The sequence below is a fragment of the Megascapheus bottae genome, chromosome 1, assembly GCF_031878675.1.
Source record: "Megascapheus bottae isolate mThoBot1 chromosome 1, mThoBot2.hap1, whole genome shotgun sequence".
Classification (NCBI taxonomy): domain Eukaryota; kingdom Metazoa; phylum Chordata; class Mammalia; order Rodentia; family Geomyidae; genus Megascapheus; species Megascapheus bottae.
Window position 1 is genome coordinate 8,280,458 of NC_143509.1, and position 107,154 is coordinate 8,387,611.

General features: G+C 40.7%; 3 protein-coding genes, 1 non-coding gene and 4 pseudogenes across 4 annotated transcripts; 5 read left to right on the forward strand and 3 right to left on the reverse strand.

Moving 5' to 3' along the window:
• Positions 1 to 96, reverse strand: part of LOC150068281 (olfactory receptor 7E178-like) — an 859-nt pseudogene extending 763 nt beyond the window's left edge.
• A 10,194-nt stretch (positions 97 to 10,290) lies between these two features.
• On the reverse strand, positions 10,291 to 11,103 carry LOC150068282 (olfactory receptor 7E24-like). The gene has a single exon (XM_090357629.1). The coding sequence runs from the start codon at positions 11,101 to 11,103 to the stop codon at positions 10,291 to 10,293; it is 813 nt and encodes a 270-aa protein (XP_090213755.1).
• A 4,034-nt stretch (positions 11,104 to 15,137) lies between these two features.
• On the reverse strand, positions 15,138 to 18,130 carry LOC150068283 (olfactory receptor 7E178-like; annotated as a pseudogene).
• A 2,885-nt stretch (positions 18,131 to 21,015) lies between these two features.
• On the forward strand, positions 21,016 to 68,961 carry LOC150068284 (olfactory receptor 7E24-like). The gene is made up of 4 exons (XM_090357791.1): positions 21,016 to 21,056; positions 22,437 to 22,708; positions 30,331 to 30,337; positions 68,295 to 68,961. The coding sequence occupies exons 1-4, from the start codon at positions 21,016 to 21,018 to the stop codon at positions 68,959 to 68,961; spliced, it is 987 nt and encodes a 328-aa protein (XP_090213917.1).
• LOC150068285 (U6 spliceosomal RNA) lies at positions 37,033 to 37,139 on the forward strand. The gene has a single exon (XR_016538628.1). It is a non-coding gene; the product is annotated as a U6 spliceosomal RNA (small nuclear RNA).
• Positions 68,962 to 80,813: 11,852 nt separating the features above from the next.
• LOC150068286 (olfactory receptor 7E178-like) lies at positions 80,814 to 81,554 on the forward strand (annotated as a pseudogene).
• A 3,187-nt stretch (positions 81,555 to 84,741) lies between these two features.
• Positions 84,742 to 89,208, forward strand: LOC150068287 (olfactory receptor 7E24-like). The gene is made up of 2 exons (XM_090358031.1): positions 84,742 to 85,308; positions 89,200 to 89,208. Exons 1-2 carry the CDS (start codon positions 84,742 to 84,744, stop codon positions 89,206 to 89,208), a joined length of 576 nt encoding a protein of 191 aa, XP_090214157.1.
• Positions 89,209 to 90,157: 949 nt separating this feature from the next.
• LOC150068288 (olfactory receptor 7E178-like) lies at positions 90,158 to 90,903 on the forward strand (annotated as a pseudogene).
• The last annotated feature ends 16,251 nt before the right edge of the window (positions 90,904 to 107,154 follow it).

Sequence of the window (107,154 nt, forward strand, 5' to 3'; positions counted from 1 at the left end):
GTTGTGGAGGTGGGGATCAGAGGTGACAGCCACGATGATGAGCAGATTTCTGAGCACAGTGATCAGGTGCATGGACAGAAAGAGTCCAAATAGCATGGGTTGTAGTTCGGGGTCATCTGAGAATCCCAGGAGATAAAATTCTGAGATGTGTGTGTTAGATTGCACAGCTCTGCATTAATTGGAATCCTTCAATGAAATAGAGAGCAATACAAAATGAAGAAGTCAGAATTCCACAATGATTTTGAACTCAAATATGCATAGTTGATATTGACATTCTGTTCCACACTTTTCAGTTGTGACAAACACAATCATCCTATTTTATGTCTCATATATTCCTATTTATATATTCATTGTAGATACTCAACTATGTTAGAACATTATAGGCAGTGTTTTCTGATCAGAGAAAATACATATAATTCTTCATTACAGGGTAATTCACAGCAGTAATTTTTTTAATCTGTGAAATTCATTTTCATCCAATGTGCGTGCAAGCTCCCAGAAGATTTCTGCATCCTTGTTTTCTCTCTCTCTCTTCCTCCCTCCCTCCCGCCCCTCCTTGTCCCCCACCTCTCTCCCCATATGGATCCTAGTATTTTGACTCTGGGCTTGGGTACAGGCCTTAAGGTTTGCCTGCCCAAAGGAACGCTCAAACTTTTGGGTAAGAAACTCAACTTTTGACTTCCTGGTAGCTAATTGGAGATGAGAGCTCACAGGTTTTGCTGCCTATGCTGGCTTTGAACTTCTACCTAGAGCTCAGCCTGTAGCTAGGATTCCAGGTATGAAGCCCCAGGACTGGGACTGAAGTGTACCTTAAAAAAACATGAATTCTTAAGTCTCCATCATATAAGTAATTCAAGATCTCCGATATGATACCTGCTTCTTCCTGAAGTATTTTCAGGAATTGAGGAATTTGCTGACAATGTAGCAAGGGATTCCTGAGATTTAGGCAATGTTGGTTGATATTTAGTAATTGCATTTCTTCCTTTACAATCATCTTCTGATTATTGCACTTCCTATACTGGTTTCTAGCTTTGACCCCTGCTGCTCTGTTTTGTGGTCAGTCAATAATCCCCTGAACAAGAATATGGTATTCTCTTCCTCGAAGTCAGAGAGAAATGAGACACATACCCAGGTTCTCACTGGGGGCCTAACAAGGTCTTTCACAAATCAATTTCCAGTTTTTAATATTCAGTATATCAGTGACAATAGACAAATAGAAAGTTAGATTCACACTGCTTTTTTTATCTAACCATCTACCACGACTTACATATGAATAGTTCGTTCAGTCATATTCTATTAGATAACAGGCAGACTATAGGAAAACAGTAAGAAATTTTAGGTACGACTCCTGTGAGCTTGAGCAGAACAATGAAATAACTTACATTCTTCACTACTGCTATTCCTTGGTCTCCTCTTACAGAATACCAAGCTGCTGGCTTGTCTTCATTATGCAAAAACAGTACTTGCAGTTATTTTGCTCTTTAGTTAAGACATTAGACTGTGTATGAAGACAAGAAGGAAAACTCTAAATCACCAGGAATCTTGCAGAAAGCACGCTTGTATGAATAGTGTGATACACTCTACACACTTGGTTGTGTTGTTTCTCTGTTGGGTCATGTCCATGAAGTACAGATGAAAAGATTGTCCCATGTCTGAAGTGTATGAAAACCTCAGGCTCAATCCTCACAGTTGACCTTGAATAGGGCAACACAGGAGAATTGCATTGAATATATTTAGGGAGATGTCAGGGGACTGGCTGGTAATAGGCTCTGCTGTGATTGTGGATGCACAATTCGCAGAGCTCACAATTTGCCAAACTGGTGCCGACAAATCATCTCTAGGGAACCACTAACTTGGATGGCGGGTGAGGAAGAACAACAGCCTAAAACAATAGTTTTCAAGCATGTCCTTTGATAAACAAAGATGGTCTAGTCTATGCATAGACGACAAGATGAAAAGTATGACTAATTATAGCCGATACAGGAAGGGTATTCTGCCTTGCAAACCCTTTGGACAGTTCCCAGACAATTCAGAAAAGAAATACCTAGAATATCAGTGTCTTGAATAGGGGACTACCAAGAAGGAATGGATCACATGGAATCAGTGAACACAGAGGGGAGAATTTTGTCACAATACTCAATGTTCATGTATAAAAGGAAGTGTGGATATTAATGTGGCAGTTCCGGGAGAGAAGAGGAAGTATTTTGGAAGGTGTGTTTGGGTTTAAGATGCATTGTACATGTACATGAATGTCTTAAATGGAAAGTTCTGTCCATAAACAAGTGAAGAATTAATGTCTCAAAAACGAGGGTTCACTGGTGGCTCAAATCTGAGATCCTAGCTACGCAGGATGCTGTGAGTAGAAGATCAGGTTTTAATTCAGCATGGGCAGGGAAGTCTGTGAGACTCTGATCTCCAATAGACTTCTCAGCAATGACTTGAAGTGGCACTGTGGCTCATTGAGTGGAGCACTGGACATGAGCCAAAAAGCTCATGGGCAGTGTCTAATCCCTGCATTCAACCACAAGGACTGGCACAAAAATGTTAAAAACAGAATGTACCTTATATTTAACTCTCATCAATGACTCGTGTGAAATGCAGTTTTTTAAGAAATGTCAGTTAAATGCACATGGTGGTATGCTATAGCAGATTAGAGAAGTGACATCAGGGTTCACAGAGCCTCCCCATAATTAGAACAATAAATGAGGAGACACAGTTTTCATATGATTTCTCCTAGGCCGTTTCATTTGTTTCAACCATATTCTACATGCCAATGAACCTTCTGTTATGTGAGAGAGTGTAAGATTGCAAGGAAAGGTCATTTATTATTTTTTCCTGACCCAAAACACTAACAGCCAAGCACTGTTGGTCCACGGGTGCTATCCTAGCTACTGTAAGGGGGCAATCTCATGTTTGCGTTTTGAGGTCAGCCACAGCTGGAAATCCCACAAAACAGTTATTCGCAACGGAACACACACACAATCAATGAAAGCCCAAGACAGAGCCCAGGCACCAAGTTCAAGCTTTCAGCTAACAATACTATTTGCAACATAACATTTCTAAATTTGTTCCTATTCTTCCTATTTGAGGTACTGATGGATACAACCTAGGAATGTATTTTGGAGGTCATCCGTGATTTTTTTCCTTCTGCTCAAGGCTAGCATTCTACAACTTGTGTCGCAGGAACCTTCAGGACTTTTCTGTTTATGTGGTACTGAGTAATCGAATAGAATTGAATAGAATTCCATTTTGTATAAATACCACATCTTGTTGATCCACTCATCAACTGAAGGGCATCTGGGTTGGTTCCATAACTTTGCTATGGTGAATAATACTGCAATGAACATTGTTGTGCTGGTGGACTTAGTATGCCCTAGATTCTGGATGGTTGGGTAAATGCTAAGTAGTGCAATTGCTGGGTCATAGGGGAGTTCTATGTTTAGCCTTTTGAGGCACTGCCATACTGCTTTCCATAGTGGTAGAATGAGTTTGCACTCCCACCAACAGTGTAGTAGTGATCCCTCCTGGCCACATCCCCTCCAGCATCTGTAGTTATTCGTTTTCCTGATCATGGCCATTCTAAATGGAGTGAGGTGGAATTTTTGAGTTGTTTTGATTTGCATTTCTTTTATGACCAGAGATGTTGATCATTTCTTTATATGTCTATATTCCATTTTTGTTTCTTGTTCAGAGAAGACTCTCTTTAAGTCTTTGGCCCATTTTTAATGGGATGGTTGTTACTTTGGAGATTAGTTTTGGAGTGATTCAATTTTTGAGTTGTTGATATATTTTAGATATGAGGCCTTTGTCCATTGTTTGGTTGGTGAAGATCTTCTCCCACTCTGTAAGCTTCCTAATTAATTTACTAGCTATGTCCTTTGCCATACAAAACTCCGCAGTTTAATGCAGTCCCACTCATCCAGCCTTTCTCTGATTTGTTGTGATTCTTGGTACTTATTAAGAAAGTTTCCACCTGTGCCAAGGAGCCCTACTGTATCTCCTATTCCTTCTTGTAAAGTTTTCAGTGTGTCAGCTTTTACCTCCAGGTCTTTGATCCATTTGGAGTTAATTCTAGTGCAGGGTGACAAAGAAGGATCCAACTTTAGTTTTCTACCGGTGCTCAACAAGTTCTGCCAGCACAATTGTTGAAGAGGCTGTCTTTCTTCCATTCTATTTTTTTGTCTCCCTTCTCAAAGATTAGGTGGCCATAGGTCTGTGGTTTAATATCTGGGTCCTCAGTTCTATTCCATTGGTCTTTAGGCCAGGTCTTGTGCCAGTACCAAGCTGTTTTGATAATTGTAACCCTGTAATAGTGTCTAAAACTTGGAATTGAAATTCCTCCAGCGCCGTTCTTTCTGCTAAGAAGTGTTTTTGCTATATGGGGTCTTTTATTATTCCATGTGAAATTTTGGATTGCCTCTTCTATTTCTTTAAAGAATGCCATTGGGATATTGATGGGTATTGCGATGAATTTGTAGATAGCCCTTGGCAAGATTGTCATTTTCACAATGTTGATTCTTCCAATCCAGGAGCATGGGAGGTTTTTCCATTTCCTTAGTTCTGCTTTAATTTCCTTTTTTAGGGTTTTAAAGTTTTCATCAAAAAGATCCATTACATTCTTAGTTAAGCTAATTCCTAGGTACTTTATTTTCTTTGAGGCTATGTGAAAGGAATTACTTTCCTGATTATTGCCCTGTTCCTCTCACTGTTAGCGTAAAGGAAGGCAGTTGATTTTTGAGGGTTAATTATATAGCCTGCTACCCTTCCTAAGATTTGAATCAGCTTGCGGAGCTTGGGAGTAGAGTCTATACGATTCTTTAAATACAGAATCATGTCATCTGCAAAGAGGGATAGTTTTACTACCTCTTTCCCTACTTGGATCCCCTTTATGCTTGCTTCTTGCCTTATTGCACTGGCTAGGAATTCTAATACTATGTTAAAGAGTAGTGGAGAGAGTGGACATCCTTGTGTCGTTCCTGTAATGCAGCCCTTGTATTAATTACAATAAAACTATTTGAAAAAATAATTTTCCTGGAAGGAACAATGATAGAGAAGGGATGAATAGAATGAAATTCATTTGACCTTTGAGTTTCTTGTGGGATATAAGAAGAGTCTAATCAAATTCTCCTGTGGAAATTTCTAATTGGTTCTTCTTCAAGCACAAGCTTATATTCTCTGAGACTGGGTACTTTTCAGGTCTGTGTTGTAACAAAAGGCTCCTTAGAGTAGCTAATAGGTCTGGTCTGCACCCACCTTCATTTTGAACGACTGCAGTTCTGATGGGCTCACAGCTGAGTATCTCGTGCCTGTGGTTTTTGACCCTGGAAGCTGGACACTGGCTGCCCTAACAGGAACCCTGGAGTTGAGCCTGGAACTTTCATCCACCCTCAGTGGTCAGGGAGGTTTGGAGTAATATTGCCTTGTCTTGATCTGGATGAGTAGATGAAGTCATGTGCACTCAAGGTCATTTTTCATCAAGAAGAAAACCATTGGCAAGAGAATATGAATAACTTTAACTCTGAAGGTCAGGAATATCTTTTGTCTGTTATGGAGGTTGAACTCTGCTGGTGTGTATGGGCCTTGTCTAGGCCTGTGGGTGAGCTGGTCATGGCTGTACATCTGAGCTGAGGTAATGGTGAGACGTTGCCCCACTGCTGGACCTACTGAACCTAGTTGGCACTGGTTGAAAGAGACTGGTGAAGTGTCTGTTGTGTTAACTGAAACAAGTTGGCACCACTAGTGAGTATTTTATGATCTGTGTTCAAAATGAACCCACATTGAACCTGAATGTGCTGTAAACTGGACCAGAACTGAATCAGGATAGGTAAGTGCTGCCTTTGAGTGAGTTGAGCCTACCTGCAGAAGGTTGCTTCTGGTCAGGTAGAAAGTGGGCTGAGTAGGGGGAGGAATTTCCCTCTGAGCTGGTTTACATAGCCTCTCTGGATCTTTTTCTGGGTCTGTGTTGGATGTTCTGCAGAATGAAGTAGGGGACATGGGAATGGCTCACACAACCACTCTCCAGCACTATAGGGGACAGAAAGGAGAATCTGGGCTCAGCGGGGTCTATGCTCCTGACTGCAGAGCTGGTGATGTGATAACCTGAGTGGGATGAGGGGCATAGTCTAGAAACCCCACCCCTGCTAGGTTGAACCCTCTATGTGAAAAAGTTGTGGTGAGGACACAGGTGGTCCCTTTAGACGTGGTAGGCCTTCAGAAGTGGTGCCATTGGCCATGGACGTGCTCCTCTGTGTGCTCTACCTCTTCCCTCTGCCCTCCTCCCAGTGCTTTCACGGACAGAAATTGCTATTTTCCCCAGCAGCATGGTGGTGAACAGCCTGGTTCCAGTGTGTCCCTACCACCTCACAGGCTGAATCCCACACTGTGTCTCCTGCCTTTCTATCAATAATCTATCCCAGTAATGTACTTAAAATGTTTTTAACTCTTTTATTTACCAAATATTTTTAGTTTTTAAAATTGGTGTCACTATTTATTTGTGAATTTAGTTCTTGGACTCTGGTCCTGGTGCTTAACAAAGTGTATTAGGCTATCCAAATGTAAGAAATAGATTTTCCACCAATGCAGAATTGAATTCTTACAATATATCCCAGGAAATTCATATCACAATGAATATCTGGTTAGGCCATAATCTACACACACACACACACACACACACACACACAATCATTCTCTCTCTCTCTCTCTCTCTCTCTCTCTCTCTCTCTCTCTCTCTCTCTCTCTCTCTGTCTTTTTGTCTCTGTCTCAAACTTTGTACTGACTACTCAGTGGGCCTCTGGTGAGTGGATAATTAATTAAATGTGTTCAAAACACAGGAAAGAATAGATGACCTTTGGCTCAAGTTAGCAATCCTAGCTCCTCTGGAAATGGCAATCTGAAGTTCATGTTCCAACAAGGCTGCTGGAGAATTGCAGGGGCCTGTTTTCCCTAATGAAGTAAGCTCCTCAAAATGCATACCCTCTTCAAAAAATGAGGAAATGAGAGTTTTGACTCAGTAGTAAAGCACAATCCTTAAGCAAGGAAAGCTCAACAATTAATTTTCTACTGTAAAGATTTAGTTACTCAGTTCATTGTTACTGAAGACCCAACACTCAATCATGTAGTTTTTTGGTTGGTCTGCAATATAAAACTGACCTAAGAGCCAGTGAAGTATTAGACTGATGTTATACCCTCAGTCTAAGGCTATAATTTACTGGAAGACAAAAGCCACTATTATAAATTTCTAACAGTTGGTTTATGAAGGTGAAATATACATGGTTGGAGTGAAATAACTTTTTGTCATGAACATAGGGAATAAATTGAAAGATGCTTTCTGTCAATAACAGTAAGGATATACTGGAGAAGAACTCAAACTTCAGACTCTTATCCTAGCTCCTAGGGAGGCTGAGATTTGAGGATCAAGGTTAAAAGCCAGCTGGGGCACAAAAGGACCTAAGACTCTTATCTCCAATTAACTTCTAGAAAATGGAAGGGAGCCTTGGCTCAAGGGAAGGGTGGTAGACTTGAGCTGAAGAGCTCAGGAACAGAACCCAGGCCCAGGGGTGATGTGGTAGCCTTGAGCCTAAGAGCTCAGAGAGAGTCCCCAGGCTAGGTTCAAACCCCATGACCCTCAAAACACTAAATAAGTAAAGTTCAGACTCTTTTACGTTTATATTGTTACAGAATCTACCTTCCCACCACAGTATGCCATCTTTCTGTGTTATGGAATAAGCCTGTCAGGAACAGACCAGTAGTATGCCTTCAGAGATGGGCCTAGATAACTTCTCCTGTGGCTTAATGTAATGTATCAGCCCAATGCATACAAAGCAGTGGTTTGGGCCTCATAAAATCATAACTTGCTTCCTTGTGCATGGCTTATCACAAATCCAGGATTTGGGGAAGCTTAATATCAGAGCCAAGCAAAACCACTTTTTTTGAATATATGTCAATAATATAGGTGTACTTTTACTTGCTTCTTGTGTCACTTGAATTTTCCTCTTCTATTGTCAGGATTTTCTATCTGTCATTAAGTTAGTCTGGCTAGAAAAAAGTTTGAAACCCATTTTAATTATTCAGCAAAAAGGCAGGCTGGAGATGTAGGTCAAATGAGCAAAGAAGCTAAGCAAACAATATAGAAACAGGAGATCCTGAATTTAAGCCCTGGTATTGGAGAGAAAAACCCACTGGTGTTACCATTATTTTTTATGTCAATCCATGCAATTGTAATTGTGCATATATTTATACTTAGAATAGCTCATATATTATAATCAGAATAGTACTACCTCTCCATATTCATAACTAGAAACCTATACAAATAGTATCTGGGCATATGTGTGAATTGTGAGCATGAGACTATGAATAATGCAGGGGTTTTTTTCATGTCCAAGTGTGAGGCGCCGATGCTTTTAATTCAGTTTTAAATAATGGATTGCCACAAACACTGTGGTGTCACGGTAGGTTTATGATGTCACAATGTGACAATGACATCACAATGGCACAATGATGCCAAAATTCTGATGTGAGGTTATGATTATCTTTTTTACTGTCACAATGCCTGTCATGTCTGAAAATTTCTTAGGCTAAAATCAGGACATGAGGTCAAAGCTTCTCTGATGTAAAAATAGCCATGTGATGTCACAATGGTTAGGATGTTATGGTAGGTCAGTGATGTCATTCCATCAATGTGATGTAACAAATTATGATTTTGCACTAGTTGTGTGATGTCACAATGAGATAATGATGTTCTAAGAACAATATTATTTCACACATACATACAAATTATTAACAGAAAGTAAGAATGAAAACTAAGGCAATGTAGGCAAAGCACTACAATTGTCACTTGTCTTAAACATCATCACTGGTAATTCTTATGGTAGACATTGGATCTGCTAGTTGAAGTGTCCAAGTACAGCAGGTTTTGACATAGGGAGATGTTGAGTATGTTATGGACTTGCTTATCTATATTTCGTGGTACTCTTGGGACATTAATGGAGTTAAGGGATATAAGTTTTCTCCAAAATATTCCAAAGTATTTGTACAACAATGTACCCTACACATACAAGTATGTAAAGACTTCATAGGAAACTGCCAATGAAATCCATGGAAAAACTTTGTGGTGAAAATTGCATGCAGAAATGTTTCTTGCAGGAACCTCTTGAGTTGAAAAGTAAAGCAAGTATGTAAAAAGTAGTTGACATGGGATGCAGTGGTCTCAGCCAGTCCCATCAGATGCTCCACACTTTGGGTGACTGCTCAGTTTGACCTGTACTGACCAGAAAGGCCAGCTAGCCCTTTGCGTTTGTGCATTAACCAACACTAGATGTTAGGTATATCCATGAGAGGACCTTCCTTTCAAAGATGGGGACTGTTCACTGCATTTCAGATCCACTAGTTGATGTCCCTGAGTGTCCCTGTCTTGAGAGTGATAAGTGCACGATAAGAATGCAGCTGACAGATGAAGGATGGGATAAAGTGTGGGCTAGCGATGGCTGGTTGAGTCTTGGAAGGCCAAGTCCAAGCCAATGTCCCTTACTCTTGGTTTTTCTACAAGTGAATTTGAGATGCACACTCCAAGGTCTTTCTGAGCCACCACTCACATCCCTGTAGATTAGGTAATGGATTGCTCTTTCATTGCTTCCTCCAGCTCACTACAGCATTACGAGACCCCCATATCATAGAGTTCACGTACCCAATCGAGCCGCCTAGAACCAAATTTAGGCGCCAGTGCATTATGTCTGTCTATCCTCAAGTAATTTCACTAGGAAAGAAGATTTTCAATTTTCTTTGAAAGATATTATGGAAGAAAGGGAAGGAAGGAATTACACTGTCCAGAATGAAATGCCCTCTTTACTTGAATTATATAATGGTAGCCCATGTACATATCACCTTTAAAATGAGTCACAGGAAACAATTAGGTGACTAACTTATAAGTCGAAAAGAACTCAAAACCAAAGGGAAGGAGGCAGGATATCTGACTACCAATTAGACAGCTATTACTTCAAAGACTGCTTAAAAAAGAAAAACAAAAAGGCATGTTTCTGTCCAATATTATTGAGGTAAATTTACATATTACAAACTTGCCACTCAATCCTTGCAACATTCTTTGTTGGGCCCACCATCTGCAGACATTTATCATTCTTTACAAACTATCAATTTAAACATTAAAAAGATACATTCTTCCATTTAGAATCTATCCTGATAGATTCTTTTCTAGTAATCGATTGTATTAATGAAACTAGAACAATTAGGTATTCAAACAGGTAGAATTTATCTGATTCTACGTCAACTTTGTTGCTTCTACAAAACAGCTCTTGGTTTGAACAACCTCCTCCGGGCACTTTTGAGGTTCTTGTTCCTCAGGCTGTAGATGAAGGGATTCAGGAGAGGAGTGACCACTGTGTACATTGCTGAGGACACAGTGATGCTCCTGAAAGAATGTGACATGGCCGATGCAAAATAGACCCCCAATCCTGTCCCAAAGAATAAACATAGCATTGACAGGTGGGAACCACAGGTAGACAAGGCTTTGTACTTCCCTCTTGAGGAAGGAATTATCAGCACTGAAGAAATAATTTTAAAATAAGATAAAATAAGATAAAAGATTCCAACATATTTGAAGATAGCATTTGTATGTGTGTCTTTACAGTAGAGTTTCAGGACATGAGAAGTGTCACAGAAGAAACTTGGGATTTCCACTTCCTTGAAATCGGTCATCTGCAATGCCATCCACATGGGCAGCTGTCCTTCCAAGAAGCTGGGGAAAAATGACAGCAGAACCAAGGAGACACATTGACGAGGGTTCATGATGAGAGGGTAATTCAGGGGGTGACAGATGACCACAAAGCGTACATAGGCCATCACAGTAAGAAGGAAAAGATTCATACACCCAAAAGTGACAAAAATAGATATCTGGGTGAGGCAGCCCACATAGGAGATGGCTCTGTCGTGAGTCTGGATGTCCACCAGCATCTTGGGGACGGTGGTGGAGGTGAAGACAATGTCAGCCAAGGATAGGATAGAGAGGAAGAAGTAAATGGGGGTGTGGAGGTGAGGGTCAGACGTGATGGCCAGGATGATGAGTAGATTTCCGAGCACGGTGATCAGGTACATAGAGAGGAAGAGCCCAAAGAGCATGGGTTGTAGCTCAAGGCCATCTGAGAGTCCCAGGAGATAAAATTCAGAGATGTGTGTTAGATTGCACAACTCTGCATTAATTGGAGACCTTTGATATAAAGAGAGAGCAATACATGATGAAGAAGTTAGAATTCCCCAATCATTTTGAACTCAAATACGCATAGTTGGTGTCGACATTCTGTCCCACACTTTTCAGTTGTGACAAACACAATCATCCTAGATTTTTTGTCTCATTTATTACCATTTTTGTATTCATTGTAGATACTCAACTATTTTAGAACATTATAGGCAGTGTTTTCTGACCAGAGAAAATACAGATTTTTGTGCATTTCAGGGTAGTTCACAGCAGTGATTTTTTTTTAAATCTGTGAACTTCAGTTTGATCCAATGTGCCTGCAGTCTCCCAGGAGATTCTGCATCCTTGCTTTGTTTTCTAATTCGGTCTGTCTGCCTGTCTGTCTATCTGTCTCTCTCCCCCTGCCGTGTGTGTGTGTGTGTGTGTGTGTGTGTGTGTGTGTGTGTGTGTGTGTCCATGTGCGTCCTAGGATTTTGACTCTGGGCCTGGTACAGGTGTTGAGGCTTTCCTGCCCAAAGGAAAGCTCGAACACTTCAGTAAGAAACTCCACTTTTGGCTTCCTGGTAGCTAACTGGAGATGAGAGCTCACAGGTCTTTGCTGCCCATGCTGGCTTTGAACATCTATGTATAGAACTCAGCCAGTTAAGTAGCTAGGATTCCAGGTATGAGACACCAGGTCTGGGACTGAATTATACTTAAAAAACATGAACTCTTCAGTCTCCTACATATAAATAAATCAAGATCCCCGATATGATATCTGCTTCTTCCTGAAGTAATTTCAGGAATTGAGGAATTTGCTGACAGTGTAGCAAAGGATTCCTGGAATGTAGGCAATGGTGACTGACATTTCGTTACTGTGTTTCTTCCTTTTCAATCGTCTATCTGATTATTGCACTTCCTATACCAGTTTCTAAATGTGACCACTGTGGCTCTGTTTTGTGATCAATCTATAATCCCCTAAATAAGATATTCTCTTCCTGGAACTCTGAGAGAAATGAGACAGATGCCCAATTAGAAAATTGATCCAAAGCTTACAAATCTCAACGAACTCACTAACAGGGATGGGGGAAAGAATGTCCAATACAATAGATTTTAGCCGTGTCCTCTGGACAGCAAAGCTTCCAAGTTCTATGCCTAGATGACAGACTCTAAAATATGGCTAATACAAAAATATAGAACCAACCTAGGTGTCCCTCAGTTGATGAGTGGATCTACAAGTTGTGGTATTTGTACACAAAGGAATATTATGCTGCTGTCAGAAAAAATGACATCGCCCCATTTGTTAGGGAATGGAAAGTCTTGGAAAAAATCATATTAAGTGAAGTAAGCCAGACTCAAAGGAAATTAAGCTCAATGGTTTCCCTCATTTGTCAAACCTTGGGCTCTACTAGCAGAGATCTGCAATACAGTAAAATCTCGATGTATAAGGCCATATAGTATGAAACTAATTTTAAGGACCTCCAGGATATTGAAACAAAAACCATACAATAAATGATTGTTGTCCTTAATGTACTATGTTATGTCTCATCTCTTTTTCTGTCCCTTGGTTATCTCATATTGTTACAGTATCTTACTTTGTTTTCTGATATATTGGATTTATTTGTATTTGGTTATTTGAAATTGGATAGGGAAGGGGGAAAACCAAGACAGGGGGGTGGAGGGGAAGGTAATGGGGACCAAGACATGTGAAAGGGTATCAGTATATGTGAATTCATGCACCTTCTATCTGGAAAATATCATGTAACCCTTTTATTAATTACAGTAAAAAATAAAAAAATAAAATAAAAAAATAAAATATGGCTTATAAGGTCCAGGAGTTTGGCCCGTTAATGGACTGTTTGTCTAGCATTCACAAAGACCTGATTATATTCCTCGGTACCACATACACAGAAAAAGCTGGAAGTGGTGCTGTGGCTAATGTGGCCTTGAGCTGCAGCCTTGAGAAAGCCCAAGGACATTGTCCAGACCCTGTGTTCAAACCCCAGGACTGGCAAACAAATATGGCTAATTACAGCATATGCACGAATTCAATTCCAAGTTTTAAGTCTACCAAATAGTCCCCAGACAATTTAACAACAGAAATATCCTGAATATCAGTATCTTGAGTGGAGTTCCATTAGGAAGTAGTGGAATGAATGGAAACAAGGAGCCAAAGGAGAATGCCGTGATAATACTCACTGTTTATTTGTTTAAAAATGAAATCTGGATAATAATGTGTCTACTGGTGATAAGGCAGGTGGAAGAGGAGGATGATGGAACAGATGACTCAGATGAACATACATTATACAAGTACAGGGATATGTTAATCTGAAATCTGTTGCTGCAAGAAAGTCAAGATAAAAAGTGTTAAAGAGAGAAAGTAGCTTAGTCGAATTATTAAATGATATACGATCAGTGTTTTCTGTGAAATACAAACTTTTGTTAAACTGTTTCAATTAAGTATATGTGGAGAGCCAAGCACACAAGTGACACCAAAACACATTCATCTCTCCATAATTAAAAATACATGATGAGCCATGCCTTTTACATTATTTATCTTACATCATTCGATTTGTCTCAACCATGTTCTCTAAATCAATAAACCTTCAGCAATCCTACCAAGTCAAAAGTAATGTTCATTTATTGCTTTCCCTGTGTGCCTGTGCTTCACACCCAGAATCCTAGACACTCAGGAGGCATAGACCTGGAAATTTCATTTCAAAGCCATCCGTGGCTGGGAAGTCCATTAGAATTTTATATCCAATTATACACACATACACACACCACACACACTCATCCAAACAGAGACAGCAAGAGGTCGAGCTATGTCTGAAGTAGGAGAATAATAGCCTGGAGCAAAAAAGCTCAGGGAAAGTGTCCAGGCCCTGAGTTCAAGCCCAACGACAGGTACAAATGTACAAGCAAACAAGCAAGCTAACAAGAGCAAAAAGTACCCACCTTGTTTTCATTAGTCAGCAGCTAGAGGCTGACCATGAGATATGAGTATCTGAACACACCTGTGCATTAATAACCCCTAATACTTTCTATACATGACTACAAACAAACAAAAAATCTGGTTGTACGTCATTTGCCAAGAAAGAAGAAAGCCCTGAGTTCAAGTAACAGTGCTACCAAAATAAAAAAGATGTCCATTTGTGCACTTTGATTGAGATAAGTTATCCATGATAGAAAATTCATATCTCAACCACTGTAAAATTCAGTTTGTAGGGCAACCATCTCCAGACATGTGCTGCCTATACAAATTTAAAATTTTTGCATTACCAAACTATATTAAGTGAAATAAGCCACACTCAAAGGAACATAGGCTCAATGGTTTCCCTCATTTGTCATAATCAGTAGAAAACTTGGGCTCTCCTAGCAGAGATTTACAATAGAACAAAATCAGAAGATATTAGGCCAAATAGTATGACACTAAATGTAAGGACCTCCAAGATAAGGAAACAAAAGCCATATAATGAGTTATTGTTGTCCTTAATATACTGTTATCTCTCATCTCTTTTGCTGTCCCTTGGTTATTTCATATTGTGACAATATTTCACCTTGTTTTCTGATATATCTTAAGTATGCTTATTGGTTATTTGAAATAGGAGAGGGAAGGGGGAAATCAAGAGGAGCGGGGAGAGGGGGGAAGGGAAATGGGAACCATGTCATGAGAAAGGGTATCAATATTTGTGAAGTAATGTACCTTCTTTTGGGTGAATATAATGTAACCCTTTTATTAATTACAATAAAATCGAATGAAAAAAAAAACAAAAAACTGAACCCCTACTTCACAAAACACTTTGAACTAGCCAGCAACTTTCTCCAGTATTCGTGTGTCATGAATGATACTAATGAAACCAGACAATACAAATAATGTGTTTAAGAGGTAGGATTTACAGGACTGAGGGTCAACTATTCTTCCTTCTCTAAAATCATATTACAGATGTATTTCCTACCTCCTGATGTTGGCTCCTGTTTTGTACAACCAGCTCAGGGCTCTTTTGAGTTCCCTGTTCCTCAGGCTGTAGATGAAGGGGTTCAGGAAAGGAGTGACCACTGTGTATATCACTGAGGACACAGCGCTGCCCCAGGGAGAATGTGACACCGCTGATGCAAAATAAACTCCCAATCCTGTCCCAAAGAATAAACACACCACTGACAGGTGAGAGCCACAGGTGGAGAAGGCTTTGTACTTCCCACCTGATGATGGAATTCACAGAACTGAAGAAATAATTTTATAGTAAGAGAGAAGGATTCCAAAGATTGGAGGAAATCCATAGATGGTAGCAACAACATATTTGAAGATACCATTTGTTAGTGTGTGCTTACAGGAAAGATCCAGGACTTGAGAAGGATCACAGAAGAAACTTGGGATTTCCAATTCCTTGAAATCCCTCATCTGCAATGGCATCCACACATGCAGCTGTCCTTCCAAGAAGCTGACAACAAGTGACAGCAGAACCAAGGAGACACAGAGACGTGGGTTCAAGATGAGAGGGTAATTCAGGGGGTGACAGATAGCCATAAAACGGTCATAGGCCATCACAGTAAGAAGCATAACATCCATGCAGTCAAAAATGGTGAAGAGACACATCTGTGTGAAGCAGCCTGCACAGGAGATGGCTCTGCTGTGACTCAGGAGTTTCAACAGCATTTTGGGTACGGTGGTGGAGATGAAGGAGATGTCATCCAAGGAAAGGATGGAGAGGAAGAAGTACATGGGGGTGTGCAGGTGGGGGTCTGAGCTGATGGCCAGGATGATGAGCAGATTTCCCAGTAAGGTGGTCAAGTACATGGACAGGAAGAGTCCAAAGAGCATGGGTTGTAATTTTGGATCCTCTGAGATTCTCAGTAAAAGGAAATCTGTAATGAGGGTTAGATTTTGTGCTTCTTTATCACCTGGACAACTGCTCAAAAACAAAAACATCTTGATAGAAAATAAAACACATATCCAGGAATTGTCAGCTCTAATTACTTGAAAGTCAAGTATATACAAGCTTGAATTTTGCACCACCTATGCAGTACAGTATTCTAGTGTTTGTGAATTGTGGCAATTCTCTGCTTGTAGAATCGTTTGAATCTCAGATGCCTTGTTCCTCATGCTTTTGTCTCCATGTGTGCCCCAGTGACACGCAGTTGTGTTGTAAAGAAGATAAAGGCTGGCTAGAGCAAGGTCAACTGACAGTACAGCACATCCTTGTAATGTAGTGTGGGGGAACAGATTCCAGGGCAGCAGGAGAGATCCAAGAATTTATACATTTATGATGCATGTCTCTGTCTAGGAGCCTACTTTTGGAACCAGTGCCCTGCCCTAAGCTCTAGGAAGCCCATCCACTGAGAGGGCTGGAGAGTGGGCTTTCATGTATAGATTGAGATTGTGGGTTGTAAAATGGGCTGGAGGATTTCAGGAAGATTCCCCTGGGGTAGGGACAGCAGTAAATTAAGCCACTAGAGTAATATTGAGTTAGGAGAACAAAGCAGTTTCCCATCCATTAGTGCAGTGAATATTTTCATCGCACTGAAAAGAAAATCCAATCCCAGGAACAGTCACTCCTTATTTATCTCCACTGTGACAGCATGCAGGCACAAATCTATTTCTGGTTCCTCTCGACTTTCCTCTTCTTGTATTATGGCGTTTGTAGGGAAATGAGTAAGCCTGGAAATGTGATATTGAGTGAAATATGTCAGGTTCACAAAAACAAAGGACATGTATCCTTCTATAAAACATAAAAATTAAATCTCAATTATCACAATATATGAATGCACATAGGGTCATGTGTATCAATGCACACACAAACTGAGTAAAGTGTGGCAGGAAAGGATTCTTATGGAACAACTCTCATCAAGTAAGCTATAGTTTAACCACATGAATAGGAGGAAGCTGAAACAGCCTGCTCGTTAAAAATATACAGTGTTCCAGGAGTAGGTGGCAAAAAATTTCTAATCCTAACTATTCCAGAGGTTGAGGTTTGAGATTCACAGCTAGAAGCCAGTCTGGGGCAGGGAATTCTGAGCATAACTTGTTTTGACTTAACTAGCAAAAATCAGGAAGTTAGGAGCTGGTGGCTAAATGAGAAGGCCTCCAGGATATGGAAACAAGAGCCATATGATGTGTAATTGTTGTTCTTAGTGTCCTAGGTTATTTCTCATCTCTTTTATTGTCCCCTGGTTATTCTCATTTTGTTACACTATCTTAGCTTGTTATCTGTTTTATTCTATATTCATTCATTTGTTCATTTGAAATTGGATAGGAAGGGGGAAAACAAGATGAAGGTAGTGGGTAGGGAGAGGCAAAAGGGCACAAAAACATGAGAAAGGGTATCAGTGTTTGGGAAATAATGCACTTTCTATCTGGCAAATATAACGATAACTTTTCTATTAATTACAATTAAAAAGGAAGGAATACAAGCAGGAAGTGGAGCTGTAGCTTTCAGCAAAAATCTCAGGGACTGCACACATGCCCTCTCTTCAAGCCACAGAACCTACATGTGCGTGTGTGTGTGTGTATGTGTCTACACACACACACACATGGACACACTACAGAAGGTGAACGATATGGAATGAGAAAGAATGACCTAAAATCCAGAGCTCTGAGAAGGACACAGGGCATTCTGCCAAAAGTTTCATTGATGTAATGTCCTCTTGTCATTTTCACCATCATCACAATCTTCCTACTCATTCTCCTCCTTTTTCTCCTCCTCCTCCTATTTCTCTTTCTTCTCCTCTTCTTCTTCCCCCCTCCACCTTTCAGACAGCCTTTAGGAGAACTTCAGAAACTGGTTTGAGCCATTTATATCCTGCTACATTTGGTGAGCCACAAATGAGAATGAATAGCACAGTAGGAAAAGAATTCTCCATTACATACACGGGTACCCCTAACCTTCAACCCTTACCTGAAAATTCACTGAGGACATACACTTTGTCTCCAAGTCCTTCACCACCCATCCTGCCCCACTCAGTTGCTTAAGCTGCTTCTCTCTTCAGCTATCGCCCAGGTAGACAGATCTGAGGATGCCAGATCTGGTGCCCAGCACAAATCCAACCTCTGTCCTCAGGGAAGAGATGAAGACACAGAAGGAGCAGAAATGGTGGTGATGAGGAGAGAGATATATGACCAGTGTCCTGGAGACAGGGGAGGGAAGGCTTATCCTTGCCTTGTATATGGCCTTTGAGGATTAATACCCACAGGTCAAAATTAACCAACCTGTGTGTATGAACAGGCAAAGTCTCTGGACATTTCAAACATAGGCATGACAGAATCATAAAAAATTTCCATGATTCGTGGCTGAGAGTGTGACCTAGGGTAGCGGGCTCGCCTAACAAGCACAGAGCTCTATGTTCGATTCCCTGGCATCATGTACACAGAAAAATCCAGAAGTGGTGCTGTGACTCAAGTGGCAGAGCACGAGCCTTGAGCAAAATGTGTCCAAGGACAATGCCCAGGCCCTGAGTTCAAGCACACAGAATGACAAAAAAAGAAAGTATTTTTAATTAGTTGTGCACTGGTTTCTTTATTAGCATGACCATTATTAATTTGTTGTACTAAGATGTTCCAGTTCAACATATCAGTTTGTGAGAAAAATGAATTTTGGTTGTTTACACGCTTTCTGTTTCACCAACTCTCCCAACCTCAATATCTTCAATATTCTATTTTTTAAATAAATATTTGAATTACATTGATGTATTTGTACCAAGGAGTTGACACTCAATAGAGCAGTTGGTGAACACAGTATATCTTGATCCATATCACCAGTTTTATTCTACTTCATTCTACCCAAACTCCCCTCCCTTCAAATGTCTTAATTTTGTAGGGTATGTATGGAATTTTTAATGACATTTCCCACATTGCTGGTCCTCGAAGTCCGACATTGTAGGTACCAGATGGCTACTATTTCTAGCTCCCGGCTTGGAATGTGTATACTCCTTACTACAGTGTAGTCAGTCTGGGAACCAAGGAGAAATGGGTGGTTGTAGATTAGCCACAAGGACAGCAGTTGCATTTCTCAGGGTTTTAGCAAGCACATATACAGAAGCAGAAAGGCAAGTTAAGGAAATACAGGTGTAAAAATACAAATGGCTAACATAGGTTTATAGAAAATATATAGATATTTTCTATGCTCCTCACTGGTTCCGTGAAGCTGGCAGTTCTGCGACATGGCTGGGTGATGGCTCTGGGCTTGCGCAGGCTCTGTCTGGCTCTGTCTGGCACTGGTCTGTGCTGCCAAGAAGAGCTGTGTGCTCAGGTTAAGGAGAAAGGCTTTGTCTCTGTTGTGGCTCCGAGCGGCTGGCAGCGCTCCACACTGTCTTCTTGCTTCAGTTTTCTGCCTTTTTCCCCTCTGCCTGAGATTGTTGTGGTGCTAAAGCTTACTTAATGTTGCTCTTTGGGTATGAACTTTCCTCTATGATTCTAGAACTGGTATCTTGGAGAGAGCACAGAAAGACTCACACTGAACCGCTGCCATCTTCTGCCACTGACAAGTTTTTTTATCCCATTACTATTTATTATTATTATTATTATTATTATTATTATTATTATTATTTATTTTAAGTAGTTGTACTAAGGATTTCACAGTTACCAAAGCAGTTTTTGAATATAATGTATCTCCATCAATGTCACTTCTCCAAAAATGACACCTTCCCCTACTCGCGCCTTCACTCTCTCCTCGCTCCTAACTTTTTAATGACCCATCTGCTTCTTTCCATTTCACTGCGAGAAATCATACAACACAAAGCGTTGACATCTCCCCCATACTAAGGTCAAAGTTGAGAGCACATATTCATATTATAGTAGAAGGACAGTGACATATGCCTTAATAAAACCCCCTATTTATTTCTACAAAATGAAGAATTTATCATTATGTTTCTGAGTATCAGAAAATGGGGTAATGGAAATCTAGAGGGTAGGACAGACGATGGTAGAAGAATGAAGACAGAAGGGGGGACATGTTATAAAAGATTTTATACATACCCTTCAAATTGAAGACAATTTAAGGGAGGGGAGTTTGGGTAGAATGAAGGAGAATGAAAGTGTTGATAAGGATCAAGATGCATTGTGTTCATCAACTGTTTTATTGAGTGGAAACTCCTTGGACAATTACTTTAATGTAATTCAAATGTTTATCTTTGGTAAAAAATAGAATATTGCAGATATTGTTCAAGTTGGGACAGTTGGGGAGACAGAAAGGGTTTCAACAACCAAAATGCATTGTACTCACAAAGTGATATGTTGAACTGTAACATCTTGGTACAACAAATTATTAATATGGTAATGAAGAAACCAGTGCACAACTACTTAAAATCCTATTCTTTTTTTTGCCAGTCCAGGGACTTGAGCTCAGGGCCTGGACATTTTCCTTGAACACATTTTTCTCAATGAGACTATTCTTCCACTTGAGTCACAGCACAGCTTCTGTTTTTTTTCTGTTGATGAGTTTCTAGGGAATGGAATGTGCATAATAGGCGAGGACACTACTCTAGGCCACACTCCTGGCCACATGTCATGCATTGTTTTCATGATTCTGCCAACCCTATGTTGGAAATGTCAAGAGACTTGGCCTATTAATACACACAGTTTGGTTAATTGTGACCTGTGGGTATTAATCCTTCAAGACTATGTAGAAGCCAAGGATGAACCATCCCTCTCCTGTCTCCAGGACACTGGTCCTATATCTGTCTCTTCATCAACACCATCTCTGCTTCTTCTGTGTTTTCTTCTCTTTCCTGAGGGCAGAGGCTAAACTTATGCTGGGCACAGGATCTGGGGTGCTCAGATCTGTCTACCTGGGCCATAGCTGAAGAGGGAAGCAGCTTAAACAACAGAGTGGGGCGGTATGGGTGGTGAAGGAATGTTTTCTTTGCAGCATGAAAATAGGTAGGATGGTTTGGGCTTCACAGGTGGTGAGGATGCTCTTGTAAAACCTTACACACAAGGAGTCTGGAAAGTGTATGTCAGTGAATTTGCAGGTAGGGGTTGAATGTTAGGGGTACCAGTATATGTAATGGAGAATTCTATAGCTACTGTGCTTTTCGTTCTCATTTGTGGGTCACCAAATATAGCAGCATATAAATGGTTCAAACCACTTTCCTAAGTTCCTGGAGGTCCTTTCATTTTGCCTCCTCCTAACTTCCTGCTTTTTGCAAGTTAATTGAAAACAAGAGTTTCTCAGAATTCCCTGCCACAGACTGGCTTCCACCTGTGAATCTCAGACCTCAGACTCTGGAATAGTTAGGATTAGAAGTGTGAGCCACCTGCCCCTGGAACACGGTGTAGTTTTTAGGATCAGGCTGTTTCAGCTTCCTCCTGTTCATGTAGGTAAACTATAGAGAGGGGTTGTTCCATCAGAATCATTTCCAGCCATGCTTTACTCAATTTGTGTGTGCATTGATACACATAACCCAATGTGTACTCATATATCCTGAAAATTGAGATTTAATTTCTGTGGTTTAGAGAAGGACAAATACCTTTTTTTCTCTGAGTCTGACTTATTTCACTCAATACCACATTTCCAGGCCTGACCATTTCCCTACAAATGCCATAATACCAGAAGAGGCAAGTCCAAAGGAATCAGAAGTAGATTCCTGCCTGCCTGATGAAAAAATAGAAATGAATAAGGAGTGACTGTACATGGGATTGGATTTTCTTTTCAGTGGGATAAAAATATTCACTGCACTAATGGATGGGAAACTGCTTTGTACTCCTAACTCAATATTGCTCTACTGGCTTGAACTACTGCTGGCCCTTCCCCCAGGGGAATCTTCCTGAAATCCTCCAGCCCAGTTTACAACCCAGAATCTCAATCTACACATAAAATCCCACTCTCCCACCCTGTCAGTGGATGGCCTTCCAAGAACCTAGGGCAGGGGTCTGACTCCAAAAAATAGGACCCTAGTCAGAGACAGACATCATAAACGTGTAAAACTCTTAGATCCCTTCTGCTGCCCTGGAACCTGCTCCCCCACACTACAAAAGTGTGGGCTGTAGTGTCAGGTGATCTTCCTCTAGCCAGCCTTTACGTTCTTGGCTTTCCAACATGTCACTCGGTAGACATGTACCCAAAAGACAGGAACAGGCATCACAGAGTGAGTAAATTCTAGAAGTAAATCATTGCCACAATTCACAAACCCTAGAATAGTGTACTTCATAGGTGGTACATGGTTCAAACTTGTAAATACTTGAGTTTTAAATATTTAGAGTTGAAAATACCTGGATATTTGTTTTCCTATGTATCAAGACATTTTTGTTTTTGAGCAGATGTCCAGGTGATAAAGAAGCACAAAATCTAACCCACATTACAGATTTCCTTCTCCTGAGAATCTCAGTGGATCCAAAATTACAACCCATGCTCTTTTGGCTCTTCCTGTCCATGTACCTGATCACTGTGATGGGAAATCTGCTCATCATCCTGGCTGTCAGCTCTGACCCCCACCTCCACACCCCCATGTACTTCTTCCCCTCCATCCTCTCCTTAGATGACATCTGGTTCATCTCCACCACCATGCCCAAGATGCTCGTGAACCTGCAGAGTGAAAACAGAGCCATTTCATGTGTAGGCTGCCTCACACAGATGTGCCTCTCCATCTTTTTTTGCTGCATGGATGGTATGCTTCTTACTGTGATGGCCTATGACCGCTTTGTGGCCATCTGTCACCCCTGAATTACCCTCTCATCATGAACCCTTGTCTCTGTGTCTCCTTCGTTCTGCTGTCACTTGTCAGCTTCTTGGAAGGACAGCTGTATGTGTGGATGGCATTGAGGATGACCGATTTCAAGGAATTGGAAATCCCAAATTTCTTCTGTGACCTTTCTCAAATCCTGGATCTTTCTTGTAGAGACACACTCTCAAATGATGTCTTCAAATATGTTCTTGCTATCATTTATGGATTTCCTACAATCTTTGGAATCCTTGTCTCTTACTATAAAATTATTTCGTCAGTGCTGCGAATTCCATCATCAGGAGGGAAGTACAAAGCCTTCTCCACCTGTGGCTCTCACCTGTCATTGGTGAGTTTATTCTTTGGGACAGCATTGGATTTTTATGTTGAATTAGCTTTGACAAACTCTTCTAGGGGCAGTGCTGTGTCCTCAGTGATACACACAGTGGTCACTCCTTTCCTGAACCCCTTCATCTACAGCCTGAGGAACAGGCACCGTAAACGTGCCCTGATCAGGCTGCTCAAGTGAGGAGGTGACACCAGGAGGTAGGAAATACATGTGTAATATGGTTTTGCATTGGAAGAAAATTTAACCCAAACTCCTGTATATCCCTACCTATCTCTGTACATTCTTTGTATTTGTCTGGTTTCATCAGTATAATTGATGACCCAGGAGCACTAGAGAAAGTTCCTGGCTATGTCAAGGATAGTCATGAATAAGGATTAAACTGTTTAAAATGCATATAATTGTAGTTTGCAAAGATGACACATGCCTGGAGATGATATTCCAGCTGAATTTTACAGTGTTTGAGATATGACGTTTCTGTCATTGATATTTTGACTCGATAAAATGGAGAAAAACAGATTATTTTGGTTTTGGTGGCACTGGTGTTTGAACTTGGAGCTTTCTCATTTCTTGGAAAATGATTTACGACCAACACCTTGTTTTTACTTATTTATTTATTTATTTTTATTTTTTTATTTATTGTAATTAGTAAAAGGATTACAGGATATTTGCCAGATAGAAGGTGTATTAATTCACATACACTGATACCCTTTCACATGTCTTGGTACCCGTTTCCCTCCCCCACCACACCCCCACCCAACTTGGTTTTCCCCCCTTCCCTATCAAATTTCAAATATCCAAATACAAATAAATTCAATATATCAGATAACAAAGTGAGATACTATACCAATATGAGATAACCAGGGGACAGCAATGGAGATGAGAGACAACATAGTACATTAAGGACAACAATCATTCATTATATGGCTTTTGTTTCACTATCCTGGAGGTCCTTTAAATTAGCTTCACATTATATGTCCTTATGTATCAAGATTTTGCTCTATTGCAAATCTATGCTAGTAGAGCCCAAGGTTTCTACTGATTATGACGAATGAGGGAAACCCTTGAGCCTAAGTTCATTTGAGTCTGGCTTACTTCGCTTAATATGAGTTTTTCTAAGTCTTTCCATTTCCTAGCAAATGGGGCAATGTCATTCTTTCTGACAGCAGCATAGAATTCTATTGTATACAAATACCACAACTTGTTGATCCACTCATCAACTGAGGGACATCTAGGTTGGTTCCATATCTTTGATATGGTGAATAGTGCTGCAATGAACATTGTTGTGCTAGTGGGTTTAGTATGTCCTTGTTTCTGGGTGGTTGGGTAAATGCCAAGTAGTGGAATTGCTGGGTCATAGGGGAATTCTATGTTTAGCCTTTTGAGGCACTGCCACATTGCTTTCCATAGTGGTTGAACGAGTTTGCACTACAAACAACTGTGTAGTAGTGATCCCTCCTGGCCACATCCCGTCCAGCATCTGCTGTCATTCGTTTTCTGATCCTGGCCATTCTAGCTGGAGTGAGGTGGAATCTTAGAGTTGTTTTGATTTGCATTTCTTTTATGACCAGAGATGTTGAGCATTTCTTCATGTGTCTATAGGCCATTTTTGTTTCTTCTTCAGAGAAGACTCTCTTTAAGTCTTTGGCCCATTTTTAATGGGATGGTTGTTACTTTGGAGGTTAGTTTTGGAGTGATTCAATTTTTTGAGTTGTTGATATATTTTAGATATGAGGCCTTTGTCTGTTGTTTGGTTGGTGAAGATCTTCTCCCACTCTGTAGTCTTCCTAATTAATTTACTAGCTATGTCTTTTGCCATACAAAAGCTCTGCAGTTTAATGCAGTCCCACTTATCCAGCCTTTCTCTGATTTGTTGTGATTCTTGGTCCTTATTAAGAAAGTTTCGACCTGTGCCAAGGAGGCCTAGTGTATCTCCTGTTCCTTCCTGTAAAGTTTTCAGTGTGTCAGCTTTTACCTCTAGGTCTTTGATCCATTTGGAGTTAATTCTACTGCAAGGTGACAAAGAAGAATCCAACTTTAGTTTTCTGCAGGTGCTTAACCAGCTCTGCCAGCAAACTTGTTGAAGAGGCTGTCTTTCTTCCATCCCATCGTCCACTGTGAGGCCACTGTTTGAGCTAAGAGCTAGTCACGCAGCAACACATAAGATTTATTCTAATACTTTCCAAACTTTGTACTCAAATACTCTACCTACTTACTCCCTGACCTCTCTCATTCTATTTTTCTATCTCTGGACTTCTGCTCCTCTTTCAATCCTTATACTGCATGGATCTACACTTGATGGCTGTTGAGCAACATTGTATATCTAGGTGTTTAATCATTCTCTAGGCTCAGAGGGACTTAAAGGCAATAGAGATTGGATTGAGAGGCTTATTGTTTTGGATATAAATCGCTTATCAATGAATAATTAGACTAGTCGGTAAATGCACAAAAAGAAAGAGTGATAACACCAATCAAAACTTGTGAACATCTAGAGTCTGCCAGCTACAGAGGTCTAGTTGGTTATATCTGAAAAACTATAATCGTGTTTAGTATTAATCTTGCTCCCATTTTCCAATGGGCAGAACAAGAAACTCAAGAAAAATGTCAAATCAAGAAACAACATCTCCCACCTCCCCCACCCAATGTAAACAGCCAATGGAACAGTCACTGGCAAACCTAGAGGAGAGTCTTCCAAGTGCTGTACAAATGCAATTGATAAACATCATTAATGAAAAATGTGAAAATATAAAGAAATTGATAAGGGAGGAAGCCATTGCTGAACAAGAGGAAACCATAAACAAGGTGATAAGTGAAAAAAAGAAGCCATAAAGGAAGCCATAATAAAGGCTGTTCAAAGAACGATGGATGAATTCATAGAATCCACAAATAAAAAGGTGACCGAACTCCAGCATATATTCAAAGAAAATAAAGCTACTGAGCTAACCACTCAAATGGAAATTAAGGAGCTAAAGGAATCCATACATGATCCAAAAGAAGAGATGCAAGGCATCAAAAATGAGCAATTAGTAGCAAGGGAGATGAAAAATAAAGTAGATAGCTTTGATAGCAGGTTAGACAATGCAGAGGAGAGAATTTCCGGGGCTGAAGATAATTTAGTTATTTAGAGAAAGAACAGAAAATGAGTCAATCCAAATCCAGGAAAAATGAGAGAGCGCTTCAGGAGGTCCAAGATACAATTAGGAAGCCTAACTTAAGGCTAATTGGTATTGAGGAGGGTCTGGAGAAAGAGGTCAATGGTATTGGAAATATACTTCAGGGAATCATCTCAGAGAATTTCCCAAATATCCAGAAGGGCAGACCCATCCAGATACAAGAAGCTTTTAGAACCCCAAACAGACCTGACCAGAAAAGAACATCTCACTGCCACATCGTAATCCAAACTGGATCAGTAGAAACCAAATAAAGGATCCTAAAGGCAGCCAGGGAAAAGGGTTCAGTAACCTGTAAAGGAAAACCAATCAGAATAACCCCAGATTACTCAGCAGAGACCATGCAAGGAAGAAGTGACTAGAAGCATATGTGTCATGCTCTGAAGTCAAATAAGTACCAACCAAAAATACTGTACCCAGCTAAGCTCTCATTCATAACTGAGGGAACAATAAAAACATTCCATTCTAGGGAAAAGCTGCAACAATATGTTGCAACAAAACCAACACTACAGAGAATTCTGAAAGATGTTCTATACATAGAAAACCAAAATAAATGCAATATAGGGAAAGAAATGGCACCTAAACAGCATACCACCTAAGGACCTCAAGAACTGTCAAGACACAGGCCCAAATGAAAGCTTTTAAAAATGGTAGGACCTAATAAATATCTCTCAATCCTAACTCTCAATATCAATGGACTCAACTCTCCAATTAAACGGCATAGGCTGTCTAGTTGGATCAAAAAGCAAGAGCCATCATTCTGCTGTCTTCAAGAGACACATCTTACCCAAAAAACAAGCATCTTTTGAAAGTGAGAGGTTGGAATAAACTCTATCAAGCTAACAGCCCCCATAAACTGGCTGGAGTTGCCATACTCATATCAGATAAAATAGATTCAAACCAAAATTAGTAAGAAAAGACAAAGAAGGTTACTACATACTACTAAAGGGATCTTTCCTCCAGGAAGACATAACGATCCTAAATATTTACACAACCAATCCCGGAGCTCCAAACTTCATCAAGCAAACTTTACTTACCCTGAAACCATACATAGATCAAAATACAGTGATTGTCGGTGTCTTTAACACACCACTTTCACCTATGGACAGATCAACAAGGCAGAAACTCAACAGAGAAACCTTAGAACTGAACAACTATATAGACCGACTAGATCTAACAGACATCTGCAGAATATTCCACACAGCAACAACACAATATACGTTTTTCTCAGCAGCACATGGAACATTTTCCAAAATAGATCACATCTTAGGCCATAAAACAAACCTGGACAGATTCAGAAATACAGAAATTATTCCATGCACACTCTCAGACCACAAAGGCATCAAACTGGAACTGAACACACATCTCCACCAACGAAAACCCTGTAACTCATGGAGACTGAACAACACATTGTTGAATCACCAATGGGTCATCGAAGAGATCAGAACAGAAATCCAACAGTTTATGAAATTTAACAGTAAGGAGCACACAAATTACCAACTCCTTTGGGACACAGCAAAGGCAGCACTCAGAGGAAAATTTATAACGCTGAGTGCCTACAACAACAAGTTGGAAAAATTGCAAACCAACAAGTTAATGTCTCACCTTAAGCTCCTGGAAAAAGAGCAACAAACCAACCCTAATCCCAGTAGAAGAAATTAAATAATTAAAATCAAAGCAGAATTAAATGATTTGGAATCCAAAAAATCTCTTTTTAGTTGTTTTATGCATAGGTTCCAGGGATTTTTTGTGGTTCAAGGGGATGAACTCAGCGTGAGTGCGTTCCCTGAGCTCTTTAGATCAATTCCAAGCCCACCTTTGACCAAAGCTCCACTTGACATTTCCTAGAGGTAATTTTGACATAAAAGTCTCAAGTCCTTTCCTGCCCAGGCTGGTTTTGGACCTTAATCCACAGATCTAAGCCACTCGAGTAGCTAGGATTACTGGCTTGAGCTAACCCACCGGCTAGGATCTAGTGCTTGTTAAAGAACAGGACCAGCCACATGCCCAGATCTCAGGGGTGAGCCTCTATATCCTGAGTAACTAAAGGAAGATGGGTGTTATTTTTGAGGTTTCCTTGTTTTTTTGTTAGTTTGTTTGAAGCAGTGCTGGTGCTTGAACTCAGGGACTGGACACTGTCCCTGAGCTTTTTTGCGCAGGTCTATTCTTCTACTACTTGATGCATAACTACACTTCTGGGTTTGTGTATGTGTGTGTGTGTGTGTGTGTGTGTGTGTGTGTGTGTGTGTGTGTGTGTGTGTGTGCTTGTGTATTTTAATTGGAGCTCAAATTCTGATGGACTTTCCAGCCCTACATGGCTTTGAAACTGAAATTCTCAGGTCTCTGATCCTGAGTCTCTTGGCTAATTCTGTGTGAAGCACAGGCACACAGCTAAACCTGTTTTTCTCCATAGAAACCAATAAATGATTATTATTTGTGACTGGGTAGGAAAATGAGTCCATAAGCTATTTTGCATTACAGAAGGTTTATTGATTTAGGGAATATGTTTGAGATGAATAATATGATATAAGATCAATAATGTAAAATGTATTTTTTTAATTATCAAGAGAAGAATGTGTGCTGATATCATTTAGGTGCTTGCCTCTCCACACATACTTAACTGAAACAGTTTTACAATAGTTTGTATTTCAAAGAAGTCACTGATGATAGTTAAAGACTATATCATTTAATAATTTGACTAAGCTACATTTTCTCTTTAACACTTTTTCTCTTAACTTCCTTGTAGAAACACATTTCAGATCAGCAAGTCCATACACTTATACAAAGTATCCTCATCAGGTTCATCTCTTCCATCATTCTTCTCTTCCACCTACCCTTTCACCAATGTGCACATTGAGATCCAAATTTCATTTTTACGCACATGAACATGGATTATTACGACTGCATTCTCCTATGGCTCCTGGTTTCCATTCATTCTCATACCTCCTAATGGAACCCCACTCAAGACATTGATATTCAGAATATTTCTGTTGTTAAATTGTCTTACTCAAAAATCTTGCACCTTGGAATTGCATTCCTCTATATGCTATAGTTAGCCAAATTTTTTGCCAGTCCTGGGTCTTAAACACAGGGTCTGGACCCTGTCCTTGGGCTTTGTCAAGCCTAGATCTCAAGGCCACTTGAGCTACAGCACCACTTCCACCTTTTTTTCTACTGAGGTATCAAACCCAGATCTTCGTGTATGCTAGGCATACAGTCCACCACCAGGGCAAATTCCTGACCCCAATTAGCCATATTTTTGATGCTGTCATCTAGGCATAGAACTTGGAAGCTTTGCTTTTCAGATGACAAATATAAAATCTATTGTTTGGGACATTTTTTATCTCTCATCGATGTTAGTGACTTGATTGGGATTTCTAAGCTTTGGATTAATTTTTCTAATTGTGTGTTTTGCAAATCAGGTTCCATGATGGTAAGAGAGCCTGTCATCTGCCTGTCCTCAGGCATCTCATCAAATCTCCAACACCATATGATCCTGCAGCTGGAAATCCTCCATGTCCACCTATACAGAATACATTCTGTGAGATTCTTTTTCCTTTTCTTTTCTTGTCTTTTCTTCTTTATGAATCCTGGAGCCTGAACTGAGCGCTGGAGCACTACCCTTGTGCTTTCTCAAGGCTAGTGCTCTACCACTTGAGACATAGCCACATTTTCCTTTTTCTTTCAATGTGGTATCAAAGAATCAAACCCATAGCTTTGTGCATGCTAGGCAAGCACTGGACCACCTAAGCATGCTCTCAGCGCTGCATAATCAATTCTGAAGAGAGAAAGCTGTGTTTTTTTGTTCAGCTTTGGAGGTTAAACTTGGGGCCTGTGCAGTGTACCTGAGCCTCTTATTCTCAAGAACAGTGCTCTCCCACTTGAGTCATTTAGGTTGAGTAAACTGGCAAAATGTTTTGTTTACTTTTGCATATATTTTATTGTAAATAAAAGAAGGGTTACATTATATTCACCAGTTAGAAGGTACATTACTTAACAAACATTTATACCCTTTTTCATGTCTGGGTCCCCATTTCACTCCCCCCACTTCCACCCCTCATCTTTTTTGCCCTGTTCCCTATATGATGTCAAACAACTAACTGAACATATAAGCCATATATTAGATAATAAGGTAAAATACTGTAACAATATGAGATAATCAAGGGACAGCAAAAGAGATGAGAAATAATCAGTAGAAACCTTGGGATCTCCTGGCAGAGATTTACAATAGAGCAAAACCTAGATACATAAGGCCATATATTATGATGCTAAATGAAAGGAACTCCAGGATATAGGAAAAAAAGCCATATAATGAGTGATTGTTTTCTTAAAGTATTGTTTGTTTGGGTACCTATGGCTCACACCTGTGTTCCTAGCTATTTAAGGCACTGAGACCTTAGGATGCCAGTTCGAAGCCAACAGAGGCAACAAAGGCCATGAGACTATTATCTCCAACTAACCATCAAAGAGCCAAAAGTAGAGGTGTGACTCAAGGGGTAGAAAGAGAAGAAAAATGTCAGTGAAGTTCCCAGAATCTGAATACAAGTCCTTGAGCTAGCATACACACAGAAAGAAAGAAAGAAAGAAAGAAAGAAAGAAAGAAAGAAAGAAAGAAAGAAAGAAAGAAAGAAAGAAAAAGGAAAGGAAGAAAAAGGAAAGGAAGTAAAGAAGGAAGAAAGGAAGAAAAGGAAGGAACCAGGATGGGAATTAGAAAACCAGGAAGAAGAACCAGGAAGAAATGAAATCTCCTTAGAGATAGACGGCTCAGCATAGTATTTTCTAGTGCTGAATTACTTGTATGAATTAAGGGTGAGAAACCAATTTTCTATGTTTTCCAGAACATTTACAAGGATCATATGTTCAGAAAATGTCACTATTTCTTTATTAATAAAGAAAGTATACATGGTTGTTTCTTTATACATTGGATGAGATTGAGTTTCACCAACCAGGGTGACTTCTGTGAATTTTTCTCCAGTGATCTTGGAAGAGGAGTCTCTATTGTTCTTTGATCCAAAAACATTCCATATAATGTTCATTTTCTTTCTTTCTTTTTCTCTCCCTCTCTTTCTTTCTTTCTTTCTCTATTTCTTTCTCTCTCTCTTTCTTTTTCTTTCATTATTCTTTGTTTATTTTTGATAGTCCTGGGGATTGATCTCAGGGCCTGGGCTCTATCCTGAGCCTCTCTATTCTCAAAGCTAGCACTTTACCACTTGGAGCCACAGCACCACTTGCAGAGTCTTCTGTGTATGTGGTACAGAGTCAGTCAACCTAGTGCTTCCTACTTGCCAGGCAAACATTCTACCCCTAAGCCACATGCCCAGCCCCTTCTATTCTAATATAGTTGAATGTCTAACATGAGTACCTAGAAGTTGATTGAAATGGGGAATGTGGAATAGAGTACCATTTTACAAATATACATATAAAGACCTGCTGGATCACAGGTGATTATGAACAAATGCATTGACAAACAATGGACTATACAGGGATGATTCCAATAATGTGATTCTTTGAGCCATGAACTTATTAGGTAACCTAAAAAATATGAATAGCTTGTACTTGAAGTGTTGGGAATGGGGATCAAACCAAGAGGAAGGGTGTAGAAGGGTGAAGATGGAATGGTAAGGGAGAAAACCCTCATGATATTCAGTAAGCATATTCAATATTATCCACTATATGTGAAAATGAAAGTAGGACAATCAGGGGATGTGTAGGGTTGAGAGATATGGGGTGGAATGATGAAAGGTGTGACGTGAACATAGACACATTAAGTGACATACTAAACTGTGAACACTTTGACATCCACTTAAAAACAATAAAACTATTCCTTGAAAGGAGTGTGGTTATTTCCATGCTGATTTCAATGGTCACTTATACACGGAATTACTCAGTCTAAAACCTTAAAAGCCTTTATCTACAGACCTTGTCAGATGCTCTGATGTTACCATTGCACATGTGAGCCTCTGTCTCATGGTTAATAAAAGTTGCATCGTATGTTGGGGTGGAGAGTTAGTTATTTGTTTGTACCAGTCCTCAGGACTTTTTACTATCCATAAATTTGTTTCCTGCAGACTAGTGACCTATCACTGGAACTACACCCCACTTCTGACTCTGTGTGTATATGTGTGTGTGTGTGTGTGTGTATGTATGTATGTGTTTTGTTGGAAATAACAGTTTTATGGGATTCCCAACTGTGGCTGACCTCAAAATGCAAATCGTGAGATTTCTTCCTTGTGAGCAGCTAGGGTAGCATCCGTGGACCAACAGAGCCTGGCTGTTAGAGTTTTGGGTCAGGAAAAAAATAATAAATTGCCGGGACCTACCAGCAGCAAATTGGGGTTCCTGAAATAGGGGGCAGGGACTGGAAAAAATAGAAGAGAGACAAACACATCGGGTCCGGGAGGTCTGCAGCCCAGGTAAAAACTGCCGCCTCATTTATTCTCAACTCCAGGCTTCCTTCCCTTCTTCCAACCCAGGGAACTTCCAGGAGTTACATTCATATGGTAAATCTCAGGTCATTTAAACAGAATAAGGCCAGAAAACAATAAGACAACAAAGCCATTGTCTGATGCAAATCAAGGTACAGTTTGATTCCACTCTGGCTCCCAACAATAAATGACCTTTCCTTGCAAATTTACCTGGAAAATTGTTAACTACACTCTCTCACATGTCAGAAAGTTCATGGGCCTTTAGAATATGGTTGAAACAAATTAAATGGCCTAAAATAAATCATATGGTATGTGTGCCTCATAGTTCAGAGTTGTTAATTATGGGGAGGCTATGTGTGTACTGATCTCACATCTGGAATCTGCTGTAGCATATTACCATGTGCATTTAACTGACAATTCTAAATAAAATTTTGCATTTCACACGAGTCATTGATGAGAGTTATATATAAGTTACATTCTGTTTTTAACCTTTTTTGTGCTGGTCCTTGTGGTTGAACTCAGGGATTAGATACTGCGCATGAGCTTTTTGGCTCAAGTCCAGTGTTCTACACCTTGAGTCACAGTGCCATTTCCAGCCATTGCTGAGTTGTTTATTGGAGATCAGAGTCTCACAGACTTTCCTGCCCATGCTGAATTAAATACCTGATCTTGCAACTATAAAAGCATAATGAAAGAAATTAAAGGACACAGATATTAATCTGAGGACCCAGATATTAAACCACAGAACTATGGCCACGTAATCTTGGACAAGGGAGACAAAAAACATAGAATGGAAAAAGAGAGCCTAAAACAATGAGTGGTGCTGGCAGAACTGGTTAAGCACCTTCAGAAATCTAATGTTGGGTTCTTATTTGTCACCCTGCAGTAGAATTAACTCCTACTGGATCAAAGACCTGGAGGTAAAAGCTGACAAACTGAAAACTTTAGAAGAAGGAATAGGAGACACACTAGGCCTCCTTGGCACAGGTAGAAACTTTCTTAATAAGGACCAAGAAACACAACAAATCAGAGAAAGGCTGGATAAGTGAAATTGCATTAAACTGCAGAGCTTCTGTATGGCAAAGGACATAGATGGTAAATTAATTAGTAAGCCTACAGAATGGGAGATCTTTGCTAACCATACAACAGACAAAGGCCTCATATCTGAAATATATCAACAGCTCAAAAAATTGAATCACTCCAAAACTAATCTCCAAAGAAACAACCATCCGATCAAAAGATGGGCCAAAGACTTAAAGAGAGTCTTCTCTGAACAAGAAACAAAAATGGCCTATAGACACATGAAGAAATGCTCAACATCTCTGGTCATAAAAGAAATGCATGTCAAAACAACTCTAAGATTCCACCTGACTCAAGTTAGAATGGCCAGGATCAAGAAAACTAATAACAACAGATGCTGGAGGGGATGTGGCCAGGAGGCATCACTGCTACACTGCAGGTGGGAGTGCAAACTCGCTCAACCACTATGGAAAGCAGTATGGCCGTTCCTCAAAAGACTAAACATAGAGCTCCCCTATGACCCAGCAATTCCACTACTTGGCATTTACCCAATCATCCAGAAACTAGGGCATACTAAACCCACTAGTACAACAATGTTCATTGCAGCACTATTTACCATAGGAAAGATATGGAACAAACCCAGATGCCCTTCAGTTGTTGAGTGGATCAACAAGATGTGGTATTTATACACAATGCAATTCTATGCTGCTTTCAGAAGAAATGACATCACTCCATTTGTAAGGAAACGGAACGACTTGGAAAATATCATATTAAGTGAAGTAATCCAGACTGAAAGGAACATAGGCTCAATGGTTTCCCTTGTTTGTCATAATCAGTAGAAACCTTGGGCTCTCCTAGCAGAGATTTACAGTAGAGTAAAACCTAGATACATAGGGTCATATAGGATGACACTAAATGAAAGAACTTCCAGGACATAGAAAGAAAAGCCATACAATGACTGATTGTTGTCCTTAATATACTATGTTATCTCTCATCTCTTTTGCTGTCCCTTGGTTATCTCATATTGTTACAGTATTTCACTTTGTTTTCTGATATATTGGATGTATGCGTATTTGGTTATTTGAAATTGGACAGGAAAGGGCAGGGAACAAACTGAGGGTAGGAGTGAGGAGGGAAGGGAAATGGGGACGAAGACATGAGAAAGGGTATCAATGTATATGAAGTAATGCACCTTCCATCTGGTGAATGTAATGTAAAACTTCTATTCATTACAATAAAATATACGGAAAAAAGAGTGCAAATAAAAAAATAAAAGTTTCTGTACAGATAAAATATAGTCGCAAAAAGTAGAGAAATATCCAACCAACTGGGAAAAGATATTTACCAATAATACAATTGACAAATGCTTAACATCCAGTATCTACAGGGAACTCAAGAAACTAATCCCCCCCAAACCCAACAAAGGATTCCTACTGCACTGCTGGTGGGATTGTTAACTAGTTCAGCCATTCTGGAAAGTAGTGTGGAAGTTTCTTAAAGAACTGAAAATAGACCTTCCCTACGATCCTGCCAACCACTTCTGAGCATCTACACTGAACATCATAACCCAAGATATGATAAGGACACCTGCTCAGCTATGTTTATCTCTGCACTATTCACAAGAGCCAGGTGATGGAAACAATCCAGATGCGTTACTACAGATGAATGGATACAGAAAGTGTGATATATATATATATATATATGTGTATATGTATTCAATGGAATCCTACATAGCCAACAGACAGAATAAAATAATGGCATTCGCAGGGAAGTGGATGAATCTAGAGGGAATCATGTTGAGTGAGACAAGCGAAGACCAAAAGAATAAAAGGCGCATGGTGTCCTTAATATGTGGCTATAAGATCCAAAGTGTAGAAGAGCGAGGACACAATATTTGCATACCCAATGCTATGGACATGTTAATCGAAATATAAACATAACTATATAGACATAAAAACCTATGACTTTATAGACATAATGTTTTATTTCATAAATTAATGTTTCTATGACATTCAAACCCTTAGCCTAATTTTGATTAAATTTTAAAAACTAAGTACCCGTGATTGTATATAGAGATTCCCTTCTTGAACATTTATTTGTTAAACTTGATATTTGAAATATGATGTAAAAATCAATGTTAATAAATTCTTTAATTAAAAAAATCCTGATCTTTCACTCACAATACCCTGAGTAGCTAGGATCACAGATGTGAGCCAGCAGTGCAGCCTCGTTTTGGAGATATTAATTCTTCACTTGTTTGTAGACAGAACTTTCCATTTAAGACATTCATGTACATGTACAATGCATCTTAAACCCAATCACACCTTCCAAAATACTCCCTCTCCCCCTCCCCCACCTGCCACATTAATATCCACACTTCATTTTATACATGCACATTGAGTATGGTGACAAAATTCGCTCACTGTCTGTTCCATCATTCCATGTGATTTATTCCTTCCTGCTAGTCCCCTATTCAAGACACTGATATTCTAGATATTTCCTTCATGAACTGTCTGGGAACTGTCCAAAGGGTTTGCGATGCGGATGGATTCCTTAAAGAGGAATATATCGTTGTAATGTTTAAATTGTTACTTTGTAAAGAATGATGAATGTTTACAGATGTTAGTCCCAACAAAGAATACTGCAAGGATTGAGTGGTGAATTTTGTAATATGTACATTTTACCTCAATACTATTGGACAGACTTTGAAGTCAGAACATGTTATTTTGTAGCCAGATATCCCATCCTGCCCTTTAGCTTGAGTTAATTTAAAAATTATAAACTAGTGCCTTAATTTTTTCCCCTGATGACTCTTGTTATTTTAAAGGTGTTATATACATGGGCTACCATTACATAAGTCAGGAGAAGAGTGCATTTCATTCTGGATAATGTAATTCCTACCTTCCCACTGTCCCAGTTCTTCCCTCCCATCATAACCTATGAGTTTTAAATTCAATTACAACACACACACACACACACACACACACACACACACACAGAGAGAGAGCAAAAAGTCGAGCTATGGCTCAAGAAGCAGAAAAATAGCCCTGAGGAAAAAAATCAGGGAAAGTGTCCACATCGTGAGTTCAAACCCCAGGAATGGTACAAACCAAGATGCAAAGAAACAAGCAAACAACAAAAAACATCCACCTTGCTTTTATGAGCCAGCAGTTAGAGGCTCATCCCTGAGATATAAGCATCCGGGCAGACCTGTGCATTAAAAAGTCCTAAATAGTGCTCGGTTCGGCAGCACATATACTGAAATTGGAATGATACAGAGAAGATTAGCATGGCCCCTGCGCAAGGAAGACACACAAATTTGTGAAGTGTTCCATATTTTTGCAGTTGCTGGTGGGGTTGTGGAGAAAAAGGAACCCTACTACACTGCTGGTGGGAATGCAGACTAGTTCAGCCACTCTGGAAAGCAGTGTAGAGGTTTCTTAAAGAACTGAAAATAGACCTTCCCTACTATCCCATTATACCACGTCTGGGCATCTATCCTAAACATCATAACCCAAGATATTACAAGGACACCTACTCAGCTATGTTCATCTCTGCACTATTCACAATAGCCAGGCGATGGAAACAATGCAGATGCCCTACTGCAGATAAATGGATACAGAAAATGGGGTATGTATACACAATGGAATTCTACATAGCCAACAGACAAGATAAAACAATGGCATTCGCAGGGAAATGGATGAATCTAGAGTGAATCATGTTGAGTGAGACAAGTCAAGACCTAAGGAACAAAAGGCGTTTGGTATCCCTAATATGTGGCTATTAAATCCAAAGAGTACAAGACCAAGTACACAATATTTGCATACCCAAAGCTATGGACATGGTAATGGAAATATAAACATAACTATATAGACATAAAAACCTATGACTCTATAGACATAATGTCTTATTTCTTAAATTAATATGTTTCTATGACATACAAACCCTCAGCCTAATTTTGATTAAGTTCTACGTACTAAGTCCTAGTGACTGTAAAGATAGATTCCCTCCTTGAACATTTGTGTGTTGAACCTGTCATTTAAAACATGATGTAAAAAATCAACATTAATAAATTCTTAAAAAAACCCAAAAGAGTCCTAGATCCCATCTGTAAATTACTAAAAACAAAGAAAGCACGTTATATATCATTTGCCAAGAAATCAGAAAGCCCTGAGTTCAAACACCAGTGCTACCAAAACAAAAATGATCTGTTTGTGTCCACTTTTTAAAAATTTATCTTTTTATTTTTTGTTGTAATGTATAGTGGTGCTACAGGTATATTTGACACATAGTTGGGATTTTCATTATTTATTGAAATTGGAATAAACAAAATAAAATGTGCTCAGAATGATTAAAAACATCAGGAAACACTAAAGGGAAATAAAGCTGTGTGATGCTGGCTTATGCTTGTCATCTTAGCTACTCAGGAGGCTGAGATCTGAGGGTCATGGTTCAAAACCAGCAACAGGGACAGCACCCAGACCCTGAGTTCAAAAGAATATCATGACTGCATTTGCTCATGTACATACGGAAAAGGGATCCAGACAAACTGAAGGGATAGGTAGGGCATGAGACTGTCTATAAGAACTGTGGAATGAATCACTTTGATCATAGAGTTCATAAATAAATATGACAAGTTGAATCCTCTGGTACAGCTTTTAACCATAGTAAAATTTTGCAAAAAGGGGAAAGAAAGAAGTCACTGAGAGTATGAGATCTCAAACAGTGAGATTTCAAAACTAAAGCTGTTAAGATTTCTGAAATTTAGCACTGCAATCCTTTTTTCTGGGTCTTGAACTCTGGATCTTACCGTTACTGATTTTTTTTTCTTTTTGTCATTTCATTGAGACATAACAAGACTTTCAACTTTTTTGGTGTTTACTTGAAGGTCAGAGTCTTGTTGTCATTCTCCAACACATAAGGATATCCATTTCTAGAGCCCTATGTAGATTTGTTGTGTATCGAAAAACAACTTCTTTCCTTCCTCATGTGAGAAGCATAAAGCTTTAGCTTCTACCTCATTTCCCTGCCATCTGCTTAGGATCTGCCACAACATCTCTTACAGCCAAGGGAATTCCTGCGCTAGTCACCACAGCGGAGGTATGGTAATGGTGAAGATGCTATGCAATGGATAAATGTTAATCTGATATTAGAGTGCTTAGCTACCATGCATAGAGCCCTGGGTTCAACTGCTCAGTGCCACATGCATGGAAAAAGTAGGAAGTGGGGCTGTGAGTGTAGCCTAATGGTAGAGTGCTCACCTCCCATGCACAAAGCCTTGGATTCAATTTCTTGGCACCATACACACAGAAAAAGCTGGAAGTGGCACTGTGTCTCAAATGGCAGAGTACTAAAAAGTGTCTAAGGACAGTGCTCAGGCCCCGATTTCAAGCCCCAGGACTGACAAAAAATGCAAATCAAAAAACTTTGAGATTCCACCAAACTTCAGTTAGATGACCATTATGAAGAAAACTGATAATCACAGATGCTGGTGGGGATGTGGCCAGAAGGGGACATTCCTATGTTGTTGGTACAATTTCTGGAAATCTATGGAGATTCCTTAAAAGACTGAACAGAGATTCTCTATGACCCAGCATTCCCACTCTGGGTCATTTGATAAAAATCCACTACAATCATTTCTCCACTGCAACTGTCAGTACCACCATTTTCATTGAAGCATTGTTTACTTATCCAAGATATGTAATCAACCGAGATACCCCTCGGTGGATGAATGAATCAAGAAAATATGGTCTATAAACACAATGAAATTATATACACCCATCAGAAAAAATATATTGTACTGTTTGTAAGGGAATAGACAGACCTGGGAAATTAATACCCAACTTCTCAACTCTTGTCTTTATTGTATTTGTAGTTTCAGTATTTATACTGCTTCAGGGTTTATATATCCTTAAATCATGGAATGTTTTCTGTAGGCATTTGGGGGTGGGAAGAAGAGAAAATGTTTGATTAGATGTTTATATAAATAATAAAACAAAATAAAATTAGAAACGATGTAAACTTTGAATTTGAAATCATAATAATTCTGAGGATATATGGTATGGATAGAGAACAATGAAAATTCATTAAAAGTCACCTCAGTTTGGAGATCAATTATAAGGATTGTAAAAAGTCCATGCCATCTCTCCATCAGAGAAGCATAGGTGATAGAAGTTTCAGTGTAGTAATCATCTGCATAGACAGAGAGTCTTGAACAGCATGGATTTCCTTTAGGTCCTCTCAGCTCTCTGTTTGAAATGTCCACAGAGACTTGGTCATTGATGTGTTCAACTTGGCTAATTGGGAGCTGTGGGCCTCAGTCCTCCAAGGCCACCTAGAATTGGGGGGTGATCCTGTGCTCCCTGCCCTTCACTCTCCTGCCTGCAGGACCTGCCTCCTCCTTGTCAGTGTCCCCCAGCTCTGCTTCCATGGTGTCTTCACATCCACTCTGAGGATAGAGGCTGAACTGGTGCTACACGGCAGCTCTGGGGTCCTCAGACCTGTCCACCTGGATCATGGCTGAAGAGAGAGGCAGCTTAAGCAAGTGAGTGCCGAGGGTGGATGGAGAAGGGATTTGGAGGTGTGTTTTGTGGATCATGATGTTGATGATAATGATGATGATGATGATGATGATGATTATAGTGATGATGAGGATGATGATGATGATGATGACGACGACGAGATGGAGGAGGTGGTGGAGGCTGCTGCTGCTGTCTGTGACAGGAACACCACACAACAATGAGCCATGGTTGACAGAATGCCATGTGATTATCTCTGAGATCAGTTTGGATTTTTTTTTCAACATTAGTGAAAATTTTATTGAATTTCATATTAAACCTCATGAGATATGATTATTCCTATTAGGTTGTCTACAGAGTAAAAAAAATCACATGTTGGAAAAAATACAGAGAAATCAAATTGATGCATTCATTACCAATGGGAATATAAAGTAGTGCAGTTGATATTGGAAAGTTTAGTATTTTAGAAAAAAATGTGATTTAGAATATGAGACCACCACCCAGAGAAACAAAGGAAAAATATAGTAACAAACACATAAACACAAATATTTCTATCATTAATAATACATGAAAAATACTTCTGTAATAAGATGGGAAAAACAAGTAGATTAAGAAACTGTGATGATCCATAATACAAAAAACTACTGACAATGAAATTAAAAAAAAACCTTTACTACCATGCACAATACGAGGGAGGATTCTCTGGAGATTTAGTCTGAGGTGCATTAATTCACATACATTGATACCCTTTCACATGTCTTGGTACCCTTTTCCCTCCCCCCCACACCCCCCACCCGTCTTCATTTTCCCCCCTTCCCTATCAAATTTCAAATATCCAAATACAAATAAATTCAATTTATCAGATAACAAAGTGAGATACTATACCAATATGAGATAACCAAGGGACAGCAAAGGAGATGAGAGACAACATAGTACATTAAGGACAACCATCATTCATTATATGGCTTTTGTTTCATTATCCTGGCGGTCCTTTCAATTAGCTTCACATTATATGTCCTTATGTATCAAGATTTTGCTCTATTGCAAATCTCTGCTAGTAGAGCCCAAGGTTTCTACTGATTATGACGAATGAGGGAAACCCTTGAGCCTAAGTTCCTTTGAGTCTGGCTTACTTCACTTAATATGATTTTTTCGAAGTCTTTCCATTTCCTAACAAATGGGGCGATGTCATTCTTTCTGACAGCAGCATAGAATTCCATTGTGTACAAATACCACAACTTGTTTGATCCACTCATCAACTGAGGGACATCTAGGTTGGTTCCATATCTTTGCTATGCTGAATAGTGCTGCAATGAACATTGTTGTGCTAGTGAATTTAGTATGCCCTTGTTTCTGGATGGTTGGGTAAATGCCAAGTAGTGGAATTGCTGGGTCATAGGCGAGTTCTATGAAAATTTATTAAAAGTCACCCGAATTTGGAGATCAATTATAAGGATTGTGAAAAGTCCATGCCATCTCTCCATCACATAAGCATAAGTGATAGAAGTTTAAGTGTAGTAATCATCTGCATAGACAGAGAGTATTGAACAGCGTGGATTTCCTTTAGGTCCTCTCAGCTCTCCCAAATGTCCACAGAGACTTGGTCATTGATGTGTTCAACTTGGCTAATTGGGAGCTGTGGGCTTCAGTCCTCCAAGGCCACCTAGAATTGGAGTGATCCTGTGCTCCCTGCCTTTCACTCTCCTGCCTGCAGGACCTGCCTCCTCCTTGTCAGCGTCCCCCAGCTCTGCTTCCATTGTGTCTTCACATCCACTTTGAGGACAGAGGCTGAACTGGTGCTGCACGGCAGGTCTGGGGTCCTCAGAGCTGTCCACCTGGATCATGGCTAAAGAGAGAGGCAGCTTAAGCAAGTGAGTGCTGAGGGTGGATGGAGAAGGGATTTGGAGGTGTGTTTTGTGGACCATGAGGACGGCTTTACTGAGAGGATGTTGATGATAATGATGATGATGATGATGATGATGATAGTGATGATGATGATGATGATGATGATGACGACGAGATGGAGCAGGTGGTGGAGGCTGCTGCTGCTGTCTGTGACAGGAACACCACACAACAATGAGCCATGGTTGACAGAATGCCATGTGATTATCTCTGAGATCAGTTTGGATTTTTCTTTTTGAACTCAGAGTCTGAGGGCTGTTCCTGAGCCTTCAGCTCAAGGCTACTGCACTACTCCTTGCACCACAGTGCTACTTCTGGTTTTCTGATGTTTAATTGGAGATAAGAATCTCACAGACTTCATGCCAAGGGTGGCTTTGCCCATGATCTTCAGATCTCAGCCTCCTGAGTAGCTAGGATTACAAAAGTGGGTCACCAGAGCCTGGATTCAGGGCTCAGTTTTATAAGTCATTCATTCTCATTTCATATGCATCACTTTTCCTCCATACTTTTGTGAGTGGGTGTGTGTATGAGACAGAGAGAGAGAGTGAGGAGAGGGAGAGGAGAGAGAGAGAGAGAGAGAGAGAGAGAGAGAGAGAGAGAGAGAGAGAGAAAGAGAGAGAGAGAGAGAGAGAAAGAGAGAGAGAGAGAGAGGAAGAGGGAAAGGGAGAATATAGTAGTGTTACGTCTTGAATTCAGGTCCTGTCACCAATCCTTGAGATGTTTAGCTCAAGGTTGGCACTTTACCACTAGAGCCACAGCTCAACTTCCTGCTCTTTTGGTCGTTCCCTGGAGTTAAGAGTTTCAAGGACATTCTTGCTCAGGCTGACTGAGAGCTGCTACCCTCAGATCTCAGGATTACAGGCATGAGTCACTGGAAACTAGAATGTTGTCTATTTTTTTTTAAACTAGGAGCTGAATGAGTTGGTTCCTGCCTGTAATCCTAGCTACTAAAGAGGCAGAGGTCTGAGAATCCTGGGCACAAAAGGACTTGAGATTCTTATCTCCAGTTAACATCAAGTAAATGGGAAGTGGGGATTGGCTCAAGGGTATTGTGGTAGTCTTGAGCTGAAGTGCTCAGGGACAGTGCCCAGGACAAGTTCAAGCCCCAAGACACCCCCAAAATAAATAAATAAATATAAACAATTAAAGTAGGTTGAGCTTTCTGATATTCATTTCATTTTTTAACTCATACACAAACAAGCTTATTACAAAAGTGGAAGATTGGACTTACTATTTCCTCCAGACTAGTTGAAAGAAATAGCAAAGACTTAAAAAATATTTTTTGCCAGGCAGGGCTTGATTGCAGGGCCTGAGCACTGTCCTTGGGCTTTCTCAAGGATACAGCTCTACCATAACACTACCAAGATATCAGACCCCAGTCTTCAATGAATGCTAGGCAAGCACACTACCACGAGGACGAACTGCTGTCCCAAAAGACAGCAAGGACTTTTAAGAAGAGTTGAAAGAATAAAGAGGAAGGCCGGGAGTTTGACCTAGTGGTAGAGTGATTGCCTAGCATGCATGAAGACCCGGGTTCGATTCCTCAGTACCACATACATAGAAAAAAAGCCAAAAATGGTGCTGCGGCTCAAGTCGTAGAGTTCTATCCTTGAGAAAGTCCAAGGACATTGCTCAGATCCTGAGCTCAATCCCACGACTGGCAAAAAAAAAAGAATAAAGAGGAAAATGACATGTAAATCATTTGTATGAACTTCTACAGACTTCTTAGCCACAACAGAGACCACAAAAAGGGCATGGGGGAACTTCGCCCCCTGTTTAAAAAAAGTTTATTAACATTGATTTTGACATCATATTTCAAATGTCATGTTTAACAAACAAGTATTCAGGAAGGGATATTCATTTCATTAAACTGCAGCTTAGGCGATCAAGGTGTTAACACCCTCAGAATCCTCTTCTACTCATCACACATTACTTTGTGTATAGATGCACATGAACCTGTATATGGATTTTTATATGGATATAAATGACATCTAACAGCCATGTCTGAGAGAGCACAAGTGTCCTTTGTCTCTGAGCCTGACTTACTGAACTCACTAGCACATTTCTAGGTCTACTCATTTCCCTGCAAATGCCATAGTACCAGAATAGGAAAGTCAAAGGGGACCAGAAGCAGATTGGTCTGCCTGGGTTGCAGTGGGACAGTAAGTGACTGTTGGTGGGTCTGATTTCTTCTCAGTATAGTCAATTCAACTAGGCTAAAAGCTGTCTTACTGTGAATCTTTTGGAAATGTTGGAACTGTGAACTTTCTGATTCTTTTTTTTAATATTTATTTTTTTATTGTAATTAGTAAAAGGGTTACATGATATTTGCCAGATACAAGGTGCATTAATTCACATACATTGATACACTTTCCCATGTCTTGGTACCCGTTTCCCTCCCCCCCCCACACCCCCCACCCGTCTTGGTTTTTCCCCCTTCCCTATCAAATTTCAAATATCCAAATACAAATAAGTTCAATATATCAGATACCAAAGTGAGATACTATACCAATATCAGATAACCAAGGGACAGCAAAGGAGATGAGAGACAACATAGTACATTAAGGACAACAATTATTCATTATATGGCTTTTGTTTCACTATCCTGGAGGTCCTTTCAATGAGCTTCAAATTATATGTCCTTATGTATCAAGATTTTGCTCTATTGCAAATCTCTGCTAGTAGAGCCCAAGGTTTCTACTGATTATGACGAATGAGGGAAACCCTTGAGCCTAAGTTCCTTTGAGTCTGGCTTACTTCACTTAATATGATTTTTTTCTAAGTCTTTCCATTTCCTAACAAATGGGGCGATGTCATTCTTTCTGACAGCAGCATAGAATTCCATTGTGTACAAATACCACAACTTGTTGATCCACTCATCAACTGAGGGACATCTAGGTTGGTTCCATATCTTTGATATGGTGAATAGTGCTGCAATGAACATTGTTTGCTAGTGGGTTTAGTATGTCCTTGTTTCTGGATGGTTGGGTAAATGCCAAGTAGTGGAATTGCTGGGTCATAGGGGAGTTCTATGTTTAGCCTTTTGAGGCACTGCCACACTGCTTTCCATAGTAATTGAATGAGTTTGCACTCCCACCAACAGTGTAGTAGTGATCCCTCCTGGCCACATCCCCTCCAGCATCTGTTGTCATTCGTTTTCCTTATCTTGGCCATTCTAGCTGGAGTGAGGTGGAATCTTAGAGTTGTTTTGATTTGCATTTCTTTTATGACCAGAGATGTTGAGCATTTCTTCATGTGTCTATAGGCCATTTTTGTTTCTTGTTCAGAGAAGACTCTCTTTAAGTCTTTGGCCCATTTTTTAATGGGATGGTTGTTACTTTGGAGGTTAGTTTTGGAGTGATTCAATTTTTTGAGTTGTTGATATATTTTAGATATGAGGCCTTTGTCCGTTGTTTGGTTGGTGAAGATCTTCTCCCACTCTGTAGGCTTCCTGATTAGTTTACTAGCTATGTCCTTTGCCATACAAAAGCTCTGCAGTTTAATGCAGTCCCACTTATCCAGCCTTTCTCTGATTTGTTGTGATTCTTGCTCTTTATTAAGAAAGTTTTGACCTGTGCCAAGGAGGCCTAGTGTATCTCCTATTCCTTCCTGTAGAGTTTTCAGTGTGTCAGCTTTTACCTCCAAGTCTTTAATTCTAGTGCAAGGTGACAAAGAGTGATCCAGCTTTAGTTTTCTGCAGGTGCTTAACCAGTTCTGCCAGCAAAACTTGTTGAAGAGGCTGTCTTTCTTCCATTCTATTTTTTTGGCTCCCTTGCCAAAGATTAAGTGGCCATAGGTCTGTGGTTTAATATCTGGGTCTTCAGTTCTATTCCATTGGTCTTCAGGCCTGTTCCTGTGCCAGTACCAAGCTGTTTTGAGAATTATAGCTCTGTAATACAGTCTAAAGTTTGGAATTGAAATTCCTCCAGCGCTGTTCTTTCTGCTAAGAAGTGTTTTTGCTATACGGGGTCTTTTATTATTCCATTTGAAATTTTGAATTGCCTCTTCTATTACGTTAAAGAATGCTGTTTTGATATTGATGGGTATTGCGTTGAATTTGTAGATAGCCTTTGACAAGATTGTCATTTTCACAATGTTGACTCTTCCAATCCAGGAGCATAGGAGGTTTTTCATTTCCTTAGTTCTGCTTTAATTTTCTTTTTTAAGGTTTTAAAGTTTTCATCAAAAACAGACCAGAAGATCAGTGGAACAGAATGGAAGACCCAGATATAGAACCCATATACCTCTAGGCAACTTGTATTTGACAAAGGAGCCAAAGATGTACAATGGAACAAACACAGTCCATTCAATTATTGGTGCTGGCAAAACTGGGCAGCCACATGCAGAAAACTAAAAATTGACCCTAGCCTTTTGCCATGCACAAGTATTAACTCAAAGTGGATCAAAGACCTCAACGTCAGACCGGAAACCGTGAAATTGCTACAGGATAATGTAGGGAGACACTGGAACTCATAGGCACAGGCAACAGATTCCTGAACAGAATCCCAGGGTCACAACAGATCGGAGAGAGACTGGATTAATGGGACTACCTAAAAGTAAAAAGTTTCTGTACAGATAAAAACATAGTTGCAAAAGTAGAGAGACAGCCATCCAACTGGGAAAAGATATTCACCAACAATACATCTCACAAATCCTTAATATCCAGTATCTACAGGGAACTCAAGAAACTAATCCCCTGAAAACCCAATAAACCATTCACTAAATGGGCGAGGGAACTAAAGAGAGACCTATCAGAAGAAGAGATTTAAATGGCAGAAAAACATATGAGGAAATGTTCATCATCTATGATTATAAAGGAAATGCAAATAAAAACAACCCTAAGATACCACCTTACCCCAACAAGAATGGCCAAGCTTTTGAACTCAGACAATGACAGTTGCTGGAGGGGTTGTGGAGAAAAAGGAACCCTACTGCACTGCTGGTGGGAATGCAGACTAGTTCAGCCACTCTGGAAAGTAGTGTGGAGGTTCCTTAAAGAACTGAAAATAGACCTTCCCTATGATCCCGCCATACCACTTCTCAGCATCTATCCTGAACATCATGACCCAGGATATTATAAAGACACCGGCTCAGCTATGTTCATCTCTGCACTATTCACAATAGCCAGGCGATGGAAACAACCCAGATGCCCTAATGCAGATGAATGGATACAGAAAATGTGGTATATATACACAATGTAATTCTACATAGCCAACAGACAAGACAAGATAATGGCATTCCCAGTGAAGTGGATGAATCTAGAGCGAATCATGCTGAGTGAGACAAGTCAAGGCCTAAGGAACAAAAGACGCATGGTATCCTTAATATGCGGTTATTAAATCCAAAGTGTACAAGAGAGAGGACTCAATAACTGCACACCCAAAGCAATGGACATGGTAATGGAAATACAAACATGACTATATACACAAAAAAACCTATGACTATAATCATAATGTTTTATTTCATAAACTGATATGTTTGTATGACATACAAACCATTCGCCTAATTTGTATTAAGTTGTAAATACTAAGTCCCAGAGAATGTAATTAGAGATTTCCTCCTTGAACATTGTTTGTTAAAATTGTCATTTAAAATATGATGTAAACATAAGCCATATAATTAATCATTGTTGTTCTTAAGGTACTATATTATATCTCATCACTTCTACTGTCCTTTGGTTATCTCATATTGTTACACTATCTCACTTTGTTATCTGATATATTGGATATATTTGTATTTGGCTATTGAAATTGGATACGGAACAGGGCAATACAGGATGAGGAGTGGGAGAAGGGGGAAGGGAAATGGGGACCATGAAGTGAGAAAGGGTTTCAATGTGTGGGAATTAAGGCACCATTTATCTGGCAAATATCTTGTAACCCTTCTATTAATTACAATAAAACATATTTTAAAAAAAGGTCCTTTACATTCTTAGTTAAGCTAATACCTAGTTACTTCATTTTCTTTGAGGCTATTGTGAAAGGAGTTGCTTTCCTGATTATTGCCTCGTTCCTCTCACTATTTGCTTAAAGGAAGGCACGATTTTTGAGGGTTAACTTTATAGCGTGCTACCCTTCCAAAGTTTTGAATCAGCTCAAGGAGCTTGTAGAGTCTATAGGATTCTTTAAATACAGAATCATGTCATCTGCAAAGAGGGATACTTTTACTTCCTCTTTCCCTACTTGGATCCCCTTCATGTTTGCTTCTTGCCTTATTGCACTGTCTAGGGATTCTAATAGTATGTTAAAGAGGACTGGAGACAGTGGGCATCCTTGTCTCATTCCTGATTTTAGAGGGAATGGCTTTAGAATTTCACCATTAAGTGTAATACTAGCAGTGGGTTTCTCATACACAGACTTTATTATATTGAGGAATGTTCCATGGATTCCTAGTTTCTCCAGAGCTTTTAACAAAAAGGGGTGTTGGATCTTGTCAAATGCCTTTTGCGCATCTATTGAGACAATCGTGTGATTTTTGTCCTTGCTCCTGTTGATTTGTTGAATTATATTGATTGATTTGCTATGTTGAACCAGCTTTGCCTCCCTGTGATAAATCCAGTTTGATCATAGTGTATAATTTTTTGATGAGTTGTTGTAGATTGTTGGCCAGTATTTTGTTGAGAAGTTTTGCATCAATGTTCATCAAACAAATAGGTCTATAGTTCTCTTTCTTTGATGAATCTCTGTCTGGTTTGGGGATGAGGGTTATACTGGCTTCATAGAATGAGTTTGGTAAAGAAACTTCATTTTCAATTTCATTGAATTTCATTCAATTTCAATTTCGTTGAAGAGCTTGAGGAGTATTGGTGTGAGCTCTGCTTTGAAGACCTTATAGAATTCAGCTGTGAACCCATCTGGCCCTGGGCTTTTCTTAGATGGAAGTTCTCTAATTGCCATTTCTATTTCAGAGCTTGAAATAGGCCTGTTGATTTGGCTTAGTTCTTCTTGGTTCAGTGTGGGTATGTTAATATTGGCTAGGAATTCATCCATTTCATCTAGATTCTCAAATTTGTTGGCATAAAGGTTTGAGAAGTATTCCCTCATGATAATTTGGATCTTGGTAATTTCTGCCATGATATTACCATTTTCATCTGCGATTTTGTTTATTTCGATATGCTCTCTTCTTTTTTTGGTAAGATTTGCTAAGGGCTTGTCAATTTCGTTAATTCTTTCAAAGAACCAACTCCTTGTTTTGTTGATTCTTTCTATACTTTTTTTGGATTCCAAATCATTTAATTCTGCTTTGATTTTAATAATTTGCTATCTTCTACTGGGATTAGGGTTGTTTTGTTGCTGTTTTTCCAGGATCTTAAGGTGAGACATTAACTTGTTGGTTTGCAATTTTTCCAACTTGTTGTTGTAGGCACTCAGCGCTATAAAGTTTCCTCTGAGTACTGCCTTTGCTGTGTCCCAAAGGAGTTGGTATTTTGTGTGCTCCTTACTGTTCAATTTCATAAACTGTTGGATTTCTGTTCTGATCTCTTCGATGACCCATTGGTGATTCAACAATGTGTTGTTCAGTCTCCATGAGTTACAGTGTTTTCGTTGGTGGAGATGTGTGTTCAGTTCCAATTTGACGCCTTTGTGGTCTGACAGCATGCAGGGAATAATTTCAGTGTTTCTGAATCTGTCCAGGTTTGTTTTATGGCCTAAGATGTGATCTATTTTGGAAAATGTTCCATGTGCTGCTGAGAAAAACGTATATTGTGTTGTTGCTGGGTGGAATATTCTGCACATGTCTGTTAGATCTAGTTGGTCTATATAATTGTTCAGTTCTAAGGTTTCTCTGTTGAGTTTTTGCCTTGTTGATCTGTCCATAGGTGAGAGTGGTGTGTTAAAGTCAGCGACAATCACTGTATTTCGATCTATGAATGGTTTCAGTGCAAGTAAAGTTTGCTTGATGAAGTTTGGAGCTCCAGGATTGGGTGTGTAAATATTTAGGATCATTATGTCTTCCCGGAGGAAAGATCCCTTTAGTAGTATGTAGTAACCTTCTTTGTCTTTTCTTCCTAATTTTAGCTTGAAGTCTATTCTATCTGATATGAGGATGGCAACTCCAGCCTGTTTATGGGGGCCGTTAGCTTGATAGAGTTTATTCCAACCTCTCACGTTCAAAAGATGATTGTTTTTTTGGGTAAGATGTGTCTCTTGAAGATAGCAGAACGATGGCTCTTGCTTTTTGATCCAACTAGACAGCCTATGCCATTTAATTGGAGAGTTAATCCATTGATATTGAGAATTAGACTTGAGAGATATTTATTAGTTCCTACCATTTTTAAAAGCTTTCATTAGGGCCTGTGATTTGGCAGTTCTTGTGGTCCTTAGATGATATGCTGTTTAGGTGCCATTTGTTTCCCTATATTGCATTTATTTTGGTTTTCTATGTATAGAACATCTTTGAGAATTCTCTGTAGTTTTGGTTTTGTTGCGACATATTGTTGCAGCTTTTCCCTGGAATGGAATATTTTTATTGTTGCCTTAGTTATGAATGAGAGCTTAGCTGGGTACAGTATCCTTGGTTGGTAGTTATTTGACTTAAGAGCATGACATATATGCTTCCAGTCACTTCTTGCTTGCATGGTCTCTGCTGAGAAATCTGAGGTTATTCTTATTGGTTTGCATTTATAGGTTACTGATCCCTTTTCCCTGGCTGCCTTTAGCATCCTTTTTTTGGTTTCTATTGATCCAGTTAGGATTACGATGTGGTGGTGGGATATTCTTTTCTCGTCAGGTCTGTTTGGGTTTCTAAAAGCTTCTTGTATCTGGATGTGCTTGCCCTTCTGGATATTTGGGAAATTCTCTGAGATGATTCCCTGAAGTATGTTTCCAATACCATTGACCTCTTTCTCCAGACCCTCCCCAATACCAATTAGCCTTAAATTAGGCTTTCTAATTGTATCTTGGACCTCCTGAAATGCTCTCTCATATTTCCTAGATTTGGATTGAGTCGTTTTCTGTTCTTTCTCTATAATAACTAAATTATCTTCAGCCCCAGAAATTCTCTCCTCTGCATTGTCTAACCTGCTATAAAAGCTATCTACTTTATTTTTCATCTCCCTTGTTTCTAATTGCTCATTTTTGATGCCTTGCATCTCTTCTTTTAGATCATGTATGTATTTCTTTATCTCCTTGTTTTCCATTTGAGTGGTTTGCTCAGTAGCTGTACTTTCTTTGGACATTTGCTGGAGTTTGGTCACCTTTTTATTTGTGGATTCTATGAATTCATCCATCTTTCTTTGAAAAACCTTTATTATGGCTTCCTTTATGGCTTCTTCTTTTTCACTTATCACCTTGTTTATGGTTTCCTCTTGTTTAGCTATGGCTTCCTCCCTTATCTCTTTCTTTATATTTTCACATTTGTCATTAATGATGTTTATCAATTGCATTTGTATAGCACTTGGAAAACTTTCCTCTAGGTTTGCCAGTGACTGTTCCATTGTCTGTTTACTTTTGGTGGGGGATGTTGTTTCTTGATTTGACATTTTTCTTGAGTTTCTTGTTCTTCCCATTTGAAACTGGGAGCAAGATTAATACTAAACATGATTATACTTTTTCAGATATAACCAACCTAGACCTCTGTAGCTGGCAGACACTTGATGCTCACAATTTTTGATTGGTGTTATTACTCTTTCTTTTTGTGCACTTACAGACCAGTCTGATACAACCACTGATAAGCGATTTATACCCAAAACATTAAGCCTCTCAATCCAATCTCTATTGTCTTTAAGTCCTTCTGAGCCTTGAGATTAATTAAACACTTAGATATACAGTATTGCTCAACAGCCATCAAGTGTAGATCCATGCATTATAAGGATTGAAAGATGAACAGAGGACCAGAGATAGAAAAATAGAATGAGAGAGGTCAGGGGAGGTACAAGAGGATTAACGTAGGAGTGTAAGAATATCATCGTAATGAAGAAAAGGTATAACGTACGGATAACTGACCTAAGTTGGTAAGTAGGTAGCGTATTTGAGTACTAAGTTTGGAAAGTATTAGAATAAAACTTATGTGTTGCTGCACAACTAGCTCTTAGCCCAACCAGTGGCCTCACAGTGGACCATAGGATGGATCTGCGAGCTTCCGTCTGAGCGCGCTGGGCATACTTTTTCCCAGCCAAGGGTCTGGGGTTTGAGAGTTTCCAGGGGCTCTCAGTAGGACCAGAAGGAGACCGCTCTGTACTCAGGGGCGGGGCCCTGCGGAGGACATAGGCTCCAGGGGCGGAGCCGCGCCTTTTTGATTCTCAGAAGGCCAGCTTGGATGCTGGTTGGCCCTTCAGATCCCTGCTGTGTTTCCACTGCTTTGTCAGAAAGTCTGTAACCGTGGGGGGCCCCTCGGTGCTGTCTTGCTCAGGATTCCCAGCTGGAGGATGCCCCGCTCAAGTATTGAGGGGGGGGCAGATGCTAGCTCCTATTTTCCCGCACACCCTACCCACTGTTGTAAGGCATGGTCCCAGCGCCCTCCCCTCTCCAGATCCAGTGTCCTGGTGCACAGGTGGGAGCTGGGACAGCTCTACATCCCCTGGTGTGGTGCTGAGTCTTATGGTCCGCCCACCTGTCAGTCTCCAGTGAGAGGGCTGTGAGTTGAGCCCCTTGGGCGGGTGGGAGTTGGGACCGCCACGCCTCCCTTGATGGGGTGCTGGGTCTTAGGTAGCCTGCCTGTCAGTTTCCAGTCAATGGCCTGAGGGAGGGCGCTGTTGAGGGAAGGGACAGGATTCTAAATTCCTTGCCCCCCTGCTCCTGCCAGTCTTTCTTGGGCGGGGTGGAGGGGTCTACGTTAAGTTCTATTGCTTGGCACTGCTCTGCTTTCCCTATGTGTTTTGGCATGCGCTGTGCTACTCACGCCTCTGCGTCTGTCTGTGGGTGTTCCACGGTGGTGGGGAGTCTTTCACTCCCCTCCAGTCTCCTCTGCAGGCTGTGTTTTGTGTCTGGGTTCTGCTGCTTGCTGTTCTGGTTCTGCATCTGGGTTCCGCTGCTTCCACAGCTTGCTGGCCCAGTCCTATGGTGGTTTCTGCGGGTCTGGGCTGCCCTGCCCGCGCCCTCCGCCGTCGCTGGCGGTGAGGGGTGGGGGAGGGGTCCTCGCGTTCCGAATTCTTTGAGAAAGTTGGATGTGAGCTTTATCTGGATTTCTTTTCCGGTTTGAGTCCTTCTCCATTGCTTTTTGAGTTTGTTGTGGATTTGTTAAGATAATTGGCTCGTGAGACTCCCTGTTTCTCTCTTTTTGTGAGAGAGAGATAGGCAGCGTCCCTATTGTCTCCTCGCCATCTTCCTTCCACGCAATTGATGGATTTCTATGAAGTCAGCTTAGAAAACACCACCGGGCATGATGTCTCACTCCTGTAATCCTAGCTACTCAGGAGGCTGAGATCTGAGGACGTTGGTGCAAAGCCAGTCTGGGCACTAAAGTCCTTAGGACTCTTATCTCCAACTTACCACCAGAAAACTGGAAGTGGGGCTGTGGCTCAAGTTGTAGGGTAGTAGTCTTGAGCTGAAGAGCTCAGGGACAGCACCCAGGCCCAGAGTTCAAGTCCAATGACTGACATCAAAGGAAAAGGAAAAAGAAAAAACAAACAATATTAGTTGGGTGCTGCTGCCTTAGGCTTATAGTCCTTGTTATTTAGGGGGCTGAGATGTGAGGATTTAGAGTCAGAATCCAGCTGTGGTAGAAAAGTTTGTGAGAGTCTTATTGTCTACGAACCATTAAAAGCCAGAATGGAGCTGTGGCTCGACTAGTAGAGCAGTTTCCCTGAGCAAAAAAAGTTAGCGACAATGCCCAGGCTCTGAGTTCAAGCTCCAAGAGAAACACACACACACACACACACACACACACACACACACACACACACGCACGCACACACACCGGAAAGAAATGAACCCCCCCAAATAAAACCAGGAACATATGATCACCTTATGATCCTATTGAAATACGGATATTGTGTATGTGTGTGTGTGTGTGTGTGTGTGTGTGTGTGTGTGTGTGTGTGTGTGTGTGTGTGTTGGTTCCTGGCCTGGAATTCAGGGCCTTGGAATTCTCTCTAACCTTTTGTGCTCAAGATTGGTGCCACTTTTACCATGACTCTACTTCTCACTTGTTCCTATTTAACTGCAAATAAGGTCTTGGAGGACTTCCCGCCCAGGACGACTGTGAGCTTCCATTCTCAGATCTCAGCCTGTGGAATAGCTGGGGGTTCAGGCTTGACCCAGTGTCATCAGAACTGATTTTTGGTGTTCCTTTAGTGGAGGTCACATCCTGTACACACAGTGACGTTCTGAGATTTGTTTTTCAAATTTGGATGCAGCATTTTCTTTCTCTTGATGGATTGCTCTGCTGAGTGACAGGGGTGAATGCAAGCTCCTGTCTAATCTAGATCTTAGGACCTTCCAGGTTCTCATTGTTTGTTGTTCCCTTACAAGTGATGGCTCACCTCCCCCCCTCACTGTTGTGGGCCTTGAACTCTAAGTCTGGGCGCTGTGAGCTCTCAAGGCTAACACTCTCCTTGTTTGAACCACAGCACCACTTTTAGTTTTCTGGTGGTTAATTGGAGGTAAGAGTCTGATGGACTTTCATGTCCAGGCTGGGTTTGATCTGTGATCCTCAGATGTCTGGCTCCTGAGTAGCCAGAATTCAGGTGTGAGCACAGGTTGCCCCATTTACTTCCAGCAGTTTTTTGGGTAGAGATAAAAGTGTCACAGACTTTCCTGCCCAACCTGATTTGGAAGAGCCATCCTCACATCTCAGCCTGTAAGACCTGAAGCTCAAATTAAACAGGAAATCATACAGAATGTAAGGAGAGATATTGCCGAGACTAGTACTTTTTGGAAAGTTTTGTAATATGTTATTATATAGGAGGAAAAATTGACAAAGGGATTTCAGTAAATTGAAACTTTATTCAGAGCACAGGAAATGCTGATGAGAATGAGAGAAATGCTTTGTGGATATTCACTTTCAAAGAGCCCCAGTCCCAGGAGAGAAGCCTCTCAGACATTCCACGCCAAATATTAAGTATCCACAATTAAATTGACTTTACAGTGAAGTAAGGATTGTTAACACAGTCTTTCAGAGAGGTAAAATTGGCTATGAAGAAATCCATGAAGAAATATTGAACCTCTTTAGCTACACACGGTGCGCCAATCAATAAAACACTGTGATTTTGTATTATGTCAATCATGAAGGAAATCTACAACTAGTTCTGGTGAGGCTGAGAAGAAACAGGCATCCTCAGACACTGTTGGCGTGGATGTCACCTATACAGTTACCATGGAAACAAGTTTATACCTGAGTGGGAAAGAGAAATTAGTGAAAAAATAAAACCCTTGACTTAAAATCTCATATGTATGGCCATAATTGCTCTTAAGAAAGTGTAGGAATTCTACTTGGATTCTTGTATGTGTTTATTCCTGTTCCGCGAAGTCAAAAATAAAATTCATCTTGCCAGGTGGCAGAGACTGATATCTGTAATCCCAGCTGTGAGGGTGTGAGGCTGAGATCTGAGGATTGTGGTTTAAAGGCAGCACAGACAAAAGTCTATGAGAGTTCCATCTCTGAATAGCTCCCGCAAAAGGGGATTGCGTAGATGTGTCTCAAATGGTAGAGGGATAACCCTGACCAAAAATGCTAATGGAGAGCACCCTGGGGCTGAATTCAAGTTCCAGGGCTATCACAGAAGAAGGAGTAAGAGAAGGAGGAGGAGGAGGAGAACGAGAAGGGAAAAGAGGAGGAGGAGGAGGAGGAGGAAGAGGAGGAGGGGGAGGAGGAGGATGAGGAGGATAAGAAGTTGTTCAGAATGTTGAGAGGAAGAATTGACATTGAAGAGGATAACTTAGGGGGGATACTGTGTAAGTTTAGATTGTGATAAGTGCTTTCTATGTTCAATTTAGAAATGCCTTAATATGCCTGAATGGGTATATGAAGAACAATTCACATTGAAAAGAAAAAAAGATTTTAAAAAGATACCATGTAGAATTCTTTGTAAGACATGGCCACACATTGACAAACAAGGCCAAAGGGGTTTGCAGAGAAGACATGACCTAATATCTCTTTTGTAGACGGAAAATATATACTGAGTCCTATAATGTAGGAAAAATTTTGACCATGCTGAAATTCAGCCAATTTGTCTTCTCTCTTCCAATGGAATACTTTGTTATGTGGTTCACAATCCATCAAGACAGGAGACTATTTTGCCTGGCAGTCTCCCCAGAGCCCCCATCACGTACTGGTTCCTCAGGGTGTAGATGAAGGGTTTTAGCATGGGAGTGACCACTGTTTACATCACCGAGGCCATCTTGCTTCTGTGGGCGGAGGAGGACACCGCAGAGCTGAGGTACACCCCAAGTCCTGTCCCATAGAACAAGGAGACCACACAGAGGTGAGAGCCACAGGTGGAGAAGGCTTTGTGCTTGCTAGATGTGTTGGACAGCTTCATTAAAGAGGAGAGGATCTGACGGTAAGAGAAGAAGATTCCTAAGGCAGGAAACACACAGAACAGCACGGTAGCCACATACATAGAAATGTCATTGATGAGGGTGTCAGAGCTGGCCACCTGGAGAACCTGAGCTAGTTCACAGAAGAAATGGGGGATGGTGGTTCCTGGGGAGAAGGTTAATTTCCTCATCTGTAAATCATGGATTAGTGAGATGCAGAAAATGAGAAGCCAAGACACGAGGACCAGGAGGCCACAGAAGTGAGCATTCACGATAACTGGGTAGTTCAGTGGGTGACAGATGGCCACAAAGCAGTTATAAGCCATCACGGTCACTAGGAAATTATCCATTCCACCAAAAACGAGAAAGAAATACACCTGAGTGAGGCACTCTGGGTAGTAGATGTCTTTCCTCAGGGTCTGGATGTTCACCAGCATCTTGGGGATGGTAGTAGTAGTAAAACAGACGTCCAAAAAAGACAGGTTGTAGAGGAAGAAGTACATGGGGGTGTGGAGGTGGGGGTCAGAGGTGACAGCCAGGATGATGAGCAGATTTCCGAGCATGGTGATCAGGTACATGGACAGGAAGATCCCAAAGAGCATGGGCTGGAGTTGAGGGTCGTCGGAGACTTCCAAGAGGAGGAATGGTCATTCTCCCGTGTGGTTTTGTGTGGTCATAGCCCTGGCCGTTCTCCTTGGGGCAAGAAAGCAAAAGTTCAATCAATATCCACTGCTAGCTCAGGTGCTCATGCCCACCCAGGGAAGCCTTTTTCTTTCTCTGATTGCTTCCCACGGGAGTGCTGTGCAAAGCCAATCACTTTAACATTAGAGTATTTGGGTAAATATCCTTTGTTTTATATTCCCTGAGTTTTATGTCTTTATTTTCTGGTGGTATTCCTGAAGCTTTTAACTCAGGGCGTGGGTGCTGCCCGTAAGCTTATTTTGCTTAAGGCATTTTGCTAATTCAGATCCACTTCCAGCTCTTTGGTGGCTCATGGAAGATAAGAGTCTCACAGACTTCTCTTGACCGGGGTGGCTTTGAACCAAGGTCTTCAGTTTTCAGTCTCTTGAGTACATTGGACGACATGTGTATCACCAGTGCTTTTCTTTGATTTCACTTTGGAAATTTAAAGAGATTGATTTTGTTACAACCTTGTAGAATATTGGAAAGTGATTTCATGTGCCCCTTTTGATAACCTCCATATTTTTTAATCCTATCAACTGTGTAATAGTGATGTATTATTTATTTACAATGGCAACAATCTATATTTTCTGATGTGACACTTGTCATGGAAGTATTTTTCATGTAAATACAGTTCTTGTAGAAGCCACTTTTAGATTTCAAATCATCCCTATCTCTCTGTCTATTTGTTTGCCTATATAGCTATCTCCTAAGTGACATAAAGGACATTGATTTATTTGGCTGTATTAATTAGTAGACCTCAGAAAGTTATTCTTTTAATATTAAATATATTTTTAACTTATCCTTAAGTAGTTGTACCAAGGGGTTTCAATTCACCCTATCAGTTTGTGAGCACAATGCCTGTTCATCAAAGTCACTCCTTCCTTGCTCTCCCCATCTCTCCCAGCTCTCCTCATCCCAAAGTTTATCTGGTTCTAGCTTCCTACTTGTTCATTGAACATTAGTAGTGCTTTTCCCCACCTTTCCTCCCTCCATCCATGCTCCCTCTCCTTCCCCGGCACCTCATCTCTCAGAAAGTTCTTTCAACAGTTATTTTACCACTTGTGTATGTGGTGCGAATATTCACAACCTAATAGGCCTGAATAGAGAAATGCAGTGGTGTCCTCATGAAATAGTCCTGTGGGGTTTATAGAACATGGAGCAAGCGTCTGTCTCCTAAATCTGAAGATTTGCTAGGAACATCCTAACAAATGGGGGTCCTAGTTGTCATCAGCCATATCGTCTTAAACCCAGGCAGTGTTGATGGACAGAACAGTTTTCACGACACAACACCGTAAGTCTGTTACCTGTGTGGCTCGAATGCAATATGTAGTCTGGCTGGCTGTGGATGGCTCCTCCCAGACAATGCTTTCTAGGTGACCTCTTTCAAGATGAGGGAGTGAGAAAAAAAAAGCATATGAGCAACATAGAAAAGAGGAGAAAGCAGTATTATGCCAATAAAACAACCCACAATGAGATTAGTGCCTGTTGTCTGTATGCCTAGCTACTCAGGAGGTTGAGAGCTGAGGTTTGAAGTTCCAAAACGTCCTGAACTAGAAAAGTCTGTGTGATTCTTACCTCCAGTTTGAAGCGCCACCCTAAAACAGACTGAAGTGGAGGAGCTGTGGCCTTAGTGTTAGAGCTGTAGCCTTGAGTAACAAAGCTCCGAGACAGTATCCAGGCCCTGAGCTCAAGCTTCAGGACTGGTGCATATGAGCATTCGTGAACATGTACACACACAGACACACAGACACACAGACACACAGACACACACACACACACACACACACACACACACACACACACACACTACAATGCGCACGTGAGGTTTCAGAGTACAATAAAAGCTGTTGAAGTACCAAAGCAACAAAGCAAAACCCCTTTGGACAACCCACACATACTGATTAAAAACATTCCTTTTTTCCTTATTCACACTAGTTTATTGGTATTAGTACAATTAACTTACAACAAATGTTATAATGGCAATTTTAAACCCAATTAGAAGAATATGCACATAGTTTATTACATAAACAATAGTTTACATTTACATTCTGATAAGTGGTAATTGCTAGTGGTCTCAGAAGCATAAAATACTGGTAGATTGCTATTCTAGAAATTAGCTATTAATATCTGTGGATTCAAAAACCTTCTATGCAGAGAAGAGAATGTGCATGTGCTCTGTATTAGGTGGGCTGGTAGAGGAGGGGAATTGATAAGTTGCTGGGATGATCAGAGAATGAGGGTGAAGAAGGCCCATTGTAAAGATTTCTTTTTCCATATCCTTAATGTTTCCTTTACATGGGTAAGCTCTGTCTATTTGTGGGTTGTGGGGAATTTCTTTTGTCACTATTTATCATTGTGTGGATATCACTTGGGTCCTGTGACAATCTAAGTGTAGAAGGAATGAAAATGTCGGCTATGTAATAAGAAGTTAAGATCATGGTAGGCATGGTGACAGAACCCTATCATCCTAGATACTCAAAAGTTAGAGGATAGTCGCTCAAAGTTAGCCTAGAAGCATAGGACTCTACCTGGAAAAAGAAGAAGGTGGAGGGGCCTTGGCTTAGTTTGTAGACCACTTTTTCTATCAAGTGTAAGATATTGATATGAGCCTGAGTGCCACCTTTTCCAGGATAATTCAGACCAGCTTGTCAACCATATAACAATCCTAACATATAGATCTAGACAAAACCAAATAGAAACAAACAAGACATTCAAAACTGTTGAAGAACAATAAGAGAGTGTGTTGGCAACAACTTCAGGAATGGAAGCCCACGGAACATAAGGATGTTGGTTAACACCAAAATTCACTGCAAAAATAAGTCACTGAAGTTGGGTGTCAGTGGCTCACATCTGCCATCTTAGTTACCCAGGAGGCTGAGATCTGAGAATCAGGGTCAAAGCCAGCCCCAGCTGGAGTCTGTGAGACTCATTCCTAATTAAGTACCCAAAAGCTGGAAATACAGCTGAGGTTCCAGAGATAGAATACTAGAGCACAAAAGTTCAGGAACAGGGCACAGCCACTGAGTTCAAGGCCCTTCAAAAACACACACACACACACACACACACACACACACACACACACACACACACTTAGAATTCCTCTAAGTACTAGCCTTATGAATAATGGGCTAGGCATTTGGCCTAGTGGTAGAGTGCTTGTCTAGCATGTACGAAGATCTGGGTTTGATTCCTCTGTACCACATGCATAGAAAAGCCACAAGTGGGGCTGTGGCTCATGTGGTAGAGCACTAGTGTTGAGGAAAATGCCCACAGACAGGGCTCAGGTCTTGACTTCAAGCCCCAGGACTGGCAAAGAAAGAAAGAAAGAAGAAAGAAAGAAAGAAAGAAAGAAAGAAAGAAAGAAAGAAAGAAAGAAAGAAAGAAAGAAAGAAAGAAAGAAATCCATTGGGGGTAGATTTTCTTATGGACACTAAGTGGAAACAAACAATACATCTTTTTTTTGCCCCCCCCAACCCCGCCTGCTCAAACAATACATCTTAAATCATACATGCCAGCAAAGTATTTAGTGAACATACCTGAAAAATAAAGTCTAATCAATACCTGGTGTCCAATATATCTTTTGTGGGTGGTTAATGATTGCATAATTGGACACACAGAAGCTGACCCAGAGGCTGATTCTTGGGAAAGAGTGGCGGAAAGCTAGAGACTTTCCAGAAATGAACTTTATGGGGAAAGATGTTCTGGGCTCTAGAAAATGAGAGAAAGAAAGGAAATCAGAGCTTGGCAAAGCATAAGCTTAGTAAGGATGAGAAGTTCCTTGAAGTCCTGGGACCTCACCGGCAGATGTGGGCATCTGCCCTTTCCAATCTCATTATTCCAAGGGTTTGCCTGGTACTTACTCAGTTTTCTTGTTACCTCACCCTTGTCATGAATTTATATTCCATCTTTCTTTACCAGGACACCCCCGTTCTGTCTTTTGGTTATCACCAAAGCTTTCCCTTGTCCCCAATTTCTCCTCAGAAGATCGGCTACAGTTTTCATGAAGACTGGAATCAGAGAAGGGAGTCAGAAACGCATGTAAAGTTTCTTACATCTCCATAGGTGAATTATAATCAGATCTCTTCATTAACTAAATTGTCCTGTTGTCTTTCTGGTAGTCTCCAAACGGTTTTGTTCCCATGAGGTAACATGTAGATTACAGAATGGAAAAGGAATGGTAGGCCCAAATACCACAGAGGCCTTTTCCTGTGAAATAAGAAATTCTCTCCTCCCCACCCCCATGCCCCCACCCTGATTCCGGTTGTCTTACAAGGACAGGCAATCACAGCACAAAAGCAGAGACTCCAGTAAGTGATTTTATATCTGATATTGGGAGAAACAACATGCCCCCCACCCGTGAAAAAAAGTTGGAGAACCTATAATTTTTGTTCTTCTTAATTTATTTTTCTTTTCGCTATTCTGCTTAGTCTTAGATATATAGTCTAAAGTGAGCCCCAGGCCAGTTTTAGTTGTGTGCATACTTAATTCTGGTTATATATATATATATATATATATATATATATATATATATATATATATATTTTACGACTTCTGGGCCTTGAAATCAGGGCCTGAGCACTTTCCTTGGGCTTTCTCAAGGACAGAGCTCCACCACTTGAGTCACAGTACCACTTCCATCTTTTTTCTATGTATGTGGTACTGAGGAATCTAACCTGGGTCTTAGTGCATGCTAGGCAAGCACTCCACCACTAGGCCAAACTCCTGGCCTCTGGTTATATTTTTTATTGCTCAATTTTCTATTATTATTATTATTATTATTATTATTATTATTATTATTACTAGTCCTGGGGCATGAACTCAGGGCCTGAGTGCCGTCCGTGGGCTTTCTCAAGGCTAGAGCTCTACCACTTGAATCACAGCCCCACTTCCAGCTTTTACTATGTATGTGATATTGAGGAATTGAACCTGGGTCTTTGTGCATGCTAGGCAAACACTCCACCACTAGGCCAAACTCCCGGCACTTATTATTATTTTTTATTGTTGGGGTAATATATAGAGGTGTTACAGTTACATTTACCAGATAGTAGGTGCATTACTTCTCACACAATGATATCCCTTCTCATGTTTTTGTCCCCATTTTCCTCCCCACCCCCATCCAATCACTTATTTCCCCCTTCCCTTTCGTATTTCAAATAAACATATATACAATATCTCAGGTAACAAAGTCAGATACAGTAATAATATGACATTAACCAAAGGGCAACAAAAGAGAAGAGAATAACGGTACATTAAGAACAACAATCACATAAGATAAAGCTCTTGTTTCCATATCCTAGAGTTCCTTTCGTTTAGTTTCATCCTATATGACATTATGTACCTAGGTTTTGAGCTTTTGTAATTCTCTGCTAGGAGAGTCCTAGGTGTGTGTTGATTATTACAAATGAGGGAAAGCATTGAGCCTATGTTCCTTTGAGTCTAGCTTACTTCACTTAAAATGATTTTTTTCCAAGTCTTTCCATTTTCTTGTGAATGGGGATATGTCGTTCTTTCTGATGGCAGCATAGAATTCCATTGTGTAGAAGTACCACATCTTCTTAATCATCTACTGAGAGACATCTGGTTTGGTTCCAAGTCTTTGCTATGGTAAATAGTGCTGCAAAATAGTGGCTTTAATATGTCCTTGTTTCTCGATGTGTGGGTAAATGCCAAGGAGTGGAATTGCTAGGTCACATGGGAGCTCTGTGTTTAGTCTTTTAAGGAACCACCATATTGCTTTCCACAGTGGTAGTAGGAGCTTACACTCCCACCAGAAGTGTAGCTATTGCTCAATTTTCTATCTACTTTTCTTTATTTTCTTCTGTTTTATTACATATTTCTTTTATGGCCAGAGATGTTGAGCATTTTTTCATGTGTGCATTGGCCATTCTTATTTCCTCTTAGAGCAGTCTCTCTTTAAGTCTTTAGGCTACCTTTTAATGGGATGGTTGTTTCTTTGAGAACTTGTCTTTGAGATATTTAAGTTTTTGAACCATAGGTATATTTTAGCTATGAGCTATATCTGTTGTATGGCTAAGTGAAGATCTTCTCTTGCTCTGTGTGTTTTCCATTTAACATGCTAGCTATGTCCTCTGCCATACAGAAACACTGAAGTTTAAGGAAATCTCATTTGTACAAACCTCCTTTAATTTGTTGTATTTCTGGACCTTTATTAAGAAAGTTTTGATCTGAGCCAGGGATCCCTAGTTTATCTCCTATTCCTTCCTGTAGAGTTTTCAGTGTTTGCTTTTACCTTGAGGTCTTTGATCCATGTGGGATTTATTCTGCTGTAGGGTGAATATAAGGATCCAATTTTAATTTTCTACAGATGCTTTAAGCAATTCTGTCAGCACCATTTGTTGAGGAGGCTTTCTTCCATTCTATTTCTCTTTTTTTTTGGTCTTCTTATTGAATATTCGGTGACCATAATTCTGTGGGTTGATTTATGGGTCTTCAGTTCCAGTCCATTGGACTTCAGGCTTGTTCTTGTGCCAGTACCAAGCTGTTATTCTTTTTTGTCCATGGGGCTTGAACTCTGGGCCTTGGTGCTGTCCCTGAGCTCTTCAGATCAAGGATAGCACTCTACCTCTTGAGTCTCAGCACCACTTCCGGTTTTCTGGTGCTTCATTGGAGATAAGAGTCTCATGGACTTCTCACTTCCATGCCCAGGCTGGCTTTGAATTGCAATCCTTAGATCTCAGCCTCCTGAGTAGCTAGATTAGAGCTATGAGCCTCCAGTGCCCAGCTCCAAGCTGTTATTTTATTGCTATAGCTCTGTAATAGACTCTGAAGCTTGGTATTGATATTCCTCCAGCGCTGTTCTTTCTGCTAAGGATTGCTTTTGCTATTTGGGGTCTTTTATTATTCCATATGAATTTTTGGATTGTTTATTCTATGTCATTAAAGAATGACATTGGGATATTGATGGGCATTGCATTGAATTTGTAGATAGCCCTTGGCAGGATTGCTATTTTCACTATATTAGTTCTTCCAATCCAGGAGCATAGGGGGGTTTTCACTTCCTTAATTCAGTTTTAATTTCCTTTTTCAGGTTTTTAAAATTTTCATCTTAGAGGTCCTTTACTTCTTTGGCTAAGTTAATTCTTATTTTTTTGAGGCTATTGCAAAAGGGGTTGCTTTCCTGATTTCTGCCTTGCTCTTCTCATTGTTGGTATACAGGAAAATCATTGATTTTTTTTGCCAGTTCTGGGGTATGAAGTCAGGGCTTGAGCACTGTCCTTGGGCTTTCCTCAAAGTAAGCACTTGAGCCACAGCACCACTTCTGCCTTTTTCTATGTATGTGGTTTCCAGGAACTGAACCTGGGTTTTTGTGCAAGCACTCTACCACTAGGCCAGACTCCTGGACCAGCCACTGACATTTTGAGGGTTAATTTTATACCCTGCTGCTTTACCAAAATTTTGAATCAGCTCAAGTAACTTTGGAGTGGACTCCATAGGGTTCTTTAAATACAGAATCATGTCAACTGCAAAGAAGTAAAGTTTCACTTCCTCTTTCCCTATTTGGGTCCTCTTTATGTTTGCTTCTTGCCTTATTGCTCTGGCTAGAAATCCTAATTACAATATTGAAGAGGAATGACACATTTCACTGACACATTTTTATATAAAATTTGCATTTGACAGAAGTCACTGGTGAGAGTTAAATAATACATAATTTAACAATATGATTAAATTACATTCTGTTTTTAGTAATTGCTTACCTTCACATTTGATAGATGGACGTTTCAGCTTAACACCTCCCTGTAGATGTACAATGTATGTTAAGACAAGTCAGATCTCCCGTCACTCTCCCTTTCCTCTTACTCCTTCTCCCATCAGACTCATGAAGAACCACACTTCATTTTTTTTCCACATATGGACCTTCAGTATTATGCCTATATTCTCTCATAGCTCCCTCTTCCCATTCATTTCAGGCTCTTCTACCAGCCTCCCATTCAAGAGTCTGGTTTTCTAGGTATTTCTTTGGTTAAAATTTCTGGGAGCTGTTCTAAGGCCTTACATTACCCCACTGCATTCCTGCATCTTCCATTCTGAACCATACTTTTCATGTTCTCATCTATGTATAGAACACACAAGCTTTTCTTATCAGAGGAAGAGCCTCAAATCTATTCTTTTGGACATTCTTTCCACGTTAGTGAGTCCATAGAGATTTGTATGCCTAGAAACAATCTGTTTAATTGTGAGCTCTGGGAATTAAGCATCTAAGATCATAGGAAAGCTAATTATCAGCCTGTCCTCTGACATCTCCATAAATATCTCCAATGTTACATTATTCTACAGCTGGAATTTCTCCTGTGTCAAAGTACGTAAGATTGATTTGAGGAGTGGGGCTGAGATTTTATTATACTTCAGGCATGCAGGGATCTTTTGATCTGTACTTCATGACCATGACCCAACAGAGAAGCAGTTCAACACTGTAAGTAGAGAGTGATATCACAGTAAATATGCAAGCATGCTTTGTATAACTTTCCTGGTGATCCAGAGATTTCATTCCTATAGAAAAACACAGTTCTATGTCCTGTGTCCTTAACTAGAGAGCAGAACAACTATTTCTACATCACAAGGACAAGCCAGCAGTTGCAATATGCAACTGGAGGAGGATGAGGAATAGCAGTAATGAGAACTTTCTTAAGACTTTTGTTCTGCTAAAGGTTACAGAAATCTGACTTCAAAGCTTTCTACTGTGATTTGTTTTTCCTGTAGTTGAAAATGTTTCCTAATAGAGTATGATTGAACACACTATTCTTTCTTTTTCCTTTTTGTCGGTCATGAGGCTTGAACTCTGGGCCTGGGTGCTGTCCCTGAGCTCTTCAGCTCAAGGCTACTGCCCTTAAGCCACAGCGTCACTGCTGGGGTTTTTTTAGTGGCTAATTGGAGCTAAGAGTCTCAGGGACTTTCAAGCCTAGGCTGCCTTTGAACCGCGATCCTCAGATCTCAACCCTCTGAGTAGCTAGGATCACAGGTGGGAGCCACTGTGCCCAGCTTGAACACACTACTCTTATAGAAGCTGTGGTAGATGGTAAGGTTAAAAAAAGAAAACTGTGAAGCCATATTTTTGTTTGGCTATTGACACAGAATATCAAATTTTGGAAAGTGGGATTTGTTAAAGACTTTGATAGGCACACAGTGGAAACCAGAGCATCTGTCTCACTTCTCTCTGACATCCAAGAAGAGGATGCTTATTTCTTCTTTGGCAGATTCCTAATTGGTCACAAAACAGAAAAGCAGGAGTCATGGCTTGAAATCAGTACAGGAAGTGCAAGCTTCGATCGATGGCAGAACAGGAAGGACTAAATGTCAACCACCATTGCTCATATCAACATACTCCTAAATTCCTGAAACTGGTTCAGGGAAAAGTAAATATACCATCAGGTGTTGATTTAGTCATGTTCAGAAAAATGCAAAGAGTTAAAAATGTATACTTTATTCCCAGTGCTGGTGGCTTGCCCCTGCAATCCTAGCTACTGAAGAGGCTGAGAGAGGTTCTGAGGATTCAAGTTCAAAGCCAGCCCAGGTAGCAGAACTGCAGAGGCTCCTATCTCCATTTAGTCACTTGAAAGTCAAAAGTAGAGCTGTGCATCAGATTGGCTCTCTTTAGAGCCAATCTAAAGCAATGTCGATTATATATGTCTACAAAGAAATGAAGACCTGAATGTTTATGGAAAAACATTGTTTTCATTTCTCAATTAAACAACAGATATTGAACTCCCAAAAAAGGTAGATCTGTGGCTCAAGTGGAAGAGCACTACTTTGGGCAGGAAGGAAAGATTCAAATTCTAGGACTCACTGTCTCTGTCTCTGTCTCTCTGTTTCTCTCTCTCTCTCTCTCTCTCTCTCTCTCTCTCTCTTACACACACACACACACACACACACACACACACACACACACAGAATATCTAGATGGAAATTAGTAAATGAAAGAATGAGGAAGAAATTTCCTGGGAGATAACAGGTGCTGTACAATATTTTCTAGAACTGATTTGTTTGTATGAAATTAATGTTTGATAATTCAGTTCTGTATATTTTATGAAGTGTTTTAAGTAGCATATCTCTAGAAATTTCACTATTCATTACTTTAGTATTTCTTTATGATAAAATAAAGTTTGTAGGAATGTTTCTTTCTTTCTTTTTGTTGGTTGGGAGATTTGAACTCTGGGCCTGGGCACTGTCTCTGAGCTCTTCAGCTTAAGGCTACAGCCCTACCACCGAGTCACAGTGGCACTTCTGGTTTTCTGGTGGTTAATTGGAGAGAAGAGTCTCATGGACTTTAGCACCCGGGCTGGCTTTGAACCATGATTCTAAGATCTCAGCCTCCTGAGTAGCTAGAATTACAGTTGTGAGCCACCATGTCCAGCAAGAATGTTTCTTTATAGAATGTATGAGAATGAATCTCACAAAGAAAGAAGACCACTGTGGAATATCTTGTAATAATCTTACAAGAATATGCTGTATTTTCTGTGATAAGAAAGCACTTCCCGTAATGTTCTAACATAGTTGAGTATCTAAAATGCATTTATAAAAGGGGTATATGGGAAAGAAGAAATCCAGGATGACTGGGTAGATGACAACTGAAACTATTATTGATGGACTCAAAAGAGTCCTCAACTAAAATACTTGAATTCAAAATTATTGCTGAATTCTGAGTTCTTAAGTAGTTATTGCTCTCTTTTTTACATTAAAGTTGTTCAATAAATATAGGGCTGTATAATCTAACACACATCTCAGAATTTTATCTCCTGGACTCTCAGATGACCTTGAGCTACAACATATACTCTTTGGGCTTTTCCTGTCCATGTACCTGATCACTGTGATTGGAAATCTGCTCATCATCCTGGCCGTCACCTCTGACCCCCCACTTCCACACACCCATGTACTTCTTCCTCTCCATCTTGTCTTATGTTGACATTGGCTTCACCCCTACCATGGTCCCGAAGATGCTGGTGGACATCCAGACTCAAAGCAGAGCCATCTCCTATGCGGGCTGCCTCACCCAGATGTCTGTTTTTGTCATTTTTGGCAGTATGGAAGTTTTGCTTCTTACTGTGATGGCCTATGACCGCTTTGTGGCCATCTGTCACCCCCTGAATTACCTACTCATCATGAACCCTCGTCTCTGTGTCTCCTTGGTTCTGATATCATTTGGAGCAAGCATCTTGGAATCTCAACTTCATATGTTGATGGCATTACAGATCACCACTTTCAGAGAGGTGGAAATCCCGAATTTCTTCTGTGACCCTTCTCAAGTCCTGGATCTTGCCTGTGTTCACAGCTTCACAGATAACATCATTAAATATTTTATAGGTACATTATTTGGTTTCTTTCCCACTTTAGGGACTCTTTTCTCTTATTATAAAATTACTACTTTACTACTGAGAATTCCAACATCAGGAGGGAAGTACAAAGCCTTCTCCACCTGTGGCTCTCACCTGTCTGTGGTCTGCTTATTCTTTGGGACAGGAATTGTCGTCTACATTGTTTATGCTGTGTCACATTCTCCCAGGAATATTGCAGTGCCCTCAGCAATGTACACAGTGGTCACTCCTCTTCTGAACCCCTTCATCTACAGCTTGAGGAACAGGGACATTAAAAGAGCCCTGAGGAGACTCTACAAGGCAGCAAGCTGGTGACAAGATATGTTACATTTGGTTATGTTGTTGGTTTTCTTGTTGCTCATTTGTGTGTATGTGTGTGTGTGTGTGTGTGTGTGTGTGTGTGTGTGTGTGTGTTGTTCCTGGGACTTGTTCCCTACACCTAAGCACTGTTCCTGAGCTTTTATGCTCATGGTTGTCCCTCTACCACTTGAACCATTTCTCCACTTTCTAAACTTTGGTGATCAATTGGTGATAAGAGTCTCACAGATTGTCCTATTGATGCTGGATTTCAGCTGGGATCCTCAGATCTCAGCCTCTTGAGTGAGAAAGAATACAGGTGTAAAGCATCACCTGCAGTGTCTTTTTTGAAAACCGAATCTATCTGTGCATGCAGACCTCTAAATTCAGCCAGACAGTAAAAATCATGTTTTGGTTATAATTGCTTATCATGTTAATTCCTTAAGGACATCGTTCAATGATGCATTTATTTGATATGTATAAATGTTCTATTTTAATGTACATTCTTTTATACACATTATGAAAGGTAGGAACGGTGTAGAAATTTCAGATAAAAAATTTCCTGAGATGAAGGGTAATAAACATACCATGTTATAATAGTATACTATACCATATTATAATAGTAACTAATATCTAATAAAAATTTAAATGGGTCAAAATGTTAGTTATTTTTCTCTGTGTACTTTACCAGAATAAAAATGGTTCAGGAAAAGAGATGGGTGCTTTTTTCTTTATTGCGATTAATTATACACACAATCATTTTTACAAGTATAAGGATCATCGTTATGATTTCCAAAGCTTGTGTTAACAAAAAGATACAAAGAGATCCAGCTCTACATAGGAAAAAAGTTTAACTCTTGAACATTAATGATAAAATTGTGTCGTCTTGATTGGGTGATAGCAAGATAACTAGAAAGCCAAGAGAATGGGAAAAGATTTTACTAGCTATACATTAGACAAGAATCACATATCTAAAATATTCTTGAAGCTAAAAAGTTAGTCCACCCCTAAAGAAATTCTTGAAAGCGCCAGGAGTTTGGCCTAGTAGTAGACTGCTTGCCTAGCATGCGCCAAGCTTGGGTTCAATTCCTTAGTACCACATACACAGAAAACGCCAAGAAGTGATGCTGTGGTTCAAGTGGTGGAATGCTAGGGTTCAGCAAAAAGCTCAGGGACAGTGGCCAGGTCCTGAGTTCTAGTCCCATGACTGGCGAAATAAAAATGAAAAGAAGTCCCTAAAAGAACAATAACAAGCACCTGGTTAATAAGTGGGCTCAACATTTAAAGAGAGACTTCTCTGATGAAGAAATAAGAAGAGGCAATAGATACACAAATAAATGTTCTCCATCTTTGGCCATAAAACTTTCGTCAATAAAAACCACCTTGAGATTTTATCTCACTCCAGTTAGAATGGCTATTATCAAGAAAACATATTATAGCAGATGTTGGTAGGGATGTGGCCAAAAGGGAAACGTTACTACACTTTGGGAATGTAAACTTGTTCAGCCACTTGAGAAAGCAATATGGAGTTTCCTCATAAGACTAATCATAGAACTTCCTTATGACCCAGCAAACTCATTCCTGGATATTTTATGCAAATGACTATAACCAGGCTGTAATAAACCCACCAGTAAAACCATGTTAAGGTTTACTATAGCCAAGATATAGAATCAATCCAGATGCCCCTCAGTGGATGAATGGATCAAGAAAATATGGTATATGTGTATATACACAATTGAATTCTATGCTTCAATTAGAAAGGATGACATTGCCCCATTTGTTAGGAAATGGAAAGACTAGGGAAAATTATATTAAAGAAAGTAATCCAGACCCAAAGAAGCATAGGCTTCATGGTTCCTTTTTCTTTATTTTTGTGGGTCATGGGGCTTGAACTCGGCCTAGGTGCTGTCCCTGAGCTCTTCAACTCAAGGCCATCACTCTATCCCTGAGCCTGGGCATTTTCACTGAGCTCTTCAGCTCAAGGCTACCACCCTACACTTGAGCAAAGCCCCATTTCCCATTTTCTAGAGGTTAATTGGAGATAAGCGTCTCTGTCCTTTTGTGCTCAGTCTGGCTTTGAACCTTGATCTTCAGATCTCAGTCTCCTGAATAGCCTGGATTACAGGCATGAGCCACCATGCCTGGTGGTTTCCCTCATTTGTAATATCAGAATATGCCTGTAAATTTAGAAGTAAACACAATGGATAGGAAAAAACAAAAAAAAATACTTGCACATGATTAATTAAATAGGACTCTAAACATCCACACAGTGGGAAGAAATGAGGATATTCTTAGGAGAGAATCACAAGGGCTCAATATTTAGGCACATATAATCATATCATTTCATGTTTATCAAAATGACTCCAAAAAACAGAAATGAAGTTTTTTTTTTATTTTTGCCAGTCTTGAGTCTCAGACTCAGAGTTTGAGCACAGTCCTTGTGCTTTCTCAAGGCTAGCACTGTGACACTTGAGCCTTGACACCATTTTGGCTTTTTTTTCCTGTGTATCTGGTACTGAAGAATTAAACATGGGCCTTAGTTCATGCTAGGCAAGCATTCTACCACTAGGCCAAACTCCTACCCAAAATGAAGTTTTTTTAATTTTTTACTTTTTGTGGGCTTCCCCCCCTCCTGTTTTTCCTCTTTTCTCACTGTTTTTGATTTCTATACTTTTATCTTAATTATAAGTTTATCTGCTTTGGGGAGGGAAAGCACAGAGATGATGGGACAAAGACTGAACTAATTCAGTAGTGATACTTGCTAGACATAATGTTGGAAATGAACTATAAAACTTGTGGTCAAAAGGGACAAAAACAGGAGAAAATGAGGGAAGAGATGATACTTTTCAAAAAGAAATGTACTCAATGCATAACTTATATAACTCCCCTGTACATTATCTCTGCAGTAAAAGCAAAGTAAACCAGACCCAGAGGAAAAACTGTATATCCCAGGCAAAAATATGAGACCCTACCTGCTAAAAGCCACAGGACAGAGACATGGCTTTTCATGGCAGATCACTTGCTGAATAAGTACCAGGCTCGGAGTCGAATCTCTAGTACTGAAAGAAAAGCAAATACAAACCTCAGATCACAATCTTATTTACCACTCCTGAGAATACATGCAAAGGAATGTAACTTGGCATATACATGCAGGCACACCCAAGTTTATCAGAGCCCTTTTCACAATAGTTAAGCTGTGAATCTGTGCAGGTGCCTGTCAATGGATATAAAAATTGTGGTACATATACACAATGCAGAACTACTGAGCTATAAGAAGGATATCATTATTTTGTGAATAGAACTAAAGACTATCTTGTTCAGTGAAACAAGGACAGATATCAAGATGCATGTGTTCACCAATAAGTGTGTAAAAATGAAACAGCCTTGTATATACATGACTCGCTGATGGTAATAAGAAAGTTAACAAAGTCTGGTAGAAAGACATAGATAAAAAGAAGAAAGACAAGTATCAAGATTTGTCTACTATGGCACATGCAGATGCTATATACATGCACATCTGAATAGTATTGAAACAGATTGTAGCTATGAAAATGATACAATTGAAATCATGAAGATTCTAGAAGGAAGGATAAGGGAGGAGGGAAAGAAAGAGTAATGCTGGGTGTGAATTTCATTTAACTTGGTTATATAACTGTATGGAAATATAAAACCTGTGTGTAAATATTTTGATAGGATAAAATAAAAATTTAAGTATGATACTGTGATTCAGGCACTGGGGGCTCACACCTGTAATCTATTTATTCAGGAGGCTGAGATGTGAGAATTGTGATTCAAAGCCAGCCAGAGCGGGAATGTCTGTGAGACTCTTGTCCCCAGTTTACCACCAGAAAATCCAGAAGTGGAGCTGTAACTGGCATGGTAGACAGCTAGCCTTGAGTAAAAGACTGGGGAGAGTGCCTAGGCCCCAAGTTTAAGTCCCAGGGCTGTCATTCATATACACAAAGAAACCACAACCATAAAAAAGAAATTTTACTTAGAGATAAAACTACTAAGAATATAGAGAATGATGTTTGATTCTTCATATATATCTAACTCTCCAAATTTATATGTAATTTGTGTGCTGTTAGTGTCATTAACAATTTTTTAAAAAATGTGCTGGATTTTATTTATTGTTATTATTATTATTATCATTATCATTATTATTACTATTATTATTATTGTACCAGACCTGGGGACTGAACTCAGAGTCTGAGCACTGTCCTTGGGATTTCCTCAAGGCTAGTGCTCTACCACTTGGGCCACAGTAGCATTTTTCTATGTATGTGGTACTGAGGAATTGAACCTGGGTCTTTGTGCATGCTAGGCAAGCACTTTACCACTAGGCCAAACCCCAGGATTCTATTTTATTATTTTTGAGGTAGGGTCTTGTTGGGGCCTAGCCTCCATCTCTGAGGCCTGATTCTGGCTCAGCTGCAATTAAAGGGCTTTGTCTAGGCATTCGGTCCTTTGCATACCTCTCCTAAGGCATCTCTGTGTACGTGACTCGATTGAACCCCCCGCAGTTTCGCGGGTCTCGCAGCAGCTCAAGTCTTGCGCGCTTTCCTGCACCTGTCCTGCCCACTACCTGAAAGCCCCACCCAGACCCTTAGTGGTAGCACAGAGGCCCTCTTCCTATTGGCTAGCTTCCCAGTGCCCACCTTCTCCTACCCTAACAGTATATAACTAATTGTCTGACGCAATAAAGAAAGAGAGCATCGGAGAGAACGAGAGATCAGCAGAGATCAGCAGAGAGATCTGATGCGCTTTCATGGTTAACACTGCTTCTGACTCAGCGTGGTTTTTTCTTCCCCGGTGATTGGGGGAGGGCTGGGTCTTCCACACTTACCATCTCTCTCGGCTCCCGGGGGACTACAGGCTGGCCCTGTGTGTCCCTCCCCGTTCCTGTGTTGCTGCCCCAAGAGGAGCAACAGCTGGTGCCCCGTGTGAGGAAACTGCTGCCCGTGTGAGGGCTCCACGTGCTCAAGAAACTCACCGCCGACGAGCTAATCGGACTGCGGGTAAGTGTACTCCCATCAAATATGGGAAAGAACCTTTCTAAGAATCACCCTTCCCTCGACTCTCTTAAGCTCTTCCTTAAAAGTCGAGGGTTAGAGATTTTAGTTGCACAGACATGTAAAGTTTGGGATACTTTAGTTAAAATCGCCCTGTGGCTGCCAACTAGCAACTTGGTAGACTGGAATACTTGGGACAAAATTGAGCATCTAATCAGAAAAGCCCAGATTAATCAAGGGGAGATTCCACCAAGAGGCGTTTATTCAGTCTTGTATGCTCTAAAGTCTAGTTTTTCTCCTGGGCATTCCATCCAGAGGGCTGGGTCCCCTGGGGACACAGTTAACAAAGAGAGGCCAGATGCCTCCCTTACTCCCTGCGGAGATGCTAATCTCTCATTGTCTACTGAAGGGCCAAGTTCCCCTCAGGGAGATGAGAAGGAGCCACCCTTTATCCCTCCCCCATCAAACCCAGGCCATGAGGCCTCAGTAGTCTCACAGGAGGGTCCGGGCCTAGTGTGCCCTGTTAGTTTCCCAACCCCCACAGCGCCAGGGCTCCATCCACCCTCAGTTGTCTCACAGGAGGGTCCGGGCCTAGTCTGCCCTGTTAGTTTCCCAACCCCCACAGCGCCAGGGCTCCATCCACCCTCAGTAGTCTCACAGGAGGGTCTGGGCCTGCCTGGGCTCCATTCACCAGACAGGCACGGTGCTTCTGAGGCCCACAAGATATTGCAGCCTTTGAGTGGAAGTGTGTCAGAAAGGCTGGAGAGCGTGACCCCAACAGACAGTGTCACTAGTGAGGCACCATTTGAACCTGGCCCGGAGTCCTGCCAGCTATTCCTGGTTAATATTGACCCGGCTGGTAACCGCCCTGCAACCGGGTATCCCTGGGAGCCTGGCGACCTTAAGGAACTCAAAAAGGCTGTCTTAGAAGTTGGCCCTAATGCTCCTTGGACGGAAGCCATCCTCCAAGGCCTTGCTCATCAACCATGTACTGCAGCCGATTGGATGGCTCTGGCCAAAGCAGTTCTTCCAGGCCCGCTTTTCATTAAGTGGTGTGCCCTGTATAAAGAAGAATGCCGCCAACAGGCGGAGAGGAACCAACACGTGCAACCTGTAATCCCCATTACTTTGGGGATGCTTGCAGGGACCTCCGATCAGTACTCAACGGGGATCCAGCAGGCCGCCATCCCCCCTCCCTATCAGGATCAGATTAGAGCTTTGGGCCTAGCAGCCTGGAGAAAACTGGAGGAGGGTCCCTCTGAGTCTCCTATAGCAGGAATTAACCAAAGACCAGGAGAGGACCTGTCTACTTTTGTTGATAGCATTGAGAAAAGCATAACAAGGAAGTCTTTAAGCCCTTGGAACTTCCCAGTATTTGTGATTAAAAAGCCTAATGGCAAGTGGAGACTACTCCAAGATTTGAGAAAAATAAATGAGAGGATGGAACTTTTTGGGACCCCCCAAAGGGGGATGCCCTGGATACCTGCCATTCCTAATGACCAATATCTCATAGTCATAGACATCAGAAACTGTTTTTTCTCTATTCTTCTCCACCCGGAAGATACTGAGAAGTTTTCCTTCTCCCTTCCTTCATTAAATTATAAGGGCCCTGATTTACATTTTGAATGGACAGTTCTACCTCAAGGTATGGCCAATAGTCCTCCTATATGTCAGGACTATATGTCTAGAGTCTTATCCCCTCTTAACGAGGAGACAGGCTCACTTTTCTATGTATATATGGATGATATCATTATAGGAAGCCCGGACACTCAGCATTTAGATTGTCTTTTTAATAAATGTCTCCAACTGTTAAAAGATAATGGCTTCCAAATTGCCCCAGAAAAAATCCAAAAAATACCCCCCTTTAAAATCCTGGGATCTGTGCTAACACTGGAAGTTGTGTCTCCTTTAAAACCCCAGTTAGCTATCCAAGATACTTATACCCTGCCCCAACTTCAAAAACTTCTTGGTGAAATTAATTGGATGAGACCATGGATCTCCATAACCACTGCAACCCTCACACCTCTTTTTGATCTCTTAAAGGGTCTTGATCTGACCTCCATAGTAACGTTGTCAGCTGATCATAAAGAGGTTCTAAATAAAATTCAATTAGCTATCAATGAAGCAGCCTTAAAGAGGTATGATCCTGCTATGCCCCTAACGCTCTATGTCCTATCAGGACAGACCCTCTTTACTGCCCTTTTAGGCCAGGAAGGGGAACCTCTTCACTGGATTCACCTGTCAGTCGGAGGAACACCTAGAGTTTACTCCATGACTGACCAGATGGCAGATTGCATTGTCAAAGGACGAGACTTATCCACTCGTCTTTTTGGGAGTGAACCCCACTCTCTTATTGTTCCTTTTAGGATTAATGATTTCTCTTGGCTACAAAGAAATAATGGTAGACTAGCAATAGCCATGGAAGGCTTTCCAGGTAAAGTGGACTGTCATTATGGTCCCCATAAATGGATGCGCTCCTTTAGTCAGCTGGAGTGGCGACCTCCAAAACTTTTTCTAGGTGAAGCTGATCCCTCCTTCCCCACCGTATTCACGGATGGAGGCAAGAAGGGGGCTTCTGTTGTTATTTTCCCCCCAGGTAAAGGCAATTCTTCTCCTGCAGTGACCCTGTCTCATGAAATACAGGGTTCAGCGCAATTTAAGGAACTTTATGCAGTGGTCTTAGCTTTATCTGAGGTTACTGGTCCTCTTAACCTATTCTCAGATAGCCTGTATGTGGTCAGTTTGTTACCTAACCTCATAGAAGCTCATATTAAACTTGATAGTAACCCCGTCACCCCTTTGATAATTCAAGCTAGAAATTTGCTCAAACAAAGGATTGCTTCTATGTTTATTCAACATCTGAGGGGACTTCAAAGCCTTCCAAGTATTTTGACCAAAGGCAATGCCCTTGCTGACCAGTTAGCCTCTAATCCTGAATGTTACACTTTACAGGAGGCTATCTCTTTCCATCGGCTCACGCATGCCAACTGGAGGGGACTACACCACCGATTTCCCCAAGTCGCTATTAAAGACCTAAAAAAGATTATTAGGACCTGCAAGTCGTGTCACCCTTTCTTACAGGTTCCACCGCTCCAAATGGGTGGTGTTAACCCTCGAGGCCTTAGGCCTAATAATCTGTGGCAAACGGATGTTACACATTTTCCCTTTTTTGGAAAACTTAAATACATTTTTTTAACAATAGACACCTTTTCCCATGCCTGTTGGGCTACAGCCCATTCCGGGGAGAGAGCTAAACATGCTATCAGTCATTTTCTTCAATGTTTTGCTACTCTCGGATTGCCAGACCAAATAAAAACCGATAACGGTCCATGTTTTGTAAGCAAGTCTCTTGATGACTTCTTTAAACAATGGCAAATTACCCATACTACTGGCATCCCTCATAGTCCCAGAGGACAAGCAATAGTAGAAAGATACAACCATGTCCTTAAATCTCAATTAATAAAACAAAAAAGGGGGAATACACTCCCCCCCATGATCAGCTAAAGATGGCTTTGTTTACTCTCAATATTTTAAATTTTGCCAAAGGGGAACATCTCTCACCCTTTCAAAAACACTGGACAACCTCTATTCCCTATCAAACCATCTATGTCCGGTGGAAGGACCCCCTTAATGGGGAGTGGAGGGGCCCTGACCCCCTCATTACAGCTGGAAGAGGATTTGGTTGTGTTTTCCCCACTGATGAAACAAAGCCAATTTGGGTCCCTACAAGGGATCTTAAATATTGTCCCCAAATATGGAGGGACCCCAATAATATTGATGAAGACCCAGAAGGCTCTCTGCCTCCTGAGGATATCTCTCTCTCTCTTCTTTTTCAGAATAAATAATGGACCTTACAGTGCTGATCCTGTTTCTTCTTGGAGTCAAGATACCCATCATCAACTTCCTCTGGACCGGACTGCACAGATGGCTACCCTATGTCCTTCCATTTCTTGGTCCTATACTCCTCTTGTTCTTACTCTTAACTTTTGGGCCCTGTGTTATCAATAAGGTTACAATTCATTCAAAGCAGGATAGAATCCATTCAGTTGATGAACGAATCCATTCAGTTGATGAACGTACAGGTGCATTACCAGAGGCTTGCTACCAATGCCAATGACCGCTATGACCAAGGAGAGCCCAATGACGAGGAGGGATCCCTTAACTCCCCTTAGATGTCTCCCCGAGAGCCAATGACGGGTAAGATCTCTGGAGCGGGGACAACCTAAGACAGGCCCGGGGGTGATCTATACTGTGGGACAGAAGGCCGCAGAGCACTCAATGACGGGTAAGATCCCCGAAGGGGACGACCTAAGACAGGGGCTTTGCGTGCTTGTCCCCCCTGTTCTAATAAACAAAAAAGGGGGAATTGTTGGGGCCTAGCCTCCATTTCTGAGGCCTGATTCTGGCTCAGCTGCAATTAAAGGGCTTTGTCTAGGCATTCGGTCCTTTGCATACCTCTCCTAAGGCATCTCTGTGTACGTGACTCGATTGAACCCCCCGCAGTTTCGCGGGTCTCGCAGCAGCTCAAGTCTTGCGCGCTTTCCTGCACCTGTCCTGCCCACTACCTGAAAGCCCCACCCAGACCCTTAGTGGTAGCACAGAGGCCCTCTTCCTATTGGCTAGCTTCCCAGTGCCCACCTTCTCCTACCCTAACAGTATATAACTAATTGTCTGATGCAATAAAGAAAGAGAGCATCGGAGAGAACGAGAGATCAGCAGAGATCAGCAGAGAGATCTGATGCGCTTTCATGGTTAACACTGCTTCTGACTCAGCGTGGTTTTTTCTTCCCCGGTGATTGGGGGAGGGCTGGGTCTTCTACACTTACCATCTCGCTCGGCTCCCGGGGGACTACAGGCTGGCCCTGTGTGTCCCTCCCCGTTCCTGTGTTGCTGCCCCGAGAGGAGCAACAGGGTCTTGGTAGGTAGCCAAGCTTTGAACCTTTCATTCTCCTGTGTCAGTATTTGAAGTTCTGAGATTATAGGCATGTGTCACCTTGCCGTTGTGTGTACAATTTATTTTTCTTAAGATTCATAGGAATTAGAAAATATTCACAGGGGTGACACTGATCAAGATGTATTGTATTCATAAGCTGTTTTGTTAAATGGCAACTCCTCTGCATAACTACTTAAAGATAAATTTGAGCAAAGAAAAAGGGAAATAAAGATTTATATCTTAAAGCTCAAAAGAAAGGAATCCAGTTGACATAGCCCCTTTGAGCAGTGAAAGGTCTCAAGCCTTACCAAAAATACTAGGTTTTTATTTTGTTCCTATTTCATCAACATTAACAAGTCCTCAGAGACGGACATACCATGAGCTAATTTGCCTGATGACCAATGTTCAGCCTTGAGCTCTCAAACCTAGATGATTGTAAATAACCAGCTTGTGTTCTCCAGTTTTGCAGTTTACTGATTCAAGTCCAGTTGTCTTGCTTCATCTCTATGCAGACTTGAGGCTTGTTTCAGGAGTCCACACAGGATTCTGTTATTCTGTGGGTCCTGACAGAGCTTTCCTCTCCATCACACAGCACTGATCTCGCAAGGGATGGGTGGTCATTACTTTGTCATTCTCCCTGGTAATGGTAGCATAGTCTGGTGAGTGCTGTGGGTGAGCATGGCAAGCTGGATTTGGGTAGCATTAAGAACCTTACCATTAAGATAAAAGATGGAGCAGCTTGCTAAAAGCTGTGCCCCAAATGCAGAGTCTTCCACCCTCCTTACCGCCCAGTGCTCCCCCATCCCCACTGGTGCCTGGATCATTTTCATTTGATATGAAATCATTTTCAATTTCCTCTCTGATTTCTTCATCGGCCCAGAGATCATGCCAAACTTTGTCATGCTATCTCCATGTGTCTGTATATTTCAATTAATTTCTCATTTTTTCCCTTTTAGGATCCTTGAAGATATAGAGAATTCTTTTCTTTCATTTTGGTACTTGTTAAGACTTGCTTTATGGCCTGAAATGTGATCTAACTTATAGAAAGTTCAAAGGGCTGGTGACTCACCCCTACAATCTGAGCTACTCAGGAGGTTAATAGAGTACTGTGGAGGTATCTGTCTGTTAAGCTTATTTAATCTATGGTGCTGTTTAACTCTTTGAGTTATCTTTGTGATTTTATTTTATTTAGTGGTGTATCCAATGATGAAAACACTGGTTGAAGTCATTTATTTTTATTGTATCTGGACCTATCTAGTTTTATTTTTCTGGTCCTGGGACTTGAATTCTGAGCATTCTGGACATTGTTCTTTAGCTTTTGTACTCAAGGCTGGCACTCTACTACTTGAGCCAGATCTCCATTTTTGGCCTTAGGTGCTTATTTGGAGATAAGAGTCTCATGGACTTTTCTGTCCAACTGGCTTGGAACAATAATACTCAGATCCCAGTCTCCTGAGTAGCTGGGATTACAGGTGGGAGTCACTAGATATTTTATTGTACTCAAAGCTTTACCTGGATTGCTCAAATGCACATCACTTGGGTGTATCTGTAAAATAAATGGAGTGCATGAAAGAACAAATGATGGACGATGGGATTTGTCAGAAATTAATATTTTGGACGGAATTTTCCTCTCCTTTGAGAACTTCACTGCTGGATTGATTTAATCTGAATGTAGTTTTAGTGTCACACACTGGTATACTTACATTTCTTTCTTTTGACACCGTTTTTTCATTTTCAAAAGGTGGTCAGGCAACACAGATGCACACAACCTAACTCCAGTCACCGAGTTCCATCTCCTGGGCCTCTCAGATGACCCTGAACTACAATCTGTCCTTTGGGCTCTTCCTGTCCATGTACCTGAGCACCGTGCTCAGAAATCTGCTCATCATCCTGGCTGTCACCTGTGACCTCCACCTCCACACCCCATGTACTTCTTCCTTTCCATCCTCTCCTTGGCTGACATTGGCTTCACCTCCACCACGGTCCCAAAGATGCTGGTGGACACACGGAGTCACAGCAGAGCCATCTCCCCTAGAGGGTGCCTGACACAGATGTCCTTTTTTATGCTTTTTGGTTGTCTGGGCAGTCTGCTTCCAACTGCCATGGCTTATGATTGCTTTGTGGCCATCTGCCACCCCTGAATTACAAGGTCATGATGGATCCTCGACGTTGTGGCTCACTGGTTGTGTTGTCTGATGTCATCAGCCTGCTGGTGTCCCAGTTACATAACTCTATGGTCTTTCTTCAGGAATTTGGCCATTTCTCATTTCTTCTGTGATCCTTCCCAGCTCCTCAGCCTTGCCTGCTCTGACCCCTTCACCGATGATCTTGTCATGTATGTTGTGGGTGCCATGTCTGGTTACCTCCCTATTTTGGGAGTCCTTTTTTCCTACTCTAGAATAGCTTCTTCCATACTCAGTGTGTCATCTCCAGGCAGGAGGTGGAAAGCTTTCTCCACCTGTGGGTCTCACCTGTGTGTGGTGTGCTTGTTTTATGGTACAGGACTTGGAGTGTACCCCAGTTTGGCGGTGACAGTGTCTCCCAGGATGGGGCCAGTGTCTTCTGTGGCATACACAGTGGTCACGCCTATGCTGAACCCCTTCATTTACAGCCTCAGGAACAGGGACATCAAACGGGCCATAGGGAGACTGCTGAGGAAAGTCTAATCTCAGTGGGATCAGAGTCTTCCTTCTGGAGAAAGCAGCAAGCCCATGTTGCGACTCAGAAAACAGCAACAACAAACATCTCCCATCTCTGATCATGTCATTGATGTTTAAAAAATTGTTATTGTAAAGGTCATGTATGGAGATTTTACAGTTACATAAGTCAGGTAATGAACACCTTTCTTTTTGGACAACGTAAACCCTTCCCTTACCTTCCCACCCTCCACAAGTTGTAGAGTTCATTTTCAGCATAGTGTGTAGTGAGTATCACTGCTGAATTAGTTAATCTTTTGTCCTACCATTTTAGTGCTTCCTGCTTACCCTTTGCAAACAGATAAACTTATAAGCAAGACAAAAGGCACAGAAAACAAAAATAGCAACAGATAGAAAACAAAGTCTAGAAAAACCCTTTCGTCTCCATTTCTTGGAGTTCATTTCTATAAATATCATTTTATATGACCGTATGCACAGAGCTATTGAGCCTTTGAGATCCTCTCCTAAGAATATCCTTCTTTGTTTGTGGATTCTATGAATTCATCCATCTTTCTTTGAACAGCCTTTATTATGGCTTCCTTTATGGCTTCTTCTTTTTCACTTATCACCTTGTTTATGGTTTCCTCTTGTTCATATATGACTTCCTCCCTTATCTCTTTCTTTATATTTTCACATTTTTCATTAATGATGTTTTTCAATTGCATTTGTACAGCACTTGGAAGACTCTCCTCTAGGTTTGCCAGTGACTGTTCCATTGGGTGTTTACATTGGGTGGGGGAGGTGGGAGATGTTGTTTCTTGATTTGACATTTTTCTTGAGTTTCTTGTTCTGCCCATTTGAAAATGGGAGCAAGATTAATACTAAACATGATTATAGTTTTTCAGATATAACCAACCTAGACCTCTGTAGCTGGCAGACTGTAGATGTTCACAAGTTTTGATTGGTGTTATCACTCTTTCTTTTGTGCAGTTACCGACTAGTCTAATTATTCACTTATAAGCGAATTATATCCAAAACAATAAGCCTCTCAATCCAATCTCTATTGTCTTTAAGTCCCTCTGAGCCTAGAGAATAATTAACACCTAGATATACAATGTTGCTCAACAGCCATCAAGTGTAGATCCATGCAGTATAAGGGTTGAAAGAGGAGCAGAAGTCCAGAGATAGAAAAATAGAATGAGAGAGGTCAGGGGGTAAGTAGGTAGAGTATTTGAGTACAAAGTTTGGAAAGTATTAGAATAAAACTTATGTGTTGCTGCGCGACTAGCTCTTAGCCCAACCAGTGGCCTCACAGTGGACCATGGGATGGATCTGCGAGCTTCCGTCTGAGCGTGGTTGGCGGACGTTTTCCTGTGCTGCTTCCAGGGGCGGCCCCAAGCCAAGGACTGGGGATTGAGAGTTTCAGGAGCTCTCAGCAGGACCAGCAGGAGGCCCCTCTGTTCCCAGGGGCCGGGCCCAGCTGGGGACGTGGGCTCCAAGGGCGGAGCCGCGCCTTTTTGGTTCTCAGAAGGGGAGCTTGGCTGCTGGTCGGCCCTTCAGATCCCTGCTGTGTTTCCACTGCTTTTTCAGACTCTACTCCCAAGCTCCTTGGGAGGAATCAAAACCCAGATCTTCGTACATGCTAGACAAGCACTCTACCACTAGGCCAAATGTCTAGCCCATTATTCATAAGGCTAATACTTAGAGGAATTCTAAGTGTGTGTGTGTGTGTGTGTGTGTGTGTGTGTGTGTGTGTGTGTGTGTGTGAGAAGGGCCTTGAACTCAATGGCTGTGCCCTGTTCCTGAACTTTTGTGCTCTAGTATTCTATCTCTGGAACCTCAGCTTGAACTCAATGGCTGTGCCCTGTTCCTGAACTTTTGTGCTCTAGTATTCTATCTCTGGAACCTTAGCTGTATTTCCAGATTTTTGGGTACTTAATTAGGAATGAGTCTCACAGACTCCAGCTGGGGCTGGCTTTGACCCTGATTCTCAGATCTCAGCCTCCTGGGTAACTAAGATGGCAGATGTGAGCCACTGACACCCAACTTCAGTGACTTATTTTTGCAGTGAATTTTGGTGTTAACCAACATCCTTATGTTCCGTGGGCTTCCATTCCTGAAGTTGTTGCCAACACACTCTCTTATTGTTCTTCAACAGTTTTGAATGTCTTGTTTGTTTCTATTTGGTTTTGTCTAGATCTATATGTTAGGATTGTTATATGGTTGACAAGCTGGTCTGAGTTATCCTGGAAAAGGTGGCACTCAGGCTCATATCAATATCTTACACTTGATAGAAAAAGTGGTCTACAAACTAAGCCAAGGCCCCTCCACCTTCTTCTTTTTCCAGGTAGAGTCTTATTCTTCTAGCCTAACTTTGAGCGACTATCCTCTAACTTTTGAGTATCTAGGATGATAGGGTTCTGTCACCATGCCTACCATGATCTTAACTTCTTATTACATAGCCGACATTTTCATTTCTTCTACACTTAGATTGTCACAGGACCCAAGTGATATCCACACAACGATAAGTAGTGACACAAGAAATCCCCCACAACCCACAAATGGACGGAATTTGCCCATGTGAAGGAAACATTAAGGATATGGAAAAAGAAATCTTTACAATGGGCCTTCTTCACCCTCATTCTCTGATCATCACAGCAACTTCTCAATTCCCCTCCTCTACCAGCCCACTGAATACAGAGCACATGCACATTCTCTTCTCTGTGCATACAAGGTTTTTGAATCCACAGATATTATTAGGTAATTTCTAGAATATCAATTTACCAGTATTTTATGCTTCTAAGACCACTAGCAATTACCACTTATCAGAATGTAAATGTACACTATTTTTATGTCATAAGCTATGTGCATATTCTTCTAATTGGGTTTTAAATTGCCATTATAACATATGTTGTAAGTTAATTGTACTAATACCAATAAACTAATGTGAATAAGGAAAAAAAGAATGTTTTTAATCAATATGTGTGGATTGTTCTTCAGTAGTTATTGCTCTCTGTTTTACATCAAAGGTGTCCAATAAATATAGGGCTGCATAATCTAACACACATCTCAGAATTTTATCTCCTGGGACTCTCAGAAGACCTTGAGCTACAACCTATGCTATTTGGGCTTTTCCTGTCCATGTACCTGATCACTGTGCTTGGAAATCTGCTCATCATCCTGGCCGTCACCTCTGACCCCCCACTTCCACACACCCATGTACTTCTTCCTCTCCATCTTGTCTTATGTTGACATTGGCTTCTCCCCTACCATGGTCCCGAAGATGCTGGTGGACATCCAGACTCACAGCAGAGCCATCTTCTCTGCGGGCTGCCTCACCCAGATGTCTGCTTTTGTCATTTTTGGCAGTATGGAAGTTTTGCTTCTTACTGTGATGGCCTATGACCGCTTTGTGGCCATCTGTCACCCCCTGAATTACCTACTCATCATGAACCCTCGTCTCTGTGTCTCCTTGGTTCTGATATCATTTGGAGCAAGCATCTTGGAATCTCAACTTCATGTGTTGATGGCATTACAAATCACCACTTTCAGAGAGGTGAAAATCCCGAATTTCTTCTGTGACCCTTCTCAAGTCCTGGATCTTGCCTGTGTTCACAGCTTCACAGATAACATCATTAAATATTTTATAGGTACATTATTTGGTTTCTTTCCCACCTTAGGGACTCTTTTCTCTTATTATAAAATTACTACTTTACTACTGAGAATTCCAACATCAGGAGGGAAGTACAAAGCCTTCTCCACCTGTGGCTCTCACCTGTCTGTGGTCTGCTTATTCTTTTTGGACAGGAATTGGAGTCTAAATTGGATCTGCTGTTTCACATTCTCCCAGGAATATTGCAGTGCCCTCAGCAATGTACACAGTGGTCACTCCTGTTCTGAACCCCTTCATCTAGAGCTTGAGGAACAGGGACATTAAAAGAGCCCTGAGGAGACTCTACAAGGCAGCAAGCTGGTGACAAGATAGGTTACATTTGGTTATGTTGTTGGTTTTCTTGTTGCTCATTTGTGTGTGTGTGTGTGTGTGTGTGTGTGTGTGTGTGTGTGTTGTTCCTGGGACTTGTTCTCAGCACCTACACACTGTTCCTGAGCTTTTATGTTCGTGGTTGTCCCTCTACCACTTGAACTGTTCCTCCACTTTCTAAACTTTGGTGATTAATTGGTGATAAGAGTCTCACAGATTTTCCTATTGATGCTGGATTTCAGCTGGGATCCTCAGATCTCAGCCTCTTGAGTGAGAAACAATACAGGTGTAAAGCATCACCTGCAGTGTCTTTTTTGAAAACCGAATCTATCTGTGCATGCAGACCTCTAAATTCAGCCAGACAGTAAAAATCATGTTTTGGTTATAATTGCTGATCATGTTCACTCCTTAAGGACATCGTTCAATGATGCATTTATTTGATATGTATAAATGTTCTATTTTAATGTACATTCCTTTATACACATTATGAAAGGTATGAAAGGTCTAGAAATTTCAGGTAGAAAATTTCCTGAGATGAAGGGTAATAAACATACCATGTTTAATAGTATACCATACCATATTATAATAGTAACTAATATCTAATAAAAATTTAAATGGGTCAAAATGTTAGTTATTTTTCTCTGTGTACTTTACCAGAATAAAAATGGTTCATGAAAAGAGATGGGTGCTTTTTTCTTTATTGCGATTAATTATACACACAATCATTTTTACACGTATAAGGATAATCATTATGATTTCCAAAGCTTGTGCTAAGAAAAAGATAGAAAGAGATCAAGCTCCACATAGGAAAAAAGTTCAACTCTTGAACATTAATGATAAAATTGTATCTTCTTGATTGGGTGATAGCAAGATAACTAGAAAGCCAAGAGAATGGGAAAAGATTTTACTAGCTATACATTAGACAAGAATCTCATATCTAAAATATACTTAGAGCTAAAAAATTAATCCACCCCCAAAGAAATTCTTGAAAGGGCCAGGAGCATGGCCTAGTGGTAGAGTGCTTGCCTAGCCTGCACCAAGCTTGGGTTCAATTCCTTAGTACCACATACACAGAAAAAGCCAAGAAGTGATGCTGTGGTTCAAGTGGTGGAATGCTAACCTTGAGCAAAAGAAAGAAGCTCAGGGACAGTGGCCAGGTCCTGAGTTCTAGTCCCAGGACTGGCAAAAAAATGAAAAGAAGTCCTTCAAAGAACAACAACAAGCACCTGGTTAATAAGTGGGCTAAACATTTAAAGAGAGACTTCTCTGATGAAGAAATAAGAAGAGGCAATAGATACACAAATAAATGTTCTCCATTTTTGGCCATAAAACATTTGTCAATAAAAACCACATTGAGATTTTATCTCTCTCCAGTTAGAATGGCCATTATCAAGAAAACAAATTATAACAGATATTGGTGGGGATGTGGCCAAAAGGGAAACATTACTACACTGTGGGAATGTAAACTTCTTCAGCCACTTGAGAAAGCAATATGGAGTTTCCTCAAAAGACTGAACATAGAACTTCCTTATGACCCAGCGATCTCATTCCTGAATAGTTTACCCAAATGACTGTAACCAGGCTGCACTAAAGCCACTAGCACAACCATGTTACGGTTTACTATAGACAAGATACAGAATCAATCCAGATGCCCCTCAGTGGATGAATGGATCAAGAAATATGGTATATGTGTATATACACAATGGAATTCTATGCTTCAATTAGAAAGGATGACATTGCCCCATTTGTAAGGAAATGGAAAGACTAGGGAAAATTATATTAAACAAAGTAATCCAGACCCAAAGAAGCATAGGCTTCATGGTTTCTTTTTCTTTTTGTTTTGTGGGTCATGGGGCTTGAACTCAGCCTAGGTGCTGTCTCTGAGCTCAACTCAAGGCCATCACTCTATCCCTGAGCCTGGGCGTTTTCACTGAGCTCTTCAGCTCAAGGCTACCACCCTACAGTTGAGCAAAGCCCCACTTCCCATTTTCTAGTGGTTAATTGGAGATAAGAGTCTCTGGTCCTTTTCTGCTCAGGCTGGCTTTGAACCTTGATCTACATACAGATCTCCGTCTCCAGAATAGCTAGGATTACAGGCATGAGCCACCATGCCTGGTGGTTTCCCTCATTTGTAATATCAGAATATGCCTGTAAATTTAGAAGTAAACACAATGGATAGGAAAAAACAAAAAAATTATACTTGCACATGATTAATTAAATAGGACTCTAAACATCCACACAGTGGGAACAAATGAGGATATTCTTAGGAGAGAATCACAAGGGCTCAATATTTAGGCGCATATAATCATATCATTTCATGTTTATCAAAATGAACTCCAAGAAACAGAAATGAAGTTGTTTTTTTTTGCCAGTCCTGGGTCTGAGACTCAGAGCCTGAGCACTGTCCTAAAGACTATCTTGTTCAGTGAAACAAGGACAGATATCAAGATGCATTGTGTTCACCAATAAGTGTGTAAAAATATGCTGGATTTTATTTATTATTGTTATTATTATACCAGTCCTGGGGATTGAACTCAGGGTCTGAGCACTGTCCTTGGGCTTTCCTCAAGGCTAGTACTCTACCACTTGGGCCACAGCACCATTTTGCTATGTATGTGGTACTGAGGAATTGAACCTGGGTCTTTGTGCATGCTAGGCAAGCACTCTACCACTAGGCCAAACTCCAGGATTCTATTTTATTATTTTTGAGGTAGGGTCTGTTAGGTAGCCAAGCTTTGAACTTTTCATTCTCCTGTGTCAGTATTTGAAGTTCTGAGATTATAGGCATGAGTCAACTTGCCTTTGTGTGTACAATTTATTTTTCTTAAGATTCATGGGAATTAGAAAATATTGACAGGGGTGACACTGGTCAAGATGCATTGTATTCATAAGCTGTTTTGTTAAATGGCAACTCCTCTGCATAACTACTTAAAGATAAATTTGAGAAAAGAAAAAGGAAAATAAAGATTTATATCTTAATGGTCAGAAGAAAGGAATCCAGGTGACATATCCCCTTTGAGGAGTGAAAAGTCTCAAGCCTTACCAAAAATACTAAGTTTTTATTTTGTTTCTATTTCTTCAACATTAACAAGTCCTCAGAGACAGAGATACCATGAGCTAATTTGCCTGATGACCCATGTTCAGCCTTGAGCTCTCAAACCTAGATGATTGTAAATAACCAGCTTGTGTTCTCAAGTTTTGCAGTTTACTGATTCAAGTCCAGTTGTCTTGCTTCATCTCTATCCAGACTTGAGGCTTGTGTCAGGAGTCCACACAGGATTCTGTTATTCTGTGGGTCCTGAGGACAGGGCTTTCCTCTCCATCATGCACCACTGATCCCGGAGGGGATGAGTGGTCATTCCTTTCTCATTCTCCCTGGTAATGGTGGCATAGTCTGGTGAGTGCTGTGGGTGAGGCTGGCAGGCTGGATATGGGTAGCATTAAGAACCTTACCATTAAGATGCAAAGATGGAGCAGGTAGCTAAAAGGTGTGCCTCAAATGCCGAGTCTTCCACCCTCCTTCCCCCCAGTGGCCCTCCATCCCCACTGGTGCCTGGATCATTTTCATTTTATATGAAATCATTTTCAATTTCCTGTCTGATTTCTTCATTGGCCCAGAGATCATGCAAAACTTTGTCATGCTATCTCCATGTGTCTGTATATTTCAATTAGTTTCTCATTTTTCCCCTTTAGGATCATTGAAGTATTAGCTAAATATTTGTTAAGACTTGCTTTATGGACTGAAATGTGATCTAACTTATAGAAAGTTCAACGGGTGACTGAGAAGGGCTGGTGACTCACTCCTACAATCTGAGCTACTCAGGAGGCTACTAGAGCACTGTGGAGGTATCTATCTGTTAAGCTTATGTGCTGTTTAACTCTTTGAGTTATCTTTGTGATTTTATTTTGTTTAGTGGTCTATCCAATGACGAAAACACTGTGTTGAAGACATTTATTTTTATTGTATCTGAACCTATCTAGTTTTATTTTTCTGGTCCTGGGACTTGAATTCTGAGCCTTCTGGAGATTGTTCTTTAGCTTTTGTACTCAAGGCTGGCACTCTACTACTTGAGACAGACCTTCATTTTTGGTCTTTTGCTGGTTATTTAGAGATAAGAGTTTCATGGACTTTTCTCTCCAACTGGCTTGGAACAATGATACTCAGATGCCAGTCTCCTGAGTAGCTTGGATTACAGGCGGGAGTCACTAGATATTTAATTGTACTCAAAGCTTTACCTGGATTGCTCAAATACACATCACTTGGGTATATCTCTAAAATAAATGGAGTGCATGAAAGAACAAATGACGGACGATGGGATTTGTCAGAAATTAATCTTTTGGATGAGATTTTCCTCTCCCTTGAGAACTTCCCTGTTGGACTGATTTAATCTGAATGTAGTTTTAGTGTCACACTCTGGTATACTTACATTTATTTCTTTTGAGACTTTTTTTCATCTTCAAAAGGTGCCCAGGCAACATACATGCCCACAACCAAACTCTAGTCAACGAGTTCCATCTCCTGGGCCTCTCAGATGACCCTGAACTACAATATATCCTCTTTGGGCTCTTCCTTTTCAAGTACCTGATAACCATGCTCGGAAATCTGCTCATCATCCTGGCTATCACCTCTGACCCCCACCTCCACACCCCCATGTACTTCTTCCTCTCCATCCTCTCCTTGGCTGACATTGGCTTCACCTCCACCACGGTCCCCAAGATGCTGATGGACACACGGATTCACAGCAGAGCCATCTCCTCTAGTGGGTGCCTGACTCAGATGTCCTTTTTTATGGTTTTTGGTTACCTGGACAGTCTGCTTCTGACCGTCATGGCTTATGACCGCTTTGTGTCCATCTGTCCCCCTCTGCATTACAAGGTCATTATGGACCCTCAATGTTGTGGCTCACTGGTTGTGGTGTCTTTTGACATCAGCCTGCTGGTGTCCTAGTTACATAACTCTTACAGCTCACTTTCTTCAGGAGTGTGGCCATTCTCATTTCTTCTGTGATCCTTCCCAGCTCCTCAGCCTTGCCTGCTCTGACCCCTTCACCGATGACCTTGTCATGTATTTTGTGGGTGCCATATCTGGTTTCCTCTCTGTTTCGGGAATCCTTTTTTTCCTACTCTAGAATACTTTCTTCCATACTCAGTGTGTCATCACCAGGCAGGAGGTGGAAAGCTTCCTCCACCTGTGGGTCTCACCTGTGTGTGGTATGCTTGTTTTATGGCACAGGACTTGGAGTGTACCCCAGTTTGGCGGTGTCAGTGTCTCCCAGGATGGGGCCAGTGCCTTCTGTGGCATACACAGTGGTCACGCCTATGCTGAACCCCTTCATTTACAGTCTCAGGAACAGGGACATCAAATGGGCCATAGGGAGACTGCTGAGGAAAGTCTAATCTCAGTGGGATTAGAGTCTTCCTTCTGGAGAAAGCAGCAAGCCCACGCTGAGACTCAGAAAACAGCAACAACAAACATCTCCCGTCGCTGACCATGTCATTCATTTTTAAAAAATTGTTATTGTAAAGGTCATGTATGGAGAGATTACAGTTAGGTAAGTCAGGTAATGAGCACCTTTCCTTTTGGACAACATAACCCCTTCCCTTGCTTTCTACCAGCCTTTTCCTTCCCACCCTCCACAAGGTGTAGAGTTCATTTTCAGCATAGTGTGTAGTGATTATCACTACATCTTTTGTCCTACTATTTTTGTGCTTCCCTCTTACCCTTTGCAAACAAGTATACTTATATGCTCGCCTAGCATGCACAGAGCTCTATGTTCGATTCCCTGGCATCACATATACAGAAAAATCCAGAAGTGGTGCTGTGACTCAAGTGGCAGAGCACCAGCCTTGAGCAAAATGTGTCCAAGGACAATGCCCAGGCCCTGAGTTCAAGCACACATACTGACAAAAAAGAAAACATTTTTAAGTAGTTGTGCACTGGTTTCTTTATTATCATGATTATTATTAATTTGTTCTACCAAGATGTTACAGTTCAACCTATCAGTTTATGAGAAAAATGAATTTTGGTTGTTTACACCCTTTCTGTTTCACCAACTCTGCAAACCTAAAAAATATCTTCAATATTCTATTTTTAAATAAATATTTGAATTACATTAATGTATTTGTACCAAGAAGTTGACACTCAATAGAGCAGTTGGTGAACACAGTGTATCTTGATCCATATCACCAGTTTTATTCTACTTCATCCTATCCAAACTCTCCTCCCTTCAACTGTCTTAATTTCGTAGGGTATGTATGAAATTTTTAATAACATTTCCCCCCTTCTCCATTTAGTATACCATCCTCTGTTTTATCCTCTACATTTCCAGTACATTATTTTCTTTTTTTCCATATTTTTATTGTAATTAATGGAAGGGTTACATAATATTCACCAGATAGAAGGTGCATTAATTCACAAACATTGATACCCTTTCTCATATCTTTGTCCCCATTTCCTTCCACCTACCCCACCCCTCATCTTGTTTTCCTCCCTTCCCTATACAATTTCAAATAACCAATTACAAATATATTCAATATTTCAGATAACAAAGTGAGATACTGTAACAATATGAGATAAACAAGGGACAGCAAGAGATGAGAGATAACATAGTACATTAAGGACAACAATCACTCATTATATGGCTTTTGTTTCTACATCCTAGTGGCCCTTTCATTTAGTGTCATACTATATCCAGTACGCTATTTTCTGATAATCATTTTGTTGGCCGATATTTTGGGAGTTCTAATGAATTACACCATTTAAACTCTATCCTAAATAGATCATATTTCAGTTGATACATTGGTTTTCCTTTGTCTTGAGAACATAGCCATGAAATGTGTTTGATATCTTCATCTCTAGACATCAATTTCTCTATTTTCCTCACATTAGTTTTATAAATTTCATTGCTCTAAGCCTACAAGACTTTCCAGCTTCCTGGCATTCATTCTCTTGGACTGAGAGTGAGTTTTCCAAGGAATGACACCATTTAAACTCCCTCCATGAACATAGCGCGCTTTAGGGTATAAATTGGGTACCTTTGCCAATTACCCACATGAACATAATTGTATAATTATAAATTAGATCTAACTACCACATATGAGAGAAAATATGCATCCTTAGCATCCCTGGGTCTGGCTTGACTTCATTTGAATTTTGTCCTCAAAATTTATTTCTTCACAAATGATGGAAGCTCATTCTTCCTAAAGGAGGAGGACAATTCCCTTCTGTAAATATTCTTTCTTCACTAAGAAGCAGGTTTGAGTTCTCCTTTCCCCTCTTCATCTGTTAACAACAGTACGTCCTCAGAGACTTGGACCAAACACACCAAAAATCTAACTAATCACCAGCTCTGAGCTTGTGTCTCCAATTCTACCTAACATTCAAAGTTCAAGCCCTTCATCCCTGCAGTGCAATAGTCCCAGCCCAGCTGGGTCCTCATGTGACATTTCTTCAATGGAATAGGATGGTCCCATATGATATAGAAGAGTCCCAGTATTGACTATAGCACATGTATGGGGAATGCATTGAACTTGAGTCCCGTGAAATGATCCTGAGGATCAGAAACATAAAGCAACGAGAGTACAGAGGCCCTACAGATGTGAGGATTCTTAGGGGCACAGATTCCCCATTACAATGAGGAACTAGACAGCCATATGGGACGACAGCACCATGAAAGAGAGAAAAACGAACTATATGAAGGATGTGAGGATTCTGCTGTTGGTAGTTTATCAGACATGGATGGAATCAGCCCAGAGCACCCTCATTGGGTCAATGGAGCCAAGAAATGTCGTATCTAGACATAGTAAAATTCTAGTCATCCATTGGTGAGGATAGTATTTTATCACTGGGAAAGAACTGGAAAGTCCTGGAATAAATTATGTTAAAGGAAGTATGTTAGACTCAAAGAGATACAGGATCCATGTTTTTCCCTTGAATGTGGAAGGTACATTTAGCTCACAAACTCCTTAGTAAATACATCAGGTGGTATGATCTTGTATACAAATGTATTCACTGATATATGGAAGATTCAAGAAGATCTCAAATGGTGTAATTCGATAGAAAGGCAAAATCTAGGTTCAGGGAAATTCACATCAGGCAGTGGGTAGTGACAGGGTTTGGGTGGTGTCTAGGGATAGATGAGGAGAAGAAGATGGGGAGAATGCAGACACGCATCCAATATATATCCCACAAAATTATGAAGAGTGAGTGAAGGGGTGAATAGGGGAAGGTGGTAATATGGGAGGAGTGACTTTGATCGAGATATATTCAAAAACTGCTTTGGTAACTGTCAAATCCTTAGTACAACTACTTAAAAAAATAATAATAGGGATAAAAGAACTTGTCGTTGGCAGAATATGGCGGCGGTTCAATGTTGAGTCTTTCTGTACTCTCTCCAAGATACCAGTTCTGGCATCACAGGGGAAAGTTCATACCACAAGATCCATCCTAAGTTAGCTTTAGCCCCACAGAGATCTAAGTCAGAGAGAAAAAGGCAGAAAACCGGCACAAGACCACAGCATGAAGCAGAGCCAGCTGCTTGGAGCCACTGTGAAGACAAAACCTTTCTCCTGAACCTGAGCAGACAGTGCCTCTCGGCACTCAGACCTGCTGGCTCCAGAAAGAGCCAGACCAAGCCTGGGCAAAGCCAGAGCGGTCACCCAGTGTGTTGGGGACCTGTCAGCTTCACGAAACCAGAAAACCCATCAAATTGTGAATACCTCCATGGAACGGCATTGGGAAGGATTCGTATCCCCCACCAGCTGAAAGCAGCACCATCTTGACTGCTGGGAAAGACCCGACCAAAACAACTGGAGCCTGAGAAGTGGTGCAGGCAGTGCCATCATTCAAAAGGGCAAAGGTTTTCCCAGAGGCAGCTTAGCCGGACACCAGCCCCCAATGCTAGTGGAAGTTCCTCCCTCTGGGTGGGGCTGCACTCCTGGTAAACAGAAAAAATCTTATTCTTCAGTTTGTCTTTTTGTGGGGCACAGGATAGGAAACTTGTATCTCCATTAAATTCGGGATCCAAACCCTTCAAAAAGTCTTTTCTCTTGCAATTTGGCTTTGCGATTTTTCTGATCAGTTTGTTGATTGGGCTGGAAACAAAAAACAAAGCAGTGGCTTCATGAGGGACTTTGTTTACCAGGACAGCGGCCACGCCCAGGGGTGGGACTTCCGATAGTGCCAGGAACAGACATCCAGCCAAGCTGCCTCTGGGAATACATTTGCCCTTTTGAATGATGGCACTGCCAGCACCACTTCTCAGACTACAGTTGTTTTGGCTGGGTCTTTGCCAGCAGTCACAATGGCGTTGCTCTAGGCTGGTGGAGAAGAGGATCCCTTCCCAATGTCTTTCTATGGAGGTACTCAATAATTGATGGGTTTTCTGGTATTGTGCAGAGAAACTTGAAGCCCCCCCCCATAGCCAGAGACCAGAGGTCAATGCAAATTGCAATGAGTCATTTATTGATGAGCTCGAGCATGGGTCTCTGCGCACTGATAGTCGAGTGAAGACCAGAGGCCCTGAGCAGAAGATTACAGCCCCTTTTATACATTTTTTGGTAGGGGGAAACCCCCAGCAAGTAATTGCAATAAATCAATATGACACGCGGGAAATTTATACTATAATTCCATGAAATGATTGGTGCATACAAAGCAGGAAAGGGGTCGTGGCTAATCATTGGTCAGTCTAGCTGGCTGTCATTTTAAGAGGATGGTTTTATGCCAGATATGAGTCGAGGGGGATCTCCATGGTAACGGACTTGTGATTGGTTGACATTTGACCTAGTTTGCTGGCCCTCAAAAGTCCGATCTTCTAGGTACCAGATGGTTACTATGTCTATCTCCAGCTTGGAATGTGTATACTCCTTACTACAGTGTAGCTCAGTCTGGGAACCAAGGACAAGTGGGTGGTTGTAGATTAGCCACAAGGACAGCAGTTGCATTTCTCAGGGTTTTAGCAAGCAGATAGACAAAAGCAGAAAGGCAAGTTAAGGAAACACAAGTATAAACATACAAATGAATACAAGTATAAAAATACAAATGGCTAACATAGGTTTATAGAAAATATATAGATATTCTCTGTGCTCCTCACTGGTTCCGTGAAGCTGGTAGTTCCATGACACGGCTGGGTGATGGCTCTGGGCTTGCGCAGGCTCTGTCTGGCTCTGTCTGGCACTGGTCTGTGCTGCCAAGAAGAGCTGTGTGCTCAGGTTAAGGAGAAAGGCTTTCTCTCCGTGTTGGCTCTAAGCAGCTGGCAGCGCTCCACACTCTCTTCTTGCTTCAGTTTTCTGCCTTTTTCCACTCTGCCTGGGATCACTGTGGTGCTAAAGCTTACTTAATGTTGCTCTTTGGGTATGAACTTTCCCCTATGATTCTAGACCTGGTATCTTGGAGAGAGCACAGAAAGACTCACACTGAACCTCCGCAATCTTCTGCCACTGACAAGTTCTTTTATCCGTATTATTATTATTTTAATTAGTTGTACTAAGGATTTGACAGTTACCAAAGCAGTTTTTGAATATAATATATCTCCATCAATGTAACTTCTCCAAAAATGTCACCTTCCCCTACACCTTCCCAGTGCACAACTACTTAATATCCTATTCTTAGTTTTGCTTTAGTTTCCTTTTTCAGGGTTTTAAAGTTTTCATCAGAAAGGTCCTTTACATTGTTAGTTAAGCTAATTCCTAGGTACTTTATTTTCTTTGAGGCTATTGCAGAAGGAGTTGCTTTCCTGATTGTTGCCTCGTTCCTCTCACTGCTGGCGCAGAGGAAGGCAGTTCATTTTTGATGGTTCATTATATAGCCTGCTACCTTTCCAAAGTTTAGAATCAGCTCAAGGAGCTTGGGAGTAGAGTCTATAGGATTCTTTAAATACAGAATCATGTCATCTGCAAAGAGGGATAGTTTTACTTCCTCTTTCCCTACTTGGATCCCCTTTATGCTTGCTTCTTGCCTTATTGCATTGGCTAGGAATTCTAGTACTATGTTAAAGAGGAGTGGAGAGAGTGGGCATCCTTGTGTCGTTCCTGATTTTAGAGGGAATGGCTTTAGCTTTTTGCCATTAAGTGTAATACTAGCTGTGGGTTTGTCATATGCAGCCTTTATTACATTGAGGAATGTTCCATGGATTCCTAGTTTCTCCAGAGCTTTTAACATAAAGGGGTGTTGGATCTTGTCAAATGCCTTTTCTGCATCTATTGAGACAATCATGTGATTTTTGTCCTTGCTCCTTTTGATGTGTTAAATTATGTAAATTGATTTGCGTATGTTGAACCAGCTTTGCCTCCCTGTGATGAATCCAGTTTGATCATAGTGTATAATTTTTTTGATAAGTTGTTGTAGACGGTTGGCCAGTATTTGGTGGAGAAGTTTTGCATCAATGTTCATCAAAGAAATAGGTCTATAGTTCTCTTTCTTTGATGAATCTCTGTCTGGTTTGGGGATGAGGGTTATACTGGCTTCATAGAATGAGTTTGGTAAAGAACCTTCATTTCCAATTTCGTTGAAGAGCTTGAGGAGTATTGGTGTGAGTTCTGCTTTGAAGACCTTATAGAATTCAGCTGTGAATCCATCTGGCCCTGGGCTTTTCTTCGGTGGACGTTCTATAGTTGCCATTTCTATTTCAGTGCTTGAAATAGGCGTATTTAGTTGGGTCAGTTCTTCTTGGTTCAGTGTGGGTATGTTAAAACCTCCCATGCTCCTGGATTGGAAGAATCAACATCGTGAAAATGACAATCTTGCCAAGGGCTATCTACAAATTAAACGCAATACCCATCAATACTCCAATGGCATTCTTCAAAGAAATAGAAGAGGCAATCCAAAATTTCATATGGAATAATAAAAGACCCCGTATAGCAGTACTTCTTAGCGCTGGGGGAATTTCAATTCCAAACCTTAGACTCTATTACGGGGCTATAATTATCAAAACAGCTTGGTACTGGCACAACAACAGGCCTGAAGACAAATGGAATAGAACTGAGGACCCAGATATTAAACCACAGACCTATGGCCACCTAATCTTTGACAGGGGAGCCAAAAAAATAGAATGGAAGAAAGATAGCCTCTTAACATCTTGTGCTGGCAGAACTGGTTAAACACCTGCAGAAAACTTAAGATGGATCCTTCTTTGTCACCCTGCACTAGAATTAACTCCAAATGGATCAAAGACCTGGATGTAAAGCTGACACACAGAAAACTTTACAGGAAGGAGTAGGAGATACACTAGGCCTCCTTAGCACAGGTCAAAACCTTCTTAATAAAGACCAAGAATCACAACAAATCAGAGAAAGGCTGGATAAGTGGGGCTCCATTAAACTGCAGAGCTTTTGTATGGCAAAGGACAGAGCTAGTAAACTAGTTAGGAGGCCTACAGAGTGGGAGAAGATCTTCACCAACCAAACAACGGACAAAGGCCTCATATCTAAAATATATCAACAGCTCAAAAAATTAAAGCACTCCAAAACTAATCTCCAAAGTAACAACCACCCCATTAAAAAATGGGCCAAAGTCTTAATGAGAGTCTTCTCTGAAGAAGAAACAAAAATGGCCTATAGACACATGAAGAAATGCTCAACATCTCTGGTCATAAAAGAAATGCAAATCAAAACAACTCTAAGAGTCCACCTCACTCCAGTTAGAATGGCCAGATTCAGGAAAACGAATAACAACAGATGCTGGAGGGGATGTGGCCAGGAGGAATCACTAGTACACTGTTGGTGGAAGTGCAAACTCGTTCAATCACTATGGAAAGCAGTGTGGAGTGCCTCAAAAGGCAAAACATAGAGTTTCCCAATAACCCAGCAATTCCACTACTTGGCATTTACCCAACCATCCAGAAACTCGGGCATACTAAATCCACTAGCACATCAATGTTCATTGCAGCTTTATTCACCATAGCAAAGATATGGAACCAACCTAGATGTCCCTCAGTTGATGAAAGTATCCACAAGTTGTGGTATTTGTGCATAATTGAATTCTATGCTGCTGTCAGAGAAAACTACATCGCCCCATTTGTTAGGAAATGGAAAGACTTAGAAAAAATCATATTAAGTGAAGTAAGCCAGACTCAAAGGAACTTAGGCTCAATGGTTTCCCTCATTCACCATAACCAGTAGAAACCTTGGGCTGTAATAGCAAAGATTTGCAATAGAGCAAAAACTTGATACATAAGGCCTTATAGTATGAAGCTAATTGACTGGACCTCTAGGATATTGAAACAAAAGCCATATAACGAATGATTTATGTCCTTAAGGTGCTATGTTATCTCTCATCTCTTTTGCTGGTCCTTTGTTATCTCATATTTTCACAATATCTCACTTTGTTATCTGATATATTGGATACATTTGTATTTGGTTACTTGAAATTTGATAGGAAAGGGGGGAAAACCAGGAGGGGGGCTGGGGGGGAAGGCAATGGAGACCAAGACATGTGGAAAGGTATCAATGTATGTGAATTAATGCACCTTCTATCTGGAAAATACCATGTAATCCTTTTATTAAATACAATAAAAATACTTCAAAAATCCTATTCTTTTTTTTGCCAGACCAGGGGCTTGAGCTCAGGGCCTGGGCATTGTCCTTCAACACATTTTTCTCAATGACACTATTCTTCCACTTGAGTCACAGCACAATTTCTGTTTTTTTTTCTGTTTATGAGTTTCAAGGGAATTGAATGTAGGGCTCTGTGCATAATAGGTGAGGACACTACTCTAGGCCACACTCCTGGCCACATGTCATGTATTGTTTTCATAATTTTGCTGTCCCTTTGTTGGAAATGTCCAGAGACTTGGCTTATTAATACATACAGTTTGGTTAATTGTGACCTGTGGCTATTAATCCTTCAAGGCCATATAGAAGCCAAGGATGAACCGTCCCTCTCCTGTCTCCAAGACAGTGGTCCTATATCTGTCTCCTCATCAACACTGTCTCTGCTCCTTCTGTGTCTTCATCTTTTTCCTGAGGAGAGAGGCTGGACTTATGCTGGGCACCAGAACTGGGGTGCTCAGATCTGTCTACCTGGGCCATAGCTGAAGAGGGAAGCAGCTTAAACAGTAGAGTGGGGCGTAATGGGTGGTGAAGAAGTATCTTCTCTGCAGCTTGAAGACAGTTAGGATGGTTTGGGCATCATAGGTGGTGAGGATGCTCTTGTAAAACCTTACACACAAGAAGTCTGGAAAGTGTATGTCAGTGAATTTGCAGGTAGGGGTTGAAAGTTAGGGGTACCAGTATATATAATGGATAATTCTATACCTACTGTGCTTTTCCGTTCTCATTTGTGGGTCATGAAATGTACCAGAATATAAATGGTTCAAACCACTTTCCTAAGTTCCTGCAGGTCCTTTCATTTTGCCTCCTCCTAACTTCCTGCTTTTTGCTAGTAAATTGAAAACAAGGGTTCCTCAGAGTTCCCTGCCACAGACTGGCTTCCAACTGTGAATCTCAGACCTCAGCCTCTGTAATAGTTAGGATTAGAAGTGTGAGCCACCTGCCCCTGGAACACTGTGTATTTTTAAGGAGCAGGGTGTTTCAGCTTCCTCCTATTTATGTGGTTAAACTATAGAGAGGAGTTGTTCCATCAGAATCCTTTTCTGCTACACTTTACTCAATTTGTGTGTGCATTGATCCACATGACCCAATGTGTATTCATATATCCTGAAAATTGAGATTAAATTTCTATGGTTTAGAGAAGGACAAATACCTTCTCTTTCTCTGAGCCTGACTTATTTCACTCAATACCAAATTTCCAGGCCTGCCCCTTTCCCTACAAATGCCATAATACCAGAAGAGGCAAGTCCAGAGGAATCAGAAGTAGATTCCTGCCTACCTGATGAAAGAATAGAAATGAGTAAGGAGTGACTGTCCATGGGATTGGATTCTCTTTTCAGTGGGATAAAAATATTCACTGCACTAATGGATGGGAAACTGCTTTGTTCTCCTAACTCAATATTGTTCTGGGGCTTGAACTACTGCTGGCCCTTCCCCCAGGGGAATCTTCCTGAAATCCTCCAGCCCAGTTTACAATCCAGAATCTCAATCTACACATAAAAGTCCACTCTCCCACCCTGTCAGTGGATGGCCTTCCAAGAACCTAGGGCAGGGCTCTGGCTCCAAAAAAATAGGCACCTAGACAGAGACATGCATCATAAACATGTAAAACTCTTAGATCCCTTTGCTGCCCTGGAATCTGCTCGCCCACACTACAAAAGGGTGGTCTGTACTGTCAGGTGATCTTCCTCTAGCCAGTCTTTACGTTCTTGGCTTTCCAACACAGCTGTGTGTCACTGGGCAGGCTTGTACCCAAAAGACAGGAATAGGCATCACAGAGTGAGAAAATTGTAGAAGTAAATCATTGCAACAATTCACAAACCCTAGAACAATGTACTTCATATGTGGTACATGGTTCAAACTTGTAAATACTTGAGATTCAAATATTTAGAGCTGAAAATACCTGGATATTTGTTTGCCTTTGTATCAACACATTTTTTGAGCAGATGTCCAGGTGATAAAGAAGCACAAAATCTAACCCACATTACAGATTTCCTTCTCCTGAGAATCTCAGAGGATCCAAAATTACAATCAGTGCTCTTTTGGCTCTTCCTGTCCATGTACCTGATCACTGTGATAGGAAATCTGCTCATCATCCTGGCTGTCAGCCTTGACCCCTACCTCCACACCCCCTTGTACTTATTCCTCTCCATCCTCTCCTTAGATGACATCTGCTTCATCTCCACCACCGTGCCCAAGATGCTCGTGAACCTGCAGAGTCACAGCAGAGCCATCTCCTGTGTAGGCTGCCTCACACAGATGTACTTCTTCATCTTGTTTTGCTGCATGGATGTTATGCTTCTTACTGTGATGGCTTATGACCGCTTTGTTGTCCTCTGTCACCCCCTGAATTACCCTCATAAACCCTTTGAAACTGAAATTCTCAGGTCTTTGATCCTGAGTCTCTTGGATATTCTGTGTGAACCACAGGCACATAGCTAAACCTGTTTTTCTCCATAGAAACCAATATATGATTATTATTTGTGACTGGGTAGGAAAATGAGCACATAAGCTATCTAACATTACAGAAGGTCTATTGATTTAGAGAATATATTTGAGACAAATAATATGATGTAAGATCAATAATGTAAAATGTATTTTTTTAATTATCAAGAGAAGAATGTGTGCTGATATCATTTGTGTGCTTGCCTCTCCACACATACTTAACTGAGACAGTTTTACAATAGTTTGTATTTCAAAGAAGTCACTGATGATAGTTAAAGACTATATCATTTAATAATTTGACTAAACTACTTTTTCTCTTTAACACTTTTACTCTTAACTTCCTGGTAGAAACACATTTCAGATTAGCAAGTCCATACACTTGTACAAAGGATCCTCATCAGATTCATCTCTTCCATCATTCTTCTCTTCCACCTACCCTTTCACCAATGTGCACAATGAGATCCAAATTTCATTTTTACACACATGAACATGTATCATGACTGAATTCTCCTATGGCTCCTTGTTTCCATTCATTCTCATACCTCCTAATGGAACCCCACTCAAGACAGTGATATTCAGAATATTTCTGTTGTTAAATTGTCCTACTCAAAAGTCTTGTACCTTGGAATTGCATTCCTCTATATGCTATAGTTAGCCAAATTTTTTGCCAGTCCTGGGTCTTAAACACAGGGTTTAGACACTGTCCTTGGGCTTTGTCAAGGCTGGAGCTCAAGGCCACTTGAGCCACAGCACCACTTCCAACTTTTTTTTCTACTGAGGAATCAAACCCAGATCTTCGTGTATGCTAGGCATACAGTCCACCACCAGGGCAAATTCCTGACCCCAATTAGCCATATTTTTGATGCTGTCATCTAGGCATAGAACTTGGAAGCTTTGCTTTCCAGAGGACAAATATAAAATCTAATGTTTGGGACATTTTTTTACCTCTCATCGGTGTTAGTGACTTGATTGGGATTTGTAAGCTTTGGATTAATTTTTCTAATTGTGAGTTCTGCAAATCAGGTTCCATGATGATAGGAGAGCCTGTCATCAGCCTGTCCTCTGGCATCTCATCAAATCTCCAGCACCATATGATCCTGCAGCTGGAAATCCTCCATGTCCACCTATACAGAATACATTCTGTGAGATTCTTTTTCCTTTACTTCTTTACCAATCCTGGAGCCTGAACTGAGTGCTGGGGCACTGTCCTTGGGCTTTCTCAAGGCTAGTGCTCTACCACTTGAGACATAGCCACTTCTTCCTTTTTTCTCAGTGTGGTATCAAAGAATCAAACCCATAGCTTTGTGCATGCTAGGCAAGCACTGTACCACCTAAGCATGCTCTCAGCCCTGCATAATCCATTCTAAAGAGAGAAAACTGTGTTTTTTGTTCAGCTGTGGAGCTTAAACTCGGAGCTTGTGCACTTTCCCTGAGCCTCTTATTCTCAAGAACATTGCTCTCCCACTTGAGTCATTTAGGTTGAGTAAACTGGAAGAAATGTTTTGTTTACTTTTTCATCTATTCTTATTGTAAATAAAAGAAGGATTACATTATATTCGCCAGACAGAAGGTACATTACTTCACAAACATTTATACCCTTTTTCATGTCTGGGTCCCCATTTCACTCCTCCCACTTCCACCCCTCATCTTTTTTGCCCTGTTTCCTATATGATGTCAAATAACTAACTAAACATACATACAATATATTAGATAACAAGGTAAAATACTGTAACAATATGAGATAACCAACGGATAGCAAAAGTGATGAGAAATAATCAGTAGAAACCTTGGGATCTCCTGACAGAGATTTACAATAGAGCAAAACCTAGATACATAAGGCCATACATTTTGACGCTAAATGAAAGGAACTCCAGGATATAGGAAAAAAATCCATATGATGAGTGATTGTTTTCTTAAAGTATGGTTTGTTATGTGTACCTAAGGCTCACACCTGTGTTCCTAGCTATTCAAGGCACTGAGATTTTAGGATGCCAGTTCGAAGCCAACAGAGGCAACAAAGGCGATGAGAATCTTATCTCCAATTAACCATCAAAGAGCAAAAAAGTACAGGTGTGTGACTCAGGGGTAGAAAGAGAAGAAAAATCTCAGTGAAGTTCCCAGAATCTGAATACAAGTCCTTGAGCTATCATACACACAGAAAGAAAGAAGGAAAGAAAGAAAGAAAGAAAGAAAGAAAGAAAGAAAGAAAGAAAGAAAGAAAGAAAGAAAGAAAGGAAAGAAAGATGAAAGAAAGAAAAAGGAAAGGAAGAAAAAGGAAAGGAAGGAAGGAAGGAAAGAAGGAAGAAAGGAAGAAAAGGAAGGAACCAGGATGGGAATTAGAAAACCAGGAAGAAGAAACAGGATGAAGAAGTGAAATCTCCTTAGAGATAGGTGGCTCAGCATAGTATTTTCTAGTGCTGAATTATCTGTATGAATTAAGGGTGAGAAACCAATTGTCTATGTTTTCCAGAACGTTTACAAGGATCATATCTTCAGAAAATGTCACTATTTCTGTATTAATAAAGAAAATATACATGGGTGTTTCTTTATAGATTGGATGAGACTGAATTTCAACAACCAGGATGACTTCTGTGGATTTTTCTCCAGTGATCTTGGAAGAGGAGCCTCTATTGTTCTTTGAGCCAAAAACATTCCATATAATGTTCATTTTCTTTCTTTCTCTCTCTCTTTCTTTCTCTCTCTCTCTCTCTTTCTTTCTTTCTTTCTTTCTTTCTTTCTTTCTTTCTTTCTTTCTTTCTTTCTTTCTGTCTCTCTTTCTTTTTCTTTCATTATTCTTTGTTTTTTTTGATAGTCCTGGGCATTGAACTCAGGGCCTGGGCTCTATCCTGAGCCTCTCTGTTCTCAAAGCTAGCACTCTACCACTTGAAGCCACAGCACCACTTGCAGAGTCTTCTGTGTATGTGGTACAGAGTCAGTCAACCTAGTGCTTCCTACTTGCTAGGCAAGCATTCTACCCCTAAGCCACATGCCCATCCCATTCTATTCTAATATAGTTGAATGTCTAACATGAGTACCTAGAAGTTGTTTGAAATGAGCAATATGGAATAGAGTACCATTTTACAAATATACATACCTGCTGGATCACAGGTGACTATGAACAAATGCATTGACAAACAATGGACTATACTGGGGACGATTGCAATGGTGTGAGTCTTTGAGCCATGAACTTATTAGGTAACCTAAAAAATATGAAGTAGCTTGTACTTGAAGTGTTCGGGATGGGGATCAAACCAAGAGGAAGGGTTTAGAAGAGTGAAGATGGAATGGTAAGGGAGAAAACATTCATGATATTCAGTAAGCATATTCAATATTATCCACTATATGTGCAAATGAAAGTAGGACAATCAGGGGATGTGTAGGGTTGAGAGATATGGGGTGGAATGATGAAAGGTGTGACGCGGACCCATATACATAAAGTGACATACTAAATTGTGAACACTTTGACATCCACTTAAAAACAATAAAACTATTCCTTGAAAGGAGTGTGGTTATTTCCATGCTGATTTCAATGGTCACTTATACACGGAATTACTCAATCTAAAACCTTAAAAGCCTTATCGACAGATCTGGACAGATGCTCTGATATTACCATTGCACATGTGAGCCTGTGTCTCATGGTTAATAAAAGTTGTGAGTATGTTGGGGTGGAGAGTTAGTTATTTGTTTGTACCAGTCCTCAGCACTTGTTACTATCCATAAAGTGGTTTCCTGAAGACTAGTGACCTATAACTGGAACTACACCGCACTTCTGACTCTGTGTGTATGTGTGTGTGTGTGTGTGTGTGTGTGTGTGTGTGTGTGTGTGTGTGTGTGTGTTTAGTTGGAAATAACAGTTTTATGGGATTTCCAACTGTGGCTGACCTCAAAATGCAAATCGTGAGATTTCTTCCTTGTTTTGTTGATTCTTTCTATAGTTTTTTTGGATTCCAAATCATTTAATTCTGCTTTGATTTTAATAATTTGCTTTCTTCTACTGGGATTAGGGTTTGTTTGTTGCCCTTTTTCCAGGAGCTTAAGGTGAGACATTAACTTGCTGGTTTGCGATTTTTCCAACTTGTTGTTGTAGGCACTCAGCACTATAAATATTCCTCTGAGTACTGCCCTTGCTGTGTCCCAAAGGAGTTGGTATTTTGTGTACTCCTCATTGTTAAATTTCATAAACTCTTTAATTTCTGTTCTGATCTCTTCGATGACCCATTGGTGATTCAACAATGTGTTGTTCAGTCTCCATGAGTTACAGGGTTTTCGTTGGTGGAGATGCGTGTTCAGTTCCAATTTGATGCCTTTGTGGTCTTAGAGTGTGCATGGAACAATTTCAGTGTTTCTGAATCTGTCCAGGTTTGTTTCATGGCCTAAGATGTGGTCTATTTTGGAAAATGTTCCATGTGCTGCTGAGAAAAACCTATATTGTGTTGTTGCTGGGTGGAATATTCTGCAGATGTCTGTTAGATCTAGTTGGTCTATATAGTTGTTCAATTCTAAGGTTTCGCTGTTGAGTTTTTGCCTTGTTGATCTGTCCATAGGTTAGAGTGGTGTGTTAAAGTCAGCGACAATCACTGTATTTCGATCTATGTATGGTTTCAGTGTAAGTAAAGTTAGCCTGATGAACTTTGGGGCTCCGGGATTGGGTGTTTAAATATTTAGGATCGTTATGTCTTCCTGGAGGAAAGATCCCTTTAGTAGTATGTAGTAACCTTCTTTGTCTTTTCTTACTAATTTTAGTTTGAAGTCTATTTTATTTCATATGAGGATGGCAACTCCAGCCTGTTTATGGGGGCCGTTACCTTGATAGAGTTTATTCCAACCTCTCACTTTCAAGAGATGATTGTGTTTTTGGTTAAGATGTGTCTCTTGAAGACAGCAGAATGATGGCTCTTGCTTTTGGTCCAATTAGACAGCCTATGCCGTTTTATTGGACAGTTAAGTCCATTGATATTGAGAGTTAGGATTGAGAGATATTTATTAGGTCCTACCATTTTTAACAGTTTTTATTAGGGCCTGTGCCTTGACAGTTTTTGTGGTCCTTAGATGTTATGCTGTTTAGGTGCCATTTCTTTCCCTAGATTGTTCTATGTATAGAACATCTTTGAGAATTCTCTGTAGTGTTGGTTTTCTTGAGACATATTGTTGCAGCTTTTCTCTGGAATGGAATGTTTTTTTTTCCCCTCAGTTATGAATGAGAGCTTAGCCAGGTATAATATTCTTGGTTGGTATTTATTTGACTTAGGGGATGACATATATGCTTGCAGTCACTTCTTGCTTGCATGGTCTCTGCTGAGAAATCTTGGGTTATTCTGATTGGTTTTCCTTTATAGGTTACTGATCCCTTTTCCCTGGCTGCCTTTAGGATCCTTTCTTTGGTTTCTATTGATCCAGTTCAGAATACGATATGGCGGTGGGATGTTCTTTTCTGGTCAGGTCTGTTTGGGGTTCTAAAAGCTTCTTGTATCTCGATGGGCCTGCCCTTCTGGATATTTGGGAAATTCTCTGAGATGATTCCCTAAAGTATATTTCCAATACTATTGACCTCTTTCTCCAGACCCTCCTCAATACCAATTAGCCTTAAATTAGGCTTCCTAATTGTATCTTGGACCTCTTCTATCAAAGCTATCTACTTTATTTTTCATCTCCCTTGCT

Coding starts and splice junctions, on each gene's coding strand:
- LOC150068287 (XM_090358031.1), top strand. CDS start 84,742: ATGTACTTCTTCCTCTCCATCTTGTCTTATGTTGACATTGGCTTCTCC.
- LOC150068284 (XM_090357791.1), top strand. CDS start 21,016: ATGGGTGGTGAAGGAATGTTTTCTTTGCAGCATGAAAATAG. Junction 21,057..22,436: donor TCTTTGCAGCATGAAAATAG/GTAGGATGGTTT, acceptor GTTTTTGAGCAG/ATGTCCAGGTGATAAAGAAG.
- LOC150068282 (XM_090357629.1), bottom strand. CDS start 11,103: ATGTACCTGATCACCGTGCTCGGAAATCTACTCATCATCCTGGCCATC.